At 36.4% G+C, this 135,838-nt stretch overlaps 3 protein-coding genes across 12 annotated transcripts in view; 1 reads left to right on the top strand and 2 right to left on the bottom strand.

The window, feature by feature from the left end:
- Window positions 1-23,758: 23,758 nt before the first annotated feature.
- On the bottom strand, window positions 23,759-26,276 carry LOC18441514 (protein PSK SIMULATOR 1). Its single transcript, XM_006851751.4, has one exon. It carries the CDS (start codon window positions 25,621-25,623, stop codon window positions 24,211-24,213), a length of 1,413 nt encoding a protein of 470 aa, XP_006851813.1. The 5' UTR covers window positions 25,624-26,276; the 3' UTR covers window positions 23,759-24,210.
- An 18,175-nt stretch (window positions 26,277-44,451) lies between these two features.
- On the bottom strand, window positions 44,452-112,617 carry CPSF160 (cleavage and polyadenylation specificity factor 160). 10 transcript variants are annotated; one of them, XR_016040384.1, is made up of 28 exons: window positions 111,754-112,527; window positions 107,141-107,287; window positions 106,496-106,649; window positions 89,045-89,180; window positions 88,668-88,813; window positions 86,672-86,767; window positions 86,468-86,520; window positions 86,085-86,216; window positions 85,895-85,946; window positions 85,593-85,715; window positions 84,121-84,249; window positions 83,002-83,133; window positions 81,754-81,831; window positions 81,409-81,549; window positions 80,320-80,414; window positions 77,293-77,489; window positions 57,964-58,155; window positions 57,371-57,832; window positions 55,422-55,502; window positions 55,280-55,345; window positions 55,065-55,142; window positions 54,407-54,745; window positions 53,269-53,499; window positions 52,950-53,081; window positions 52,530-52,703; window positions 51,578-51,763; window positions 45,723-46,105; window positions 44,452-45,110 (listed from the first exon to the last, which is right to left on the bottom strand). XR_016040384.1 is itself a non-coding variant. In XM_020671837.2 (26 exons), exons 1-26 carry the CDS (start codon window positions 112,092-112,094, stop codon window positions 44,996-44,998), a joined length of 4,383 nt encoding a protein of 1,460 aa, XP_020527496.1. In that variant the 5' UTR covers window positions 112,095-112,617; the 3' UTR covers window positions 44,452-44,995. The 10 variants fall into 10 exon arrangements, 6 of the variants coding, with proteins under 6 accessions (XP_020527496.1, XP_006851814.1, XP_088702351.1 ...); XR_016040383.1 differs by lacking the exon at window positions 54,407-54,745; XR_016040385.1 differs by lacking the exon at window positions 54,407-54,745 and having other exon boundaries at window positions 83,002-83,130.
- A 19,905-nt stretch (window positions 112,618-132,522) lies between these two features.
- The window catches only part of LOC18441516 (LOB domain-containing protein 18), a 4,348-nt gene continuing 1,032 nt past the window's right edge, over window positions 132,523-135,838 (top strand). The window contains exon 1 of the mRNA XM_006851753.3: window positions 132,523-134,764. Within this exon, the coding sequence (XP_006851815.1) occupies window positions 134,462-134,764 (303 nt within the window). The 5' untranslated portion in view covers window positions 132,523-134,461. The remainder of the gene's footprint in view (window positions 134,765-135,838) is intronic.

Below are 135,838 nucleotides of genomic sequence, written 5' to 3'. Positions count from 1 at the left end.
GTGTGAGGGGAGAGAGATGACTGTGCCTTATACATACTGTGTATTTGGGAGGAGGGGGTGTGAGGGGAGAGAGATGGGAAATATGTGCCTTATACTTACATTGTATTTGGGACGAGGGGGTGTGAAGGGAGAGAGATGGGAAACATGTGAGGAGGGGGTGTGAGGGGAGAGAGATGGGAAATATGTGCCTTATACTTACATTGTATTTGGGAGGAGGGGGTGTGAAGGGAGAGAGATGGGAAACATGTGCCTTATACTTAATGTGTATTTAAAACATGGAGAGCCACTAAATACCTCTTTCCCTTCTTGGGTTTATCTAAACATCTCTCGTTCCCTTCTTGCACTATTTATACTTACCGTGTATTTGGGAGGAGAGAGTGTGAGGTGAGAGAGATGGGAAACATGAAGAGAGAGTGGGAGGAGAGAGATTAAAGGTTAGATATATGAAAGACAAAGAGATAAGGAGTATGGGGAGAGAGGAAGAGAGAGAAGTTTAGGAGGATGATTTTTAGAAAATGCATGACTGTTTTAGATTTGTTTGGCCTAATAAAACACGTTTAAAGTAGTTAAGGGGGTTAGAAGAAATAAAATATATAATTTTTATACTCCAAGATATCTTTTAAAACCTTGAATTTATTGTGAAATGAAATCTAAAAATAAAATGTATCGAGATATTTTCCCTATAGTTTTTCTATTTTTTTCACCCAACCATCTTCCAACAAGAAACGCATGAAAGCTAACAAAAAAAGCGACATACGGAAAAAATGATGATGAAGAACTCATTTAGAGGCAAGTATTATACATAAATTGAGAAATGATGATGAAGAACTCATTTAGAGGCAAGTATTATACATAAATTGAGAAATGATGATAAAGAGCTCATTTAGAGGTAAGTACCATATAGAAACCCATTATAGTTCGTCATTCATGGTGAGTTTTATTTATGGAACTTCAGGTTTTGGAGCGAGAAGTTATAGGTTTACGAACCCTTTTATGTTTGATAATGAGAAGTGCAATAGTAAGAAAACTTGATCTAGAATTTATAATTTCCAAAGAATATGATACCACTAGTCCCATGCTCCCTATGGAAGACTGAAGTTTGGAAATGGTTGATGGACTGTGACATTATTTTAAATTTGTTTTGTATAAATTTTTTTTTTTTTTTTTTCTTTTCTAAAACTCATATCTGAACAAATTTTGAAGGTTTGTGCATTTCATTAGGGCACGACTTTAAAAATATAGAAGATGATTTGGAAGAATTAAAATAACCAAAATTCCCTTGGAATTCTAGTGATATTTTTGGTCAATTTGCTCTTTTAAAAATATTTATTTTATATTTTGGGCACCCAAGTATTAACTAAGTATCGTCATAAAAATAAAAATAAAAATTTAAAAAAGAGAGAGGAAAATAAATCTCAAATCCCAAGACGTGCTACCAAGTGCTCTGTTCAAAGTCACATAGTTGATATTGATATTCACGTGAACTACAATGTGGACTATTTGGTCATTTAAAAAATATTGGTAATATAATCATCCAAATTTATTTTATTTTATTTTATTTGGTCATTTAAAAAATATTGGTAATATAATCATCCAAATTTATTTTATTTTATTTTATTTTTATTTTTTTTCCAAGAGATCAAAATTGAGGCCTGAGTGCACCTCATTTGAGCATATTTGTAAAAGAAATAAATAGAGAATAATCCAAACAAGTTAAAATGACAAAAAATACCTCTAAAAGTTTTAGGGTATGGCCATCTTATATTAGAAAATATTTTATACTTTTTTCATGTGCAGTAGAAGGTTAAATGAATAGAAAAAACAAAAATAAAGATAATAAAACATGATCTCAACTAAATATGCTGTAGTAACCTGTAACCATGCTTTCTTTTTTATGTGATCTAGACCATATATTCATTAGACATGACGTCGATCACCTACGATTTTAAAATCTCCACCGTAGAACGAATGTACCCTCTCGTGATTAGTTGAAATTGGCTAATTTTTAGATCTCCGACTCTCTAGGTTCAATCAAACACAAGGTTTCTAAACTTCCTGGAATTCCCGACAATCTGTCAAATATTTTCAGATATCAAAATATCAAGCTTCCAAAAGTTCATAACTTCCACTTCGAAGAACTTCTAATTTCGAGTTTGTGGGTGGTGGATGACTATGGATGTGATGAGGTTTAGTAAAGCAGCAGTTTTATGAAATTGGCATGGCCATCACAAATAACCTCACTAGAAACCAGACTGGTGTTGCAAAATCTTGTGAGAAATACATTTTTGCATGTGGAACTTAAAAATTTTTGTGATGGCTTTCAACTACATTTATGTTTCTCATTTTATGAATCTTTGTTTGGAAAACACTTTTGGCATAAAAAATCTCTATGATGTTTCTAAAATCAATTCCCAACACCAATTATGAAATTTGAAGATAAAAAAATGGTATAGATCTTGTGGATCGAGATGATTGATTTGAAAGTTTTTCAACACCAAAACTGCAATTTTTGGGTGAGCCTTGAGGTAAGGGACTACTTATTTTAATTGGACAGTAGCCCAACCAAAACATTTTCCTTTTTTAATATCTCACATGTTGAGATCATAAGTTCACCAAAACGCTAAATTCAAAGTACAACATTGTAAAGTAGCAACTTTTGAAAATGCATTTGCTATTACATATATGTTAGAATAAGTTGGGTGATATATTCTTGCCTAGTGCCATTCGAGGAAGGCAGGGTGGTCTTCTCGATGTTCTTTGCCCTTTCTTTTTTTTATTTATTTTTGGTTATGTCTGGATGAATAAATTTATGAACATTTGTTTCATGTGGGCTGGACTGTATTTCTACAATATGTGGTCCAGAGGTATGAAGCATCCATCTCAAAGATGGATTGAGATCGGTGGTCCATCAGAAAACAAATGTTACTAATAGTCCAAATGTGTTTTTAGTATAAATATTATTTCTAGTTTTCAACTTTTTTTATTTTTCATATTCATGATTTCCATGTTAAAGGTTATATATATTTAAAAATTTAAGATCAAATTATATTTAAAAAATATATTTATTACCAAACCTGCATTTCTACCATATGCGGGCTGGCCGCGTGCTAACCGCGTGTTAAATTCAATTCTTGGAAGTGTTGCGTGAACGAGAGGGGGTTGACATGGTCCTTTAAGAAAATGCAAGGGTGACGAGAACTAGAGATCGTGGCACCATAGAATTTTTTTATCGAGTTCATATCCTATGCTCCTACAGGAGTATACTGTGCATTACCTCCACGGTCAAAACAGCTAGCTGAATTATTTTTTTAATCTAAAATTTGGGAACTATGTAGAAATAACCGGATGATTATTTTTAATAAAAAGTTTGATTTTTGACTTTTGTGACACTTAGATCTAGCTCTTAAAAACTTCGGTGGTCTCTATTCAATCTTGAATTATTATTTTTAGTATATAGAGATTTTATTATCAAATAGTTTTTATCTAGATTATTTTTTAGTTTTGGAGATTATATCCTCAATCCTTAACATGGATTTTTCCTGAGGGAATAAATAGATAATATACTCCCACGGGGGTAGGAATTTTTTTTTTTTGGCTTTTTTAAGTTTTTCCCTTTGGATAATTTTACTAAGAGGGGAAATAACTTTATAGGACTCTCCCCACCAATTTGTAAGACCTCAAACTGTCACCATTAAATTTGACACAGATATATGGAAAAGTCAAGTCCCACACCTATATGATAACTTTTCTATAAATCCGTATTAACTTTAATGATGATATTTTAGGTCTTACACATGGGTGAGAGGGGGTCCTATAGGATCATTACTCTTTAAAGATAAAGGAAAATATAGAATAAGTACATGGTGGTCACAATTAATTTTGACCATTGGATATGAAATTAGATAGTTGTATTTATTCCATTGACCAAGCTCAAACTTCAAAATAAAATTTTTCAAACTTTGTGATACACACACGCTACTAAATTTTAGGGTTGTAAGTAATTGTGACCACCTTTCAAACAAGTCAACTCCCAGTAAAATATTTTCTAAAAATATTTTTAATTACAAAACATTTCATGCCTTATTACCGGCGAACTTTTTTTTCATCAAATGAATAGAAAAAATGCTTATTTCCTTTGGGCTCGTCTAAGTCACTCGGACCATGCAGGGCGCTTAGTGCATACGACTATTCCTTAAAAATTGCTTATTTCCTTTGGGCTCGTCTAAGTCACTCGGACCATACAGGGTGCTTAGTGCATTCGACTATTCCTAAAACTTAGACGAGTGTAGGTTGAGTCCCACAAAATCTCTACTTTTACATTGAGATCCAGCACTCGGTCGTAAAAGTCTCAATAGCTTTACATTTGTATTTATATTGAATTTCGATGGTTGTTTTTTGGGTAATCCTCGACCAACGGAATTTAGAGGTAAGTTGCACACAGTGTTGCTAGGGCTAAGAATCTTCTAGAATAGTTCCATGATCATTGCATAAGAGACTCTTTTAATGCAATTAAGTAGTGTAAGTTGGAGTAGTGGAGGTTGAGCATGCAATTGTGAGAGATGCTTGATATCTACGGGCCGGGGTGCGGCGGGGGGGGGGGGGGGGGGGGGGGGTGATATTTCTTTTGAACATGGGTTTTCTTTTGAAACAAATATATATACAAGTGAATTGGGATGAGGTTATGATATTTTATCACCATCATCAGAGCCTTTATTAACTGCAGGTTCGATATTTGTGTTTTCAAAATAATGATATGCCATTTGCAGGATAACTACTTTTATGTACTCTTGTTTATGAATAAATTTTACTTTAAAAGGGAGAGAGAGAGAGATTCTCCATCATTTAAACATTGCTAATGAGCATGGTTTTAAATTGCTTTCCAAGTCGACAATAAGTTTTAGGGAAAGGTTTCTATGCTTTCCCTATAGTATAGAAGTTTTATCATCTCTTTACCATCCATCCGTCTAATTTTGATCAAGAGAACCACTCATCGTTTGATCTTATATCCGACATCTCAAAGTATTTTATTTTTAGTTTTTTTTATACAAATTGTATGAATATGAAATTTGGTATGTGCCATCTTCTCATTGGGGCACACCTATAAAAATATTTAAAATAATTTTTTGAAAAAATATATTGATCAAAATAACCTTTGAAACTTTCGAGGGTATTTTGGCTATTTTATTTTAATGAAAATAATTTTTTTATATTTTTTGCTAGTGCGAGTTTAATAGAGGAATGGACGTCCAAAATTTGGTGTCAAAATAGTTTATAGAAAAAAAATTAAAAATAAAATAGTCTAAAGACGTCAATTTGTGATTGAAGCAATTTTAACCTTCCATTCATAATGGACAGTTGGATAAAGGGAAAAATAAAACTTAGAGACACATATAAAGCTTGCCCTAAGTTTTAACCCTAACAACCATAATTAGTGAAGTGGTTGTAGTATATTATCAGCCACTAATACTTTATCATATTCCTCATTTAACTCTCAGTTAAGGTTGATGTCATTAGATAGAGTCGCAAGGTGCGAAAGGCCTTTCATGTAACTTACCAATCTTAACCGTCCATTCGAATGGATGTTTCAATCAAACAATTGCAAGTGTGGGCCTCCATTGTAGTTATGTGCTGGCCCCACATTGCTTGATGACCTAATGGGCGGTCGAGATGCGCCAAGAGCACGGGATGCCCCAAATTCCCAGATGTAACGCATGAAGCTCATAATTGTTTAGTATGTATGTACTTTCACTCGATATCCCATTTGTTCATACTTCCACAAGCAAAGGTGTTGCATGGTAAAAGCAATGAAGGGAAATATGTTTTAATTTTTATTTAATTGGAAAGAAAATTTTCAATTTTTATAAATTTAATTGATATTTTTATTTTTTGTATTACCGTGAAACACTTTTACGGTAATTTAACTATCGTAATTCTTATAGTATTTTATATAATACTTAAAATACCGGAACGAGAGGGAATAACACACATTTTGAGAGCATGAATTTAGAGAGAGGGAGAAGAACACAGATGAAGCCATGACTAATTTAGAGAGAGAGGAATGGAGGAGAGAGAGGGGCAAGTGTAGGGGGGGGAAAGGATCAGAGAGATGAAAAGCAACGCTCGTAAATGTTGGAGAGATAGCACAACACTTGGCTCTCTCCAGAAGCTTTTGCTCAGCTGTGTATTTGGATGAAGAGGAGTTTGCTCAAGCTTCAATCAATGCTGATCAAACTCGCACCATCAAGATTTTCGCCTCTCTCTCTCTCTACTCTCCCTAAAAACCACCAATGTGCACTGAATTTCTAATTTTTCAGTTCGTGGGATCTGAATTTCTGAATTTTTACAACTCTTTTTTTATAACTCTCTCTCTCTCTCTCTAAACCAAGGCATTTGTTCAATTCATGGGATCTGAGTTTGAAAAATTTACAATTCTTTCTTTATCTGAATCTCTACCAATGTAGACCAATTCCGATTTTTGTTCAAGGATTATCTGAAATTTACAATCCTTTCTCTTCTGTATTTCACTTTACACCAGCACACAAAACTTCCTATTTTTTCAGCTCATAGAATCCGTGAATTTAGGAGGTTTACAATTTGACTTTGCCGTAATAGAATTGAGCATTCTGCAAACTCTAAATTATTTATTAAATGAAAAAGTTTATATAAGGTTGCAACCTTATATTACACGAGTCAAGTGCGCACCTAAAAAATCTAGTAGAAAAGGGCATTCGGAAGTTGGCAAACCTTCCAATTGATCATCTCAACCTCGAGATGTATGGATATAAAGAAAAAAAAAAAAAAAAAATTCAAATTCTAAAGATATTGTATCTTGTAATAAGTTATCAATTACCCATCTATTTTCAATATTTTCAAGTGTTTATAGATATATTCAATTTGCACTATTTTTTATAATTTTGAACATCATAATTATATGGATTTTCAAGACATCCTAAGGTTTCGAACACTGAAACTACATCTTCTAACAAAATTTAGAAGTGAGCCTTACTTGTATAGTATAAGGTGGTACCTTATACAGACCTCACCCTTGTTCCAAAGACGTACTTTGGAGGATTTTTTCAATCTGAAATTTTGAGAACCACCTAAGAATCACTAGATGATTATTTTCAAAAGAAAAAAAAAATTGAATTTTGTGTTTTCTAACAATTAGATTTTACTATCTAAAAATTGTAGTCTCTATTCAGTTTCGAGACATTATTTTTTTCAAGTGCATAGACGGTGCAATTCAAAATGTTTTTTTTAAATTTTTTTAATTGAGGTCAATTTATGTGTTGAGGTTACATCCCCAAAATTTTGGGTCATAAAATTATTTCCATATAGGGTTTTACCCAAGGGAGTAAATGGATGGGATACTCGAGTATAATACCTTCTAGCTATTTAAAAATAGGGTGTGGTTTCTATAAGGTTGCAACCTTAAACAATCCAATTAAGGCGCAACTCCAAATTTTATCATAATATGAAATTTTGGTAAAAACAATTCTTAGGATTTTTTCAAAATTTAATTTCATATCTAGTTATAAAATTTTAAACTCCAAAAATGGTTAAAATCATGTAAATCTATAAACAAATGAAAATTTTGAAAATAGATGGTCTAGATAATATATTACAAGATGCACTGTTTATGGGGACAAAATCTTTTTTGTTTTTTAATATTCATATATCTCGATGTCGAGATGATCAATTAGAGATTTTTTCAACATTAAAACAACCTTTTCCGATGGATTTTTGAGGTGCATCTGTAATTCTTCATTTTAAAGTTCCAACCTTATATAAATTTTTTCCTTAAAAATATTTTCAAATAAGACGAGACTAAGAGGACTTCCTTTTTCTTTTTTCTTTTTTTTTGGTCCCTACGCCATGACCGTTATTGAGCAGGGGAACATTGTTCAATTGTCCTATTGTATAATCATCCAAAAAAATTATGACAATTACATTAAAGGTTTTTACATGCACCCATCTCTCTTGTTTCATTGTGGCAAAACTCTCTCTCTCTCTATCTCAATTTTACTTCGCTCTTAAGTCTATTCTTCCGATGCACTCCATAGAAGAAGGCGTTCATAATTTACAATTTCAGCCTCGAATAAATTTTGGTGATCATATGAAACAAATTACATATGTAAAATGATAAGTTTAGGAGTCGTTTGGTTCATGAGAAACAACTTACTTGTAATTTACTCTTTTTACCAATACACCACAAATTTACCTAGGAACATTCACATGTATATATTTAAGTCTTATTTTTTAGGCAAATCTGAAATGATCCATGTTTTCTTTCGAACTTTTTCGCACTCCATAGTTCTTGGAGTGCTTTTTTCTCTCTGGTTTGTGGTTCAAAAGTGAATACCTATTTTATTGCCACCAGAATTGTTGTCTTTAAGAGATTTGATAATCATGATCATTGGTTACTATTACAGTGAAGCTTCATCATCATCCAAATTTTATCCTAATTATTTGGAGTTCTGCCATCTTTCTCCAGAGGTTCAAGATTAATGATAAGATACGGCAAAATTTTACTGTGGCGGTCTATCTAACACAACCTACCTCTTTCATCTAGGCTTGGGATCTTGAGATATATTAAGGGAAAGTTTATGGTCCTCACCCTTATTGTAGTGAAACATGCCGTGGTAAAATATAGATAACATACATAATTCTCATATGGTATTAATGGAGCGATAGACAAAAAAAATAAATAAAATCCCACTAGATTTTCACAATCACCTTACAAAAATTATAAGTCAAACTTTGGGAGCCCAATAAAAAGAAAAAAACAAAAACACACAAAAAAAATACAAGCAAATTCAAACAGTCAAATGGCCCTGACTTCTCTAGGTGATCCCTCAACTTGCAACGTTGACTACCCCCATTGTTGTGTTTGTGTTTTCTTTTTTGTTTTTTTGACAATGTTGGAAACTTTTATTAATGAAACAAAACGACAAAGAAAAATACATGGTAATAGACTCAGATACTACCAGCTGAGATAGCTCTTCACCCCTTTTAGCCAATCCGTTAGCCACTTCATTCTCTTAGTTATAATATGGATGCTACCTCCATGACATTCAACCAAATAGATCTCAAATTCTAAGGCACCTTTTGCTCTCGACACTATTTGAAAACATTTAAAGAATCCCCTTCCACAAATAAGTACCTCACAATCAATCTCTACTACACAATTTTAAACCCTTCAACAAAGCCATGAGTTCTGCATGATTAGCAGTCATCTCACCACATAGTCTTGCATAACATAATATCATAGTTGACTATCTCGTTTGCTTTTCGACAATGCAGTCTTTGTAGTTTGGACGTTCAATACCAGTGAGGAATGGGCTCTAGGCTAGGTGGTTAGGGTGGTGGGCTGCTACATCGTTAGATCTTGCATTCCAGTCCTACCATGAATAGATGACCTTTTCCCCACCCAATTGTCCAAAAGGGAAGAAAAGAAAAAAAAAAAAACCGAAAGAAGAGAAAAAATTTGTGCTAACAATCCCTGGAGCCCAAAAATCCCTAGAGCCCAACATGAAATCTGTCAACATGTTGTAACTTAATGCATTATTTGGAGGCATACAAAATTTTCCATTCTACAAATTAAAAAAAATTGCAACATTCTTGCCAGTGGTCCCTAAAGCCCAACATGAAATCTTTAAAAATGTTGTAACCTAAATGCATTATTTGGAGGCATACAAAGTTTTCCATTCTACAAATAAAAAAAATTGCAATCTTCTTTCAAAATTAAGTCCTTGTTTTTACTCCCCTGACATCTCTAGTAGGTACTCTGTCCTTGAATGGCTTTGTGTTGTAATGAGCTTTAATGAGAAATGCCAGGTATTAGAACAACTGAGTTGGCCCTCTGAGCTCACTCTTTAATTACTTATTATTATGAACACTTGTGCATGTACGGGCTACATGAAATAATGGTTTCGCACACACCCTCCTCTCTTCATCCCTTTAAGCCTCAATCCTCTCAAATCGCCATTTTGTTGCTCTTGGATTGTGAAGCTAGATGGAGAATGTGGTAAACAGGCATCAGTAGTATCGAATTTAGTTGACCTTATGCACCAAATTGAATGAAATTTCCACTAGAAGTTCCTTGGCGACACTTCCACTAACCCTCTAAATTTTAGCTTGAAATGAGGTGATTAGGATAGGTTTTGAGTTGGCTGCAGTTAGGGGCGGTAAGGGATCCGAACCCGACCCCGGACCCAAGGGGTAGATCCGATCTGGGTCTGGGCATGGGCCCAAAAATTGGATCTATGTAGGTCGGGTATGGGTCGGGGTCCAATAGTATTTTTCGGGTCCCAATATATGAAATATATTTAAATATAGTTAAATATATAGATATTGTAATTTTGGATCAAGTCCACGTCCCACACTATGTTTACTGGTTAAGGTCCAGATCCGATGAATCTGGGTCCGGTCAGGTCTAGGTCCAGGATGACCTGTTGCCACCCCGAGCTGCAGTTTAGCCCAATGGGGTTATATATAGACTGCAATAGACATGCATGGACCATATGAAATCCAATTTAGCCCCTTATCAGGCACCAAATTGGATAAAATATAAAGCATAGTTTCATTCCGTCTATCTACTGATGGCTTTGTGTCTCAATTTGAGCACTAGAAGGTAGGGTTCTAAGTTGATAACGGTCCTGGACTGCAGGGCCATATGTGGACCTCTGAAGTACGAACACTCTTTGGACTCTAATTGAAGTCTTGACTCCAAAACCCGCCCCCAAAAAAAAAAAAAAAAATTCTTTTCTCCCCACTTAATCCAGATTAAAGATAAATAATATGCATAACCTTGATTAACGCATAAATCTATAAATAAATTAAAAACACATTGTGGATCTCATCAAAACGAATGGTTTTCAAACATGAAAACAAAGCAAAAACAATATTCACATATGTACACGCGCACACACATAGTACCTAATGTTAGTGTATACATATGTATCGTGTATATCAATACGCATCATTAATGGATATGTATGGGTATAGGTGTCTAGTTAGTAATTATCAGTTACGATTGGTATCTATTCAGAACTATTATTGGTATCTATCCAGAACTGTTATTAGCCGTATATTTATACGACGGGTCTTGTATATTCTTAATCTATTCATTGAATACAGAGAAATATCTTCTCTCATATGGTATCAGTTATTTGCGATCTTGTTTGGACCCTTTGTGATTTGTGCTTGTGTTTTCTTTGAAATCTTGTTTGGGCCTTCTCACTTCTCTGATCTGTATTAGGGGTATAAGTATTACTTCCTCTCTCTCTACAAGCTACGTCTCTCTGTTCTATATTTCTGTATGTATATATGGCTGATATACTGTAACTTTTCCCTCTCTATGTCTAGTAATCTCTAACATCTTTGGCTAAGCAGTTATCTCTTTCCGTTTCTCTACAACTCTTCGATCGAACCCTAGGACGCCTCTCTCTCTCTCCACCGTGGCATTCCCTTCGCTTTGATCCCAACCAACATAAATTTTGACAAATTTTAAAGTAAAATAAATTTCAAGCACTTTGGGAAACATACTTCTCCTACCTCCCAAGCATTGTCCTCATCTTCCTATCACCATGCCCTTATTCCCCTCCTCTGCTGAAGTCTAAAATCTACAGTAAATGTTGTTTTTTGGGCTAGCACTTCCAAGAAAAAAGCGAAGGTCTGTAGGGCACACAATCCCCTGTTGGTTCTCTAGATAAATAATTTAGCTTTCTGCTCCTCATGTCATACCTTAAGAATTTCCACTCGTCACGCGGTTCAATCGTCTTTTTTATGATGAGGACCTCCCAATACAACAACCATGGAATTAAGCTATCCCAATATGCTGCCTAAGGAGATCTAAGCTAAGCAGTTTTCCCACTTTTTCTCTTTTTTTCAGAGCCTAGAACCCACAACTCTACTGTACTCACATTGTATTTAGATTGGCAAATGCAATTGTCCTACCTAAAGAGTCCATACTAGAGGGGCCCTACGAAAAAAGAAAAAAGAGAAAAAAAAGGCCATCTCTGCCTCTATGCAAAGACCGTCTATTTTTGCAGCCCCACTTTATCTTCCTCTTACTTTTGGCCTCGTTCTTCGTCTCTATGGGCTTTGCTTCCCCATCTCTTTCTGTTGAAATCTTATTTGGGCTTTGTTTCTCTCTCTGGTTTTCTGGGGTTTCTCTCCCTCTGTATAAATCTCTCTCGTGCTCCATTTATTTTCGATACGCAACCTCTCTCTCTGAATCTGCAGCGCTTCATTCTCTGTTTTGTCTCTCTAACTTGTTACTCTTGGAACCTAAACTATTTTATGTTCGGACTCTGATTCTCTTTCTCTAGTTTTTGCGACATAGATGTTACGATCGTGTGACTAAAAGACTTTGGGTATCCCGACATGTAGTGTTTTCTGAGCACATTTCATTTTTTAAAAATAACACAAATACTCCGTCATCCTCTCTCCTATTTTTTTTTATTCTCTTCTCTGATTATGTTTTTCATTCCTCTGGTCATTCCACCAGTGCTCCTCTTTCTAAAGTCCAGGAAGGAACTTCACCAACTCATGCTGACAGTCTTGATCAGAACCTTGCACCTGCTGATCCTCTGCTGCTCTCGTCTTATAGACGAAGCACCCGGGTTTGTGTTCCACCTCCCCGACTTGCAGACTATGACACTTCTTACCTCAGCACCAAGCATTCATTGCCTATGTTCTTTCTTTTTCTTAACCTCAAACTTACCAAGAAGCTGCAACTCAACCCGAGTGGTAACAAGCAATGACTAATGAGTTAAATACTCTGGAGCATATGCATGTTTGGGACCTTGAAACTCTCCCAAAACGAAAAACTGCTATCGGTTGTTGATGAGTATATAAAATTAAAACTAATGCTAATGGCAGTTTAGAGCAATACAAAGCCCGCTTAGTGAAAAAATGTTACAATCAGGCAGAAACCTTTGCTCGCTCATATGACTACAGTTCGTATACTAATCTCATTAGCCTCTGTTCAGCAATGGTCTCTCTATCAATTAGATGTCAAAAATGTTTTTCTCAATGGTGATCTTGATACGGAAGTATATATGAAGTTACCTCCTGGTATTGTGGATTCTAAACGCCGCTTGTGTAAACTTCGACGGGCCTTATATGGACTCAAACAAGCACCTCGTACTTGGGTTGAGAAGTTTTATAATGAAGTTCTTTCGGTTGGATTTTGACAAAGTCATCATGGCCCAACACTCTTTGTTTCTCAAACTTCTGCGGGACGAGTTCTCTTGTTACTATACGTGGATGATATGATTATCTCTGGTAATGATATGCGCACAATTAATAAAATCAAACAGAAGTTCAATAGCATATTTGAAATAAAAGATTTGGGTTTCTTGCGGTGATTCTTTGGGCTCGAAGTTGTTTATTCTCCTCGTGGCTAGCTGTTGTGACAACTGAAATATGCTTCAGAGATTGTTTCTCAAGCTTGACTCCATAATGATTTAAAGAAAGTTGATACCGTGCTTGAGGTCAATGCCAAATTTCGGGCTACTGATGGGGAAGCTCTTCCTGACCCGACCTTTTATAGGCAACTGGTTGAGAAACTGATATATCTAACAATTTCATGTCCTGATATTGCTTATGCAGTACATGTGGTTAGCCAGTTTTTGAGTGCCCGCGTTTTGTCCATCACGCTATCGTTTTGCGCATCGTTCGTTATATCAGGGATTCTCGTCACCAAGCCTTTATTCTTCTCCTCTTTTATGTCACTTGAGCTCCATGCCTACACAGACTCTGATTTTGCAGGAAATTCGAGTGATCGAAAATCTACCATAGGATTCTGCATTTTTGTCGGTGATTATCTTATCTCTTGGAAAAACAAGAAACATAAATGAATTGTTCAATCAACTATGGAAGTTGAATACCGAGCTACGACACAAACTACCACTGAGATTGTTTGGCTAAGTTGGCTGCTCGAAGACATGGGTGTTACTATCTCAACTCTTACTCCACTTTATTGTGACAACAAGGGTTCTATCTATATCTCTAAAAATCCAGAGTTCCATGAGTGCACGAAACATATTGAAATCGATTGCCACTATGTTCGACAAGAATATCTTGCAGACACAATTTTCTTACCATATGTGCTCACCGCAGCTCAACTCACTGACTTCGTCACTATGTCTCATCCCCCACATCCTTTCTTACAATTTGTTTCCAAACTCTCAATGATTCTTTTCAAATCATCTTGAGTTTGAGGGGGAGTGTTAGTGTATACATATGGATCGTGTATATCAATACACATCATTATGGATACATATAGGTATAGGTGTCTATTTAGTAATTATCAGTAACGGTTGGTATCTATCTAGAACTGTTATTGGCATCTATCCAGAAATGCCATTAGCCGTATATTTATACGAGTCTTGTACACTCTTAATCTATTCATTAAATACAGAGAAATATCTTCTCTCACGCTCAAAATTCACATACGCACACACGCACACACACAATACCCAATAGTGTTGCTAGTTTGCTTGAATGAAGTCTTCGGATTTTGCTACTCCACCGAAGTGAAACAAAGAGATAAAAATGTGGGATGGTGTAGCATCCACATGATTTGGATGCTTGAAAGGACTGTTCAGTGTTTAGAACTTTAGATTGTACCTAGCATCATCCAATTCCAATTGCCACAAAATGTACTAATTTTTATTTAATGATTATATTTTTTCAAATTTCGGTGAGTAGACGTATTTTTATATGACATACAAAATAAATATAATAAAAAAATATTTTGAGCAAAAAAATTAACTAGAATAATGAGGAATACTTTAGGGGTATTATGGGTAATTTTTTATATAAAAAGTGTGTATTGTTTTTACATGTTGTGCCATATAAAAACGCAATTACTCACCAAATTTGAGATGAATATAATTTTTAAGTTAAATACAAAGCAGGAAAGAGCTAGAGACTAAAAAGAAAGTAATTTTCTATATCTTTAGAGGGATAAATAGTGAAAATCATACTCCCTCTAAATGAATAAAATCTTTAGAAAGAGAAAATGATAAATATTCTCTCTCTAAATGAACAAAAGAATAATAGTTACAGTTAAAAATTAAACCATAAAATGTTATTTATATTATTTGTAATAAATTCATAGAACATTGTGCTAAAAGTGAAAATTTGTTTCAAATTTTATATTTTAACATTACATTTATATTATTTGTTTTTATTTTCTTATTATACCCCCCTTAATTGGCTATGAAGCCAATCTATAACATTTGTACCCAGGTCTAGGTAAATGGATAATCCTGACATAAATCCTAGTAGCCTTTTCAGTGCAAAATCCTTGATCGGAAATAAACACAAAGATAAACAATTACTATATTTTATTTTATTTTAAAAAGGTCGAAGGCAAAATGCACAAAATATCACATTAACAAATAATTTAGAAACTAAAATTAAAGAAAAAAATAATTTTCATTTTTGTGGATTCCTACAAGATTTGAAGGCATATGAAGTTTTCATTAGAAAGAGTATAATTTTAACCTAAAAAACAATATAAAAAATATAAATTCTTCATAAGTTGTGGTAAAGTTTTATATTGACTGCCTACCTACCTAATACAATGTAACCCCAGCACAAGACAGGTCCTCGCCCTTTTAGACCAAAACTCTTCAGAACCTAATTGCACAAATACCTAAAAGCCCACCCCAATCAATCACTACTACTACACAAAATTTGTATTTGAAGTACTAGAAAATAAATTCTACTGCTCTATGATCCAGCAAGAAAGAAAAGAGACCTAAAGAAAGAGACATCTTTAAGCCAATCCCACCAACAAAAATTCACAAATATTCTCTAAAAAATAATCCAACTCTCTCTAGAATAAATCCAAACTCAACAACTTCCCACCTCCACAACAAAAAGCCATAAAAAATTACATTAGAAATCCAGCCAAACTACACTTTCCGTTAAAACTCTAGTTAAAACATGAATTAGGACAAAAAAAACTACTAGAAATAATCTCCCCTCAAGAAATCCACCAACATTCCTTTACCAGCTAACAAATTTCATTTTAATTTATTGAAAATTTATGGTGACCTTCTACCTGCTGAATCCTTCGAATACAAGTATGCATAAGCCCAGCATCCTCTTGGCTTGAACCTCGCCCTCATGCACATCAGCCAACCCATCTCTTGGTTGGAGCCTAAGCTTAGTAGATGTAAACCTCATGATTCCTGACATATACAGATTATTGATGCTATCTTCCAAAGTCATGACCCTATTGATAGGGTGGTAATGGAGCTTTGATTAGGGTGTAATCCAGATCAACTTTCTGGATCAACAATTTCTAGCCACTACTTGAGATCTTTGAAACTAGGCTAATTGTTTCCTTAAAGTCTTCCTTATAATTTTGAGAAATCCTTCAGCCGCCAACCGTGCTTTATTAATGCTCAACTTCTCCAGTTGATTTACATTTTTCTTTTCTTTCCTTTTTCTTTTTTTTTTAAGATCATTTTGCAGCTAATTTCCCTTTTGGAAGAGGTACCAAATCCCATGTTTGGTTATTTGAAAATTCATCCATATCCTTTTTTATGGTATGCTTCTAATTTAGATTGCCTGTTGATTTTTCAAAATTCTCAAGAGTATTCTCATATATTAATTGCGTCCTATGTATTAACTGCATCATATATGAATTATGCATATCATACATATAATAATCATCAAAACTTTTAGTTGGATAATTTTATCTTTTGGGATAAAGTAGCAGTTGATCTATTTCTTAGTTAGGGAGGTAAAATAAGTAATATCCTACTCTTTTCATGAGGTGGGAGTAGTAACCTTCAAGGTGCACTCCTCTCCTTCTTCAATCCTTTGTGAGCTTGATACCATTGTGCCAAACTTCAAATTATTGTTGTACAAGAAAAGGGGAGAGTTGCTGTGATGGGAGAGAGTAGACAGAGACTAATTGAGAAATTGAGTTTTGTGTTCTCTTGTTTTTCCGTGTTAACTCTTTCATTATTCTTGCATAGTAAAAATCATTGATCTTCATTAGTTGCATCTTTAATGAACTGCATAAAATTTTTATGTTTTTTTTTTCTTTCTTACCTTGTGCTTTTGCTTGTGGTTGTTGCTTGCCTGTGGTTGTTATTTTCTCCTCGTTATTTTGTCAAAAATCTCCTCGTCTGGTTTTAGAGCTGCCGCAAAAAATAAATGCATCGGTATGCTTTTCTTTTTTATCAATACCAAAGAAAAATGCACTTTATAGCTTTGTCATCAAGTTTATCATGATTACCATAACCACACATTACATAGGCTATAACCCAACAACATAAAGATATATAATATTAGGTTTGTTCTTGTAGATAATCTGATATGATACCTCCATTCCCTCCCTAAAAAGCAAGTGATTAAGCAAGTATATTGTGTTGAATATTATCACAACCCGATATACCTTAGGCAAATTCTTTCCATTCTACATTGCTCAAGCACCGTCCATCATATCCATCAATTCTTCCTCTCATCAATCCTGTTTTTCCGAGGTGTCCCAACACAGTAGGACCCTTGATCCCATTCTTTTTTAAGAATTCATTAAAATCCTCTAACAAGAACTCTCTAGTATTCTTTGCCCTGAATCTCTTGATAATTGTATTGAATACAAGTGCTTTGAACTCTTTCAAGTACTTACATACTTCATATTTGCTTCGGAAAAATAAATCTGAGTATACTGGGAATAATCAACAATGAAGGAGACACGGTATGACATCTGCCTCTGGATTTCACTAGACTAGGACCCTATACATCGCTATAGATGACCCTTGACAAATTTAATTGAAGTGGAAGATAGGACAAATAGATGCTTTGTAACCTTGCACAAACATGTTATACAAATATGATTCTTATCAAATTGAATCATGAACATCCTAATAACTAACCTTTTCTAATTGTATTTGTAGCCTAGGAACTTTGCAATGCCCCATTCTCTTGGGCCAAATATCAGTGGAGGAAATTTTCTTTTTAGAGGAAAAGTCATACTTGTAGCAAATAAAGGATTAATTTTCCTTCCACAGGCAATGATGTTACATTATCTTTGACAGGATCTCAAATTCTCTTTCACCTAAAACAACACAGAAGCTTTGATCTACCAATTGTCCTGCCGACATGAGATTTTCTAGTGTTTTGGAATGTATAGGACACTATAAAGATATTCCATTGGGTGCTTGAAGTGTAATATTTTCTTTACCTTGCACTTGGAGGGTGGCTTTGTCCCCCTGTCATGACTTTTGTTATCTCCAATACAGGTTCTTTAGTGGTGAAGAGATCTTCTCTTGGTATTATATGATTTGGATATACTGAATCTATGAACTATTGGTGTCTGCTTTCATATAAATCATTGATTCAATTTCAAAGTACATCGTTAGTTTTCTCCTCACAATCTTCTATTTCCTCGTTTTATTTTCCATTGATAACATAATTTTCATGGTTTTTTTTACAATCTTTAACTTTCCTACAAGCTTAGCTAGAATCCTTCTTTGATCTACTGATATTTTATGACTTGCCTTACTCATAGGTGTGAGATCGTGGTCACGATTCTTGATTATTATAGGGTTTGTCCAAAATGACGATATCTTCTTCTTCCAGGAGATCTCTCATATGAATTTAGTAAACAAAGTATCATCGCAGTCCTCCACTTTGTCGGATTCATTATTCCACTCCTAAAGCCTTTTTTCAATTAATTGGGGTCGGCTATTCTTAAAAATGTCAATAACCGAAAAAACAAAGAAAAAAAAAAAAGACATACTAAGAAGTAATAACTCACATCGAATAGACAAATTTCCAATTTGAATAGCCTGGCTTTGATACCATATAAATAACTTTTGAAAACTTTGATTGTCAATAGGCCTGATTTTACATATACAAGTATAAGAGAAAAGGAGAAAGAAGCACAGTTTCTGTTCAGTCTACATTACTCTCAGATTCTCTCTCTTTGTGACTCTTTATGAGGCTCTGTAGCATCTTGTGCACCTCTTTTCTCTCTCTTTTTCATCATGCCTTTTTCCATAACATAATGGTCATCTCTGTTACAAAACCATGCCCAACTACCTCTAATAGCAGGCTCAAGCTTTAATGCTTCTTGGGTTTTAAGCTATATATCCTCCATCAAGATCTAACCCACCTATTTGATTATCTAGCCAAAATATTTGAAGGGAGTAGATTGTACATGTGCTCCCTCGGTCCCATTTACTGTCGAACAGTAGACAAGTCCATCCATTCAAAAAACAGAACCGGGGCAGTTGGTTTCCCTTATTGAATTAAATTATAAATTTATAATAATAATGTGCAGGTGTCAGTCCGTACACCTGAAACCAGTCCCTTTTACTAAAAAGAAAGGTTATTAGCGGGTGCAAGAGCCCGTTGACTCACCATGGTCCATCTCTAAGATGGCCATTGTAAAAATGAATTTAGACAGTGTACAAATTTTCCTTAAAAAATCACATTTTAAATATTGAAAATTTTATTTTATTTTCCTATTCATGACCATCTTAACCTAGATTTGAATACCTAAAATTTCGAGTTAAAAATCCATTTTTAAGATTGACTTAAGTGGTGGCCCTTATATATACAATATGAGTCAACTGCCTCATAGAAACCCGATCCTTACTAAAATATTAAAGTGTCTAGATTGGGTTCATGCATCTTCATGAACAAGCTCCTAAATATTGTCTTCCAAATTCATGAATCCTAAAGACAGTAACATCTATTTACCACCGCCTTTCTTAAATCTAATGAGTTTTATTAATGAAATCTTTAACATAGATGCCACGAGCAAATGACAGTTAAAACACAAAGTCAGTTTTGGACGTTGGATTTGATAGCCAACAATTTGTAAATCTACTCCTTTGGTCACAACATTCATAAAGAGATGTGCAAAGTTGATTCTACTCATTGGTCCAAAGTATCTGTATCGATGTATCGATTTATAATAGCCCGTCAATATAGGTATTATCATTTTCATTAGCAGACAAAATAACAATAACAACAACAACAATCACGAGTCATTCGGAAAAATATCCATGGCTAATGAAGCAGAAGCCAAAGCACTCTTGTGAATCCTGCATATATGGTGGGTACCTTTAACCAATCTAACGAGTAGCAAAGGAGATCAAATTTATCCATAGCATCCCACGCCAATTTGTGATGAGATCAAGGACATCATGGCTCAATTGGACATTCAATTTGCTCACACCTATAGATTTAGGACATTTCTAGTAGAAAGGAGGTATCATTTCTGCATTCTTATAGGGTGGCAAAAAGAGGTCGATATGCTGGCTTTGAGTTTCAGTATTTTTTTTTATCCTTTTTTCTTATTTGTGCATTGGGAAAAGGTCCGATACCTATGGTAGAAATAAAATCCAAGATGACATGTTATATATATAGCATTCATTGCCTTAACCCCCTATGCCTTGAGCCCAATGCTGCATTGCAATTAGTTATTTTGCGATAGGGCTAAGAATGGGTCCGATCGAGTCTAGATCCACTGGGATCCAAATTCAGATCCGAAAAATATACATGGGATCTGGATATGGATTTGGACCTGATCGGGTCCAGAATATTTATATCTACTTTCGGATCCAAAAAGTATACATAATACATGGGATCTAGTTCAATTGAATAAAAAAAGTTATTTTATATCTATAATATAATATAAATAACATATAATAAAAATACTATATAACATATATGTATATACATAAAATGATATATAATATTTAAATAAATGGGTCGGATCTAGATCGGATCCACCTGTACCTAGATTAAATTTGAATTACTATTTAGATCCAAATTTTGGATCTGGATCCAACCCTCCAGATCTGGATAGGGTTCGAAATTTGGGTTTTTGATCCAAACCGTATAAATTCTCAGCCTTATTTTTTTACTATAATTAGTTGACGATCTAATGATAATAAGCACGCAAGTTATTTCAACAAAAAAAAAAAAAAAAAAACAAAGAGAGAAAAAAGAAAACTAGTAGTCTATAGGTTTTGATTGTGCATGTATAGCTAGTACTGGCATTTTTTGACAGCATCAAACATGTAAATCAATTTTTCAAGTTCACGTAAAGCATCACGCTGACACTTAAAAGAAAAAAATATTTCCTCAAAGAAAACTCTGGCAAAATTTGAATCGTTCCTCAGGTCAACGTCGTAGACATAATCTATTGGAAGCTATATTGCACTGCCATCTTCAATCAGTTTGAAATCACCTCCCAATCACCCGTGATGCGAATAATGGACGGTTGGGGTGTATCGTTCCTTGCCTTTATAGTCAATTGCGGTCTCCCTCATAAACTCATTATTTACATGGATTTTGGACCTAAATTTTACAAGTTTATAATCTGAACCACCCCAATCATGAATTTGAAAGAAAACGAAAAATGATTTTTGGACTTTAAATGTTGGTTATTTTAAATATTTTTGGGCCATTCTTCGTTGCTCATTTGATTCTTCGTATATCATCAAATTTGCACTATTTTTTGAGCTACAAAATTATGGATCTCAATGAGATGCATCTATTGTGACCGAGGATGTGTTTCAGATGCATCTATTGTGACCGAGGATGTGTTTCAGATCCAAAATGCATCTCTGATATAGATTTTTGGAAGGGGAACACATTTGAATAGGACCTCTTTTAAACTTTTTTTTGGGGACTGTGAATTGAAAATTTAAACTTGTATTTTGAATTTAAAAATAGTGGCACTATCATATTTTACGCGGGAATCCGTCCTTTAATTTAATTTAATTTTATATTATATAGTTGATAAAATGATCTTCTCATCCCTCTCTAATGAATCTCATATTTAAGTCTCATCATGAACTTTTTATTGATAACTCTCATGATGAACTTTTCTTTAGGAAAGAAGAAGAAATTTAAGACGCACTTTAGTTTTTAAAGCGTTCCCACGTGTTTGCAACAAAGATTATGTTATTTTTCTAATGATAAAAGTATCAAAATGGAGGAAGGTATCCAATAAAATGAAACCCAACAAATAAAGATTTGTTATTGGGTAGAATCCAAGATTCAAACAATGCACACAGCCTGGCTTGAAAAGGTTCTTCTAGAATTGAAAACATAGGCATTAATTGAAACATATGCACATGAATTAAAGAAGCATATTTGTTCATGCCATGACCCCACCAGTAGGAATGTTAGCTTCTTGCTTTTGAAATTGAAGAAAGAGTGAAATAATCTAAATTTTTAAAACCCTAAATTTAGGTTGGAAAAGGGAAGGGTGATATAGGTGGTGAAAAACATAGCAAATTTTCAAAGGCTATGGTGGCTACATCTTATATATTTGTTTATTGAAAATTTTGGGCAAAAACATTTTTTTAAACGAGATATAGCGTGTTTTCCGAGCACCTGGTTCACCATCCAAGATCTCTCTCATTTTTTTTTGGGTGGTTTAATGATAGGAATTGAACTTGAGATGTAACATTGCTAATGTCAACTGCAATCCAGCCTAAGCCCAAATTCTTACCAAGATCTCTCTTGGGGATCATTGATCTGTCATCTCAACCACCGTGATCATGATTTTAAAAAGAAAAATGAAAAATTGAGCCTTAAGAATGGTCTATCTTGTATCATTTTTTTTAGTTGTCCATTTTAATACTTCAAATTACCAGATTTACATTATTTTTGGAGTTCCAAGTTCATTTATGTGTGATTCGAGTGAAAAACGAATTTGCTGTGGCTTAAATGTGTTTCGGGTCTTGAGACCTTCGAAACCCAGGGGTTCATGGCAGATTGACCAAAAATAATGTGCTTTTTCAATGGAAGTATTGATGGCAAGGGAAATTACAAGAAGTTTTAATCGAGGATGACTCAAAATTCAGAAAATATAATCTAAGAATATGAAATATGTCCTTTAACCTTGAGAAGAGGAAGGCCAACTCACCCACAAAGTATTCTAAGGATATTAAAAGCGGTTGATTGCAATGAATAAGATGCTTAGGATGAGAATCCTTTGTTGAAATAAATCAAAACAAAATAATTCCACAAGCAAGCGGTTGGTGTCGAAGAGGGCCACCATGCGTTTGTCCAAGAAAAAGTAAACTTTTTCCTTCATCTAAAGTCGACCGTTTCATCTCCCATACTCGATTCAAGTACACGAATGCCTGCCTCATAAAGCCAGTTAATGAGTGCTTCTAAAATCAATCAAGCGATCAATCTCTCTCTCTTTATCTCTAGCTTATGAGAGCTTCTAAAATCTCTCTCTCTCTAGCTAATGAGAGCTTCTAAAATCTCTCTTTCTCTAGCTAATGAGAGCTTCTAAAATCTCTCTCTCTCTCTCTCTCTCTTTGTCTCTCTCTCTCAGAGTAAAGAGAGGTTGCATGAAGAGATCCTTGTCAAAAAAAAAAAAAAAAACTTTGTCAAAAAAAGGTTGCATGAAGAGAAAAAGAGATTGCATGAAAATGGCAGGGAGTGTTGAAATTCCCTTCTCTTTTTTTCAAAGGACTTAGGGCAAGTATTGATAGTAACAACTTTCAATGTTATAGATGATATTTGTCTATGTACTTTGATCACTTTGGCCCCTCTCTCTCTATATATATATATAGAGAGAAAGAGAGATTATAGTTAGTATGTGTAATCCATCTTTTTCTATATGGCTATAATCATGCAATAAAGGATCTTGAGTAAGTCCAGAGAGAGAGAGAGTTTTTCATGATTTCTAAGCATGAGAAGATGTGAAGAAGCATGGTACCTACCAACAACTGAAGAAGAATGCAAAAAACATAGAATGGAATTCTCATCTCCAATGAAAAGGGTTTCTTTAGGTAGGTCTCCCTCTCTTTACATATTTTACAAGCCTGCAACGTAAGGGTTCTCAAAGAAATTAAGACAAACCCTCAGATACACAAATACCAGAGCAAATCCCAACAACAATAAATGGGTACATAGCTCTCCTCCAAAGATTCAGAAAAAAAATAAAAAACAAAGGATCTTGTACTTAACAAAGATCTCTCTCTCCCTTCCCCCACCCCCCCAAAACAAAAGATGAACACAAAATTTCCACATTTCATGCCCATTGTAAAATAAAGAAGCACCCACAAATTGCCTGTAATTCCCATCACATGTGAAAGGTCCCCTTCTCTCTCTCTCTCTCCAATCCAACTTCACTGCCTCTCAGCAAATTGTATCATCAAGCATGAAGAACCACCAAAATCCCTGCATTTCACATCACCCATCAAACTCCCCATCACCCCTCCACTCCACTATAACCACATTGTTTCTCTCTCTCTCAAACCTCCAAATATAATTCAGCCCAACAAGGAGCTCTGTAATGGCTGCCTCCACCTTCTCCTGGTTTGCAAAATAAAGTGTCTGCAACAACAAAACACTAGTTCTTGCCCCCAAATTTTGCTGCTCAAAATTCCTCTCAGATTGCCATCTGATCATATTATGAGCCAAAGGCGAAAGCCACTGAAGAATCCTTTCTAAAGCTTTGCTCCACTCTCCTGCAAGTGAAGGGTCCACTGCAGAGAAACTTAAGCTTTTTGAATATGCTTTAAGCCTTGATTTCAAAGCCATTCTTATAGTATTTGGTAACATACCGTATAGATCGTCTCGACAATCAGGGCCGATCAAATGGGGCGATCTCACTAGCCTTTCTATCACTAAAACCAAGTTTGCATAATGTAAAGCTAGAGCAGAGGCCCCAAGAGTAGAAGAAGGGGGGTTAAGAAGCTTACTATTGGTATAAAAAAACTTGGGTTTGTTCAAGAGCTTCTCTGGTTTGTTGCAGAGCTTCTCGTTTGGGTTTAACGACCCTGATTTCACCATTAAAGGCTTACTATAATTTGGGTTTTCGGAGGAGGGGTAAACAGTTGCAGAGAAGCTACGAGTTAATGGTGAACCGTGCTTCCACTGTGTTTCAATGGAGAAAACCAGTCTGATCCTTGAAAACACAGTAAAGACTGATCTGGCTAAAATGGCGGTCACAAAATCAAAGCTTCGACCCCAAATTGAGCTCTCTTTTAAATATCTTACCTCCTCTCTTTGCCAAACTACCTTTTGGTGAAGATCAATGGCTCTGCAACTCTTTGAATTTGAGTTTGAATTCCTATCACTCTGAATCTTTCTAAGCCCACCTTCAAGGTCGGAAAGAATCTCAATCTCTTTATAAAGCCCTGAAGTTGCAGAAACAAGCTTCTCCATTCTTTTGAGCTTTGATTCCATCTCTCTGAAACTCATGACCCAATTATTGGGATCTGAACCAGTCTTCACAAACTCCATGAAAATGCGATCAAAGCTCCACAAACTCGGGTCTCTGCATCTTTGGCCTAATCGACTAACAGAAGCAGCAATTAGCCTCAAATTCTCTGCAATTTCAGCACAAGCAAGACTGAGAAGAAAGGAATCATCATTAGAAACTATCTTTCTTATTCCTTCTAAAGTTATGGTCTCCGCCTTTAATCGAGAGATTTGATTATCAGAGAGAGAACGCCATAGGTGCATGATCCGAGACATGAGACCTGCAATCTCAAATGCGAGAACTCCAACTTGGGGTGCCTTCTCTTGCCTCCTCCACGAGTTTAAGAGTGTGGATTTTAGAGAGACGCTCGCTTTGATGAGCCACGACTCGAGCGCCATTAGAGTCGCAGGGAGAGCTCCAATGGTTGTTATTGAGGTCCAGTGAATTTGACGATCATGGGTCCTCTTCTATTGGTAATTTCAGCAGAACGTAGAGTGGAAAAAAGCAATGCCAGAGAGACAGGGGAGTCTCATGAGAGAGAGGCGAGAGAAAGAGAGGGAGGGAGATGGGGTGTGTTATGGATTATCTATTTGAGAGAAAGAGAGACAGATCTCACAGAGAGAGAGAAGAATCAAAACTCCCAGTTCTTAATTTGAGTGAGAGAGAGAGAGAGAGAGAGAGAGAGAGCAATAATTGGTGGGGTGGAGTTGCAGGGGATAAGGATATAAAAAAGCAGAGTTGAGCAGATGCGGGTGTCCGTTCATGGGGTGTTAAAAAATAGAGAGAGAGAGAGAGAGAGAGAGAGAGAGAGAGGGGGGAAGGAGGCAGAAATCTCGTTATATGAGGAATGAATAGTTGCAGAGAGAGAGAAAGAGATTGGAGAACAAAGGGGAAGTGTCGTTGTTGTATGAGGAAGAAAGGAATGGAGAATAGTTTGGTAGATAGCGAGATTGAAGGACGTGGTGGGCTTCCTTCATTCTCTTCCATACGCAATTACAAATGATCGAGTTTTGAAAATAGGGCATTTCCTCACTCATTTTTGTACTGTCAATTTTTCAAGATTTTGACGTTTTCATATATCTTCTCCATCTATACTATTTTTTAAGCTTTAAAATTTATAATTAACGATAAAAATATATTTGGAAGCTATCCTAAAGATTTTCAATATTGAAGTTATCTTTTTCGATACTATTTGCAGGTGGGCTTTATTTTGATAGTTCAAAGCCTTGGCTCTATACAAACTGTACTATTTAATTTGTATGCCTCCACAAGAATATATTTGTTTTGAGGTTGTATATTTACTCTTTAATACAAAGTTCACAATTATTTTTAACTATTGGATGTGAAATCTAATAAATTGAAGTTGGTCAAAATACAAAGCTTAAGCCTTATCATATAAAAGTAAAAGTAAGGTGCAACTTAAAATCTACTAGAAAAAAGAAAAGTTGTTATGATATAGAAAACCCTCTAATTGATCAACTCAACCATAAGATGCATGGAAATTACAAAAAAGAATGTTAACTCTTACAAGTAATGCATCTTGTAACATATTATTTAATCTCAATTTTCATGATTTTTAAATGTTCATAGATCTACTCGATCTAATCATTTTTCTATCTTTAAATTTCATAATTGAGAGCAAAATAGATTTTCAGATCTTCAACACTAGAACTGCATCTTTTGGTAGGGTTTAGCTGAGCGCCTTACTTTGATTGATTAAGGTTCACACTTTATATAAAAGGGTCAAAAGATACCATTTATGGTTGCGAGGTTTGCTTTTCCAATTTCATTTTTCATACAATTGAACTTTGGGTGCAGTTTCCATACGGATGCATCTGTAGGTGTACAGGTAAGGTCAACCTTCAAATTTTATCATGGTATATAATTTTGATGTAAAATGTTCTTAGGATTATCTCAAAAGCTATTTTTACATCTAATTATAAAATTTTAAATTTAAAAAATAGTTAAAATCAAGTAGATCTATAAACATATGAAAATCTTGAAAATGGACGGTGTAGATAATATGTTGTAAAATGCACTATTTCTGAGACTTAAAATCTTTTTATTTTTCACAGTCATACATCTCGATGTCGAGATGATCAATCAAAGGGCTTTTCTACATTAAAACTGCCTTTTCCGATGGATTTTTGAAGGGCATCTGTAGTTCTACATTATAAGGTAGCATCTTTATATAAATTTTTTTCTTGAACTTTTTAGTATCCTTAGTCTTTGTTGTGACTATTGTCGGACAGTTGGTAGGAAATCCTGAACAATCAGGGGTATTAATGGCATTGGCTCATTTAAGTAGCTTGAATCAAATCATAAACATACCCTTGTTTTTCAGGGAACTCTACCATGACCGGTCTGAAGCCTATTATGCCGGTCCTAAGCCTATAAAAAGGAGGAGGGTTATGTTAGGTGTGCACGCAATATAAAACTTTTGCCACATCGATTTCATAAATCTTGAAATAATATAGCAGATTCAAGTAACTGATCATAAATGGTTGGGATAAGGCTCAAATAATAATTATGATTCTTCTTTTTTAGGGTATAATGTAACTGTTAAATGATGAAAATAGATATGATTCCATATTACTAACTCTGAACGGAACGTGGGACAAATAGTAGGGTGCACAATTCTGCACAAGCCACCATAATTGCGCACAAAAAACCGGCACGATTTTTGCTCAAATCGCACGCATTGAGTTGAGCGTGAGCGGTGCGCATGTGCACTAAATATCGTACGAAAAGAAATTTGATGGCACTTCATACGCATGTGTTTGGGGGAACGTGGTGGCAAATAGTAGGGTGCACAATTGCGCACAAGCCACCATAATTGTGCGCAAAAAACGACATAGTTTTCATGTGAATCGCACGCGTTGAGTTGAGCGCGCGCATTGCACATGTGTACTAAACTTCGTAAGTATTTTGATAATTTTATAATTCCATTTTTCCAACCTTGAATAACCCAAGGTATTTCTATTATTTAGATCGAGTAATGGCCAAAATGGCACAACTTATTCAAGATTCCCAATAATAAATAGGGCGAAATTCATAATTTTCTTTTTAAAATTTTTTGTGGAGGTACTTTTGTGATAAACATTAAAAGTCAACCCATGTTTATCGATAAGATACTTCGAAAACCTCTTAATGATCTTGCAAGATAATTTAAATACTTTAATGAAATTTTCCCAAAAAGTAAAAAAGTATACACCAGGTATCGTATGAGGTCCAACATGGGTATTCATCATCCATTTGACAAATCAGAGGGTCGAGATCTATTGATCAATTGGACATGGTTGATCTCCGCACAACATCAATTAAGAGTCTAAAACGACGATGAAAGCTACCATACACCATGTAAGAATGGGTTTGAGTGGGAATGTCATTTATTTTTTATACATGGAGGTCAGAATCATTCTTGTCCCTTGAGAGGTGGTTGTAAGAGTCTCATTGAATAGACACAAAGTTCCAGAAAGAAAAAATTCTCTAACTTTGTAAGTCACCCCAAGCCATCCAATTTAATTTTTAATTGTTGGATTTGATACTATCCAAAATCACCCACATAAAGGAAATCTCGTGTGGGCTTGAGATTGATATTGATAAGTTTACTAAAATCTCATGTGGGATTGAGATTGATATTGATAAGTTTACTACAGGAAATATAAATCCAAAAAGATTATGACTCTTGAATGAATTGGTGAGCCTTATTTGGATCACCATATGGGAAATGTGGCTTGGTGACTTCCTCTACATAGAGATTCCCTTAGAGAGAAAAGAGTCATGGAGAGAAACATTGAGAAGCTGGTTTCTTATAGAGAAGCGGTTCTTATGGAGATTTTGAGTAGTTTTCCCTTTTAGCTAAATAGAAATTGAATTTTTCGTTGTTCTCACATCTCTATCTTGTATTATTGGTAATGGTTGTCTGAAGTAACGCGAAAGAAAAACGACATGTGGTGTTGGTCGGGAGAGTGACTTAAAATGGTTTGCTCGATTGGGTTTTGTCGAGGGTTAGAGAGGTAACTCTATGTTCCAAAATTTATAATGTAAATTTAATTGGTATAGTGAATTTTAGTTTTCGGTGCCCATGGATGTAGTCACATATGTGATGAACCACGTAAATTCTGGTGTTCTATTTTATGTTATTTCTTTATGCATTATTTTTTCTTGCTTATTGTTGGTTCTACTTTTCTCGTACTTTATTTGTCAAAAATCAAACCATCGGGTATAGAGCTTCCACGTATAGCACTAATAAGTACGAATAATTGTCATCTCCATGTACAAAAGATAAATGGTCTCTTCGTATACAATCACGCGTATGAATATCCTTTCCCTGCAAAATGTATAATGTGTATCCCCCACGCCATGATTTGGCTTTGTAAATTGAAAATTATTCTATTGGCATGTTTGGATGACAAATGAGTTCTATCTGGAGTAGACTCTCTCAGTTGAAAGTAAAAACAAATGATCTTATTATATATTTTTTAATAAAAAAATCTCTCTCAAAAAGATAGGGGCCCTTTAGGAATCCTTTTGCCGACTCCTTCAATGGTATTTGTTACATTTTGCTTGAAAACGAAGAAAAGAAGGTGGGGAAAGGGCCATTATTCGTCTCGTGCTTCTAAAGTTGCAGTACTCAAAGAGACATAAATAAAGTGAGAGGCAAGAAAAGGTCGAAGCATGCACTGTGATCCTTGTCTCTCTGCGTTGTTGTGTGTTGTCTTAGAGAGAGAGAGAGAGAGATGGAAAAAGCTTGGGAACTTTGTGCAGAGGGGAAGGGAAATCTTCTAAACCTTACCATAACAAAAAGATAACAAAAATCTTCTCGCTCTCTTTCTCATAACAAAAATGTCACAACTACATCTCTCTCACATATGGTAAAAAGGAGGAAGGAAGAGAGCTTTTAGCATAACAAAACGTAAAAATGTCATTTGCATGACCCAACAGCAGAGACGTGTAAACCTTAGCCTAACAAGCATGTCAAAAACTCATTTACACAACCCACCAAGGAGGAGAGACGTGACAAGGGTCCTCTCTCTCTCTCTCTCTCTCTAGGAGAGACGTGCTAAGGGTCCTCTCTCTAGAAACCACGACCCGGGAACCGAACCCGGACATGGTTCCCGGACCCGGACATGGGTGGATCCCGGTGTTTGAGTAATCGGTCCACGGCAGATACCAACAAGGCAAAAAAAAAAAAAAAACCAAAAAATATGTTAAGAGTAAAATTAAACAGAACACATCTAAAAATGCAGTGAACAAATAGATTTAAAAAAATCAATTGGTGATTAGGGTTTTTTTTAGAAATAATCTAAAAAAGATAAAAAAATGTAAGTATTCATGGCCAAAATACTTTTCAAATTTTGCCAAATAATAAAAAAAAACATATAAAAATATATTACAAATATATATTTTTTTATAAAATTTTTAATATTTTTTATGAATTTTTGGCACTTAAAAATTTGACCACAAAAACCGGACTTAACCAAACCCACCCATGGGCCAGTTCCATGTAACCCAGCCGGCTCCAGTTCGACGTTTCTCTCTCTCCTCATTAGTATGCACGTGCATGTAACCCAGCCTTGCCTTTTCGGGTGGCTCACCGACTTCTCTGCATTCTGCGTGCGTGTTTGTCTTTATTTCATTATTCAGAGTGAAAAGGCAAGGCAGGGCTTCAAGTGCCTAAGAAATTTTTGCTCCCTAGTTGGGTTACCCCGGCTCTCTCTCTCTCGCGAGAGATGCTGGGGGCTTCTTTCACCCTATAAGCTTTAGAAAAGAGAGTAAGTGAGTTTTTTTTTTTTTTTGTTTAAAAGCGAGAAATATTATGATGATGCCATAGAGAGAATTTAGTTATTTACATAAAAATAGTATATATAGTAAAAGAAAAAAAAATTCAATTATTCTCAAAATTTTATTTTTGGGTGGTGGTTTACTTGTGAATTAATAAATGTGTAAATGGTGGGTAATTTCGGTCAAGAGAACTGATGTAAAAGGGTTACTTATACTCTATTTTATTGAAAGTTAGGTAATCATGTGTCCTAGAACTTGTGACGTAGCTTTTATAGATTAGTTAATTTCAGTTTGTCATGCCTATGGATATAACATCTTATTTTTTCATTTTTGTGTTCCTTGTAGTCTATTTCTCACACTCGTATTGTAATTTGTACACTTTTTTTTTTGTTTCTATCCGGTCAAGTACGGTACTAGTAGGGTCTCAATACGAGTGTTCCAGTTTCCACCTCTAATGGGGATCTGAACACAATATTCACACTACATGTTGAGGGTGAGTAAGAGGATTTTCAAAGCATTCTTTTAGAAATCGAAATCATGCTCAGACTCGCCAGACATCTGATTCTAGTTCACCGATCTGACTTGGATGAATTCTGTCGGACCAATCCGATTCGGATGAATTCTATCGGACCGGGCTACATCTAACAAGAAATCTAGAAAAAAGCTAGAGAGAGAGAGAGAGAAGATTTTCAAATGTGAAAACTACATTTTTTAGTGGCATCTAGCTTGTTCTTTAGCAGCAATCAAAATAGGCCAAGAGACCAAAAAAAGAAACCATAGAGATATGTTCTATCTTGTTGGGCGGGGCGGGGCGGGGCGGGCGCCATTAGAATTTGAAAGGATGAAAATGAGTGCATCCCCCCTCTCATCTAAAATTCTCCTTAGTGAAGGCCAACGTGTTGATGTTGATTGCTTACAAATGGTCTTCTTTTCACATTATTTTTAGTGGAAACTTAGATCCCCATCCCTTTGTGAACCAAATATTCCCATCCCAAAGTGGGTATCAATGAGATGTTGACTCAATGCCATGTGAAATCCAACCCAACCTTTGACTCAGGTGACTACTACCCATTCTCCTGATTTTGACATAGCATACGTGAAAAGGGTCACATCCTAATCTCTCTCTCTCTCTCTCTCTCTCTCTCTCTCTACAAACACATGAACCTTCCCATGTGCTCACCGCTGTTTTGTAACAAGGTTTAGAAAAAGCTCGATTAATCAGCTCCGCATTGCACAGAAATATCATTATCTTTTAAAAAAATTAAGCATATTTGAAAAGGGGTTGTGTGCGAAGCGACCATTTATCTTTGGAAAAAATTTATATAAGTGCGAAGTTCTAAATAATCAAATCAGGACGCACCTCAAAAATTTCACTAGAAGAGGTTGTTTTGCAATCCAAATATCCTCAAATTGATCATTTCGACCTCAAGATGTGTGGACATAAGAAAAAAAATGGTTTTCAAGTTTTGGAAATCACACATCTTAATAAAAAGGAGTAAATGAATTTCTTATTTTGTTTGAATTTTGTTTCTATTACATCCTGTAATCCATTTTTGGACTGTCAATTTTCAAGTATTTGAAGTTTTCATTGAGCTGCTCGATCTACACAGATTTTGAAGCTTTCAAAATTTATAGTTATAGATGAGAATATTATTAAGGCTATCCCAAAGATTTATAGTATTGAAATTACATTTTTCGAAACTATTTAAAGGTGCGCTTTTACTTTGATTGTTTAGAGCATCGGCCTTATACAAACCGCACCATTTATTTTTGTATATGAAGGTCACAATTATTCACACTCATTAGATGCCAAATTATATGGCTTGAGGTGAGTCACAAAGCCTGAAAATTCTTTTTTGGAACTTTGTGTTCGAAAATTCTTTTTGAAACTTTGTGTTTATTCAATGACACTTGTAACAATCCTAAAATTTCAAAAAAAAAAAAAAAAAAAAAAAAAAAAACAGGGGAGAAAATATGCTTATAAATAGGTGATGTTCTGTTTGAGTATGATGGTCCTTGGGGACCATCACTGTTTTCAAAAACTTTTGCTTTGAATTAACTTTTGCTTTGCCTTTACTTTTTCCTTTGCCCGCTTTTGCCTCCTGCTGCTTGCAGCAGGCAGAGTCCTTTAGCGGACGTGGTTTACGTACGATAAACGTCTGCTTTTAACGCGACACCTAAGGTATGAGGTAGAGCGTAGGAAAATAATATAATAATACGTTATAAGAATTTAAATAGGGGATGTGAGCACTCCCACCCTAAAACAAAACTTTGAGATCTCTCTCTGGTTGAAACACAGCGAACTTCTCTCTCGAACCGAAAATTTTTATCGGAAGCTCCCTCTCAAATAATTGTGGGTAAGTGACATCGTCATCCTGAAAAATAGTCTGTTTTTAATAAATAGTGATATTTCCGTCTAGGATCTTTATTTTATCAGTTTTATGTGTAAGTGACATCGTCTTTCTGAAAAATAGTCTATTTTTAATAAATAGTGATATTTCTGTCTAGGATCTTTATTTTATCAGTTTTATGTGTAAGTGACATCGTCTTTCTGAAAAATAGTCTATTTTTAATAAATAGTGATATTTCCGTCTAGGATCTTTATTTTATCAGTTTTGTGTATAAGTGACCTCATTGTCTCGAAAAATAATCCATTCTTTTTAAAAATGAAATGAAATAATTATTTCTGCTTATTATCATGAATTTTAGGCGCGATAAATTTTATGCGCACGTGACCTCATTATCTTGAAAAATAATCTTTTTAATAAAAATTGTGATATTTTATCTATGTTAGAAATTTTGAATGCTGTAAATTAAAAAAATAAATTTATTATTTTTCTTGTCTATTGTTAGAAATAAATGTGATATTTTTGCTTTTAGTAAAATTGTGATATTTCTTTCTACTGTTTTGAATATTTAGACATTGTAAAATTCCTGTGCAAATGACTGCCTTATTATTTAAAAATTGACATTTTGCAATTGATTATAGTATCGTTGTGAAATGTTTATTTGCAAATTAATATCCCATAAATTGTGATAATTCATTCTTGAATTTTTATAAGAGTTTTTCTATACATATTAAATTGGCAATTATGCTAGAATGCCTTTACAAACTGCTACCTTTCTAAATTTGAGCCCAAAATATTTGATTGGTTATTTTTGAAATGTTATTGAAAGTGACCATTATTAATGGTTTTAGTGAAATTCATATTAGTGATTTCAGTGATATGTTGAGATATTTGCTGCTTTCGAATGTTTAAAGAGATTTAGAAATAATTTAAATATGCAAGTGGACTCATCCGGTTCGCCGGTGAGGTATAAGTGGACCTATCCGGGACGCCGGTAGAGATTAAGTGGACTCATCCGGTACGCCGGTTAGGTATAAGTGGACCTGCAAGGATTAAGTGGACCTATCTGGGACGCCGATAGGGATTAAGTGGACCTATCAGGACGCTGATGGGGTATATAGGTGACCTACTTGGGACGCCAGTAGGGTATTTTGTGAAATCCTTTGAATTATGTACTGCCGTTAAAAGTGTTATAAGCATTTCAATTACTCGGATTATACTTAATTATGCATTTATTGAAAGTAAAACTGTTGATGCATTTCTGTTAATAGATCTCATTTTGGAAAATATTGATATCTTTCAATCATGATTATTTTTAGGATTATGATGATCACTTACTGAGTAGCCAAACTCATCAAACTATAGTAAACATTTTTTTCAGGATAACTGCGGATTCATTTTAAGTGATAGTCAAGATCAACCTTGGAAGATACTGTTGTTGTACTAGCTTTCTTTATTTACTTTGTAAGACCTCGCCACTGTAAATTTGTCCTATCAATAGATGTATATATGTTTTGTCCGTCACATCTCAGGAATAACAGTATTGTAAATTCTTGGGGTGTGACAATTATGGTATCAGAGCAATAAGTTTAAGATTCTTAGAAAATTTAAAAATCTTTTTCAATAATCAAGTACACAAATTTAGAGGACTAAATTTTTTTAAGGGGGGAAGAATGTAACAATCCTAAAATTTCAAAAAAAAAAAAAAAAAAAAAAAAAAAAAAAAAAAAAGAGAAAATATGCTTATAAATAGGTGATGTTCTGTTTGAGTATGATGGTCCTTGGGGACCATCACTGTTTTCAAAAACCTTTGCTTTGAATTAACTTTTGCTTTGCCTTTACTTTTTCCTTTGCCCGCTTTTGCCTCCTGCTGCTTGCAGCAGGCAGCGTCCTTTAGCGGACGTGGTTTACGTACGATAAACGTCTGCTTTTAAGGTATGAGGTAGAGCGTAAGAAAATAATATAATAATACGTTATAAGAATTTAAATAGGGGATGTGAGCACTCCCACCTTAAAACAAAACTTTGAGATCTCTCTCTGGTCGAAACACAGTGAACTTCTCTCTCGAACCGAAAATTTTTATCGGAAGCTCCCTCTCAAATAATTGTGGGTAAGTGACATCGTCTTTCTGAAAAATAGTCTGTTTTTAATAAATAGTGATATTTCCGTCTAGGATCTTTATTTTATCAGTTTTATGTGTAAGTGACATCGTCTTTCTGAAAAATAGTCTATTTTTAATAAATAGTGATATTTCCGTCTAGGATCTTTATTTTATCAGTTTTATGTGTAAGTGACATCGTCTTTCTGAAAAATAGTCTATTTTTAATAAATAGTGATATTTCTGTCTAGGATCTTTATTTTATCAGTTTTGTGTGTAAGTGACCTCATTGTCTCGAAAAATAATCCATTATTTTTAAAAATGAAATGAAATAATTATTTCTGCTTATTATCATGAATTTTAGGCGCGATAAATTTTATGCGCACGTGACCTCATTATCTTGAAAAATAATCTTTTTAATAAAAATTGTGATATTTTATCTATGTTAGAAATTTTGAATGTTGTAAATTAGAAAAATAAATTTATTTATTTTTCTTGTCTATTGTTAGAAATAAATGTGATATTTTTGCTTTTAGTAAAATTTTCATATTTCTTTTTACTGTTTTGAATATTTAGACATTGTAAAATTCCTGTGCAAATGACTGCCTTATTATTTAAAAATTGATATTTTGCAATTGATTATAGTATCGTTCTGAAATGTTTATTTGCAAATTAATATCCCATAAATTGTGATAATTCATTCTTGAATTTTTATAAGAGTTTTTCTATACATATTAAATTGGCAATTATGCTAGAATGCCTTTACAAACTGCTACCTTTCTAAATTTGAGCCCAAAATATTTGATTGGTTATTTTTGAAATGTTATTGAACGTGACCATTATTAATGGTTTTAGTGAAATTCATATTAGTGATTTCAGTGATATGTTGAGATATTTGCTGCTTTCGAATGTTTAAAGAGATTTAGAAATAATTTAAATATGCAAGTGGACTCATCCGGTTCGCCGGTGAGGTATAAGTGGACCTATCCGGGACGCCGGTAGAGATTAAGTGGACCCATCCGGTACGCCGGTGAGGTATAAGTGGACCTGCAAAGATTAAGTGGACCTATCTGGGACGCCGATAGGGATTAAGTGGACCTATCAGGACGCTGATGGGGTATATAGGTGACCTACTTGGGACGCCAGTAGGGTATTTTGTGAAATCCTTTGAATTATGTACTGCCGTTAAAAGTGTTATAAGCATTTCAATTACTCGGATTATACTTAATTATGCATTTATTGAAAGTAAAGCTGTTGATGCATTTCTGTTAATAGATCTCATTTTGGAAAATATTGATATCTTTCAATCATGATTATTTTTAGGATTATGATGATCACTTACTGAGTAGCCAAACTCATCAAACTATAGTAAACATTTTTTTCAGGATAACTGCGGATTCATTTTAAGTGATAGTCAAGATCAACCTTGGAAGATACTGTTGTTGTACTAGCTTTCTTTATTTACTTTGTAAGACCTCGCCACTGTAAATTTGTCCTATCAATAAATGTATATATGTTTTGTCCGTCACATCTCAGGAATAACAGTATTGTAAATTCTTGGGGTGTGACAATTATGGTATCAGAGCAATAAGTTTAAGATTCTTAGAAAATTTAAAAATCTTTTTCAATAATCAAGTACACAAATTTAGAGGACTAAATTTCTTTAAGGGGGGAAGAATGTAACAATCCTAAAATTTCAAAAAAAAAAAAAAAAAAAAAAAAAAAAAAAGAGAGAAAATATGCTTATAAATAGGTGATGTTCTGTTTGAGTATGATGGTCCTTGGGGACCATCACTGTTTTCAAAAACCTTTACTTTGAATTAACTTTTGCTTTGCCTTTACTTTTTCCTTTGCCCGCTTTTGCCTCCTGCTGCTTGCAGCAGGCAGCGTCCTTTAGCGGACGTGGTTTACGTACGATAAACGTCTGCTTTTAACGCGACACCTAAGGTATGAGGTAGAGCGTAAGAAAATAATATAATAATACGTTATAAGAATTTAAATAGGGGATGTGAGCACTCCCACCCTAAAACAAAACTTTGAGATCTCTCTCTGGTCGAAACACAGTGAACTTCTCTCTCGAACCGAAAATTTTTATCGGAAGCTCCCTCTCAAATAATTGTGGGTAAGTGACATCGTCTTCCTGAAAAATAGTCTGTTTTTAATAAATAGTGATATTCCGTCTAGGATCTTTATTTTATCAGTTTTATGTGTAAGTGACATCGTCTTTCTGAAAAATAGTCTATTTTTAATAAATAGTGATATTTCCGTCTAGGATCTTTATTTTATCAGTTTTATGTGTAAGTGACATCGTCTTTCTGAAAAATAGTCTATTTTTAATAAATAGTGATATTTCCGTCTAGGATCTTTATTTTATCAGTTTTGTGTGTAAGTGACCTCATTGTCTCGAAAAATAATCCATTCTTTTTAAAAATGAAATGAAATAATTATTTCTGCTTATTATCATGAATTTTAGGCGCGATAAATTTTATGCGCACGTGACCTCATTATCTTGAAAAATAATCTTTTTAATAAAAATTGTGATATTTTATCTATGTTAGAAATTTTGAATGATGTAAATTAGAAAAATAAATTTATTTATTTTTCTTGTCTATTGTTAGAAATAAATGTGATATTTTTGCTTTTAGTAAAATTGTGATATTTCTTTCTACTGTTTTGAATATTTAGACATTGTAAAATTCCTGTGCAAATGACTGCCTTATTATTTAAAAATTGACATTTTGCAATTGATTATAGTATCGTTGTGAAATGTTTATTTGCAAATTAATATCCCATAAATTGTGATAATTCATTCTTGAATTTTTATAAGAGTTTTTCTATACATATTAAATTGGCAATTATGCTAGAATGCCTTTACAAACTGCTACCTTTCTAAATTTGAGCCCAAAATATTTGATTGGTTATTTTTGAAATGTTATTGAAAGTGACCATTATTAATGGTTTTAGTGAAATTCATATTAGTGATTTCAGTGATATGTTGAGATATTTGCTGCTTTCGAATGTTTAAAGAGATTTAGAAATAATTTAAATATGCAAGTGGACTCATCCGGTTCGCCGGTGAGGTATAAGTGGACCTATCCGGGACGCCGGTAGAGATTAAGTGGACTCATCCGGTACGCCGGTGAGGTATAAGTGGACCTGCAAGGATTAAGTGGACCTATCTGGGACGCCGATAGGGATTAAGTGGACCTATCAGGACGCTGATGGGGTATATAGGTGACCTACTTGGGACGCCAGTAGGGTATTTTGTGAAATCCTTTGAATTATGTACTGCCGTTAAAAGTGTTATAAGCATTTCAATTACTCGGATTATACTTAATTATGCATTTATTGAAAGTAAAACTGTTGATGCATTTCTGTTAATAGATCTCATTTTGGAAAATATTGATATCTTTCAATCATGATTATTTTTAGGATTATGATGATCACTTACTGAGTAGCCAAACTCATCAAACTATAGTAAACATTTTTTTCAGGATAACTGCGGATTCATTTTAAGTGAAAGTCAAGATCAACCTTGGAAGATACTGTTGTTGTACTAGCTTTCTTTATTTACTTTGTAAGACCTCGCCACTGTAAATTTGTCCTATCAATAGATGTATATATGTTTTGTCCGTCACATCTCAGGAATAACAGTATTGTAAATTCTTGGGATGTGACAATTATGGTATCAGAGCAATAAGTTTAAGATTCTTAGAAAATTTAAAAATCTTTTTCAATAATCAAGTACACAAATTTAGAGGACTAAATTTCTTTAAGGGGGGAAGAATGTAACAATCCTAAAATTTCAAAAAAAAAAAAAAAAAAAAAAAAAAAAAAAGAGAGAAAATATGCTTATAAATAGGTGATGTTCTGTTTGAGTATGATGGTCCTTGGGGACCATCACTGTTTTCAAAAACCTTTGCTTTGAATTAACTTTTGCTTTGCCTTTACTTTTTCCTTTGCCCGCTTTTGCCTCCTGCTGCTTGCAGCAGGCAGCGTCCTTTAGCGGACGTGGTTTACGTACGATAAACGTCTGCTTTTAACGCGACACCTAAGGTATGAGGTAGAGCGTAAGAAAATAATATAATAATACGTTATAAGAATTTAAATAGGGGATGTGAGCACTCCCACCCTAAAACAAAACTTTGAGATCTCTCTCTGGTCGAAACACAGTGAACTTCTCTCTCGAACCGAAAATTTTTATCGGAAGCTCCCTCTCAAATAATTGTGGGTAAGTGACATCGTCTTCCTGAAAAATAGTCTGTTTTTAATAAATAGTGATATTTCCGTCTAGGATCTTTATTTTATCAGTTTTATGTGTAAGTGACATCGTCTTTCTGAAAAATAGTCTATTTTTAATAAATAGTGATATTTCCGTCTAGGATCTTTATTTTATCAGTTTTATGTGTAAGTGACATCGTCTTTCTGAAAAATAGTCTATTTTTAATAAATAGTGATATTTCCGTCTAGGATCTTTATTTTATCAGTTTTGTGTGTAAGTGACCTCATTGTCTCGAAAAATAATCCATTCTTTTTAAAAATGAAATGAAATAATTATTTCTGCTTATTATCATGAATTTTAGGCGCGATAAATTTTATGCGCACGTGACCTCATTATCTTGAAAAATAATCTTTTTAATAAAAATTGTGATATTTTATCTATGTTAGAAATTTTGAATGCTGTAAATTAGAAAAATAAATTTATTTATTTTTCTTGTCTATTGTTAGAAATAAATGTTATATTTTTGCTTTTAGTAAAATTGTGATATTTCTTTCTACTGTTTTGAATATTTAGACATTGTAAAATTCCTGTGCAAATGATTGCCTTATTATTTAAAAATTGACATTTTGCAATTGATTATAGTATCGTTGTGAAATGTTTATTTGCAAATTAATATCCCATAAATTGTGATAATTCATTCTTGAATTTTTATAAGAGTTTTTCTATACATATTAAATTGGCAATTATGCTAGAATGCCTTTACAAACTGCTACCTTTCTAAATTTGAGCCCAAAATATTTGATTGGTTATTTTTGAAATGTTATTGAAAGTGACCATTATTAATGGTTTTAGTGAAATTCATATTAGTGATTTCAGTGATATGTTGAGATATTTGCTGCTTTCGAATGTTTAAAGAGATTTAGAAATAATTTAAATATGCAAGTGGACTCATCCGGTTCGCCGGTGAGGTATAAGTGGACCTATCCGGGACGCCGGTAGAGATTAAGTGGACTCATCCGGTACGCCGGTGAGGTATAAGTGGACCTGCAAGGATTAAGTGGACCTATCTGGGACGCCGATAGGGATTAAGTGGACTTATCAGGATGCTGATGGGGTATATAGGTGACCTACTTGGGACGCCAGTAGGGTATTTTGTGAAATCCTTTGAATTATGTACTGCCGTTAAAAGTGTTATAAGCATTTCAATTACTCGGATTATACTTAATTATGCATTTATTGAAAGTAAAACTGTTGATGCATTTCTGTTAATAGATCTCATTTCGGAAAATATTGATATCTTTCAATCATGATTATTTTTAGGATTATGATGATCACTTACTGAGTAGCCAAACTCATCAAACTATAGTAAACATTTTTTTCAGGATAACTGCGGATTCATTTTAAGTGATAGACAAGATCAACCTTGGAAGATACTGTTGTTGTACTAGCTTTCTTTATTTACTTTGTAAGACCTCGCCACTGTAAATTTGTCCTATCAATAGATGTATATATGTTTTGTCCGTCACATCTCAGGAATAACAGTATTGTAAATTCTTGGGGTGTGACAACACTATTACAACTGCCCATTTTGAAATTTAAGGGACAAGATTGATTGTAACCTCTATATACAAAAGATAAATGGTCTCGTTGTAGATAATCCCATTTGAAAAATGCTAGAACAGTGGAATTTATACAGATATAACAACTGTTGTGTTGTGTTTATGGGGGCGGTTTGTATAAGATGTCAACTTTAAACAATCAAAGTAACGCACACCTCTAAATCTCGCTAAAAGATGTAATTCCAGTGTTGAAAACTTTTACAATGGCCTAAAAATCTATTTTCACCATAAGTGGGAAAGTTGAAGTTATAAAAATGGTGATCAAACAGATCTATAAACACTTAAATTGTTTGAAAATAGACGGTTTAGATAATATATGTTGAAGATTGATGTATTGTCTTATGAGGAAATAGATTTGTCAAGGTGGAGCTCTGGATGGTCGTTGAAAGCCCGAACGGCTTGAGGCCCAGAGGAGTGTTTGGTCAAGTAAACTTGGTTGACTCGGCCCTTGCAGTGGTTCGGGGCCCCCGAGGAAAATTTCGGATATCTGTACATGGGGTATTTTGGTAATTTGTGCCATCTATCTGGGACTCGATATATATTATTGCGATGGTTTTTTTATAGGTTTAAGAGGAAAACGTAAACCTTTTTGTAATCCGAGAGAACAGAGAGGCGTGAGGAAGAGAGCTATTGTAACCGTATTCTCCATTGCCAGTAAAGAAGCTCTTATCTCTTATGAACGTAGGCACGTTACCGAACCACGTATATTTTTGCGTTGTGGTTGGTTGTTTCTTTTCTTTATGTTTGTTTCTTTTTTCATGTTTTCATGGATTGCTTTTGTTTCTACAATGTCTTCGAAGATGCACTATTTTTAAGAGTTGAAATCTTTTCTTTTCACAATCCATACATCACAAGATTGAGATGATCAATTGTAGGCCATGTCAACATTGATACATCCTTTTCAGGTGGATTTTTAAGATGCACCTTACTTCTACATCATAAGGTTGACACCTTCTTCTTTTCTTTCTTTTTTTTTTTTTTTTTTTTGTATAAGTTTGACACCTTATGTAAACCTTTTCCATATTTTACTCGTTGGTGTTTACAAAGAGTAAATACTTTTCAATCAATATAGCGGGCTACTCTGTTAATGAAATTGATGTAATGGGGTTGGTTAATATCACCCACATTTAACAAATGCGGAAATAACGATGTATCAGCTGTAATAGTGGCCAATATAGACCTGAAAATTGTGGACATTTGACCATAAGGGACAATGCCTTTGGTGGGGAACCAAATTGTGACTTCCCATCGGTTCAGTTTCAAAAGTGAGAAAAAAGTGGACGTCTCTCTTTCTTTCTAGACGTTATTTTCCTTACAACAGCGCACCCTTTCATACCCGAACCATGGGAGAATGGCAACCTTTTTCTTGAGCAAGGGTTAGCAATAGCCACGTGGCCCAGCTTGGCTCCAAAAAACTAGGGCCTAGGCCATAAAATGTGACCCTAAAGGGCCACCTTAGCACGAAGCCCTGGGCCTTAGCCTGGACCATTATAGGGACATGGCCTAGCTCAATCATTTCATTTCATTTTTTTTTTTTGTCCTTTTTATTTTATCTTCGAGTCTATTAGGCCTTGCATAGACTTGGCTAGGGCTAGGCTTGAGATACGGTCTAGTGCAGGCCCACTCCGTTGCTAGCCCTAACCAAAATAAAAGATAGAGGAATTGTTGGATATGGTGATATCCAAAATCACCCAACATAAAAAAATCTCATATTATGTATGATTGGGATTGATATTTGATAAGTTTCCTAGCCCTATTTGGGTCAACATATGGGAAAGGTGACTTCTTCTAAAGTGAGAGGTTATGTTATCTTCTTAGACGATGGTTTAACCGTGGAATAAAGATGAGAGATCAATAGGTGGTGCTTGTCGGGCGCTGTGGATGAACTGTAGAATAGAGATGAACGATCGGCAAATAGTGGCGGTCAGGAAAGCGAGTCTAAAAAGACTGCGTTTTGTTGAGGGTTAAAGAGGTAATTCCATGTTTCAAAATCTATGATATAACTTTCATTAGTGGATTTGATTTCAATTTACTCAACTGAAATTCATCGAGGGTTAAGAAGGTAATTCTATGTTTCAAAATCTATAATATAACTTCTATTGGTATAAAGGATTCAATTTGCCATGCCGTCCCGTGGATGTAACCCTGTGACCTAAATCTTGTATTCATATAGCGTGTGTTTTATGCATTATTTTTCGTATGATTAGTACTCTCGCCTATTTTGCTTTATTTTTCATATGATTAGCACTCTCGCCTATTTTGTTTATAGTTGAATGGAATCCTGGCATTCACGTTTCCAACTTTTTGGGGGAATTGTTACCGAGGGCTATTGAGGCACTAGTATTGAGCATTTTTGTGAGAACATAGTTGAGTGTCTCGCTCCTCATGTAACCAAAGAACCCTTTCATGACAGCAATTCAAAAATCGGAATCCTTTCCCTTGCCTAGAGAGAGAGAGAGGGATAAAGAGCATCTGAATGGCACCGATCGCAATCACAGTGGGGTTTGTACCACTAAGTTTTAGACTTTTCATTCCCTTCTCCCATGCCAAAGCACTAGTTTCACTTTAACCAGACAATGACCATGGTCATGGTCACTTTGTGCTCCAATCTTAAAAGCCTCCCAAGTCTTTTCATAAGCGTTCAAATGAAAAAGTCATGCGCACTGCAGACGCTGTTCATACATGATGCATTATTCAGAAAGAAAACATTATTCCGAAATAAAACAGTAATGAAGCGACCAAGGGAATCAGTTTTGTGCAACAATGATGAGATAAAATGTTTTGATGAGCATAGCTCTGCCCTTTTACAATTTTAATACCATAGGAAAAAGAGCCCGAGCTTAACTGGTTAAATATTGACGATTTGCAACGCTATGTCTTAAGCTCAACTCGTACCAAGGGTAGAAGCCCTCTCCCCACTGACTCACCCAAAAATACAAAAAAAAAAGACTACAGAACAGGACTTCAGCCCATGCAAATGGACGATTTAGGAGGTTTTCTCTCTCTCTCTCTCTCTCTCTCTCTCTCTCTCTCTCTCTCTCTCTGTTACCCTGCACACAAAATAAACAAAAAACAAAACGAAAAAAAAATATGCAAGTATGAAACCATAGATTAACAAATACATGCAAGAAAAAACCGACAAGCGCAAAAAATGAATGGGAAATAGCACAAACAGTTTATCATAGCACTTTTAAAATGATGTTTGAGCTAATAAATATATCTTTTAAGCCTGGCATTTCAGATGCCATCTCCTGGCAGGTATCCCGATAGTCAAAATTCTGTCCAACTAGTCTCATTTGTTAATCTACACTAGTCTCTTTGTTAAACTACATACAAGGAGGGCACCAAGAGGATCACAACCCTCGGGACAACCACTTACAGTGGTTATACAATAAATTATAGACGTCTCAGAACACTTACCATGCTGAACCCAGACTTCAGATGAAAAGAACCTGTGATATGAGAGAGAGAGAGGAGACAGAAGAGAGAGAGAGGAATGAGGGGGGAAGGGAGGGAGGGACGGACGTGCAATGAGTTGAAAGCAAACCAGCCAAGTCTTCCCATCGAGCTTAGGCTTTAGATGAAAGGAACCACTGACTAGAAAACCCATGTTTCCTTACTGTGTGAGAGAGAGAGAGAGTTGCCTGCTTGCGTTGGTCACCTGTTCTATTTGGGGATACCAGTAAAAACAAATTTTTATAGAAAGCTTGTACCAAGAGTGAGGTCACTCAAATTCGTCACGATCTGGGCACGGGTGGTACCGATTTGATGAGCAATGTCCAGCTGCTCTTCCAAAGGCAACATCTCATAACTGAATAAGCATGAACAAGAGAAAAGCCAAGTTACAAGCCTTGCTCTTAGGAGTTTCCCCTACAAAATTTTAACTTTCCAAGGGGAAATTATGAACACGGAAAATACTACAAAAATGAATATCTGAAAAATGGCAAAAACAAACAGACCATTATTCATTATATTTTTTAAAGACAAGTTCATAAACGTAATTTTATATTTATGGAGACCATTATTCATTATATTTGTTTTAAGACAAGTTCACAAACGTAATTTTATGTTACCATAAATTACTTAAAAAAAATTTAAATCAGCAAATAAAGGTATTGCAATATCTTCACGTTTCTTTCCACTAAGGAGAGCATAATATAATCCAAGGGTATATGATTCTCCATAAGTCCATGGGAGTCATCACAGCCCAATCAAATGGAGAGAGAGGGGAACCCAGCAATTGAGTCCTTGCCTGTCGGAGTAACCCCCCTCCATTCCCATCCATTTTTCTATTGGATGGTAATACCAAAAGACAATGGTTTTTCCAATTCATTGTATATCAGTCTACCCTCCTTTTTTACCAGGAAAACAAACACTTCCCATAATAAAGCTTCACACATTGAATAAAGATGCAATCACTTACTGGCAAAGAAGCTCGCAGTCCACCATATTATCTGGACCTGGTTTATGAGCTTTTCCATTAGATCTGAACTGCCTAAACGCCCGAGGGTTTAGTCCACACGCATGAGGAACACGATCCACTAACTTCCTTTGCAGCATTTGCAGGCGGCGAAATGTGAGCTCTTCAAGGGGTGCAATGCACCCAATGCTCCCATCTAAAGTGCCAAACAAGAGGGCGAATCGATTTGTTTTATCGGTTCCTGAAGATGCACTGGTTCGATCAGAAGTTGGGAGCATTTGCAAGCGCATCAGCCTGGTCACGTGTGAGCCAACATGGAATTCAGCTTTTGGAAGTAGCTTCTGCCCTTTCCAGCTCTCCATCAATTTAGGTGCATAGTAGAAAATCTGCGTAACCCAACAATTTTAACACGTCTGTATATGTATATCTCTGTGCGTATGTAACAAATACTGGCCCAGCCTCCTATTATTATTATTTTTTCTTCTTCAAATTTTCCAGGTGGAGAGATATAGCAGGTGCAGAACTAAATTTTTTCATTTACCTTTGTTTTCTCTTTTCGTTTTTTTATCCACCCAAAACACTAGATATAGCGGTGAGTATGGCTTGGCTTGGCAATGGACCGAACAATGGTGGGCCCAAGCCTGGACCCAAATCAAGGGCCCTAGCCTAGGACAGCCCTGAAACGATGTCTAGGTGGCCCAGCCCAGGCTTATTATTGATGCGGGATGGGACCATTAGTTCCACTCTCTCCAGATTTTTATTTTTATTTTTCACTTTTTACAAAAAACAGAGAACAATGTAAAGAACATATAGGAGGGAATTCGGGCGTGAGAAAGCATGCATATAGACTATCCAATTAAGGCCCAAACAATCAAAGTAAGGCATACTGCCAAAATGTCAGAAGATGCAATTTTGGTGTTGAAAATTTTTAGGATAGCCTGAAAATATATTTTCATCGCTAATTATAAAAGTTTAAAACTCCGAAACTGGTTCAAATAAAACAGATCTATAAACATATGAAAATCTTGCAATGGACGGCCCAGATAAACATGTTGCAAGATGTACTATTTTTGGGGGTTGAAATTAGAGTTCCAAAAAATGTCGGGCCTTAGGCATCCGGGGGGGTCCTACTAGATTCTGGGTGGCCTAGGACCTAGGTTGAAGAAGAGGGGCAGGGGGCAGGGGAATATGAGTATACATCATAAAATATCAAAAAGCCCATAATCCAAAAAGTTCCAAACTATTGTATATTTGTAGTAGATAGACTACTAGCAAAAACAAGAATAAAATATAATACTAACTAGTAAGTTAATAATATAAGCATAATCCATAATCCATACTCCATAGATCATACTCCATGCTTCAATGTTCATACCATTCCACAATCCATGGTTCCATACAATAATACAACCACACATGCATATACATAAGAGTAAATAGTAGAAACTAGAAATAAAAATAAAATAAATAAATAAATAAATAAAATATATATATATATATAGTCTAAAACTCAACACCAAGATTCAAATGTCTTCGGTCATCATAAAAAAAATTGGCTAAGCCTCATCATATGCATCAGATTCTAGGTCATCATCATCAAAGTCATCTCTCTCTTCAACATAATGCTCGCCCTCCTCTGTTTCTTCTGAATCTGCTTCTTCATCATCTTTTTCTATCCCCCTCTTACTCTGTGCATATGAGGCTCTAGGAGTCTTGGCTGCTCTACTTAGTGCCTTTTCACCCTTTTCTTGCTTTTTGCATTTCACTTAACTCAAATATTGCTCAATCTCCTCCCTGGTAGCCTTAAGAACATTTTTACACGGAAAAACATCTTCCTTAATATCGACAAGGTGCTTCTAGAACCAGTAAATACGTCATTACTATCCTTTCCACAATAATTACAACTTGTACAATTTGTGTGATTCAGATTCGGGTAATGACCATATTTCCAACCCGGATCACCACTTCTAGAAGAACCTGAAGAAGATATTTCCATTTAAAAGGCTCATTTTCTTCCTTTTTTGGTTTTATTAAATTCAAATATTGTCTAATCTCATACCTAATAGCTTCAGGAACCTTTTTACAAAAAGCAACATTCTCTTTAATACGAACTAGGTATTTCTTGAATCGGTTAATACCTCCATTGATACCTTCTTCACAAAAATTACACCTTATACAATTTTTATCATTAGGTTTCAGGTTATAATCATATATTTTCAACCCAGATCACCACTTCTAGAAGAACCAGAAATAAACTTATCCAAATAACAAGACTTTTGTTTCTATTTGTGTTTTACCGAACTCATATATTGTTTAATCTCCTCTCTGATATTTTCTATAACATTTTAACACGGGGCAACATTCTCCCTAATACCAGCAAGTGTTTTTTCAACTTGGCTTATACCCCTATTAGTATCTTTTTTTTGGCAATAATTACATCTTATATGATTTTTGTCATTTGGATTTGGGTTATAACCATACATCCAACCCGGATCACCACTTCTAGAAGAACTCGAAGAAGACAAATAACAAATAAAATCTTAAATATGAAGATTTTTAACTAACCTTTTTCCTAGATCTTCAATCTTGAATGTTTGAAATGCTACCCAATCTCAAATACTTTAAAAAAAACCAACCCCTACTAAGCTTAAAAAAGCATCAAAATCAAATCCAAACAAAAAAGGAGATGTTTGGATTAATTTTTCAAAATTCTAAATTACCCGATCAATCTTTTAGAAATATAAAAAAGTGATTGTTTTTTTTGTTCCACTCTAAAGATAAACAAAAGGGTTTAGGTCACACAATAAACTAAACCCCTCCTTTTCCCCTAATTTTGGGTTAAAAAAGACCACATTTTTGCCTCTGAGCGGCCACCCAGGGCTGGCCACTAGGCACCCACCCAGGACACCCGCCTGGGTGATGTGCCCAATCCCCCTGGCCCGCCTACGCGCTCGGTAGGCCACTTATTTATTCACAGATTGATTTTTTTTTTTCTATATCCATACATCTTAATGTTGAGATGATCAATTGGATGGTTTTCCAATGTTAAAACAACTTCTTTTGATGGAGTTTTGAGGTGCACCTTAATTCTACAATTTAAGGTGTCAAATTATATAAATTTTCCCATGCAAGGATCTGTTGGCGTTGATGCTAAGGCTGGGTTGGCTCCCTCCGCCTCCTGGGTATAAAGAGTTGCGGGCGTCGAATCGAATGAACATAATTTTGTCCTCGAATCCAAAGGCCAGTTTCAGAGCTTGAAACCGTCGATCCCAATCTGATCTCATTTGGTGGGACTTTCCACTAACTTCCTCGAGAAAGAAAAGGTGCCACTCCCATCTTGCCGTATGTATATGTATATATGTATTTCTAGACAACACTTACACATACCTAAGAGTAAACTTCTACAATATTTCGCTCATGGCTCATCACCATCCAAAGTCCATTAGACAACCATGACTATCCAATAGTGTTTAAATTCTAACATCGTCCTACAAATTGGATTTATCTGAAATTTGGGTTGTACGTACATCTAACCCATAGCTATTGGGAACTAGAGCAGTAACTGCTCCGAGAACGAGAATGGGATCATCGGATTGACATAATCCAAAAGTTTTGGTACTCCAGGATTGAGATCTGTACAACGTATCTAGCCCAAGTGGGATCCCATATAACAAGGATCTCAGACCCAATGCTCATGGGATTTGGACACCATTTTGCAAGAGCCGCCTTACCCACTTCTCATGGTATCTCAATCCCAAATACCCAATGATCATCACCCAAACAAATTGGGGTCCTCGATCCATAAATAGAGGATAGCAAATCCAATGCTCATGGAAACTAGATCCCATTGCGCAACGGACGAGGTTTCCTCGTCCCATTTTGTTAAATGCTTTAATTATATTAATTCGTGATATGTTTTATACTTTTACTAATTCTAGTCTAATACTCTAATACTCCACAACCTATATATAACAATTGTAAATATTTTAAGACTTTTTGGATCACTACATGATATAGATGGAGGTCCACAAATATAGGGATTGAGATCCCTGAATTGGGGATCTAGATCCAAACATGATAGGGATCAAGATCCACAAATAGAGGGATTGGGCTCCCTCATTAGAGGAATCCAGATCCATACGAATAAGGGATTGAGATTCCTAGAAAAATGATCAAGCTCCCTCAAAAGAGAGAGAGAGGGAGAGAGAGAGATAGAGAGAGCTAATTGTGATTACCAGGGGGAAAGGGGCATGGGATGGAAAATTTTATATGCATTGCTTTTTTTAAAGTTAAAGTGCAATGTCACACAAACACATACATACACACAAATGGAAAACAAGTATTGATGAACACTATCTATATATTTAGAGAAAAAAAAAAAGTTCATGACTAGTGGATTCAGGTTGTAATAGTTAGTGTGCATGCATGCCAACCAATATTGCTCAAATCCCATCTAACGCACTTTTAAAACTTTTATTTAAATTAAAAAAAAAAAAAAATAGCAAGTACTAGCGGGGGGCCTGGATGAGCCACCAGGCCTGGATTTCATAGCTGGGCTCAGCCTGCGAGTTAGCTTTAGTAGCAAGAGCCGGGGTGTTATCGCAGGGGCTGACCAGCCTATTGCCAGCCCTAGGCAAAGCCAAAATCATAGTCTGCTGAAATTTTCTCCCCATGTTTGGGGCAGAATCATCAAACATAGCAGATGGATAACTAAAAGCAGTTGGATAGGTTCACAGGGTTCGAACCCACAGCATCAAACTTGCAAGCATTAAGTGCCTTCCAGCTGAGCTGAGCTATGGACTTGAACCCTACATACCTTATTCTTTTAATCGTTTAAGACTTGAACCATAACTAGTAATCTAGCGAAGTGACCAAAATGATGATGATCGCTACTGTGGTACATAAGCAAACAACAATAGCAGATTTAGGAAAAATACACCTTACACAAGTTATGTATGGAACAACATCCACAGTCGAGCATCCAATGTCCATCTTGGAAATGGAACAATGTAGATGAATTGGGAGCTCTGTCAAATGTCTGATATTTTTGGTCAATGAACCATGGTACAACTCCAATGTTCATTGCAGATGGGTAGTCGATGGCTATGTTACAATGGTAAATCATAAACAGCACGCATATGGTGTACATTCACTAGATCTTTTGTCCATTGCTTAGGTACCTCTAGGTAAGAGTAATTTTGGTCATGGGAACCAGATAAGTATTCATATGCATAGATAGATAGGTACAAACATATACGTGTGCAACTGCAACAAGTGCTACCAACAACTACATAAATCTACTAATCAGGAAAGAAAAAAAAAAAAAAAAGGAATAAAAAAACCTACATAAATGTACACATGAAGACATTAATAACGATAAAATAAGTAACATTCATATATGGAGATGAGCTACATAAATAGCTGACCAAATCCATATTTAGATTTCCATAGAACAGCTGACCATTATTCACTGTATTCGTGATTTCATTGATATTCATAACCATACCAGGGTATCATGGAATCTTTTTGCATATCAAGTAAACATGGGCGAAAACATCGAAACGTCTGAGATACAATTTCTGGTTATTTTTTAATAACTTCCTTGTTAGTTATAGGAAGGAAAATTTGGATCTCGGTACCCCCCAACATCTTTTGACTGAATATTTGTTTTTTCTAAGTGTGATGTTTCTTCATATTTTGAATATTTTTTGCCACCATGACATCCAGTGCAGCTGTCTACTAGTTTCAATACTTTTTAAATTTAATTTAGCCCCAGTTGTATAATAGAAAAGCATCCAAAACAATACAGTTAATTATGTTTTCTAAATCAGAAGATGTTCACTACTGAATAGAGATACCTGAATATTCTTCTGGTCATCTGAAACTACAAGGCTAAGTGTACTTCCATCAATCAGAAACTCAGTGGTGTAGCAATTGAGAGAGCCAAAATCCTTGGCCAGCAAACTCAATTGAGCCCCTTGCTCTTTCCAACTGAGGAAGTATATGCTTTTGTGAATGTCGCCCATTAGAATGAAGTTCTTCACCTGCAATTCAAATATCATGCAGAACTATAGGCTGGTACCTTTCAAGGCTTTCATTCTGAGATAATTATTAAATGCTGTGTATAGGTAATTGACTGTTACAAATTAACACCACATGTCTTCTCTAATGAAAATAAATAAACAGAGGGTTGCAGAGGGGGCAATAATGACTGAAATTAAGGAGGGTAGTTTGTAGCCTCTTGACCTTGACCCCTCGTTTTTAGGGGCTATTTTTGCGCAAATATGTTCATTATGGGAAGAAATGTCAAAAACCACGAAGAAAATGTTGGTGAATAGCAAATATCCGTTTCATTGTAAGGAACAAATACCCTTTCCATGCCCCGTTTGGAAAATCTGCTACTCTACTTTGTGGTGCGTAGGATATGCCACTGTTGGAAGACAATTTCTCTAGAAATTTCTCTAGAAATTGGTTAGCTACAGAAAGCAATCAGGGCATGTTGGAAAACATTAATGGTGAAAATCTTACCAAGGTTCTCCGTGTCAATCTTTCCACAATCAATCATGCAAAAAACACTTCATAACAAACACTTCCTATGAGTTGTGTCCAGAGCAAGACAAAAGAAAAACAAAATGTGGAAAGAGAATAACAGGCAGAAGAAAAGTGCAAAATGTTTTTCATAAGAATCAATATAGAATATAAATTAAATGCCAGAGTTCTGAAGTTTCAACAAAAACATCGTCAAATACCTAATTACCAATCACATATATACAGGAATAAAACTTGGAAGCAATCACATAGGAAACTTACAATATTTAAGCTCACAACATATAGGGGGGCATCAAAAAATGCAACAGCAGTCAATTCGGTACCATTCCATTTGTGCAAGACAATTTTTGGGCCAGAAGCAATCAGCAAATGACCTTGAAGGGGGGCTAAAGCAGAGATAGCTCCCTTCAATTCCTTCGAGTGAACTTCCGTGACCTACAACAATCATTGGCAAGCCATTAGACTATAGATGTTAAAAGCACACGAGGAAAGAAACATAATGCAAATGTAAAGGAAGAAAAGGTTCCTCAGAAAAATCACAACTAAGATGAAACAGAATAATATTGCATCAAGAGTAACCAATTTCGAGGATTATCTGCATAATGCAAATGGAAAGGAAGAAAAGGTTCCAAAGAAAGATCACAACTAAGACGATACAGAATAATATTGCATTAAGAGTACCCAATTTTGAGGATTATCTGCATTTTGTCCAACAGAGTACAGAATTATGCGCCCTCTTGCAGCGACATCCTCTCCTTGCACATAAGCAGTCCCCACGGCCAAAAGTGTATCAGTTTCCTTGGTTAAAGTATTCTGAGGAGCAAAACAATTTGAGAAGACGTATATCAAGTTATCAACATCTGACTTAATCACCGAGCGAGGACACAATCAACTACAGTTAATTAAATTACGAACATAAATATACAAACGGTTACACTATTATCAATAGATTGTACCAACCAGAACCTCAACTAGGAAAAATGAAAAGGAATGCACTCACAGATAATGATACAAGACGTATTGTGATTGCATGTTCAGAACTTTGCATTGGGATAGTGGCCTTTGTTTCCCAGGGACCACCAGCTTTTGCAGGTTCCAGAATGCGCACCTCAAACTCATCTATGAAATAGGACCTATTTAGATCTTCAGGATTTAAGTTATCATGTTCGCTTTGATGGCTGACTTCGTGATCAACAAGAGATGTGAGAACTTGACTCGATGGTTTGGCTACCTGAAACAGAAGTAGAAGATTAATTCAACCACAATACCATAATAAGATATTCATATCAATAGCCAGAGAAATGAAAATTCTGCAACGTCCGAATCAGAATAATCAAGATGATCGAACAAAACTGTCAAATTATTTTGTGGGATATCAATATCACAACAGAGAAGCAACCACGCTATGATAACAAGAATATTTTCATGTTGCAGGTTCAAATGATTTGATATATAATGGTTTCCTTTGCAGGTTAACAAAAGGGAATTATCAAAGACGAGTTTCCAAATCAGGCTAACAGCTTCGAGGAAAGAGATTGTAGTATTGTTTACAAAATTCCCAGAGGCTATATCACATGCTTTTCATCATGAAAAATTACTAAACATATCACAAGATTAAGAAATTTTAACATAAATTGGACAGGTGACATCATTGCAGATTCAAATTAATCAATCATGAATCATTTGCTAAGCCATCCAGCTTTGTACAATGCCTCATATAAGTTGTTGGGGATGCGTAATAGTTTTTATTAGAATACCAGACCCACCACTAATGTCCCAGATTCGGCAAGATTTCCATAAGTATACAAGTACTATGCATCATCATAAACAACCCTCTTATGTTCGACATACAAAATTTGTGATCTACCAGCCAACAGCAAGTCTGTAATGCCTTGATCATTTATTAACACATTATAATTACATTATGCTTTGTAGTTATTAAGTCTCGAACTCTATAATCACATCAATCAAACAGTAGCATGATGGATCTGCCTTTTGCCTAGAGCCCCTGTACGACTACCTTCTGAGGCCAGTTTTTCATTACTACTCAGGTTCCAGATGTGTCATTCACTTCTGAAGTTTTGGGCATACCCTCTGAAATTAGTGTCCTACAAGTCCCAAATATGTTGCAAGCATACCTCTCTCCATGAGAGAGCGTTTTGCGCAACTCCAATTGTTCCCAGTATACTAATCACTTGTGTGGGAGTTTTGAATGCCGACTACAAAGTTCAGTTCAGTAAGGGGGGAGGCGAAGCTTAGCGAGCTTTATAAGGACCATTCTTTATTGCCACCTCACTCTCTTCTTAGCACATCCCACGTCCCCCCTGACAAAACTTGCACCATCCCATTACACCGGACACCTGCTTCTGCCCTCTAGACTCTCTGGCCCAACTCCTATGCGCATTACAATGAGCTTATTCTGATAGCAAGAATAACCCTCATGAAAGGTTACAAACTTCTTTTTCCCAGCATTTGAACTGCAAAGCATATATTCACATGCAAGAATCTGTAATCATAACGATTCTTAGAAAACTATTACCCAGATGAAATGGTGTGAGCCCTATAAGCAAGAGTTACAGTTGGAGTTGGGAAGAGACATGGGAGTGGAGCATGTAGAGAACAGGAATACTTTTAGACTTCAAGGAAAACTGAATATCAATCTTCAGAGTATTGTCTAGGGAACTCTGTCCATGAGAACGGGATCACAAACCCGGAGAAAGAATTTTTCATAGAAACAACCATGAGAACGGGATCACAAACCCGGAGAAAGAATTTTTCATAGAAACAACCACTCACCGGAATGGATAATATTAGTGCATAAAGATTCTTCTCAGCAATGTAAGTAACTTGATGTGGAGTGCCTCTCAAAGGAATCTATCAAAAAAAAAAAAAAAAGTTATAACGAGTCAAATTAGCAAATACAACACCAAACTTTTACCTATAATATATATTGATTAAACAAAGAAGAATCTAAATAGCAACAGTGAAAAAAAGGAACAATCTAAACATACCTTCTGAACTGGCCAATAGTTGTCATAATTCAGCCATGATGGCAGTCGGCAAATTTTGAGAAACCCCTGATCAATTGGAAAAGTATTTCAAGTTCACAGTCTACAGCTATCTATCACTGGGAGAAGGGAAGAAAATAAGTACCTGTGATGTTACATATATACACCCATAGTTGCAATTAACATTGTGAAGAACAGTGAAAGCTACAATGGGCCCATCACAAAGCTACAAATGTCAAAAACCAAAAGAAAAAGTATTCAAGTTAATAAAGAATACAGAATTGAAAATCATACCAATTCTAAAAGCTAGCACAGATCATGAATGGAATCTAAATCAAGGAATGGGCACCCTATTTCTCATACTTAGCATTTCATCAAGTAGATAGGCATAAAACTCATTAGATTGGCTAGATTAATTATAGGTGGTAAGCATAGAGCTTTTTTCACAACAAAGCATGCATCTATTTTCTTGAGAATGCCACTTGATGAGACACATATCCAGGTGACATCACAGATATATTTTGACAGAGACAACAGTAATGATATCCAAATTGTATCAAACCCCACATTTCAAGGCTCGAAAGTGCAAGAAGCACATTGATGTCATGTCATTTTATGAGATAGAAGTCATCATGAAAATTTTACCCATCTCCCTCATATACCCAGTGTGAATTTAAGAAATGACTACAGATCAATTTGTGTCGTGAAAGCCATTTACGTTTTGCCACATTTTACATCATCAATTTGCAAGGGATGTTGTTGTATGCAATTACACAAACATATGCACTTTACATTATTCTTGCAGGGAATGGTACCCAGATTTCTGTTATTGTAAATAGATCAATAAGTAAATACACACATGAAAATACACACAGACACATGTCAATCATTTTTAGTTGGGGAAGTTCAAACAATTCATAAGCCTGAACTTTGGTCATTAAGAACTAAAATAATCTAACCCCCCTGGCCAAGAGTATTTTGCATATATTCTTGACAGCATGTTAAAAATAAAATGAAGAACGATTTTCCCAAATTTCAAGTTTAACAAGTTCCACATGACTTTTGGTCTTTGATGTCTTACAGGCGACTGATGAAAAGCAAAATGGGTCCAACACGAGGCATCACTTTGCATTTTAGAATATTTAATATCTCATTATGCCTCTCACTAACTCAAAGAAAACAGAACAGGGCTTGTCTTTATATTAATTGAGTTCCCCTTTCAAGTAACGCAAGCCCAAGCCAAATGGTTTGATTAATGTTTCAAAAAATCGTCCGCCCGGTGCCTAGGCACCCAAGACCCCATGCATCGCACACCTAGGCATAGGCGGCCCGTTCTAGGCAGATGTACCTAGACGGGTGCCCAGGCGAGTGCCTAGGCATGTGCCAAGGGATGTGGATTTTTTTTTTTTAAAGATACCCAAAATGGCAAAAGGGGTAATTTTGACCCCCAAAAAGGTTTAAATAGGTTATGGGGGTTATTTTCAACCCCCAAAGTTCAAAGAATAATTCCACAAACCGTCTTAGCTATACCTGTTTTTAAGAATCAAAAGTATTTTTTGTGGTTTGAAGAAGCTTCCTAAACTTTTCTACTTATTATAGAATACGCCTATTTCTAAGAATCAAAAGTATTTTTTGTTGTTTGAAGAAGCTTCCTAAACCTTTCTATTTATTATGGAATATGGAGAGTTGGAGACTTTCTAAATTTTGTATGGTTTGAATTTTGAACAAGTTTATTCTCAACATGCGATGTCATATGTTTGTATAAAGCATGTTACAATATTTTCAAATGCAATAAATTACAAAATTGACACAAATATACGTATATATTATATATCCATAAAATTTGTACTAAGGGCACCCGAGGTTTTGGGCACCGGGCCGGCCACCTCAGGCCGCCTAGCATTTTTTGTAACCTTTGGTTTAATAATTCTTCCAACATTTTTGCCACGGTTTCACTTAGTTGAAACCTAATCTTCACATCATTGTGCACAAAAGCATCCCGGAGAAAACAAAGAAAACTAAAATGGTTCTGAATCCATTTCAGTAACATCAACTTTCAACAAGTTGACTTACTCCAACAACATGTTAGCACACCTGATGATGGATTCTTAGCCTTTCTCTGCAGACTATCAACCAAGCTGGTCTTGACCCAGCAATGAATGCACCTTGATGGCCTCCAATGTTCATGAACGTGATGATTTTTCTGTATGAAACAACACCCGGTGATTCCTCCCTCGTTAATGATTGTAAAGAAACACGGATAAATCTCAAATTTCGAAGTCTAGATGTGCTTGTATTGCTGGCTTCGACTACATTTTCAGCTGAATTTGAATCATCCAACTTGGTCATGTTATCTTGACCCTCATACAAGTAAGCATGGTAACAAAGCGTCGATCCATCAGCTAAACCAGCAAAAAGGAATGGGCGGCCATATTGGCCAGACCATCTGTGCATGCATAACTCAACAACTTTCATGTTCTTCACAGCTTCTTTCTCAAGTTGATCACTGTCTTCGGAATACGAACTCTTTGCTTTATGGAGATCTTTAAAAGATTCCTGATGATGAGCATCAAAAAGATGGGTCCTAACAGTCAAAAACCTATCGACAGAGAAGAGGCATTTGAAACTAGGCACATCAAATATCTCAAGCCTCCCACTTTCATAACAAACAAGACAGTAAATATCACCCTGATCATGTTGTGACCCATCACTTCCATCAAGAGCCTCAGCTACACCACTTGAAAGCCAGGCATCTGGACTTGCCTTGCGCAGCCATGGTTCAGGTCCCTTATCATGATAAAAAGTACATGCAGTTATTGGATCAGATAAGTTTTCAAAGACTGCTGGAAGACTTGAAGTGATTGTGCAAGTAGCAGGATCTGCAATACAGATAAAAAGAATTTCAGAAAGAAGATGACAAACAACTTATCTATATATACAGTTAACAGCTTAAATAAAAAAAGACAATATATATATGGGGTGTGGTCTCTATAAGGTTGCCACCTTAAACAATCCAATTAAAGCGCACGTCCAAATTTTATCATGAAATGTAATTTTGGCGTAAAAAATTCTTCGGATTATCTTAAAATCTATTTTCATCTCATCTCTAATTATAAAATTTTAAACTCCAAAAATGGTTAAAATCAAGTAGATCTATAAACATATGAAAATGTTGAAAATGGACAGTCTAGAAAATGGACAGTCTAGACAATGTATTGTAAAATGCACTATTTCTAGGACTTAAAATCTTTTTTTTTTTTTTTTTTCATATTCATACATCTCGATGTCAAGATGATCAATTATTTTCTGATGGATTTTTGAGGTGCATCTTTAATTCTACATTTTAAAGTTGCAACCATATATAAACTTTTTCCACACACACACACACACACACACACATACACACATATATATATATAGATAAGTCAACATGCCAATATGGTACAAGCCACTTTGAAAAGCAGTTGCGCCCTAAATTATACACGTAGGTCTCACATAGAAATTGCAAAAAAGTAATAAAATAAAAATAAAAATAAAATGAACTAGCACAAAATAAGGGGGAATAAACAAGTCCCCTTGAAATGTCGGAAATGCATGTTCATTTGGTGGACAGTGGATCTAAGTCATCAAGAACTTAAAATCCATATCCATGTATATAACCATATTTAGGAATGTATACCATGAGACCATTTACCTTTGGCGCAAAGAGATCAGAATTACTTATAACCATTTGATATGAAATTTGATAGCTCGGGCATGTCACAAAGTTTGAGATAACTTATTTTGAACTTTGAGCTTGGTCAATGGAATAAATATAGCCACCCAATTTCACATCCAATAGTCAACATTAATTGTGACCACCTTGTAGTGTGTGTGTGTGTGTGCGCACTATGCTCTGTGTGTGTGTGTGTGTGTGTGTGTCTGTGAGTATGTTGTGTGGGTATGCATGCGTGTGAATGAAGTCATGAGAAAATACTCTCGTGGCACACCTGCTTAGGCCATATGTCTTTGGAATCCTTAAAACTATTGTTTTCATATAAGTTTGTTTCTCTGAATTTTTTCTCAAATACAATGTGAAACTTGTTAATTGTTTAAGCATTTTAGAAACGCTTTTTCTTCAAGCAAAAATAAAATTTCTACACTATTCCATCTTGTTCATTCTGATATTTAAGGGTCTGCTCTAGTTAATTGGATATTGGTATTTTATCTCATTCATTGATGACTACTCTCATTATACTTGGAATTATCTCATGAAAAGTAGAGATGAAATACTCTTAATAGTTGAAATATTTCATAAAATGATTCAAACCCAGTTGGCGAACCAAACAAAAATTTTCGATTATGATAATGCACGAGAGCATCTAAGTCGTGAATTAAATAATTATCTTCGTGAACATATTCTACATAACTCTGCCTTAGCTGTCCCCAAGCCGATCATGCGGTCCCACGCCCGGGTAAAGGAGGAGGGTTGTGCTGCCAGCGTAAAACTTTACCAAATCTTCTCATGAATCCTTAACCTAAACGCAGAATGGCGGAACAGGATTCATGTAGCTGAAATAGTTGGGATAAGGCTTAGATGATGATGATTTTCGTGAACACATTAAAGAAACATAAGCATCATGTTCTTATACACCACAACAAAATGGCGTGACACAACAAAAAAGTAGATTCTTGTTAGTTGTAAGAGTCATCTTAATAGGAATGGAGATTCCTAGGAAATATTACGACAAAGAAGTTCTCATTGCTGCCCATATAATCAATAGATGCCTACACTTGTTCTCGATGTTGGTCACTGATGTAGGAAATTTGAACGAGAACAGAAAATCAACAATAATTCAGGCCAAAACACACGTAATAGTAGAAGAAACCCGGGGTTTCTTCCTCGAAGAAGTTATTATTGCTGCCCATATGATCAATAGATGCCTACACTTGTTCTCGATGGAGCTCACTGATGTAGGGAATTTGAAGGAGAACAGAACAGCAATTATTCAGGCCAAAACACACGTAACAATAGAAGAAACTTAGGGTTTCTTCCACAAACCCTACATAGGGCTTCAAAATCTTGTTTAAGGAGCTTTTCTTTCTTTTTCTCTAAAACAAACCACGTGAATGAACACTCAAGGGCCCCACACACCTCTTAAATAATATTTATTAATTGTTTAAGGACATTAAATGCTCATTCAAATGAATATAATGACCCAAAATCCCCAACTTAATCACAAAATTCATAATGACAGTTTTATCCTTGATAAAACAAAATATTCCATAAACACTTGAAGTACTTTTCTAAACAACGCCTTAAAATCCTAAAAAAATTGGAACCCTTCAAAAAAATTAAAAACCCTAAAAATAAAACCTGAAATTAAAATTAAAATTTAAATATCTATCCTTTAAAACTAAATAAAAACTAAAATAATTTTGCCTTGCACCAATCTCCCATGGTTGAAGAAAACTCGTCTTAAGTTTTGAAGTAGACAAATTGTGGTTTATGAATTGACCACACCTCTCTTGTGCTACTCTGATTCCAATGCTCTAATTCTCTTGAATACTCCACCACTTCGACATCTTTGAGACCTTCAAAGGCCATGATTTTGATCAGTTCTCCGATTGTCGTCTCTCCAATTTCTTCATGACCAAGATCCTCTTCTGAAACATCTTCATCTTCATCTTGATCCTTATCATAGTTTGGATCTCCTAAGAGATCTTGTTGTTCATTTGCGCATGTGTCAAAGTTTGGTCGCAAAGCCCAATCTACAACCTGCTGATTTTGGATACAACCTGAATTACAATCAAGAATGTCCTCCTTCAAATCGAAAATCTTAGAGTGATGTCCTCTACGTCTAGGTCTTTTATCACTTTCCATTTCACATGACTCTTCACACGAAGTATAGCAATGAAAGGGTTATTTTGAGATCTTCTTGGGTTGAAAGATCACCGTCCTGCCCACGCAAACTGCTGGACTTGTTGTTTAAAATCCCAAATTTCTTCCTGTCCGAGATCATGAATATGGTCTACAAAAGCGCCCCCTTCATTCTCACTGGCATTAGGCTCACCAAAATCACAAACTATAGGCAGAGAATCAACAAAAATCTCGTTGGAATCAGCAAGATCTAGCTGAATTTGGCAAAACTTGCACTGAGATCAGCAAAGTTTTAGCTGAAATCAACAAGCCTTGCCCCAAAGTCAGTAAATCCTAGACTTGATTGTAGTTTATTGACCTTGTTGTTGAAGAAAACCTGAGCTTTGATACCAAATTGATGTAGGGAATTTAAAGGAAAACATAAACCAGCAATAATTCAAGCCAAACACATGCAAGTAGAAGAAACCTAGAGTTCTTCCTCATACTAAACCTAGGGCTTCAATAGCCAAGAGCTTTTTTTTTTCTCTTAAACAAACCACGTGAATCACCACGCAACTGCCCTACGCACCTCTTAAATAATGTTCATTTACTTGTTCAAGGACATTAAATGTACATACAATGAATAAAATGACCAAACTTCCTAACTTAATCAAAAAATTTGTAATGATTGTTTTATCCCTGATAAAACAAAATATTCCATAAACACTACTTTTCTAAATAACTTCTAAAAATATTCAAAACCTAGAACCCCAAGAAAATAAAAACCTAAAAAGTAAATCCTAAAATTAAAACTAAAATATACATCATTTGAAATTAAATAAATTCAAAATAAGAACAATATTGTCTTCGATCACTTACCCTTTCAAATTTCTCCACCATGCACTTCCTACGTTTTTCTCTTCCACCAAAAAGCTTCGATTGTATATGCTCTGTGCATATCCTAGGGCCTGCTAGAAATAAATTAGAAACCCTAATCTCATACATATATGTTCCCAGGATACTTGAACTCTCAAGAATGATACATGTGTTATTGTCCCATGACTGAGAGGAAATATATCTCAGGAGATTTTACCTTCTCTAAGACATTATCCAAACTTGTAAATTCTAGAATGCCTTCCTAGCCTTTCCAGACATTATCTAAAAACAACCACCAAGTTTTACCGAGTCAACCAATTGGAAAGAGAGGGGTTTCTGGCAAAAGATTCCTAGGGCGCCCCACACCCCACAGCAAGTGGGCCTCCCCACATGTGGGCACTTGGTCATTCGACCCCAAGCAGGTCACAAATATTTTTAAATACCCAAAAGAATTTTTTAATCCCCTCTAAGTACTTTTTAAAATGATTCATAAATATCTCATACTGAAAATACAATTATTTTTTATTAAAAAATTATTATGCAAAAATAAAATATGTAATGCACTTTAAAAATTCATTTTTGTGATTAGTAAAGTTTCTAAAACATAAGCAAATATGATTAAAAGATAAAACATAAAGGGAACATACATAGGTCTAGTATGCGGATTAGAAATTCCCCCCGAGGACAAGCCATGTATCACATAGATATATGTATACACTATAGCAATGGTGTAGGAGGTCTCTCTTCAGTAGATGTACATGTCTTATCCTAACGGGTCACTTCCCATAGATGCAACTATCTTATGTACATGTTATTTGATGGTAATAATGAAGATTTCGGCCCTTGCTCTCACAATCCACCAACCACAAACAGGAGACCGGCCACCTCTTACCTAACCATCCTGGGTATCTCTCCGACCTCAGCAATGGTTAACCTTACAAACCCTCCACGGTTGCGCCTTATGCCCAAGGCTAAACGGCTATAGACTTGACTTCAAGGCCTAGACCACACAACCTAGGTGAGTCAAAAGGCACTACAAAGCGTGCCTCATTAGTGCAATACGGACACCAAATAGACACAATATCACGATCGTTATAGTTTTCTACATGTGTTCAAGGCCTATGAAGGTTATGCAAATAAAAATTGGGGCTTTTAATTTTGTGTTTTATATTCTTTTAATTTTAGAACATGTGTTATTTAAGATTATAATTTTCTGAACGGTTATTTTTGTCTTCTTAAGTTGTAGAGTTTTAAAAGGTAGAATAGTAAATTCTTTATGGGAGTTTTTTAAAATAAATTTTCATGAAGATATAGTTTCTATTTTTGTGGGGGGCTGAAGTTGTTATCTCTTAATAGGTTTAAGGATAATGAAAGGAAAAATAAAGAAAGAGATGAGGAAGGGAAGTTAGAGAGAGAATACATCGGAAAAGTAAGTAGAGAGAGAAGGAGAAAATAGTAAGAGAGAGATAAATGTGTTTTTTATTTATTTTATTTTTTATTATTTCAATTGCAGTTAAAGGGAAAATTTCCCTTCATTGTAGAGAGCAGAGAATTGGATGTCAATAAAAAAATTGAATATTGAGAAAAGATCTTTTTGGAGTGGACTCTCATGCAAACCCAAAGAGGGGGTATATTCTCTCATCCTTAATTCTTAATTTTATTTTAATTATTTCTTTCCTCCATTCTCCCTCCATCAATTGCTATTAGAGCAAGTACGATCCAGCTATTGCAATGCCACCGAAAGCAAATCTTGCTATAGAGGATCACTTGGGATAAATTTTAGAAAATTTGACCGAAATTGTGGAGGATGCTCGAACTGAAGTTTGTGAAATGAATCAGTAGTTGCAACGGTTGGAAAATACTATTATTCGAAAAGAGGGTTCTCACAATCATAAAGATCCAACGCCAGATTTTGTCGCAAAGATGAATGGAGGCCCATGACTAACTACGGGGCCGATCCTAAATGTGACGATCACATTGTGATGCAAGAACCACGATCTGAGGAGCATCTACATGATCTTGGTATTCAGCTCCATCTTCTCAAATTTTATGAGGAACTTGGAAAAAAAAAAAATCACAATTGAGCTCAAGATCCCAGTGTTCTACTTAAAGATGAGCAAAATATATATTTATGAAGAAGTTTATTGAAGAAAAAGTGTCGAAGAGAATGGTGGGACTGCATCACCAACTTTTGAGAAGGCCTCTAAAAGATTTGAGTTTTATAAGCTCGACACCAAGCTTCTCCCAACCTGGGGAGAATGATACAAATAAAAATCAAGTTCTTTTAATTTTTATTTTAGAAAGGCTTTATTTGAGATTTTAGTTTTATTTAAGATTATTATTATTTTCTTTAGTTGTAGAGATTTAAAGGATAGAGTAGTAAATTATCCATGGGAGTTCGTTAGGATAGATTTTTAAGAGATATACTATCTATTTTTGGGGAATGAGTTGTTTACGGTGTGGATAGGATTACTTGTTGAGTGACTCTCTTACAGGCCTTGAGAGAGGGTATAATCTCTCACCCTTTATTTTTATTTTTATTTTAATTATTTCTTTCCTCCATTCTCCCTCCATTAGTTGGTATTGGAGCAAGTAAGATCCAGCTATTGCACTGTCATTGAAAGCTAATCCTACTATAGAGGATTTCCTCGAACAAATTTTACAAAATTTGACCAAAGTCGTGGAGGATGTTTGAACTGCAGTTCGTAAATGAATCAGTAGTTGCAACGGTTGGAGAAAACTATTATTCGAAAAGAGGGTGCTCACAAGCATTAGGATCAGACATCATATTTTGTCATAGAGATGAATCGAGGCCAACGACTAACTACGGCTGCTGATCTTGAATGTGACGATCACAGTGTGATGCAAGAACCACGATCTGGGGAGCATCTACATGATCTTGGTATTCAACACAATCGTCCCAAGTTTTATGAGGAAAAAGTATTTTATGAATCAGATTGTTGAAGAAAAAGTGTTAAGGCTCATGGTTGGACTACATCATCAATTATTCGATAATAATTGGCTCTGAAGGATGTAAGCTCGAGGTCGAGCTTCTCCCAACCCCGGAAGAATAATGCAAATAAAAATCGGGATTGTTTAATTGTTTGTTTTATATTTTTTAAAAATTTTAAAAAGGTGTTATTTGAGATTTTAACTTCCTTATTGGATATTTTTGTCATCTTTAGTAGCAAAACTTTAAAGGGTATAATAATAAATCCTTTATGGGAGTTTCTTAAGATAGGTTTTCATGAGGATACAGTTTCTATTGGGTGAAGGTTGAGGTTGTTATCTCTTAATGGGTTGATAAGAAAAACCAAAAAAAGAGATGAGGAAGAGAAGTTAGAGAGAAAAGAAATAGTAAAAGTAGGTAGAGAGATAAGGAGAAAATCTTAGGAGAGAGATACATGCGTTTTCTATTTATTTTATTTTTTATTATTTCAATTGTATTTAAAGGGAAATGTCCCTTCTTTGTAGAGAGAAGAGAATTGAATGTGAGTATAGAATTTGGATCTTGTGAAAAGATCTCTATGGGGTAGACTCCCTTGCAAACCCAAAGAGAGGGTACATCCTCCCCCTTTATTCTTATTTTTATTTTACTTATTTCTTCCCTCCTTTCTTCCTCCATCAGAAGGCCACATACCCCAATAGTGAACAGCGGTGTGGCGAAGGATAGGGCTAAGAAGAGGGGGTAACTATTGGTGTAGTTAAAACAACGTTTGAAAATTCGGCCGCCCGACCGCCTAGGTGAAAAAATTCTAAAAATGCCTAGGCGCAATCTGGGCGGGGTTATTATGCGCCATGTCTCTGGGCGCCGCCTAGGCACTATTGTCTGGGCACCTGCCTAGGTGCTGCCCTGTGGCAACTTGCGGGCGGGTGGGTGAAAAAAATCGATGAGAGTAAAAAATGTAATTTTTCCCCTTAAATAAAGGGGGGGACGGGTTATAGGGGGTATTCTAAACCCCCAATTGAAACTCCGTGGCCTATAGGGAGAGAAAAACCCCCCAAAAACCACTTTTTGTGATTTATCGAAAGATCGATAAATTTTTTATTTTTTTGATTTCTTCCCAAAACGAAGGCTATAGTTCGTGGGTAGATTTGGGGCTTCTAGTAGTTGATTTTGAAAACTTTTGGCAACCCAATAGATGAGGTTTGCACCGACATCGATTTGATTTTGATATTTTTAAAGTAGTATCACTCTTTTGTGATTTATTGAAAGATCAATAATTTTTTTATTTTTTCGATTTCTTCTCAAAATGACTTGATGTATTTGTTTTTTTATTTTGCCTTGTTGACTTCGCGTGTGACTGTAGCGTTGATTCGTTTCTAGTATGGACTTCTAGTTTCCTACAATGACATTTGGGATTTCAAGCATTTTAATGTCTTACAAGTTACAATCTCTTTGAGACTTGTATGATTGTCTCATCCACAAATATGTTATATGATTGTACTCATTATAGTATTGTATTGTTGTACTATTATCTTTTCGTCTATTTCATGATCACGAGGAGTTTGGGGCTCCAAAATTGCCCTAAAATCTCCCAAAGGCTTTAAACCATGCCCTAAGAACTCCCCTACTTTTTATGTTCGGGGTGGGGAGGTTTGGATTTTGGTGAGAGCACCCTGTCTCAGAGCGCCCGCCAAGGCAGCCAGGCACCCAAACCGCCTAGGCACCCGAATCCATCGTTTTGAACAATGAGCTAAAAGAACCGCTTTTAGCATTTCTTAGATTTGTTTTTTTATGGTTGAATGGGCTTTAGAAGTCATATATTAGTTTTATATTTAGATTTTTGCGCACGGTTTATTCATGTTCATTTTGGACTTAATTATTTCGCAAGTTTAGGTTACGATGGATTAGAGGGAATAGAAGTAATAGGGAGCTAGGATTTTCTAAAGATATTTGGGGTTTGATAAGTTGGTTTGTATAGCAATTTCAAGGGGGGGAAAGGGGGGACACTTACTTTCAAATATATATTTTGTATTTGGAGCTATTGGTGCCCTTGTTTAATGGTTGGTTCCATCTCTAGCCACTGCAAAAATTTGTGTAAGCCTGATTTCTTCCATGCCATAATATTTATTCTTCCAATACTTAAATATCAAGGACTATGCGCAGTTTTACCCTAGTTACTCCAATATTTCCCTTGTGTTGTGTGTTAACATTTTGCCAAGCCTTGTGTCAACAAGTGTAGACACGGAACTAACACTTTGACCCAGCGTTCTAAAAAACGTCGAGTCGAACCGGACTCGCCCGGTTCGACTCGAAAATAGTAAAAAAGGAACCGGATCGCCCTTAAATCGGAAATCGTCCGGTTCTAGAGAGAACCGGACGATTCTGTACAGTGAATCGCCGATTCACTGTACGGAATCGGCGAGTCCGAACAGTGAATCGGCGATTCCGTACGGATTTTTTTTTTTTTTTTCTTTTTTTTTTTGGTAATCCATGATCGAATTTTTTGGTTTTTTGTAACCCATAATAGAATTTTTTGTAATCCATGATCGAAATGTTTGTTTTCTTTTCTTGTAATCCATGATCGAATTTTTTGTTTTTTTTTTTTTTTTTGTAACCCATGATAGAATTTTTTGTAATCCATGATCGAATGTTTTGTAATATATGATCGAAATGTTTGTTTTTTTTTTGTAATCCATGATCGAAATGTTTGTTTGTTTTTTTTTAATCCATGATTGAATTTTTTGTTTTTTGCTTTTTTTGTAACCCATGATAGAGTTTTTTGTAATCCATGATTGAATTTTTTGTAATCCATGATCGAACTATTTTTTTCTTTTTTTGTAATCCACGATTGAATTTTTTGTTTTTTTTGTTTGTTTTTTTTTGTAATCCATGATCAAATTTTATGTAATCCATGATCGAATTTTATGTAATCCATGATCGAATTTTATGTAATCCATGATTGAATTTTTTGAAAATTTGTGATTTTTTTTGTTTAATCCATGATCGAATTTTTTTTTGTAATCCATGATAGAATTTTTTGAAAATTTGTGATTTTTTTTTTAATCCATGATCGATTTTTTTGAAAATTTGTTTTTTTTTTTTTTAATCCATATTATTCAAAGAGAAAACGAGAGAGATGATGATTCTGAGGTCACCCTATCCCAGCCATATTATTCACATATCGAGTCCCAACAGCAACAGTGTAGGGATGAGCACGAAATACTGTAAATTAAATGCTGAATGGCGGTTCATGCAGGGAAAGAACATATCAATATTCGCATATTCATTCAAAAACATGAAAATTCTTAATGGAGTACCCTCATTTTTTATTGAATTCCTAAAAACCAATATTTATAATGAATTTTAATAATTTTTTCGGATTTTTTTGAAGCTTTATTCTGACCGATTCACCCGATTCCGATCCGGATCGCCGATTCGCCGATCCGGATCGCCGATTCGCCGATCCGGATCGGTTTTTGAAAAGCCCGATCCGGGTCACCGATCCGGTTTTTAAACCATTGCTAGTTTGACCATATATGTCAAGTGATTTTTGTGTTTGTTAGTACATATCAATGTGTTCTTTTTTTTAATTTTTTTAACATTTTGCCAAGCCTTGTGTCAACAAGTGTAGAAACGGAACTAACACTTTGACCATATATGTCAAGTGATTTTTGTGTTTGTTAGTACATATCAATGTGTTCTTTTTTTTAATTTTTTTATTTCTTTTTTGCGTACTGAAAGTAGCACGTGTCTCCTAGGAGACACATATCAAGATGTTATATAGATGTATCTAGCATATTTGTACAATAAAAGACAAACACTCCATCAGGTAGAGTGGACATATGTTCTTACTCTTCTGAGTTCAAGCGCCATAGTGAACAATGCTTTCAATGTGGCTCAATTTTTTAATATGCTTAGTAGGAAGTTCAGGCTACGTGGCTTGATTTTTTTACTATGAAATTTTGCTCAAGTATTTTGATACTTTTTATTAGAAATTCAGGATATATGGCATAAATTTTTATTTTTTTTTGAGAAAAGTTCAATTTTGTTTTGCTATAAAGGGTTGGAGTACAATTTTGGGTTAATCCGAGAGTATCCACTAGACGGGTGTCTCGCTAAAAAATAGGTCAACCGACCTTGTACAAAAATGGGCTTATAGATCTGCTCGATTACAATAGATTTACAATGAGGTTACAAAAAATGGGCTTATGGATTTGCCCGTTTACAAAGAGAAGTTCTACTACGTGTACCCTCTATGGTCCAGACCAAAAAAGGAGATGGACCGGGTTTGGTCTTCTACTTGGGCCCTAGCCCCATCCTTTGCCAGGAGGTCAGCGAACTCGTTTGACGTCCTCGAGGTATGCTTCCAAAAGACGACCATATCCCTGCAAATGAAAGCAATCTCATCAAAGATCGAAGCGAGGTACCATGGAGGTGTGGATCTCCCGATTGCCCATGAAATAATATCACGTGCATCTCCCTCCACTAACAGATTATGGCCCCAAGACTGATTGAAGCTTTTAAGGCCCAACAGCAAGGCCAAAGCTTTGGCATACTGAGAATCTTCAAGGCCTAGGTGCTCTAAGTATATAAACAGGATTTTGCGATGATGGTCTCTGAAGACACCGCTAGCACCTGCAGGGCCGGGGTTCCCTAGAGAGCAACCATCGAAATTGAGGTTAATGGTTCCTTTTTGATGTGGTTGCCAATTGCATGTTCTTTGCGCCTTCTGTGGTTGGTGGTATAGGATGTTTTCCCATTGGCTTAGGAAAGTGTTCACATAAATACCCGAAAAGATCCTTTGGTTGGATGCCCAGAAAGTACCTAAGGACGTAACCTTGTGAAAAAGTAATCAGCCTTGAGTATAATCCCCTTGGAATATCCTAGCGTTACTTTCTATCCAGATCACCCAAACAGTGGCTGTCACAGCAGCCTTCCATAAGGTTCGTCCAGCCTTCGACCAATGTGAAGAATGGTTCGAAGATATTAGCTCCTTCACCGTCGGAGGCATAACCCATTGGAAACCGAACAGTTGCAATATTTGGCCCCAAAGATCATGGGCTCGGTTACAATGAATGAAGAGGTGAGGATTTCATTCTTCCTCGCACGAACACATAGCACATCTGTTCGGGATCAGAATCCCTTTCTTTTGAAGCTAGTCAACTGTAAGTACCCTTTGAGAACCCGCTATCAAGTTAAAAGTCTGCACTTTGGGGTGATAGTGGACCAGACCTTGGATAATACCGATGAAGGATTAAGAGGGAAGGTGTGGGGTTGGGTAAGTCTTTTGTAAAAGGAAGCCACCGAGAAAATTCCAGAGGGAGAAAGAGACCATACCAACGAGTCCCTCCCTTGTGGTGAGATGAAAGAACGATGCAAAACTGCCAAAGAGAGAGAAAGTCGTTGCCTTCCTCGTTAGAGAGGTTTCTTTTGAACGAAGGGTTCCACACTCTTCGGCCTCCCGCCAGCACCATTTCCTCAACGATGGTAGAATCTTTGTTAGAGCCAATGGAGTAAAGGGATGGAAAGAGGTCCCTTAGTGGAGTGTGTCCGAGCCAAAGATCTGACCAGAAGCGCACTCTTGTTCCTTCTCTTGGATAATACCTGATGAACTTTTTGAAAAGTGAGAGGGAAGAGGTGAAAGACTTCCACGCTTCTGAAACCTTGTTCATAGGTCTCCTCTTGGCACCCAAGTTCCTTCAGAAATCTTGTATTTACAACGTAAGATCTGAGCCCAGAGGGAATCAGTCTAAGTTGCCAGACGCCACCACCATTTTCCAAACAAGGCCAAGTTATGTTTTCTTAGGATCCTGATCCCTAGACCTCTTGGTGTTTGGGTAAGCATACCTTATCCCAAGAGATTAAATGGTATTTTGTTCTCTCAGCCTGTCCTGACTAAAGAAAATTCCTCATTAGTTGTTCTAACCGGTTTGCCACTAAGATTGGCATTTGGAAGAGGGACATGAGGTATACCATGGCATTGGCAAGGGTTGCTTTGATCAAAGTGGTTCGGCCAGCCTGAGAAACATATATCTCTTTCCATCGAGCCATACGCCTATCAATCTTATCTATCACATGTGACCAATGTCTCTTTTTAGGTTTTCCCAATCCTAGAGGAAGACCAAGGTAGGTTATGGGAAGATCCTCAACTTTGCATTCCCAATTTGGTATAAGCTCTCTAATTTCAGTGTTGGCGAGTGCTACCCCCATCATTTTTTATTTTTCCATGTTGACCTTGAAACCTGTAGCCACTTGGAAACATTTGAGATAAAGCCTAAAATTATAAGTTTCATATGAAGAAGCGTCTAAGAATACCAATATGTCATCTACGTATTGCAGATGAGACATTGTAGGGCCTCGGTAAGAGGTATTGAAGCCCGTGAGGAGACCTGCCTAATACAGATGGGAGATAGATCGGTTGAAGACTTCTGCTGTAATAGTGTAGCCCCCTCGAGGAAGGGAAGAAACCTTTTAGGGTTCCATTAACGAGGATCGAGAAGTGAGGATGAGAATAGAAACCTCTCATCCATTTTCTCCAGTGGTCTCGGAACCCCATTCTTGCCATAGACTAATCTAGTATGGACCAATCAACATGGTCATACACTTTCTCCCAGTCTATCTTAAAGATAAGACCAAGTTTTTTGGACAAATGCCTAGAGTGAATACGCTCGTGTGCTACTAAAGCTCCATCTGGGATTTGTCTATCTTTGATGAAGGCAGCTGTGACAGTGAGATGCTAGAGGGAAGGACTTGTTGTAGTCTTGAAGCCAGTACCTTAGCCAGAATTTTGTAGGAGGAGTTGAGCAAACTGATTAGGCGAAAGTCCTTAAGCTCCTCAGCCCCTTCAACCTTGGGGACTAAGGCAATAAATGTAGCGTTGATGGCTTTGTGGAGAATTTCCAAATGGAAAAATTCCTCGAAGAAGCTCATGAAGTCTGGGTGAAAGGTTTCGCAAAAGATTTTAAAGGGTGTTATGGGGAACCCATTCAGACCGAGGGCTTTATCTTTGGCTAAGTCATCTAAAGCTTTCAGAATTTCCTCTTCCCAAAAAGGTCGCTCAAGCCAAAGAGCCCGGTCTTCCGTAAGAGTTAGAAAATCAAGATCAGTCATTTTAGGTCTAGGACTCAAAGGGGCAGTGTAAAGGGTCTGCAATAGTTTAAAATAGCTGATTCGATTTCCCCAGGCTGTACCAGATAACAATTATTTGACTTGATAGTCGAAATAGTATTGTCACTTCTGCAACAATTAGCTATCCGGCGCAAGAAGCATGTGTTTGGTCCCCTGCTTTTAGCCAATTTACTCCAGATCTTTGGACCCAGTACAATTCTTCTTTTTTAAGGGTGGAGAAGTATTCTAGCTTAGTTTGGGTTCTCAAATTCGATTCGAAGTCTGTCAGAGGTCTGCACTCCTCAATACAGTCAAGGTCTTGGATGGAGCTAAGTAGAGAGGATTTGATATGTGAGTAATTCCCAGGGATGGACTTATTGCAGGTCTTTAGGGAGGCTTTGAGAAGTTGAATTTTGGTTTGGAGCCTATAACCTGCTCTTCTCGAAACCTGACCAGAGAAAGAGTTCCACTAGATGGGAATCAGAGTGGAAAGAGACTTTTCTTCAAGCCAGGCCAATTCAAATTTGAAGGGTTTCGATCCTCTTATGATTGCTTGGGTGTTTAGAAGGATAGGGCAACGATCAGAGGTGGGTTTAGGCAGTGCCATGGCGTGAGAACCCAAAAGAGTTCCTCCCAGTTCAAAGATAGGAGGAACCTATCAAAGTTTAGAGAGATAAGGTTGGGGGGAGTGATTGGACCAAGTAAAGCGGTTTCCTTGGAGCAGGATGTCTAGGAGTTCATTTCAAAAAATGAAGTTCGAGAAGTCCGTCATTCCCTGGGAGATGGTAGAATTGGAAGTTTCTCTCATGAGACCATCTCGTGATGTTGAAATCTCCACCCAAACACCATACAGGGTGGAGTAGGACAGCCACATAGTCCAATTTTGTCCAGAGACATGGTCGGAGAGAAGCTGAGCAGTTGTCATAAATGGTCGAGAATTTCTATAAGAAGCTGTCAAAAGTACGTGAAAGAAGAACGGTAATGGAGAACTCCCCTATATGGGAGAAAAGGAGGAGGTGATCTAAGGTTCCAGATCACCCATATACCCCCTTAAGCCTCATCCACAGGTTGAGCGACCCACTGGCAAGGCCTTTTACCCCAGACCTGACAAATAAGATGAAGAGTGGGCTCGGGTAGTTTAGTTTCCAGGCAAGAATAGCAGAAGTGTGTTTTGAGGTCAAGTCCTTGATTGCCTCCCTTTTGGATGAGTGTCCCAAACCTCTTATGTTCCAAGTACGGATCTTCGTGGTTTGGGGGTGGGAGTTGAGGAAGAGGCTAATCTCGTAGACCTCCTCAAGGAGGGAGCGGAGGTAGGGGATGGGAAACCTTGTAAAGGACAACCTTCGTAGGAGATAGAGAACAGATTGAGTAGCTCCCTTTGTCCTTTAAAACTCACCTTCAGTGGGCTCTAAGCGTCTGCAAGAAGGAAACGGTGTGCCAATCCTTCAGGGCCTTCATGCTGGAACCCCATAATCCGATATATAACCTTTATTCTCTCCAAATCTCTGTCGTTCCCATCCCCGTCAACCCCCTCAGCGTTGTCACTCGCGAAGGAAGAGAGATGGGCGTGCTAGGTCCCTCGGGCGACTCCATGTCCAGCTCGAAAGGAGGGAGGGGAAGATGGTTGGTAGGGTAAAGGTCAAGAGGTAAGGTAGGGAGAGGTTCAAAGATAGTGGGTAATGAGGAGGTAGAGGGAGGGTCAAGAGAAGAAGAGGGGGGGTGGGGGGGGGGGGGGGGCAGAGGGAGGGAAGGGAGTAAATGAATGGAGGGAAGGAAGGCAGGACGTGATAATTTGGAGAGGCTCAACTAGATATTAATATTGTTAATATGAAATTCAACTCTATTTTTAAGTAGAAGTTCAAGCTTTATGGCTGAACATTTAATAATAAAGACTTGCTAGCCCCGAGTTTGGAACCCATGACCTTTTCAAGGTGGCTAGTAAGGTCTAACACCTCATCAGCAGCGTTTATGTATACCTGATATGAAAATAATTATTATTAGTGTAAAGTATTATTTGATATAAAAAAAATGTAAAACAATAATCCTAAGAGTTTCAATCTCCAATCCCTTTCATAAGGGGGCAATCTATAATCTATTTTACTATTGCAAAAACAGTAATTGGCTGTAGAAAAGTATATAAGCTTATTTATATAATCAATTCATCGTCATCAGAGCCTTATTCCAACTATTTGGGGTCGACTACACGAATCTGGTTTCGTCATTCCACTCTATCAAGGGCCATACCCTCAATCAAACCATGAGTCACCAAATCCCGTCTTACTACTTCCATCTACGTCCCTTTAGGCCTTCCATTTTCCCTTTTAGAGCCGTCTACTTAAACCAAATCACCCCTCTTAACTAGTGTTGTTCTAAGTCGATGTTGCAAATGGGCAAACCACCTAAGTCTACATTTCCTCATCTTATCACCTATTGAAGCTAACCCTTAAGTTCCCTCGGGAAGTATTCATTTCAAATTCTATCATTTCTTCTCTTGCCACTCATCCATCTCAACATCCTCATCTCAACTACACTTATTCTATGAATATGTTGTTTCTTAACCGCCCAGCATTTTGTCTAATAAAGCATGGTCTTACAGCCGTCGTATATAACTTCTCCTTCAGATTCGTTGGTATGCAACGATCACATAAGACTCCAAAGCATTTCTCCACTTCATCCACCTAGCTCTGATTCTATGTGCAGCATCTTCTTTAATCTCTCCATTCTCATGGATTATCGACCCAAGATATTGAAAATTATCTCTTTTAAGTACTTTTTTGTCATCAATCTTAACTAATTTCTCGTTTCTATCCTATTATTACTAAACGTACAGAGCATATCTTCTGTCTTAGTCTAGCTAATTTAAAAACACTTATATTCTAAAGCATCCCTCCAAAGTTGTAGCTCTGCATTGATGTTGACTCTAGTCACATCAATTAAGGCTATGTCATCCGAAAACAACATACACCACAGTACTTCATCCTGTAAATGCCTAGTTAACTCATCGATAACCAAAACAAAGAGATATGGGTTCAATGCTAACCCCTGATATAGGCCTACTGTTACTGAAAACTCATTTGTCTCTCCAATAGTTGTTCGTACACAAGTAATCCCTGGTACATATCTTCACCATGTCAATATATCCTCTAAAGATACTTTTCTTTTCCAACACCTACCAAAATAACTCTTTAAGTACCCTATCATATGCTTTCTCTAAATCAATAAAAACCATGTGAAGGCCTTTTCTCGTCTCCCTAAACTTCTCAATTAATTGCTTAAGCAGGAAAATAGCCTCAATGATTGACGACCCAGACATAAAACAAGACTAATTGTTTGATATACATGTTTTATGTCGCAGTCGTTGCTCAATCACTCTTTCCAATAGCTTCATAATGTACACCTCAATGTGTCTCCTTTTTCTTGTAATTAGATACCACAGTATTTTTTCTCTATTCGTCTGGCATTTGTTTTGTTTTCTAAATATTGTTGAACGGCTTGGTCAAACACAATATGTCAATCTCTTCCATACACTTCCAAACCTTTATTGGTATACCATCTGGCCCTAAAGCCTTTCCTACGTTCACCTTTCTCAAAGCTTATATCATTTCAGATAACCTAATGGTCCTAATCCAATGAATATCGATGACCTCTAACCTCATTTATGTCAAAGAGTCCTAATACCGTGCTCCTAGAGTGATCTTCATTTAATAATTTTTGAAAATAAACTCTCCACCTTTCATTGACCTCGTCATCTTTCACTAAGACCCTTTAATCCTCACTCTTAATGCAATTAACATGATCTGGATACATATAGTTACTCTCTTTTTTGACAGTTTGAAGACATCTTTTTCACCTTCTCTCGTCCCCAATTTATTGTATGGACTATCATATGCTTTAAGCTTAACCTAACTATTTTCTTTTATAACCTATTTTTGGTTATCGCACATTTTGTATAAACGTGCCATGTTGCATTGGCTTTTTTAGACAAAGCACTAGACACTCCTTGTACATGATAGACACAGGACCCATATTGTGCCTATTTAACAACACTTGTGTCAATTGAGATCAGAGTGGGGCTTACTAGAGCATTCTGATTTGTGGTTCGCAAAAGTTGTCGCGGACAATCTCTTGCAGATGAAGATGGTTTTGACCAATCCTGACAAAGGGACCAACCATCACCAAGTTGCACACAGAGTAGATTGACTAATGCATGATGATTAGTTAATACAACAAGGTGGAAGGATATTCCCCAGCTGTGGGTGACTTCGGAACTCTAATTTTGTAATCTCTTACAATGTTAATACAAGTTAACCTTTCCTCAAAAAAAACAAGGTGGAAGGATATGGGGGATCAGATATGAAGAAAACCAAGTTGATTTTAATATGAGAAAATCTAGCATCAATCTACCTCATCAACAAGGGGCTCAAACACTACTTGGTTTCCATTGTTATTATGGAGAATCTTTATTTTCATCATCCTTTTCAAAAACTGGCAGTCATAAATCAGGAATCACCACCAATATATGATGTATACCAAGACGATGATTTTGATTTCACCAAAAAGCTTAGTGTAGTTGAATTTTGAAAATGAATTTATAATGGTAAATTTGTAGAGAATACGAAGATGGTTAACTTAGATTTGTTCATATCAATTAATCCATCTGAATATATAAATCCATTACTTGAGGCACTTTCACTACCATTTAGCAAGCAAGGCGAAAAAAGAAAAAGCAGGAAGGAAACAATAATAACAAGATGCAACCCATCCAACTTCAAAACTCAAGGACGAGTTTCCTCCAAGATTGATGCAATCACACTAGGGGCAAATTAGCATTTCCTCTTTGGCGCCTACTTTATGTGTTGAGGTTTTCGTTAGGGTGATTTATGGATATCTGGAAGTCACGTACTTGATTCAAATTCCTATTATCCTGTGTTTATTTTGGGTTATCATGAGTCGTGATTATTTAGAAAACTTAAGACAACAAGTGGTGGTGATTAGAAGTAACAAGGGCATAGAATTTTTGTAGATATTTTTACGGTTTTAAGGATGGTTTTAGGAATGGTTTTTCAGAGAGAAATTGGGGATTTTTCCTTTGGAATATAATTTTGTATTTGGAAGCTTCCAGTGATATTGTTCGATGGTGGACTTCCTTCCCAAGCAATTTTGCGCAGATTTTATGTTTGTTGGTTTGATTTTTGCATTCTTAGATATTCTTTTCAATAATCAAATATCAAGGCCAGCATGACATACCTCCAGTAAGTAGCTGGATACTACCATCTACCATCCTTAATAGCACATACGGATCTGCTATGGACGCTGATGATACAGTTGACGCCTCGGAGTTTGAAGTTGAGTCAGTACTAGAATGACCAAAGGGAAGATCTTGTGTCATATAAGCACCATCAAGAATACGAGCACCTCGCACATAGATTTGGACAACACGCCGCCTAGAAAAACAACAGAGTCAAAATAAAACTCATCATGGCATGAAATAACGGTACTCTTAAATTCCACCCACTTCTGTACTAGTAGAAAACATTAAGCTTCCAATGTTTTGTGATCACCCCCAATTGTTATTTCCTTAGGGGTTTGTAACAGACAGCTGGCTCTAAGTAAAAACATGCAAATTAAACAAATTACAGATATCAGCATTCTATTATATTATAAAACTAGGGGACGACAAAGCCAACTTGAAGCACAAAATGCTTAGAAACCATGGAAACGAAGGTTTATTCAACTTAAAAACCAGAAAAGAAAAAAGACAGAATTGGGTAAAACAGGATTCTCCGAAAAGATGTAATACAATTCATCAAGAAGGGCCAAAATGTTGATAATGCATTTCATTATAACAATCCCTTCCTGTTCTTCAGCCTCATAGATCACAGTGAACTCATATGTTGGAATTCGATGATCACTGTCTCATCAATAGATTAGATAAACAAATAGAGGAATATGAGAGAGGAACAAAGCTGTTACAATAAATAAACTATACATTCCACACTAGAACGCTAATCAGCATTCCTTACACACAATAACCAGAGCAAAATTCACACAGCTGCATTGTTTCTTCCCCCTGGGTAATTTTGAATTTGCATTCCAAAATAGAACAGAGCAGACCACAATATAGTTACTAATTCTAAATTTGGATACACGTACATTTGGAAGTAAGATAATGGCTAATGAGAAAAAAAAGACTAGGTGCCAATATAGAAATAACTAGGCGATTTCACCCTAGTTAGAAGGGCAGAGTCCAGCATGGAAGGTGTCCAATAATATAAGTAATTCCATTGCCAACAATTTCAAAGTAAACCTTTGTTAAGGTATTATAAGCACGGATTCAATCCAAAAAGACAAACAGCTTCAAGGCATTGAACTAAGCCTTACTTCCAGTGTTTCAAAAGCGCTAGGCAGCACCTATGCGGGTTCCCAAAACCTTGGTGGCATAGTTGAAAGAAAAAAGATAGAATTTTTTAGAATTTTGATATTCTATAATCTATCCATAATCCATATTTAATATTTAATGAGGAATTGAGGAGAAGTCGAGAAGAGAATTTTGATAATCCATAAGACCATAATCCATATTTTTATACCATGTTAAAACAATAAACCATACAAGCATTACACTGATAGTCTGATACACACAAAAGTTAGATAGTAGAAACTAGAAGGTAGAAACAAAAAATAAGAAAAAGAAAATATATAGTCTAGGACACAATAGTTAACACTCAACAGTCAACACCAAGAGTTAAGCACTCAAGCGTCTTCAACTCTTCATTCTTCAATCATCATCGTCATCTTCATAAGGAATAATGCAAGCCTCATCTCCCTCCATCATCATCAAAGTCATCTCCGTCCTCAACGTAATGCTTGTCCTCCTCTATTTCTTCTGAATCTGCCCCTTCCTCCTCCTCTTCTTCTACATCTATTTTCGGTTCTTTTAAATTCAGAAATTGTCTAATCTCATCCTAAATAGCTTCAAGAACCTTTTTACAAGAAGCAACATTTCTTTTAATATCGGCAAGATGTTTCTCGAATCGGTTAATACCCCCACTAGTATCGTTTTCACAAAAATCACACCTTATACAATTTTTATAGTTTGGTTTCGGGTTATGACCAAACTTCCAACCCAGATCACTTCTAGTAGAACCAGAAATAGATCTATTCAAATGACAAGGATTTTGTTCTTGTTTTTGTTTTACAGAACTCATATATTGCTTAATCTCCTCACGTATAGCTTCAGAAACATTTTTAAAAGGGGCAACATCCCCCTTAATAACGACAAGATGTTTCTTAAACCGGTTTATGCCCCTTTTGTGTCTTTTTCACAATAATTGCATCTAATGCAATTTTTTTCATTTTGATTCAGGTTATATCCATATTTCCAACCCGGATCTCCACTTCGACTAGATCCTGAAGAAGACATCTCAAAATAAAACATGAAATCTAGAAAATAAAGTTTTGCACTTACTTTAATTGCTCGAATTCCAAACTTCCACCTTTGCGATGTTTTCTGGTGCTAAAATATTCAAAAACACCCTCTAATAGGATTAAACAAACTCCAACACTAAATCTAATCAACCTGGGTGATGTTATTCCGTAACTTTGAGAAATACTTCGATCCCATGAAAATCACAAAAACTAGTTTTTTTAGGTTTTTTTCTCTCAAAAATGGATTCTTGTGGGTTTAGGTTTGAAAGCTTTCATTTTTCAAACAAACTCAATAGAATATAAAAAAAAGTCATTTCCGCCCCTGGGCGGAGCGCAAACCCTGAGCAGCCGCTTAGAGCTGAGCCCTGAGCGCCCACTTAGGCGAGTGTCGTACCGCCTAGGTGGCCGCCTAGGCACCACTGCCTAATTTTGGCGCCTAGGCCTAGACGATGCACCCAAGCCTTCTGGACTACCTTGGCGCTAGGCGATCCGTGTTTTGAAACAATGCTTACTTCCTGACCATTTAAACAAAAAGTTTTAAGTGTCATTATGCAAATGATAATAAGGATTCAATCTGAAAAGGCAAATAGCTTCAACGCATTGGACTAAGACTTACTTCCTAACCATTGACCAAAAGTTTTAAGTGTTATTATGCAAATGATAATACACAGTATGCATCATGAAAACAAAAACGAAACCAACTTGAAATTGCAATTAACCCCATATGAGATCAAACGTATTCATATCAAAGAATCAACAATGTATCCCAATAAAAATGAAATTGAACATGATATCTAATAAAACACTAGGAGACAACACTTTTTAATGAACAGTAGAGAATCATTTCACCTGCCAAACAGATTGCCAGCGACAATGGTGCTCCCCTGGACATAGTAATCAACACTTTCTGTGACTTCTCCTAAAAGATCAGCTGTTTCAAGGACCTATACATTTGTCATACCACCGAAGAGAAGATGTAAGCTAATCAAACCAATGCAGTACTTCTGCAACAATTTCGTATGAGAGACAGAATAACAATACGGTCAGATCAAAATCAATTAGCTGACACTGTTTCAATTTGGTTGATCAACATAATTAGAATTTATAAACATTGTATCTTTAGACCAAGGTTTGAAAAAACGGATCGATGACCCGGATTGTCCATCCAAAAACCACGTCGGATCGACCGATCAGCGATCAGGATTGGAGAATCGGCAAGAGCTTGCCTCAAATGTTTTTTAAAAATAACTAAAAATCATTATAAATAATGTTATTTGGGTTTTTAAAAAAAATAGGGGCAATAAATTATGGATTTTTATTATCTTGCAAAATTAAGTGAATAGTGAGATACCGTTTCGTGCTTGAATGCCTGTCGATCACATTTTGGTTGTGTTTCTGCCCATTATTTCATGGGGTTTTTCTCTCTCTCTCTAAAGATGAAGAGGGAGGAAATGTTGGTTGTATTTCATTATTTCATGTTATGTTTTGGAACAAAGTTTCTTTTTTTAAATAAACAACCTCAATCTCAATTTATTAAATTATTTCCAAAGTCTCAGCACATGCTTACAATTACAAAAAAAAACATATCCAAATAGCAACAAAACCTTTCCACTTTTAACCTTAACACCATAGAAAGAAAGTACTGCCCTATCGACATTGTTGTTGTCGGCAAGGGCAAGGCAAAAGACAAGGAAGCACGCCATTACCAGGCATTTCAACCACTAGGAGGTAAATGGAAGGGGAAGTCATCACCAGTCAAGAATCAACAGAGAAAAGAAGCATCCCTTGCTGCTATCGACATGTAATGAACCTCAGAGAAATCGTGGAATTTTCAGTTCATTTTTTATAGGTTATAAAGGAATGTATAAATAGGATGCAGCAAAGTACATATTCCCCATAAAATCTAGTATAACAAAACACAAGTTACTGGAGGCATACCATTGTTCGAGACTCCAGGCTGATGATCAAATACGCATGAAACTCATCACCTTCTGCCGCAACTTTAGAAGAATCGGTTGAATGGCTGCGTGGATTTTTGTGGTAGACGGTCCAAATTCCTTTGACTCCAGTAAGCTCAACCTGCACAAAATTTCTTAAAGTTAAACATAAAAAAAACAAACAACTGGATAAATAAACTTTCTAGAGCTTTTCAATATAATATCACAAACTAGGTAACAAAAATATAATCAAATCACGTAGGACATAAACAAGTACAGCTCAACTGATCAACCTAAATATCGGCTCCTATCTTAGCACCACTAAGGTGCATAAAGGCAAACAGACCTCAGTAACCAATTCAGGACGGATAGATTGTTGAAGTAGACAAAGAGCGCCATTCTTTCCATGACCAGAACAGCTCACCTGAAAACAAACAATAGGGTAAAATTGTTCCCTCCAGTTACTCAGTTTGTCACGACTTATGATGAATGGATGCATGAAAAAGCACCAGTACAAGATATGCAACACAACCCTTTCAATAGGAGAAGCATCCAAATAATTCTCAAGGGCGCCTGGTGCCAAAGCGGCGCCTAGTACCTCAGGCACTCAAAGGTGTGAGATATATACACATTTTTGCATATATCTGCTGTCCATATGCACATATATGCCTATATACATGTTAAATATGTACATTTATGCATTTATATGTATTCTAAGATATACAAATATATGCGCATGAATGTTGAAGCACGTTCAAATCACTGAAAATTTTGCTTCTTTGAATAACTCAAATAGTGAGGGAAAAAAATACACAAGTACACAGTGTATTAGTGACTTGGTGTCCATCCAATATACAAATACATAGTACATTAGTGATTTAGTGTTCATACACCATAAACTCTATAGTCCATACTTCGTACATTCATACACATCACCGATGAGATTAAAGACCAATACAAAATGATGTTGTACAAAATATGCTATACAAATTAAAAGAAAAAGATGTTTAATTATTCAATTTTTTGATGATTTATCGTCAATATTTCAGTTGCCTAACAAGCTTAGAATCACCCAAAAGTCTTCCAAGAACCTCATTTGGACACTAAAATTAATTGCAATAAGATATATGGTAAGATTTTGGATGATCCTACGTACTTCTCAAAACTTTCGTGTTCCAAAAAAATCACAAAATCCATCAATTTTGGGTGTTTCTTGGGCATAAGAAGATCTCTTTTTGCCTTGGGGGGTCAGAATACCACCCACTTTTCATGGGTCAAAATGACCAAAATGGTCCTCTCCATTTTTATGTATGATCCTAGGCACCTGCCCAGGACTGGACACTGGGAGCCTGCCTGGGCAGGAGCCCAAGAACTTCGCCCTAGGAAGGCCCGCCCAAGCCTAGGCAAGGCGGCCTATGGCCCCTGGGCACCCAGGCAGCCACCTAGGTGCTGGACGGGCTGTTTTTGAAACAATAAAAATAAATAAACTGAATTCAGCATAATAACAAAAACTTATGAACCTCAATATTTGATGCAAATATCATTTATTATCAAAAGGAGAGCAATATACAGCAGAGAGGATTGCATAACCAACCAATTCATAGTTACTTTGCTTGGCAACTCCTGAAGCATTTGGATCAGCATTGATCCTCAGGCCATAAGAGAAGTCTTTCAATGGACCAACATTTAATAAAGAATCTCTCACTGCAAATGAAAAGGATTTCTGCTGCACATAAACCAAATACAATTGAGAAAAATCACAAAAGAAAAAACCTGGAGAAAACACGACACCATCACGAACCAAATGATGCAAAGGCGATCAATGTTGATATTTCATGCAAAAGCCTAAAACACTGCATCTAATCACCATCAAGATACTCATCAGATTCATAAAATTCCCAATAGTGAATTATTAACTCAAAATCCTAGCAACCTCGAGTTTATTGGTCAAAAACAGAGGATACCTAGAATTCTTTTTTTTTTTTTTTTGAAATACCTAGATTTAAGGATGTCCAAAACCAGCAACTTTTGTCATAAATCATGACCATTTCCTGATTAGCTAGAGACAAGATAAATATGGAGATAAATGCATGAAGGGCAATTGTCTTGCATATTTAAATGAAAGACACTACATTATGACATAGCTGACCGCAAATAATTGGGATAAGGCTTGGGCGATGATGATGACATTACACTATTGACATTTTGTACTAGAAGATCACAATTGTATAAGATATTATGATTAAAAACACATCAATTATTTTGTTACATACAGTATAAATAAAGTTTCTCACTCTATGAAAACCAAACTGTCAGATGAAGATCACCAAATCAAATGAACAGTGAACAAAATTGACAATATGTGGATATTGGTATGAAAATCCACAACGATAACCGCTCAATCATAACAGTAAAGAGATAAATAAAATTTTCCCCATGAGAATCCATTAAACTGAAGAACGCAGAGAGTTCACTGAATCTACAGAGCTCATTCAATCTTGAAACAAACATCAGGATTTATTTCAATAATCAAAACAACATAAAATTTAAAAATCTGCACTATCAAATATTCATAGATTTTGCTGCATGATAATACTACTGTTCCTCAATGCCAGAAGCACCACCACTCTCATTGCAAATTGAAATGGGGCTCCAAAAATATAAACTACTAAATGCAAGACAAAATAAATCCAAAATAAGAAGCATACCAGACCTGCGCAGGATCTAAGTTATTTGGAGCCGAAACGTACAGAGAAAGCTCCTCATTTACATCTTGTGAAACATCAGATGATGCCCTACGTAACCTCTTCGCCGCAGGAGCATCCCCCTCAATTTCTACACCCTATCATGAAAAAAGAAGTTGAAGAAAAGAGGCATCCAAAACTAAGACATTTTCCTATGCAAAACAAAATCAACAAAAAGAAAAAAAAGAACTTGGTGAACACAGTTGCACAGATGCACCAGGCGGCTAGACTTCTAAGAAAAACATAGAAGCGACAAAGATCAAGTTTGCGACAAGGTGCATTCATATTCAGCCAATATGGCAAAGGATTATGCTGACAGTGACATATGTTACACAAACTTTCTTGAGGCAGCTATAATGATCATCTCCAAAGCCTAACATCACAATCCCAGCTTTAGCAAGCATCTTAATACCAAAATTCATATCTCAACTGAAAGAATAAACCAATTCTCCAGAATGCATTCCCATAAATGTCTTACCAAACAACAATATTAAATTTTAGATTATAGATATGGTCGAATTGTGAACCTGAGGAAATTTCAGACCATATTTGTGAAACTAGCTTCTGAAAACTACCCAAACTTTTTCGTGAATACCCATGTTTGCCGAAGTAGTTACCATTTCATTCGCTTTGTATTACATGAACCACATTTATTGTGTTAAATTTTTAAGCACAGATAGAAAATCATCACAAATTTCAATTAACCTAGGACTAGGTGAATATCACCTTCTAAATCTATCTAAAGATGTTCATGGGGGAAACCATGAACCTCCACCTGTACAACCTTTTAAGAAGGACCAGAGCGTCTACCCAGACGTTGAGTCAATTGTACATAGATGGACTAAAAAAGCAATCGACCACAAAACTTGCTTCTTACGAAATGCTTCCACACCATTACATCCAAGTTGCCTGTTGAGCATCCATCACATTTAACTTCCTCTACTCTTGAATGTTAGGATTATCAATCCTCGATAGTCTCTACACACTCTGAACTTGTGATCACATCCATTCATTCATCCCTATAACATATCTAATGTTTAAACACCCTGTCATGATTCTGGTAAGTGGTAACTGCACTGATGATTAATCATCTAACAATATCCATTAACCACTCATTCATTGCATTGCAAATTCGGGAAAATGTGGCGAATGTGTTCTAAGTTCTTCGCAAATCTATGAAGGAGGTGACAGAAAAAAATAAAAGGAAAATAATCAAAATGAGTGACAGCTCTCATAACATTTCACATCACAGGTTGATGTTACTGCTGAGAATGTAAAATAATAGATGAAGAAATGACAGAAATAAACTCATTCCCACAAAGAGAAATACTTGCAACCATTTTTGTAGACAGTAAATTTTGAACCTCCTCCCAGGAGTGGGCATAATAAGCAATATTATGAATGACAGCAGAAAAAGAAGCAATTTAATTTAAGTGCAGACCTCATCTTTTCCCTGTCTCGAAGTCAGAATTGATTGTGAAGCCCCAGAATTAAATTGAACTAGAAGGCTGTCTCCCAAACGGCTTCCAAGGAAGAAGAAGTGATTACTGATTGTTGTGATACCCTTTTCACATAAAAAGAAGGAAAGAATGCCAAAATTGTGGTCAACTGGATATTCTCAAAGGGCATATGTATAAGAAGTCACAGGGGGGGGGGGGGGGGGGGAAGTCAAATTCTGTTGAATCTAACTTATCAGCAAAACACAATTAAAAAAAGGTTTAGCATAAAGGAAGCTCAACACACCGATGTCAAGACTGAAGCTCTGGACTTGGAAAGTTCAAGTCGTTGCACAGTTCTGCAGGGGGGAAAAATATATATAGATCTCATAACACATGGATCCAAGCCCAATGGCAATATCAAGACATAAAAGCTGGACATCATGGATAATAATAAGAAAATAGGACATTTACAATGTGTATAATCCGGTTCTTACCTCCCATCATAAACCAAAGTGAGCAAGAGCAGTTCTCCAGTTTTTATTGAAAACAGGGCAACGTCATTTGACAGCCACGTTGCATGAGCTGCATCAAGCTCCACATTAACATTTGATCGTGGCATCTCTTGGCTGAAATGAACAAGACAAACTGAACCAGAATATTACAAAATAAACAAAGTCACATTAACAATAATTGGCATAAAATTAGCTTCGGATATCCATAGAAGAAGCACGGCATATCAAACAATATACTAAATTAAAAAATTATACAAACCATACCAAAGATGAATATAATAAGATAAAGGAAGTCTAACAAAATCTATCAGAACTTCCAAACCCAGAAGGGAATAAACATGTAAATTGATGGATCAGGAGAAGACCTGTTCTCCCCAGCAACCGCGAAATCGTTCAAAGCAAGAGCACATGACATTGACTGCCAAAGTAGGAACCCATCACAGAGGGATTAGACAAGAGAAATCGGAAAAGTTTGCAGCTTCAGATTCTTGGTATTAAAAAAAGATTAAAAAAAATGCTAACATTATAGGCCAGCAGAAAGGCACAAAATTTTTGACAAAGTAGTTTACCTGACTATGATAATGAATAGAATTGGCACATATCACAAGCACACCGCCAATTGGAGAAGGCACACTAAGGAGCTTATAAGCATCATGAGGAAGATTCTGATTGGAAAGTAAAAAAAAAAAACCATAAAAAATGATGAATTCTGTGATAATCACAAACATAGGCACAATTTGAGAACCTGAACGTACGAGTGATGAAACTAATACGGTTTATCCAAAGACTACTCCATAGATTCACAATGTGAAAGCAAAAGACATCCAACAAGAAGAACAAAAAAGGTACTTGGTCCCAATACGCCAGCTAAGAAATGCCAAGAGACGTGTTCGTAATTGTTTGCAGATCATTGTTATTCTTTCAAACCAATGCATTTTCTTACTGTTTTCCTTACCCATCCACATCTTAGTAATTGTACATATGCCTAATGGTAAAGTTGTCCAATTTTTTCACATTTATGTTTCTCTATTTAAGGTACAGAACCCCGAAGCATCACATAATTTTTACCAACCTTGCTTCTTCAATATTCACTCTCTCTCTCTTCTTCTCTCACTCTCTCTCTCTTCTTCTCCACTATTTGATGCTTTATTGCAGGAACTTGCATGGCTTCAAGCCAGATAGAGTTATCCCCGTGTTAGCACATCCTCATCAGTCTCTGAACAAAATTCTTGCTAAATAGGTGCTGCACATTTCTCAATACTAGGACCAGATTTTTATTTTCCCGATAAGAAATCATTTTAAATATTTTGTTTCTATAAAGGGTGCAGTTTGTATAGAGCCAAGGCTCTAAACAATCAAAGTAAAGTGCACCATCAAATAGTGTCGAGAAATGTGATTTCAATAGTGGAAATCTTTGTAATAGCTTTCAAATATATTTTCATTTTTAATTATAAAATTTAAAGCTTCAAAAATAGTGTAGATCGAGTTGATCTATGAAAACTTAAAAATCTTGAAAATTGACAGTCCAAAAATGCATTACAAGTTGCACTATTTCCAAAACTTGAAATCCATTTTTTCTCATGTCCACGCAACTTGATATCGAGATGATCAATTGAGGATATTTGGGCATCAAAACAACCTCGTCTAGTGAAATTTTTGAGGTGGCTTCTAATTTGATTGTTTAGAGCCTCGGCTCTATATAACTTTTTCCTTCTCCAGATAAGGAATCATTTTAGGTCCAACTTCCAACTTCAGTAAGAAGGTCACTTGGGTTAAGGACGATTACAGTTTCTTCCAAATTTTTACTAGTATTCTAGAATATAGAATTTTATTGGTTTGGCTGGTTCGTATGACAAGTTAAGGTTTTCTAATCCCTACACTTATTTAATGCTTAATGCATAGAAGTTGATTTATCATGTGGGAGAGATTCAGCACACATCATTTTTTTCAACCCTGTTTCTCCATGCAAAGAACTAGAACATGTGATATGTAATTGTAGGTAGACCAGTGGAACATGCAAGTATTTCTGAATGCTGCCACGAACTCCATGATTGGTTTATTTGCTGCTGATACCAAGACAGAGAATTATTGCAAGGAGATTGTTTCTTCTACCACTCCAACTCCTTGCCATTCCTTTCTCTAAATAGTATTGAATAGTCCAACAATATTGGCATCCTTTGACTTTTTAAAAACTAAAGATGATAATAAGTACCTGTGAAAATTCTCCTAGACAATGGGTAGCTCCGAGATACTAGAGCTGCTGATCAGAACTTATGAAAATATTCACCAACAAAGGTAATGATAAATTTATTATCTGCAGTTTTCTTTTTAAATTTTTAACCAGTGTTTTCTTTACCCCTTAGAGTAGTATGGTAAGTATTACTGCCAGTTTCACTAACTTAGTTGTTTCTATTCTTGGTGCGTTCCTCGTGCCACCATTTGAACTTTATTCAGTTAGACATGCACCCATGCCTACGTACAAAAAGCAAACTAGCAGTATAAATATTCACAAGGTTGACGTCATTCATCCCAAAATATTGAAGAGATTGGAAGCAAAGGGCTTACACTGGCAGACCATATGAGCGGGTGCTGTTTTAAGGTTGTACTGATACTAAATGCCGAAATCATGCATGTGTGATGCTTCCATGAGAGACGCCCAGCCCAAGTCAGCTCCTTTTCATGAAGAATTACCATAACAGGCTCAATATAGCCTGCAATGTACAAAACCAGGACAATCGCAGCAAGTAAAAACTCCAGGTAAAAAAAAATGAAGCAACATTGCGACGTGTGCACTACTCCAAAATGATAAGTATGAACTCCTACCTTGTTACATATGCCAAGAATGCAACCAACTTTATCCATTAAAAGATAACTTTATGCACACTGCAATCTTTCAACCGATAGAATACAAATGAACACTTGAAATGTTCTAAAGATCTTACCATGAACAAATACAAAATCTTTTACATGTTTCATGTCAAGCTCACGAAGGCTAATCACATAGGAAGATTCAATCCGTATAGAGACAGTTCCGGTGGGGCCATTAGCATCATCATCTCCAACAAAACCATAGCCCGCCTAGCATGTAATAACAACAAAAAAACTTGTGAGCAAACCAAAACATATTGCAAACATCTTACCACTGAAACAATTCATACACCATGATATAGCAACGATCTCCAATAACAAAAGTTAATGAATGCTTTCAATTACCATTTAACTGGATTCACATATTTAACCAGATTGGGAATGATTTCTCACCTAACTCACAGTATATGGTTTTAGCCATTACTACGACATAAGAAGAGTTCAACAAAGTTGGGGAGTCATAGGACAGCCTATGGGCACTCCATGAGATCAAAATGTCACATGTTTAAACCTTACTAGAAGAGAGGAAAGACCTTTTACCAACACAATACATAAGTCCTGATAACTCAATAACCACTATGACAGTGTAAATGGGCAGTTGTGTTTCCCTAGTGAAGCAATCAGGAAGACCTACCGTGACCAGAATTTATCATTTTTTCACAGGTATAGAATAGGAAACTTGATTTCAAGGCCAAAATTCCTTAGCAAGTCCATCTCAAGCCATTGTTTGATGGTGTTGGGCGTGTGTCCCTACATGCTTGGAGACCATCCTCTTTCAGATTCCAGTTAATGCACAGGAGTATTTAGTGATCAGAAAGAGGGAGAAGCGTAACGGTGGTTTAACTTATTGATTCAAGCAGTTGAAGGGAATTAAACTTTGTAAGAGCCAAGTGTTTAGCCAAACTGAGTCAAGAAAATCCAAGATACCGCTAGATAGAGAAAAAGGATAAAGTAAGAGATGATCAGCTTCAATAATATAAGAACATGGGCTTCCCCCAAAACAAATACAAGAACACGGACAATAAAAAGATTAATAACTTATCCAATTATGAGCACATATTCTTGTGTGTGTATATAAGTTTAAAGGGGAGTTGGGTGAGCATGGGGGCGACACGTCTAGTCGGCCGGCCCCGCATCGTCGTCCCCCGCTTCGCGTGTGCATGCACACGTGTGTGACCCCAGTGTCGTGCATTGTGTGGGTGGATAAGGCGTGCACTGCAGTGTGATGGCAAACCCACAAATTAAAGTTATGAGGTAAGAATTACCTTGAAAAGGTTGAGTTCGGGACGCATCCAAGCGATGGCGCTCTTAGATCCCGGCTTAGAGTCAACATAGAAAGCCTTCCTACATCCATCGGCTACCAGGGAATGGGATGTATAAGTCACGGAGATTCTCCCAAGGGGAGCTCGACCTCGCCTTTGTGACCCGTGAGCTTGGGATGTGGCTTGATTCCACTCACTCACTCCTCTCACTATGCTAGAGTCTTCGAGTCGCGTGCTAGTGATTGCCTATGGTCTTATATGCTCATTGCGGTTTTGGTTCGTAAAAGACCTAGGCGTAGGCTAGGTAGGCTTGGCTGGCTCATGTTGGGTTTGGTTCAGTTCGAGGTTGGCTTGGGTTGACTACAGTAGGTACTATTGGATTCAAGTTAGGTCGAGTTTAGGAAGGTCGAGTGGGTTGAAGGTTCAAGCGGTTTGGGAAGGAGCGTGTGAGTTAAGGGGGTAGGGCGTGTGAACTAGAGAAGGGTCAGTTAGGTTAAGAGGATGGGGCGAATAAGAAATGGAAGAAGGCCAACCGGAATCCGATAGAATTCCAACAGCACCTCCCCTAGGGGGGTATAAACAACAAGAAAAGGTGCTCGACGATTAGCCGAAGCACCCCGGAGGAGTCCAAGGTGGGGTCCACCGGGTTTAAGCCCGTCTAGGCACCGCCAAGGAAGAGCCTCTTTAAGAGGGTTAACCTAGACTAAGTGGGTTAGGTTAGGTTGTGGTGTATAATAGGGTGTAAGGTATGGAGTAGGGTAGAGCATAGGATGTGGAGTATGATAGGTGTGGACTAGGGAGTATAGTAGAGTATGAGGTAGGGAGTATACTAAAATATGGGAGTATGAAGTATGATGGAGTATGAGGTAGGGTGTAGGATGGGATATAGGGTATGGAGTAGAAGACATGTGGATTGGGTGGTTAAGTTATGGGAGTATGGTTAGGTTAGGCTTAGGAAACCCTTGGTTAAGTGTAGAGACTTAACCAAGGTGGGCTAGGGTTAGGTTAAACTAACAAGGGGAGGTTAACCTAGGGTTACGTTTAGGGTAAGGGGCAAGATCTCTTTTGCACAAAAGTTTTCTCTCTCCTTTCTCAAGGGGATAGAATTTCATTAACCACAAAGCAAAAAGAGTCCTCCTTAGTTACATAAGTAATGGGGTTTACATAGAGCTCCCCCTTTGAACAAGAGTGGATGCTCAAAACCCTAGAGAATTGAGTAAAAAGAAATATATAAAAAATACAACTAAAATTCATGTAAATGGAAGATTGATCAAAAATGACATGCATAATGTCCAAAATTGACAATTAGGTTCCTCAAAATGGGCCTATTCCCATCCACATAGTATAGGGCCCTGGCTTTGGCATATCTGGGGCCAAAATGGGCGATCTATCACTGGAAAAATGTAGATTGTCTTGCCACGAACGTTTCGGTATATGATTTGCAAAGAACCATGAGGATTTGATGTAGTTCTTGATGGCTTTAAGTTTTATGGTTTGCATGCAAGCGTTCCTTGATGTTCTTCGATCAATTGCTCCAAAAATGCCAAGTTTGTTGTGGATCTTTTGGTGGTAAATTGAAGGCTCACCAAGAATCATGCGAAAAGACCTCCGATGACCGAGTTATGATTTCGGTAAGTCAATGAAAACCAATAATTCTGCTACATCTAAAGTTGTGCCACTTTTGAGCCTCGGATGGCCACCGATCCAAACTCCAATTGTGATTTTTCTTATGTCAAATTGAAAATAATCGAGTCACAATCAAAATGCACCAAATTTGAGCTCGAATGGATCGCTGAATGTCGAGTTATGATCAAAAGAGTGCAAAGACGTCACGCAAACTGATTTTTACGTGAACTTCAAAACTTGCGGACTTATCTCTAAGATTTATTTCAATCCGGCCGACGATCATGTGCGACATATCCAAATTTCAGTTCAATCCGACTTGCGGTCGTGAAATCCTGGATAGTATAAAAACAACCCACTTTTAGAAAGTAGGGCCCAAAAAGGCCCATTTGGTGTGAAATTCGAGAGTTAGGGGTTTTTCGGCCTTTTGAATTCATTCGTGGCGATCGGGAAGCCATCTGAGGTCAAATTCTAGGAGTTTTACTGAACTGTTCATCCGTGCACCTATGGAGTACAGTACTCCTTTACCTCACTTTTCTCATTTTGTGTTGTTGCCATGCTCAATTGGGCTGAAATTTGGGGGATATGTTTGGGGTACTAGGCCCACTTTTGTGCTCTTTCTGAGGCGAGATGATGTCATACAAGGGCTCTTCAAATCATGGGCTTTATCACGCACGTGCTTCCATGGTTTTTCGAGCATACTGAGTGGCCAGGAGTCATGGTTGCCGTCTCTATTATTCGCACAAGTGTCGAGTGCGTTAAAATGCATACAAACAGTGTCCTCCACCATGTGTTGCTCCCAAGTCAATGGCCCTTATCCTAAACTCTCTCTCTCTCTCTCTCTCTCTCTCTCTCATCCTCTACCATGTGTTGCTCCCAGGTCATTGGCCTTTGTCCTAAATTCTCTCTTGCATAGTCTCTCTCTAAACCTGAATTCTCTCTCTTGCATGATCATATCCCCCTGTCCTTACCTAATTCTCTCCCACTCTCTCATGCACTCATCTCTCCACCCCAATTAATTCTCTCTCCCTTTACCGTGATTGGTTATATCTTTCTCTTAAAAGACTTATGAACCACTTCTATATTTAGCAGCTTGAACCCTTAAGGCTGGTTCTCAAAGTGAATTATCATCTCTTCTTGTTTTGAAAAAGTTTATTTTATGTATATATTGATAATAGAGGATTTACATTAGTTTCATACCTATCTAACCCAAGGGTTGGGTAGTATGTTGTTTTGTACAAAAATGTGGTGCCCAAAATAACAAAAAAGAAAAGCCTCTCATGCAGGAGAGGGATCAATCACAAAATTGACTCTAGCAACCCCATCCTCAATTAGACTCTCTTCAAGCATGTCTAAAAAAACTCCAGGGAGATGAAAATGTATGCTCTTTAGGTGAACATTTGCTCTAAGTTCAAAGGAAACGCCCATAGTTTAGAAATTAGTTAATCACATTCTTCGAGTCTCCTTCAATGATAAGCAAGAATCCCCATCTATTGAACAGTGTAAGTCCATAAATGAGAGTTTTTTCCTAGCTACTATGAAGGAGGCGACTCTCCTATCGGCCCCATGTAGATTAGCAGTGAAGTGATGAGTGATATCTGAATATGCACCCTATGCCCGCTGGTCCTAGTTGCAAAGGAAGAAGTCATCAAAATTCAGTTTAATGGTTCCAATTTCTGAAGGTAAGCACTGTTGGGGAGAAAAGGGCAACGTAGAAATAAGATGCATATGGTCTGCATGTTATTTGCGCATCACACAATAGTTTGCTGGGGAAATGCCTCTAAGCTGGACGTTGTAGACTGTGAGCACTTTTTATTAATGACTACCCAGGTAAAGACATGAATCTTCAGGGGTACCACAATTGAGCACATATTACTGGGTAGTGGTTGTGGTTGTTGCTTGACTGCAACTAACTTTAAAAAGATGTTACTGAGGATGTGCTGGATGAAACACCATATATTTTCCCAACCTTGTTGGGGTTTGAAAAGGACATTTAGAAGCGAGAGGAGTGCTACTAACTCGTATATCTCTACTTAGGTTAGAATCCTAAATCTCGTGGACCACACCATTGCCCACCAATGATTTCATAAGATTTGTGAGTTGTGATCCACTAACAATGTAATGTGGCTTGGTACGAGAGTGTTCAGAGAGCAATCACCCAGCCATCAATTCTTCCACATTCTAACAATTTAACCACAAACCTGAATCGACTAACAAAGCTTAGATAGGTTGATGTGATGCCTTTCCATACCCCTGACCCCCGCGTCATTGGCGACCCCTTGGCAGCCAGCCCAAATTGTCGTGTCCCATAAGACAAACCTTCAGCCTTCATCGTTGGCGTCCTTACACACAAAAGAAACTCCCCTTGCAATGTCAAAAAGGGAGCGCCTCAGCATTCCTTATCATGGCCCCTATCAATGAGCACAGGAAATTTGGATCATTGTTGAACCAGGAAAATTTGCTTTAGGATCAACTCAGGGTCCATGGTTTTCACAAGTATTTGCCGTAACCCTGTAGGCAACTTGCCTACCAATTTATAATTAACTGTGATGTAGTCGCCACAAATATTGCCTATTTCTTTGAATCCACTTCTATGTTGTAGCCATGACAGGGAATGCCATATCCCGCAAAACTTCAAAGCCCACAAATACAGTTGCCATTGATTCAAGTGCAAGGTAGCTCCGATGGATGGGGCTAGTGGAGTTCAGACCGTGAGTTGCATCTTCTCTAGAGGGGTAGGAAAGGAGAAGGCTTCCATAATGAGCGACCTGGGTGCAAAGACTGGGTTGGGACTAGATTTTCTTACCCTCTTCATTTATTGCTTTTAAAGATAATCTTTGTGACTGAAAGACACCCACAAGTTCACTGCAGCAGGCCAACAGCTATTCTTCCTTACGTCTAACACTCCCAATCCTCCTCCTCCGCCCCCCCCCCCCCCCCCCCCCGGCAGGGGCCCTTTTGAGGTAAGGCAGCAGAGATCTACTAGAGTTTGGGGATGGGGTATCGGAGTATCTATAGTGGAGGTCCATTCTCTAAGTGTGTTGAAAAGTGGTTCATGCTCAAGAAAGACAATGATGTTGATAGAGATTAAACTACAAAAAAAGTTGTAATATAGGCCAAGGAGGGGCTTATCCTGCGAGATTGTTAAGGTTGGTGGCAAGATTCAAAAATTCGGCTGCCCAGTGTGTTAGTTTTAGTCACGGTAGATAACCAGACAGTTTGTGGATACCCTGGCAAATGGTCTAAAAACTGACTGTCATTCGATGGGTTCACTCACAATCAATTGCCAGACTTACAGTCGATGGCTTGACTTAAGTCGATGGCCTGACATACAGTCGATGGCCTGATTCACTATCTCAACTCCCAGGAAAATTTTGGCAGCACCCCCCCTTATCCGAAATCTGTGACGAAAGAATAATACCAGAAAACTCCTAGTACCAGTCAAACTCCAATAGGAAATGGAGCAAGTTTTGGAGGTTATATCTAGGAACAAAACAGTCCTAGTACCAGTCAGACTCCCGTAGGAATCGGATGACTATGTATATATCTAGAATCTGGAAGCAAGAGAGGAGCTCGTTTCTTCGAAGTGTTTAATGCCACCGACTCGGTTAGGAAACCGATATGCAAACGGTACCCGGTGAGAACATTCCCAGGATATAGCCAAATCAGAAAGAAATTCCTAAATCTTTGAATTGCACGTTCAAAGATTCGCTCAAAACCACAGTAAAATCATACTGATATGTTTTTCTCTGTTACCAAAATAATTCGACAGACTATTTCAAATTATTCCCAAATAACTTCTCTGAATTAACAAGAAGATACTCCTTAAGCATTCAATAAGTTGTAACAATCTCTACAATAGGTAAACAGACATCATGGAACATGGCATACCCATCATAAGTCACTGTGAAAATGCACTTAGAGAGAGAGTGAGTAAGTAGTACGATTTTTTTTATTTTCACACACCAACTAACCAACTTAATCTCTGTCTATAATGAAAACGAATATATAAGGAAGGAGAGATTGATAGGTCATGAAAACAAAGGACCACATCATTACCAAAACATGATCTCATGTGATAACACATCATGAGCATGTGGCAAATATAAAGAGTACTAAAAGGAGAGAGAGATGAGAAGGTGCCACATGTCGCCCAAAACTTAAGGAAATCAAGGAGACTCCAGGAGTTAACTGACTAAAGAGGTAAAAGAGAAAGAAAAGAAAGTGTGGTCCCTATAACCACCCAAAGTAAAGAAGTCAAGCATAAAAGAAGAAGTAGAAAAGCCGTGTTTGTTTTGAAACAAAACAAAATAGTTTTAACAATCCCCCACCTATTCCAAAGCACAAGGACTGCCAAAGAACTTATCAGGAAAGAGAATGCATAAGGGAAGGTGTCTAGGATACTTGAACCTTCGCATAGTGTTATACAAAACGCTTATCAGGACAGTGAGTGAACGAACGTTGAACTATATCCATAAAAGATAAGCCTTCCACATACCACACATTTCCTTTCAAAGACTGATTTTCTAAAAGGCTTGCTCTTTAAAGACCCTATGCTTATCCTATTTTCAAGAATGCTCTAAGAAATGCCCAATTTCCATAGGAAGCGGCCTCCACCTCCACACTCATATAGGTGAGTCCATGAAAGATGTCCAGCAATGCGACACCCCAGCTAAGGCCTTACATCATCTAGGTAAATGGAATCATTAAGAGCAAGCTCAACCTCTTTTTCATTACAGTAAATACACCACACAGCCAAGGATAGGGCAAAAATCTTACAAATTTCCATAATATAAAATTTTGTGTAAACTTACTTCAGACATCACAAGAGTGACTTGTTTGTCGCTTTGAACCTTAGACTTGGGATCTCTATCCTTAGGTAGGGTTCCCATCACTCTGTGGCATAATACAACTAGGTTTCAATCCCATCCGTCTAGTTGTCAGACTTGGTCCCTTGTAAGGCATTTAGTTAATGGATCCGCCAAGTTCTGGTTAGAGTGAACATGGAGTACTGAAATAACTCCATTTTCCAACAAAAGTCTCAATTGTGCCTCAAACGAATAAATCTAGATTTTTCAATATAAATTTTACTTTTCGCTCGGTATACTGCAGCTTCACAATCACACCATATTGAGACTGCAGGCATGGACCCAGAGACAAGTGCTATGTCTACCAACAAGTTCATTTGCCACTTTTTTACTAGTGACTTCCAAGTTTGCTTCTTGGAACCCCAAGCAATAGCACCTCCACCAAAGGTGAAGATCCATCCGCTAGTAGACATGGATTCATCAGAATCCTTAATCCAGTTTGCATCGATGTATCGTTCCAATACAGCGGGTTCACCCACATAATGTAGGCTGTCAACGGTTCCTTTGAGATGCCGCAGGACCCTATTGACTGCATTCCAATGCTCTTGACCTAAGTTACTGGTGTATCCAATCAGCTTACCCACAGTAAAGGCGATATTTGATCTACCGCATGACATTGTATATATTATACATCCAATGACTCTTGCATAGTCCAATTGGGAAACAGGACCTTCACAGTTCTTTCTGAGTTTAAGTGAGCATCATAAGGGGACAAAACTGGCTTAGAATCGAAGTGACCAAATCTTTTGAGTACTATAGTGGCTTTGGGTTAAAACATACCCAGCCGAATTCCTCACTATTTTAATTCCAAGTATCACATCAGCTTGCCCCATGTACTTCATATTAAGTTCAAAAGACAATAAGTTCTGTGTCCTTTATGCATGCAGTATCGCTGCCTAATATGAGCACATCATCTACATACAGGCAAATAATAACAACTGCACTATCACAAACTATGACGCGCACACACGTATCAACATCAGTGATTTGAAATCCGTATGATAAAACAATTCAATAAATTTTTCATGCCATTGTTTGGGTACTTTCTTCAAAGCATATAGGGATTTCACAAGTTTACAAACTTTGTGCTCGTCCCTGAAGGACAAATCCCTCAACTTGCTCAAGATAAATTTCTTCATCTAGTTCACAATGGATAAAAGTTATTTTGACATCCATCCGATGAATAGCCAAGGAAAAGAAAACTCGAATCATAGCCATTCGTGCGACTAGAGCATGAGTGTCAAAGAAATCAACACCATCCATTTATTTAAATCATTTTGCAACCAGTCTAGCTTTATATTTTTCAATACTACCATCCACCGTAATTTTCTTTTTGAAAATCCACTTACATCCTAAGGGCTTAGAACCAGGAGGTAAATCCACCAATATCCAAGTATCATTCTTCAAGATAGATTTCATCTCATCGTTAACTGCCTCCTTCCAAAAGGAAGCGTCACGTGAGGACATGGCATCCTGGAAATTTTTAGGATCTTCTTACAAAAGATACCTTTGAAAATCAGGACCTAAATCTATTGGTTTCCTGATTCTCTTACTTCTCATGGGATCTAAATCCTCAGTGTTCTCATGCTCACCAATTTTACGTTTATTGCATTGTTCTTCATATTCATTATCTTGCTCACCAATAAAAGTGTTCAAAAAATTCTGCATCCCTGAACTCTATAATTACATTAGATTCCAGGTCAAGAAATCTATATGCTTTACTATAATTAGCATAGCCTACAAAAACACACTTAACAGATCTAGGTCCAATTTTGCGCCTCTTAAGGTCGGGTAGCCTTACCAAAGCTGCACAACCCCAAACCTTGAGGAATCCTAAAAGAGGTTTCCTTCCTTTGCAAAGTTCATATGGTGTAGCATAAGATTTTGAATATAGATCTGATTTAAAATAAAACAAGTAGACATTAAAACCTCTCCCCAAAGATTTACACGGAGGCTAGAACTGATGAGCATGCATTCACCATATCCATAAGAGTGTGATTTTTCCTTTCAGCTAAATCATTCTATTGTGGTGTGTATGGGGGCAGTAACCTGGTGAATTATTCCATTTTCTTCACAATAATTAGTCAAGTCAGCAGAACAATATTCACCACCTGTCACTTCTAAAAACCTTAATTCTTAAATTCAATTGGTTTTCAACTTCTGTTTTTGTAGACCTTGAATTTCTCGAATACTTCATCTTTGTTTCTAATCAAATAAACATAGGCGTATCTTCAGAAATCATCTATGAAAGTGACAAAGTATTTCTTCTTACCACAAGTCTGTACGCCTCTCAAATCACAGACACCACTATGTATCAATTCCAGTAACTTGGAACTTCTTTCTGCTTTAGGAAAGGGTTTCTTGACATCTTTGACCGCGCACATACATCACAGAGTATTTTCTAAATTCGCACACTTAGGAATTAGGTCTAAAGTACTCATTTTTCTTAATGCATGATAATTAACATGACCTAATCTATCATGCCATAAAGAAAAGGAGTCAAGCATATACACAGAAGAAAATGTAAATGTTTCATTTAGAATACTGAGCTTGAAAATGCCCTCAGCAGGGTAACCCTTCCCATAAAGACAACATTCTTCGACAAGATAAACTTGTCGGACTCAACAACAACTTTGAAACCCCTCTTGTCAAAAGGTATGCTGACACCAAATTTCTCCGAACTTCAGGGGGATGATATACATCCAGAAGGGTGACAACTTTACCGAACGTGAATTTTACTTCAACCATCCCTTTACCAAGTACTTTAGAGGAGCTAAAATTTCCCATAGACAGGACAATAACCTCCACCACCATTTCATAGGTCCTAAACATGTTTTTATTGTTACAAACATGTCTAGTGGCACCAGAGTCGACCCACCAGTTTGTAGTGTCCCCAACAGAATTAACTTCAAAGATCATAGTGACAAATTTTTCTTCGGCCGCATTAGCACGAACCTGTTGTCTCATTCTAATTCTACAGAATTTCTTCATATGGCCGACTTTGCCGAAAAATGGCACACCATGGGTTTCTTACCCTTGGTCTGAGTTGTCTTTGTATTTAAACTTCGGATGCTTTTCTTCTTTCTTATCTTCAATTTTCATTCCTTTTTCAGTTCTTGACTTCTTCTTTCTCGAACCTTCAACTACATGGGCTCCGACAACCATCTGAGACCTATTTTTTTTCTTATCTTGAAGTCTAGTCTCCTCTTCGATCCTCCGATGGGCCATCAACTGTTCAAGGCTAAAGTCTTCATACTTGTGCATCAGTGTGTACCTGTAATCTTTCCAGGAAAGCGGCAATTTATCGATTATTGCCCCAACATGGAATAACTCAGTAAATTTAATACCATTAGATGCAAGTTCATTGGATATGATTTGAAAATCATGAATATGAGCCAGTACCGATTTTTCTTCTGTAATTTTAAAATTTAAGTATCAATTAATGAGATACTTCTTTCTACCAGAAACTTCGTCTTTATATTTGGCTTCTAGAGCCACCCAGAATTCTTCTGCAGTTGACATTATTGAGTAAAGATCAAACAAAGGATCACCAAGTGCATTCAGGATATGCCTTTTACATATGTAATCATTTTCATCCCATGCTTCATTTTCTTCAGCAATCCGATCTGAAGTAGTCTAATCAACGGTATTCTCCCGGGAGTAGTTGGCGCAACGGGACGTGGTTTCCTTATTACATGCTCTATTTTTAAGGTCCTCAGAAGAAATAGGACCTTAGACTGCCATCTTCCGAAATTAACTTCTTCAAAGCGATCTAACCTTACTAAATCCTAGGTCATTGCTTTTAGCGAGCTTCCAACGGCCATCTTATAAAATTTAAACACTTCAAAATTGTTAGTTTCAGTCACGGTAGATAACCAGACAATTTGTGGATACCCTAACAAACGGTCTAAAAACTGATTGTCATTTGATGGGCTGACTTACAATCTATTGCCCGACTTACAATCCATGGCCTAACTTACAGGCAATCATGGCCTGACTTACAATCGATGGCGTAACTTACAATCGATGGCGTAATGTCACACCCCAAGAATTTACAATACTGTTATTCTTGAGATGTGACAGACAAAACATATATACATCTATTGATAGGACGAATTTACAGTGGCGAGGTCTTACAAAGTAAATAAAGAAAGCTAGCACAACAACAGTATCTTCCAAGGTTGATCTTGACTAGCACTCAAAATGAATCCACAGTTATCCTAAAAAATGTTTACCATAGTTTGATGAGTTTGACTACTTAGTAAGTGATCATCATAATCCTAAAAATAATCATGATTGAAAGATATCAATATTTTCCAAAATGAGATCTATTAACAGAAATGTATCAACAGTTTCACTTTCAATAAATGCATAATTAAGTATAATCCGAGTAATTGAAATGCTTATAACACTTTTAACGGCAGTACATAATTGAAAGGATTTCACAAAATACCCTACTGGCGTCGCAAGTAGGTCACCTATATACCCCATCAGCGTCCTGATGGGTCCACTTAATCCCTATCGGCGTCCCAGATAGGTCCACTTAATCCCTGCAGGTCCACTTATACCTCGCCGGCGTACCGGATGAGTCCACTTAATCCTTACCGGCGTCCCAGATAGGTCCACTTATACCTCACCGGCGAACCAGATGAGTCCACTTGCATACTTAAATTATTTCTAAATCTCTTTAAACATTCGAAAGCAGCAATATCATGTACTCAACATATCACTAAAATCATTAATATGAATTTCACTTAAACCATTAATAACAATCACTCTATATAACATTTCAAAAATAACCAATCAAATATTTTAGGCTCAAATTTAGAAAGGTAGCAGTTTGTAAAGGCATTCTAGCATAATTGCCAATTTAATATGTATAGAAAAACTCTTATAAAAATTCAAGAATACGGAATTATCACAATTTATGGGATATCAATCCACAAATAAACATTTCACAACAATACTATAATCAATTGCAAAAATGTCAATTTTTTTAAATAATAAGGCAGTCATTTGCACATGAATTTTACAATGTCTAAATATTCAAAACAATAGAAAGAAATATCATAATTTTACTAAAAGCAAAAATATCACATTTATTTCTAATAATAAACAAGAAAAATAAATAAATTTATTTTTCTAATTTACAGCATTCAAAATTTCTAACATCGATAAAATATCACAATTTTTATCGAAAAGATTATTTTTCAAGATAGAGGTCACGTGCGCATAAAATTTATCGCGCCTAAAATTCATGATAATAAGCAGAAATAATTATTTCATTTTATTTTTAAAAAGAATGAATTATTTTTCGAGACAATGAGGTCACTTACACATAAAACTGATAAAATAAAGATCCTAGACGAAAATATCACTATTTATTAGAAATAGACTATTTTTCAGGAAGACGATGTCACTTACCCACAAATATTTGAGAGGGGACTTCGATAAAATTCGGCTAGAGAGAGAGATCTCAAAATTTTTTAGGGTAGGAGTGCTCACCTCCCCTATTTAAATTCTTAGAACGTATTATTATAATATTTTATTACGCTCTACCTCATACCTGAGGTGTCGCGTTAAGCGTCTGCTTTTAACATACGAAAACCACGTCCGCTAAAGGACGTGGCCAGCTGCAAGCAGCAGGAGGCAAAAGAAAAAGTAAAGGCAAAGGCAAAGGCAAAAACTTTTGAAAATAGTGATGGTCCCCAAGGACCATCATACTCAAACAGACCATCACCTATTTAAAAGCATCTTTTCTCCTTTTTTTTTTTTTTTTGAAATTTTAGGATTGTTACACGTAACTTACAGTCGATGTCCTGATTCACTATCTCAATTCCACCCCTTATCAGCACCACCCCTTATCCAAGATCTGTGACAAAAAAATAATATCATAAAACTCCTAGTACCAGTCGAACTCCTGTAGGAATCGAAGCAGGTTACAGAGGTTATATCGAATGACTGTATATCTGGAATATGGAGGCACGTGAGGAGCTCGCTTTCTTCGAAGTATTCAATGCCACCAAGTCGATTAGAAAACCGATATGCAAACGGTACCCGGCGAGAACACTCCCAGGACATAATCAGGTCAGGAAGAAATTCCTGAATCTTTGAATTGCACGTTCAAAGATTCACTCAAAAACAGTAAAATCATATTTATATGTTCTTTATTATTACCAAAATAATTCAATAAACTATTTCAAATTATGCCCAAATAACTTCCCTAAATTAACAGGAAGATATTCCCTTAAGCATTCAATAAGTTGTAACAATCTCTACGATAGGTCAACAGACATCATGAAACATGGCATACCCATGAAACATGGCATACCCATCATAGGTCATTGTGAAAATGCATTTAGAGAGAGAGAGAGTGAGTGAGTAGTACAATTTTTCTTATTTTCACACACCAACCAACCAACTTAATCTTTGTCTAGAGTGAAAACGAATATATAAGGGAGGAGAGGATGATAGGTCATGAAAACAAAGGACCACATCATTACCAAAACATGATCTCATGTGATGTCAACACACCATGACCATGTGGCAAATATAAAAAGTATTAGAAGAGAGAGATGAGAAGGCACCACATGTCGCCCAAAACTTAAGGAAATCAAGGAGACTCCAAGAGTTAATCGACTAAAGAGGTAAAACGAATGAAAGTGTGGTCCCTAGTACCACCCAAAGTAAAGAAGTCAGGCATAAAAGAAGCAGTAGAAAAGCCGTGTTTGTTTTGAAACAAAACAAAATAGTTTTAACACGGTGCCCCCCCAAAGGGCTATGTGTACAAAAACATTTGCTGAAATTCGTATTAATATTTGATAAATACTAATGTTCTTTTGCATACACCAATGTTGCTACACAAAATTTGGAGAAATTTTTGTTTTTGAAGTTATACAAAATTTGGAGAATTCATTTTAAATATCAATCATTTAACTTTACCCTTTCTATTTCATCGTATTTGTTTCTTCAGTTTATTTATATATGGGTGAGGTTTGTATAAGGTGTCAGCCTTATACTATTGAAGTAAGGCGCACCTCAAAACCATGAGGAAAGATGCAGTTCCGGTACCAGAAAGCCTTGTGATTGCATTGAAAATCAATTGCCACCCCCAATTGTGAAATTTAAAGTTCCAAAAATAATGACAATCAAGCAGATAGATAACCACTTGAAAATCTTTAAAATGGATGGTCTAGATAATGTGTCAGAAGATGAACTATTTTTAGAACTTGAAATCCCCTTTTCATAACCATGAATTTTGAGGTCGAGATGATCTATTTGAGTGTTTTCTATTGTCAAAAAAAACTTTTCCAATACATTTTTAGGTGCACCTTACTTCTATAGTACTAGGTCAACAGCTCATATATATATATATACAATCATCTTCATGAAAGCCTCTTTTTCCCAACTATTTGGGGTCAGCTACACGAAACATGATCCGTCATTCTACTCTATCAAGGGCCATACCCTCAGTGAGCCATATATATATATATAAATATATATATATATATATAACATGTGTACTTTTTTAAATGCGCTAACCTCACTATGATGAACAGTTCCCAAAAAACAAATTTTAAAAATACACCATAAAAATTTGATTTTTTTAACCAAATGAATTGTCGTCCATTTGATGGGATGATTGAATCTAGGCCTTTTACAAATTCAGCTTTTGCCCAAACTTTATAGCTGACCTCATAAACATTAGATGAATAATTTTAAAAAGCAAAAAATTGATTTTTAGTTGTTAAAGCCCTAGATCTCTATATCCATCAAATGGACGGTCTGGTTTCATTGTTGGAGAGTGACTCATACTGACCTTTCCAAGGGTGCAAATTCAATTTTTTTTCTTTTTGGATTTGATTGTGGGGATGAAGAAAGTGAGAGTGCAAAACTTGGGATCAAAAAAATAACCACGAACATAGTTTTTTAGAAGAGCGGTTTAATTATATTACAATGTAACAATGACAATTATTTGACTCTAATTTTTTAACATACACTCAATTCACTATGATGAACATTTCTAAAAAAACAAAATTTAAAAAAAACACCATAAAAATTGCTTATTTTAACCAAATGAATATAGGCCGTCCATTTGATGGTATATTGGATCTAGGCCTTAGAGGGTTTCATTGTCTGCCAAACTTTTATAAATGACCTCATAGACATTATATGAACATTTTTTTTTTAGGAAAGTTGACTATTTAGATGAACAATTTTAAAAAGCAAAAAGTTGATTTTTAGTTGTTAAAGGCCTAGACCTCTATATCCACCAAATGGATAGCCTGGATTCATAGTTGGAGAGTGACTTATATTGACCTTTCCTTGAGTGCAAATTCATTTTTTTTCTTTTTGGCTTTGATTGTTGGGATGAAGAAAGCAAGATTGCAAAACTTGAGATCAGATAAATTCCACGAACATAGTTTCCTAGAAGAGCAGTTTATATTACAATGTAGCAGTGACATGAAATCTCTCCTATATATCATCATCATCATCGTTAGAGCTTTTCCCCAACTATTTGGGATCCTCCTGTATATCTAAATCTATACATAAATATAAATCAATATATATATATATATATATAGGAATGGATATCTTAGTATAAATCTTTACCTAATTTGGGTTTATTATTTTTGGTATTTTTGAATTTTCTTGCATGAGACAATTTCTTCTTAATTTTCAGTTCCCTTATATAGTTTTTCATTTGTAGGGATTAGAGTTAGTAAAATTCAAAATTGATGTCATGGGAAGGAACCACAGAATTTTTAGATGAAAGAGACCTTCGGTTGGGGCATTGGCCGACAAAGTCAAGAACTTAATGGCTTTTTGGGCCATGAACCCTAGTTTGTTCCAAGGCATCCCTTTCTCTGATTTTTATAGGAATTGGCACATCTTAATCCTTGGGGCAAAGCCAACAATCTCAAGATCCGCTCAGTGGAGGTCACACGATTTAGGCTACATCAAACCCAATTTTGATGGATGCTCTCTTGGGAACCCCGGTCCCTACAAAGTACGCAGCTTTCGTTCATCCAATGGACAGACATTGCAAGCTTTTTCCTGCCACATTGGCCATGCAAACTCAACTCTAGCCGAGGCCAGGGCCCTGTTAGAAGGTTTCCACATTTCTCACACCACCTGGGGTCACAACCTGGAGGTGGAAGGGGACTCTAAGAATGTCATTGCCTTGGCATCAGGTCTCCCCCCTTGCCCACGGTGTCTAGATGATATCTTTGATGAGATATCCCATTTGTCACAAAGCATCTCAATCTCTTGGCACCATGTTTTTCGAGAGGCCAACTCCAAGGCTGACCATCTTGCTAGAGAGGGAGCTTACTCTAATTCCTCGAGGGGGCTGTAGATCTTAGTAGATCCCCTTCTTTTCTCCTTGGATTTATTATTTTGCTTTTGTATCATTTTTTAACCCTTTGGAGATGTATAGGTGCCCTCTAAGAGGGTCCCATTTTGAGTACATTTTATTACCCAGTGATACAATTCTAGTCACCTTTCCTCAAAAAAAATTGATGCCATGGGTATAAATTTCAGGCCTTAATTTTGCTTTCTTTATTTGCTATTTTCAATTTTCTATTATATATTATTTTCTTCCCTTTTTGAAATCTCTCCTCCTTTATATTTATTTTATTCTGAATTTTCATGTCCCCCTTTTCCTTGCCCGTGCTAGTTCAAGAATAGTAGACTACCAGTTTAGACAGTCACTGAAAATAAGTGGTGACAAGCCAAAGAGGAACTACTAGCAAAAGGAAACAAAAAGCACCTTAGAAGCTTTGAGTATTAGCATTTGGCTGTCACAAATAAGAACGCCACCACACCTGCCTTGTGGGTCAACATACACCAAGGGACCTCTTGCAAAGTTCTCCCGCCCTCTTTTCAGATACTGCCATTCAGGACCCTCAAAACAGTGCATGGAACTGCAGAAAAGGACAATCAACACAGCACGGAGATTAAGAGCAAACTGTAAATATTAAATAAGTGCGTGAAAAAAATTCTTCTCTGTGATCACGAAAGATTGCGTCCTATATAAGTAGAAGCCATCAAAAAGGCCAAGATACACTTTGAGTCAGTTACTAAATGATTTTTTGTCTATTATAGCTAGAAAGTAATATTAAAATGACAAAAATGCATGTAGGGGTAATACAAGTTCAGATGAAAATTAGGTGCATATTTATTACCCTTTTAACATAAACTGATACCTATGATTAAGAATGGGGAGTTCATCCACTGAAAACCAATGTTTCCAAGTGAAGTCCTTTGTGGATTAAAAAATGAATCAGGATTTTGAGCATAGTTATCCTTGTTCATTGAAGAGAAAGGGAAAAAACAAAAAAAGAGAGAATATCAAAATAGCTAGAACGACTAAAAGTTCTATAACATACAGTCATACACTGATACCCCTGAATACCTTGTACGAAGCCCATGGAGTGAATCATCATACTCTAAAACAGAAATTTTTGCTTCTTTAAAGGTAAGAATTATGGAATCCCTTTTTCTACGACCATCATCACTGCCAGCAGATAGAATTGCCATTGTCTCCACATTACCATGCAATCTGAAAAATTGTCATGTGAGTCCCAATGACAAATGGATCTGATAAAGAGAAGGGAACATCTAATCATGGTAATTAAATGAGTAAGGAAGAATAGACATGCTCCTCTCTCGATAATTAAGCTCAGACATGATAATCAATCATGAAAGAACACAATGCAGATAGGTTCATATAATTGAAATATTTGACATTGCTATTCTAGAAATATTTTCTCGACTATGCTTTAACAAGTTTTATTTTTTGTGGCATGGAAACCCCAGTCATATCACTAGCCTATAGTCCATAACTCAAGTGCTCATAACTTCTTATTTCTGAGAACGTTAACATTTGTATTAAGAATGACGTGAGTATACAAAAAATGGGCTTCCCGTAAGCTGGGAGCTATGTGCACCAAAAAATGGCTATGGACAAACTAGAATCTTAGTAAAAAAAGCACCAAAGTGTGTGGGAATAGAACAGGAGAACTGGTAGCGCAACAAAGGGGGAAGGGGAAGCTAGAGCCCCTAAAGTGATAATGTACTGAGTCTACAAAAAAATTACTCAGTCGCTAGAGTTAGTTGCACCAGCTTTGGCAAGAGTGTCAGCATCTGAGTTGCTTCGCACTATGGCTCGAAGTGACATTCAAGCCCTTGAATAAGTGAGAAATTTCGTCGAAGACATGTGCCAGGGAGCAAGGGAACGTTGCAAAACCAGAGGCCCAGGAGATTATGTTGCTGGAATATCCTTCGATGATCAAAGTTGGGCTCCAAGAATGGTCAAAGTGTTTGAGGCCTTCGAGGAGTGCAAGGGCTCAGATTTTGAGAGTTTGAGTGGCCGATATGCTTCAGACAAGGAGGCCAGAACAGTGCCTTCATGGTCCCTAAAGAGACCACCGATGCCAACAGGTCCAGGGTTGCCTAGGGAGCAACCATCGAAGTTGAGTTTGACGAGGCCTGGTTCAGGTGGTTTCGACAGAGAGGCATGTGAAATACAAGGATGAATGAGGTTTAGCAATGCCAGCCAATCCAAGTGGAAGGCCAATGGAGGGAATCCTTTGAATCTCTAGTGATTTGACGTCCAAAAGATAACCGTAGTCTTGATCTTTTCAAATAAGGCTGCCGGAGAAGAACTTTCTTCTCGAAAGATCCTGTTGTTTCTCTCTGTTCAGACAGTCCAAAGGAGGGCCGCCATGGAGGCCTTCCACAGAATGGTGCCTGATTTGACCCAAGGTTAGGAATGGAGAAAGGAAAAGAGAAGGGGAAGGGTGAGAGGAGTCACCCATGGCCAGTGGAAAAGTTGGAGAACAGCTCCCTAAAGGTGAAGAGCAACGGGGCAATGAATGAATAAGCGTGCATTGGATTCTCTGATGCCATCACATAACACAACGGTTGGGGATAGGTAGGCCTCTTATTTGGAGCTGGTCTACTTTGAGAGCTTTCTCTGAGAAAGCTATCCAGTTAAAAACTTTGATCTTGGGGGGAGCAAAAGAGGACCGCGCCTTAGCCACAATAGGAGCTGGAGCAGGGGGGAAGGTGGGGGCTTGAAGGAGCTCACAGTAAAACGAGGAGACCAAGAAGGTCCTTGAAGGTGTCGGACACCATATAATACTGTCTTTGCCTTGAGTAGGGAGAAAGGTTGTTTGAAGAAGGGAAGAGAGGTCGAGGAATTCCTAGAACTCCGAGTCTGAGGGTGGTCTCCAAAAGAAGGGGCTCCAAACTCTGGCTGATCCTTGGTTAGGGAAGAGATCAGCTACCGTGGCTTGACAGTTAAGGGCTAAGAGGAAAAGGGAAGGGAAACAGTCATTGAGAGGGGTGTCCCGTCCAGAGGTCATACCAAAACCTAACTTGACTACCTTCCCAAGGATGGAACAAGTATTATCTTTGAAGAGATTAAAATACTAAGAAGGGATCTCTAAACTCCTAAGGATCTGTTGTGAACCCGACAGTTAGGCAACGAGGAGGAGTGTGGCGTATGACCTGTTGCCACAGACAGTTATCTTAGAAAGCTTGGCACCACCACCATTTCCCCAAAAGGGCCGTGTTATTTTTCCTGAGACTACGGACCCTGAGACCACCTTGTCCCAGGAAATCAAGTGGAATTTGTGCTTCCCATCCTTTCCTACCCACAAGAAGTTCCCCATAAGTTGCTCAAGACCGGAGTTGACCATCGTTGGCATTTGGAAGAGCGACATTTGGTAGATGGGGACATTGGAAAGGGAGGCCTTAATCGGAGTCATTCTTTCTGCTGAAGAGAGGAAGCAACACTTCCATGCTGCAAATGTACGATAAAACTTATCGATAATGTGTGCCCACAAACTTTGTTTAGGCTTTACTATACATAGGGGTAGACTGAGATTAGTTGAAGAAAGGCTTTCAGATTGGCATTCCCATTTCTCGGCCAGTTCCTGGGTATCTTGGGGATCAAGGGCCACCCTAATCATCTTGGACTTACCCATATTTACTTTAAAGCATGTAGCCCATTCAAAACACTTGAGAAAAAGAAGAAGGAAGTCAACCTCCTGGTGAGAGACATTGCAGAAGGCAAGGGCGTCGTCTGCGTAATGCAAGTGGGTTATGATTCGACCTTGGGGTCCACTGTTGAAACCATGCAGCAAAGCCTGATTGGAATAAGCAGTTTATGGAGCGACTAAAGACTTCAACCACTATTGCAAAAAGGAAAGGGGAGAGGGGTTCGTCTTGTCTAAGGCCCCTTGAAGAAGGGAAGTAGCCTTTGGCGGACCCGTTGATAAGGACCAAGAAGTGGGAGTTGGATATGCATCCTTGAATCCACTTCCTCCACCAATGTCCAAAACCTGTACAGGCAAAAGTTTCATCAAGAAGGCCCCAATCGACGTGGTCCTAGGACTTCTCCCAATAGAGCTTGATGACCAGTCCAGTGGTTTTAGAGAGATGCCTCATGTGAAGACATCCGTAGGCGATTAAGGCACTATCTAAGATTTGGCAGTCCTTTACAAAGGCACCTTGTTGGGGAGAGATCATGGAACCTAGAACTTCTCTTAGTCGAGAAGCAAGAACCTTGAATAGGATCTTGTAGGAACTATTAATAAGACTGATGGGGTGGAAAATCCTTGCACTCTTCGTCCCTTCAACTTTCGGGACCAGGGCAATAAACGTGCCATTGAGGGCTTTGTGGACGATGTTCCTTTCAAAGAATTCCTTAAAGAAGGCTAGGATGTCATTGCGAAGGAAGCTCCAACAGGAGTTAAAGATGGCGATGGGGAAACCGTCAGAGCCAGGAGCTCAGTCTTCACCTAAGTCATGGATGCTTTGAGAATCTCTCCTTTGGAGAAGGGATGCTCCAACCAGGATACCTTCTCCAAGAGCTCATAATATTGCAAAGAAAATATTTTGTGTGTTAATCATGATATTTTTTGAGTTTGCCATTTATATCTACAACATACTACATTATTTGCATTAGAACAACTATTGTTCAATTTTTTTTTTAAGCCATAAAAAATAAATCAACTAATGTTCAATGTTTTTATTTTATTTTTAACTATCGAACAATTTCACCAAAAAAAAAATGTAAATAAACAATCGTAATGCCCAGTTTCTTGACTAATGATCCAAATGAATTATCAATATCAATTTGCCAATTTACCTGCCTACTTTTTGTCCCTATTCGAGGCATTAAATGGGTATAAACCAACATAGATGTGAATGAAATTTATAATTACCCAGTGGTCCAAAAAACGCCAGGCGGGCCCTAGGCGGCCGGGGTTCTAAGCCGCCCAGCACATAGGCGGGCAACTAGGTGGTCACCCGAGTTGCCTAGGTTCAAAAAGGGGCAAATGGTGTCCAATAACCCGATTTCAGGGTACAGATTTTGTATAAAAAAATGCATATTCGATCCAAACAAAAAAACACCTAAAATACCCAATCCGATGGGTATTTTTTCAACTGGTGGGCGTAGTCCCTTGGGCGCTCACCTAGGTGGGTACCAGGCGGCCACATAGGGGCCCCAGGCAGGCACCCAAGCACAGCCAGCCTAGTTGGTCCACCCAGGCCACCCAATCCCGCCTGGGCGGACCGCTTTTTTAATCAATATAATTACCTTCAAATCCATATATGAATATAATAACTGATTAAGCTAAGAGTCCAGAATATGAATCAAATCATAGGATGAAAGGGTCTAATTTGTGTGGAATAACTTTAGCCTCATCAAAGTAACAAAAATAGCCTTATAATCCACACCATAATCTTCTCTCAAATTCAAAACCCTGAACAAGCATTCACATATTCTTTAAGTTACTACCATACACAGCAAAAAGACAAAGTTGCAATTACAAATTCCTCTTAATCGCAGGAAAATTTTATAATCTCCGAGAAAAATAAAACCACAAAAGGCATTACACGTTACAACCAAATCGTCCTTCCCATTTAAAACTCCCCAAAAAATTCACAAAAAATTAAGAATAAATGGATGAGAATTCCGTAGTCAAACCATAGAAATGGAAATTGTGAGTGAACCTGTAATGGCAAACAAGTTCCAGCCAGGCACCAGAGACTCCAGCCACTACACCTCCACCCTTAGACCCAGACGAAGCACCAGAATGCCTTGATGCCTTAGAATCCTCCTCCTGGACCCTAATTACATATACCTCAAGCACATTGGCAGCAGAGATCACGAGGTTGGGGATTGGCCCAATTCTAGCTTTAACAGGAGGCTGGTCCCATTCCGAATCAGGATCATCATTCTGAATTGCAGGCACACTCGCTGCAAAATCTGAGAAAGAATGTGTTATATAGCCAGATGCACAGTTCTCCACAGCAGTGGCCCAGTGCATAAGCTTAAAGGCCGAGAAGCTCATATTTACAATGCTCTGGTTGGACAGAAGAAGAAAAAGAGAAACTAAGGAGAATGGATATCTGAAAACCCTAGGAGAACAACAACTCACTGAAACCTGCAGAAAAGACCAGGGGAATGAGAATGGCTTAAACCTCGAGAAAAACCCTAGAATGAGAGAGATGAATGAGAGCGTGATGAAACGCTAGTAGAAAGAAAACACGGGAAATCCTAACCTAAGAGATTTCAACCCTAAGTTGACATTCAAGGAAAAAAAGGAGATTGAAACCCTAAGTTGCAGAAGGGAGGAGGTAATGGAGTTTGCTTAAACCCTCAGGCCAGGCGGGAGAAAGAAAAGCCAATCGACTGTACACTATGATCCTTATGTGAGGAAAATATTGTGATCATGAGTTTATCACCATCCATTTAATGGCTTGGAAGGTGATAAAGTGACATTTGTTTTTCTGCTTTGGATTATCAACATGTTTTATGCTACCGCACTTCTACTAACACCGTTCAATCACTTAACTTACATAAGGCGGTTACACTCCATTATCACCGTTCAATCCCATATATATGATGATTGTCTCCATGGTTATGATTTTCTCAATTCATGTGGGTCATAGCATGTGGGTGATTGAAGGGCAACTTCACTTACAGTAGTAAGGCAACTACACTTTCCACATTTATTTTAGTTCGATAGTGCATATTTGGCACAATTTTATGATACATTAAAGTAAAATCCATAGTATCTAACTAAAATGTACGATTTAAATTTTTTAATAATATAACTTCCCTTGCTTAAAAATGAGATGAAAGTATGAAATTGACTAGTATTTAGAGGCATAATATATTTTGTGGTCCATACCAATAAACCTATTCTGATGACACTCATGATCATAGATTTTCATTAAGCATTGTTTCTAGTGTACTTTTAGACAGTGAAAACCCTTTTGCCAGCCTCGTTTGGGAGGCCCTACTGAAAATGTCCTAGAGTTTCGTCGGAATGGCCACCATGAATGCTAATTTTGTGAGGGAACTCTAAAATCAACCGATTCCCCATTTTTTTTATTTTTCTCCTATACCTTGCCGGGTAGAGTTGGGTCAAGACCTATACTCGATCTAACATAGTGAGTCAGGTCCATGTCCAATGACCTATATGCGACAAGTGTCTTAGTTAGGTCTTGCCTCAGCTAGGATCTAGTCGAGTCAGGTCAAGAACCGACCAACCCACTACACCCTAGGAGCATATGTTGAGTAGGATACAGTTTCCTTTTCAAGAACCCAATAATGTACCCTTGCACTTAGGGAAAAAAAAATTATTTGATATGAAATGTTGTGAAACCACTTTGATTCGCCAGATCAACCATTTTTTTTGCAAGGAAAAAAGAGAGAATTCAGGTTCTTATGATCTGGCTCCCAATGAGGTTTGTGTGCACTTTTGGGGTGAGAATTTTTTGGGCTCCTTTAGTTTGTGAATTTAAATCTTTTTTTTTATTTTTGTTTTTGAGGTTGTTCATTGAGATGAATGAAGAGATTTACAAGATACGGGGTCCAAGGATGTTAGTTTTGAATCAGCGAAAAAGGGGCAGTAATATAGTAAGTTGACAAACGCATTTGGAAAATTTTGAAGAACTCGAGACATTTTTGTTTGCAGGCACGAACCATCATTCCATGACAATATTAGCTCTTTACTAATGAAAATTAGTATGAACCTAAGTTCTACAATCAAATTTATTCTCGAGATACATGGAACAAAAAGTTGCATACCTATACTATTTGTATAAATGCACAAGTACAATATGATCTAGAGCACTAGAGTGACCTTCTTGAAAAGAAAAATATAGCATAATGAATTCAGCTAGCTAGAAACTGTGTCAACAAAATTGGTTCGGAGAGTGAGAGAGTGTGTGCCATTTTGCAGCAGATAGTTGATCACCCCTTAGTCATTGTAGCTGAAGGATGAGATGTAACTAGGGCTGCCAATGGTCTGGGCTGGGCAGCAAAAGCTGGTCACTCTAGGGCCTAATTCGGCCCGACCACAGGCCTGGTTTTCCAACTCTAACTTTTGGGCCGGGACAAATAGTTTCGGGCTCCTCCGGACCCGGGGCACCCATCCCTTGTTGTAACTCTTTGTTTCTCAACTTGCCCGTTATATAATTGTCCATCAGTTCTACATTTTCATGTACTAGATACCCTTGAATCCTAACGAAAATGTTGCAGGTGTCTTGACTAGCCTCATCATCGTTGTGAGTGGCTCTGACCAACAATTTCACTATGCTCAGTGCTCACATCAATGCAATCCTTGGCTAACAACATTACCCAACTCGGTTAACGACTTGGGATTTGGTCAGAGACTTTGAACGTAGCAAAAAAAAGCGAGCTCTGAGTGAAGGTTTTCTCTACGCCGATGCGAGTGTGCATAGTATAAAGTACGTCTTAAACACCTTTATACACATATGTCCACATCATATGCTTCACGTACCATATCTTCCCTTGGTTCGTATAACACAATAGAATAAGGTATTCTTATATTTAAGCTTAACTCGCGCTTTTAATTTTGTAATACGAGACAAAAAACCCATTATTTCTTTTTATGTAATAATATATAGTTTCACTTTCTAATGATTATGATTTGAAAATATATTATTTTATAATAACTCTGGATATTTTTGATACAAAAATATAACAAATAAATCTGGCCAATGAGTCTTTTTTGGGTGTGGTTTGTATAAAGTTGAAACCCTAAACAATAAAAATAAGGCGCACCTGTCAAATAGCAACAAAATATTGTTTTAGCACTAGAATTCTTTGCGATGACCTGAAAATTAACTTTTATATCCATTTATAGAATTTAAAATATTCAAAATAGCGTAGATCAATCGGATATATAAACACTTTAAAATCTTAAAAATTGATGGTCCAAAAATACATTACATGATGCATTATTTCTAATATTTGAAATCCATTTTTTTTCTAATATTCACACATCTTGAGCTCCAGATGATTAATTTAAAGATGTTTTGGCATGGAAACAACCTCTTCTAGTAAATTTTTTAGATGCGCCTCAATTTGGTTGTTTAGGGCGTCACCCTTACATAAACTTTTTTCCTGTTTTTTTGCCTTAAAAAACAAGTGTACATACTATATTTTGTTCATAATAATATTTTTTCCTTCTCAAACATTTTTCTTTTTTCAATGTGCATTATTGGATCTGCCGTCCATTAGCCGCCCTCTTGTCATTCTAGGAACTCTAATCTAGAGATGTGAGGCTCGAGAGCCCATGTAATCACTCCAGTACATGACCTAGAGGTTATCATACTTGCTATTTTATTCAAGGAAAATGTCCTGGGTGTGGCCGCACCAAAACTATGGAGGCTCACGTCATTCACCTATGGCATGGCATCCACCAGGTGAGGATACAAAGAACCTAAATCCATATAGTACCCTTTAAGAATGATATCTCGAAAAAAGAATTTGAAGCTCTAAAAATGATCCATCTTCACAGTCATCCAGAGCTTTTATTTTAATATGTGGCATATCAAACAAGATGATTGTGTATAAATGCTTCGATCAAAGCTTTTAGAGTTTCAATCACGCATTACGAGTTGCAGGGCCCAATAGCCCCAACGAAGCGCATAATGTGTTCGAAGTTTTGGATTTTCTTCCAAGACTTCATAATTTTGGTGGGATTTGATTGTTTTAGGATGCAAATGGACTTTGGTATGGTGGTTTGCAAATTTTTTCTTCGTAAAATATGTTTTGTGGAATATTTGGTGAATATTTAATGGTTGGATTATGGTTCGTGTATGGACTATGGTTCATTGTGTCCTATAGTGTATTGGGATAATGAGCTCCAAGGTTTTAGAATTAAAAAATTAAATAAAATTTTAAGGGGTTATCTACAAGAAGAAATCCTATGGTAAGTGGGTTCATATTAGATAAAGAATATAGAAGTCCAATAAAATTGCGATTCTTGATTATATTGATTAGGTTTGGATATGTATGTCATATCTATGTGATCCCTACCTAGCATGAGCTTCACAGCATTGTATATGGAATGGGAGAGAAAGAACTTGAGTGCCCTATTTTGTGTCACCAAATGGGAAAGGTAGCTTCCTCTAGATAGATGGACATAGGTCTACTGCATTGAAAGAGCGAGAAGTTGGTTTCTTGAAGAGAAACAATTCACATGGAGATTTTGGCTGGTATCCCTTTTTAATAAGAAAAGTCTTGGTTGCTCTCAAGATTTTCTTCATGAATAATAGTTTAACAATGAAATAAGGATGGAAGGTTAGTGGGTGGTGTCTAAAAATCTACAATAAATCTGTTTTGTATAGTGGATTTTCAGTTTGTCATGCATGTGGGTGTACCCCTTTTAGCGTAAATCACATAAATCTTTGTGTAATTGTGGGGTGTGTATGTGTTTTTATGCATTATTTTTTGTATTGTGGTTTGTACTCTCTCTGATTTTATTTGTAGTTGTTAATACATGATCCCCACGGGATCTGACTTTTGGTATTCCTATTTCCACATATAATACCTTTATTAAATCCCAACAAAAACTTATTGTAGAAATGATTTATTTGAACCAATAAATTATCCACCAATTATGTCATGCCTAAGTCTTTCTCCTAATTGAAAAGAGATTGTATACTATGAGACTACTTACATTTGGTGTAAGGAGGTCATAATTATTCTAGCCACTAGGTGCAAAATTTGACATCTTTGGTTATTTCATAAAGTTTGGAAATTTTTCCTTTGGACTTTAATCCCTGTTAATCACATAATCTCACTTGCATGATTCCAAAACCAACATCCATTGGTTATCCCAACATTCCAGTACCAAATCTAAATGGTCTTATTATACATTTTTCCAATTGCAAAACCATCGCTCCATCATCTAACTTAGGTATAATGATGAAGCAAACCAAGGTTCAACAAAGGAAAAAAAACAAAAAACCCTTTTTCTTTCTATAAAAAATTGGATGTTATATATATATCTCATGTTCATTGTTTATTGACTATACTAATAAGTAAAAATAGCACCGACACTATAAAGTCTGGGAAAAATATACAAAGAGACCATTTGCTTTTGATGCAAGGAGGTCACAATCACTTTTATTCGTCGGATTTCAAATCAGATGGCTATAAGTATATCATTGAATAAGTTTAACATTAAAAACAAAAAATTCGAACTTTGTGATATAATTCAAGTTGTCCAATTTGAAAACAGATGGCTTGAGGTATTTGTGACCTCCTTGTAACAAAGTTAAAACAGTCTATCCCTAAAGTCCGTTACATCCCATATTATTGCTTGTTAAACCGAAACATTTAAGAAAATATTGGGTCTTCACAAGCGTCATGGTGCCCATTAATGCTTGATCGATGAGATCGTTATCTGCTGCTTGGAATGTCATATTGGCTACGTTTGTTTGAACTCTTAACGCAACTATGGACATTCGAAACAAATGAATTAATGTGTTTGTAAGTTGGAAACAAAGGAATTAGGGTTCGTTTCAATCTTAGGGTAAATAAAACGTTGTTTTGGATCATAACATGGTTATGCAAACTCTGGTTATTGAGAAATGACGGTTTGGATAGCTTATAGATAATACCCAGATTATGCAAAATTCCTCGTTTAGGTCATCTATTTGAGTAACATGGGTTTACACTATTTGGGACATATTTGGTAAATATGAAACGTTTTCATGCAAAATATTTTCATCTGAATATTACATTACACATATTTGGTATGCAAAAATACATAAAAAGGATTGGAAAAATATCTCGATACCCCATATTTTTAGGTTTTCATCTCACAATAGACCCAAGGTTTTTAAATATATATTGAGGCATAAAAATTGTAGATTTTATTTCTTCTAACCCTCTGAACTACTTTAAACTTGTTTTTTTAGGACAAACAAATCTAAAAAGACTTGTCTTTTATAAAAGTCATCCATCCAAAGTTATCTTTCTTTCTCTCTCCCCGTACCCCTTCTCTCTATATTCGTCTTCTCCATCTCTAACCCCTCGCCCTCTCTCTCCTCCCGCTCTCTATTCATGTTTCACATCTCTCTCCCCTCACTCACTCTCCTCCCAAATACATGTAAGTATATGGAGAGAAAATAGGTGTTTGGATAACACATAAAGAGATAGAGGTGTTTGGTAGTGAAAGGCTATCGGGAGGAGAGAGAGAGGCGTTTAGTGGTGAGAGGTTACCAGGAGATATGTTTATGTGGTCTTTAAAAGCCTTATGAGAGTTTGTATGAGTATTTTATATGGTGAAACATAAACTCAGTGGGAGTGTGGTCATTTTGTGAACCATACTAGGCAAATGTTATTTGCTAATAGCCGGACTAAGCTCGACGAGCTAAGCCCGTTGAGGTTTGGAAAAACTCAAGATACTTGGGAATAAGGATTTACTGAGAAGGGTTTAGTAAGTTGTCCCTTAATGAGGTTGGAGTATACACAGAAGATAACCAAGGGACTGTGATGAATATCCTTTAGAGACAAGGCTAAAACCTCATCGTTATATCATCACACGACATGTACATAGATAATCATTTTGAGATTCACCAATGAGAGTGATGCGTGTACATGTATGAGATTACCCCTATACACTATAGAGTCATGGTTGCATCATGGTCTGGAAGACTATGACTTTTTTGTCTATAGGGGAGAGCTTGAAATCTATATGCTGGGATTGTGTCATCTACTCTATTGGTTGACTTTGGTGGTCAAATCATGAGCCCCTGCAATAATAGATTGTGGGTCATGGGAACTGCTGGGTCAGTTTGAAAAAGCTCGACCGATCGTGATTCGTAGTTGAAGGTGAAGTGCTCCCATGTATTGATAATTTCCTATATCTAATGGATCTGATTTCCATCAATTAATTCATTTTAATTAATTTTATGTTATGTGATCTTTAGAATGTTTATTTGAATTTTTGTAAATCTTATGATATTTTTATTTTTGTCATTTGGACTTATAAATGAAGAGAAATTATTTTTTCAATGTTTTAAATAAAATATATGATTAAAAAATCCTAAATATGGAATAAAATATTTTCTAAAAATATATGGGACCTCCATAAAATATGGCGGCCCAAAATTTAAATACATGTGAATCAGGTGGGACCCGCAAGTGGCCACCAAAAGGGTGGCACGCCCTACCCATTCACGTATTCTTATTGGGAATAATTTTTATCCCTTGTTGGCTTATCTTTTGGGTATAGTCATGATAAAGTTGAATATTTGAGATATTTATTAAATATTTTTTAATCAAGATTAGTTGATCCAATAATTAAGGGTTAGATATATTAAAATATAAGCTTTATTTATTTAATGGCAATCTTAATTTAATAATTAATAATTTGATATATTAAAGTATAAGCTTTCTTTATTTAATGGGAATAGATTTGAAAAATGGAGGATAAGCTCTAGCTCATCTTTTTTAATCTTGATGGTAAATCAAATATATGGATGACTCAAATCTCACCCAACAAGTCTCCTTAGATCGACTGTTGAGATTTGACCCTACAAATTGAAAAAAAATCTATGGCATAGAAAATCTATAAAATGATGTCTTCACATGAAATATGTATTCTCTTATCTCTCTTTAACAATTCTCTCCTTGCACCCAAAATTAGCTCTCTTCCAAAGAGGAGGCACGCCCAAATTTTATTTTTCTCTCTCCAAGTTGCACCATATTTTGGACACACCACCTCTATTTTCTGTGGGGGGTGGAACTCTTTGCTGGTGGAACTCTTTGCTAGTAGATCTCACCATATCTCTTCATATTCATCTTTCATCTCTCTAAAATCAAGCAAAGAGGCTTGATCAAAATTAAGTCATTGAGTGAATTTTTGCTATAATAGGGAAATCAACATACCGATCATAGATCTTGAGCACCATCGGAAGGAGGAGACTCGGGATGGAGTGTACTAAACCCAATTGAGGTAATCTCCGACAATTTTACATTTTTAAATATTTACTTCTCTTCCTATAAAATAACAAAGTATAGTTTTGTTTCTTTAATAAATAATTGTATTTGAAGATATAGCAATTGAGAACCGATATTATTTTTATTTTATTTATTTCAAGAGTGATTTGATTATAATTGGACATTGTCCGTGATCTTACCAGTTTAGGGGTAAATGTTTTTTAAAATATATATATACATTGTGCTTTATCATAAAGTCATTTCAGGAGAGAGATGTGTTTGGATAAACACCGGAAGAGAGAGATATGTTTGTTGATAAACACGGGAGCAGAGAGATACTTCGTGGTGAAAGGTTACCATAAGGAGAGAGAGATAATGTATAACGTGTAGTAAGAGAGAACAAGAGAAAAGTTTGGGGTATATAAATGATAGGGTTTAGAAAGAGTATGTCTTTCTTACATTTGTTTAGGTTAAAAATAGGTTTAAAGTGGCAAGGGGGTTAGAAGAAATTTTTTGAAACATTGGGTTTACTAGTAAATAAAATCTAAAAATAAGGGATATGAAGATATTTTTCCAAAAGAATTTCCTATTATAAAAATTTTTACTAAAATTTTAGAGAGATAAACTATATCAAATTTTAGATAGAGAAACTACCTAAATTTTTTTAAAGAGAGACATTATCTCAACATTTTTAGAGAAAAAATTATCTTAAACTTTAAATTTGATATAGTCTCTAAATATTTTGAGATAGTTTATCCCTCTAAAAATTTGAAATTTCAGATAGTTGAAAATTTATCTTTCTAAAAATTTCGAGATAATTTATAGGAAAAATTACAAATAAACCCGAAGACCACACTTTCTATGCAACTTATCCCCAACCTAACTTTTTATCTCACTGGTTTTTTCCAAAACAAACTTTCTATGTAAACCTTAGGGAAAAAGTTCATTTTTTTAGACAGAAATACCCTTCTCATAAAAAAAAATCATTTTGGCCAGATTTAACTTTGACTTTTGGACCCCAGTAGCACATAGTCGGAGCGCACCATCATATTGCCGAAGCTCATAAGTGTCGGACCGCCCTAAGACAACTACCGGACCAAAATTTCGTACTGTCGGACCGCCCTTTACATAGTGTCGTAACGTGGAATCCAGTAACATCTATTGCTAGACTGGTCTTTGCAACTTTCAGACCGCACTTTACACAATGCCAAAGCCCATTTTTTGATGGGATAGAGGAGAGAGAGGCGTGGTAAGGTAAAAGTAAGGGAGGGTAAAAAATTAGGTTGGAGCTAAGTGTCATAGAAAGTGTAGTCTCTAGGTTTTTTGTAATTTTCCCTAATTTCTATCTCAAATTTTTTTCAGGTAGTTTCTCTTTTTAAAATTTGATATAGTTTCTCTTACTAAACTTTAAAATGCTTTCCCTCTCTAAAACTTAAAATTTAAGAATTTTTCTCTAAAAATTTTGAGATAGTTTCCCTCTAAATTTTTTAAAGTAATTTCTCTCTCTAAAACTTGATATAGTTTCACTCTCTAAAGTTTTAATATACTTTATCTCTAAAACTTGAAATTTGATATAATTTATCTCTCTAAACTTTTTGGGATAGTTCTCTCTCTAAAAAGTCTCAGGTTGTTTTTCTCTTTATCTAAACCTTAAGGGAAAAAGTTCATTTTTTTAGAAGGAAATACCCTTCTCATACAAAAAAATCATTTTGGCCAGATTTAACGTTGACTTTTAGACCCTAGTAGCACATTGTCGGAGCGCACCATCACATTGCCGAAGCTCATAAGTGCCGGACCGCCCTAAGACAACTACCGGACCAAAACTGAGTATTGTCGGACCGCCCTTTACATAGTATCGGAACGTGGAATCCAGTAACATCTATTGCCAGACTGCTCTTTATAACTGTCGAACCGCACTTTACGCAATGCCAAAGCCCATTTTTTGGTGGGATAGAGGAGAGAGAGGCGTGGTAAAGTAAAAGTAAGGGAGGGTAAAAAATTAGGTTGGAGCTAAGTGTCAGAGAAAGTGTAGTCTTGAGGTTTTTTGTAATTTTCCCTAATTTCTATCTCAAATTTTTTTCAGGTAGTTTCTCTTTTTAAAATGTGATATAGTTTCTCTTACTAAACTTTAAAATACTTTCCCTCTCTAAAACTTAAAATTTAAGAATTTTTCTTTAAAAATTATGAGATAGTTTCCCTCTAAATTTTTTAAAGTAATTTCTCTCTCTAAAACTTGATATAGTTTCACTCTCTAAATTTTTAATATACTTTATCTCTAAAACTTAAAATTTGATATAATTTATCTCTCTAAATTTTTTGGGATAGTTCTCTCTCTAAAAAGTCTCAAGTTGTTTTTCTCTCTAAAACTTAAAATTTGATATAATTTATCTCTCTAAAAGTTTTAATATAGTTTCTCCCTAAAAACAAATTAGGTGATTTCTCTCTCTAAAATTTGATATAGTTTCTATCTCTAAATTTTTGAGATACTCTCTCTCTCTCTCTCTCTCTCTCTCTCTCTTTCTCTCTCTCTCTTTCTAAAGCTTACAGTTTGAGATAAATTTATTGTAAAATTTTTGAGATATTTTATCTCTCTAAAATTAGGTATTTTTTTCTCTAAAATTTTAAGATATTTTCTCTCCTTAGAACTTGAAATTTAAGATAGTTTGTGTCTCTAAAAGTATTGAGATAGTTTCACTCCCTAAAATATTTTATATAGTCTCTCTCTAAAGTTTGATATAGTTTGTCTCTAAAATTTTAAGATACTTTCTCTTTTTAAAACTTAAAATTTTGAGATAGTTTATCTCACTAAAATTTTTGAGATATTTCTCTCTCTAATTTTTTTTAAGAAGTTTCTTTCTCGAAAATTTGATATAGTTTAACTGTCTAAAATTTTACAATACTTTTACTTAAAATTTTGAAATTTGAGACAGTTTCTCTCTCTAAAACTTGAAATTTGAGTTATTTTCTCTCTCTATTTTTTTTATGTAATTTCTCTATCTAAAATATGATATAGTTTCTCTTTCTAAAATATGATATAGTTTCTCTCTCTAAAATTTAAGATCTGTTTTCTCTCTAAAACTTGAAATTTAAAATAGTTTCTCTCTAAAATTTTAATATTTGTTTTCTCTCTAAAACTTGAAATTTAAGATAGCTTCTCTTTAAAATTTAACATAGTCTCTCTCTCTAAAACTTGAAATTTAAGATAGCTTCTCTTTAAAATTTAACATAGTCTCTCTCTCTAAAATTTGATATAGCTTCATTCTCTTAAATTTTGAGATATTTCTCCCTCTAAAATTTTGAGATAATTTTTTTCTCTAAAAATTTTCAAATAATTTCTTTCTCTAGAATTTGATTAATTGCTCTCTTAAGTTTTAAGATACTTTCTCTCTCTAAAAATTCAAATTTGATATGGTTCTGCTTTCTAAAATTCTTGAGATAGTTTATCTCTAAAAAATTCAGGTAGTTTCTCTATCTAGAATTTGATATATTTTGTCTCTCTAAAATTTTAAAATACTTATGCATCTAAAATTTATAATTTGACATAATTTTTCTCTCTAAAATTTATGTGAAAGGTTCTCTCTCTAAATTTTTAAGTAATTTCTCTCTCTAAAATGTGATATGATTTTTTTCTCTAAACTTTTAATGCACTTTCTCTATCTAAAACTGGACATTGGATATATTTTTTCTCTCGAAAACTTGAAATTTGATATAGTTTATCTCTAAAAAATTTGATATAGTTTATCTGTTTAATGATATAATTCTCTTTTAAAATTTTTAAGATACTTTCTCTATCTAAACCTTAAAATTTGAGGTGGTTTCTCTCCCTAATTTGTGTGGATGTTTAGGCATAATTAATTGTATTTAATAGAGTGAGCAGCTCTGGTATGTGAAAATAGTATAATCATGTGCTGTATTCCTTCTTTTATGCTTATACAAAACAATGTTTTGGATAACTCAATTTTTTTCTTGGTTTTGTACACCCATGTTTTGGCCCTCTTTTTTGGTTACATAAAACATAATTATGTATCCAAAAAGTTGCCAAACATATTTTTGTATGGGATAACATGGTTATATAAAACCATGTTTTGTCGACCCTAGGATCCAAACGACCCTTTAATGTGTTTGTGAGTTGGGAAATGTTTATATGTACGAACGATACTGAAGGAGTAAGATGCATCTAAAAAATCCAATAAAAAAAAGGTTGTTCCGATATAAAAAACCCTATAATTGATCATTTCGACATCGAGATGTATGGATGTGAAGGAAAAAATAGATTTAAGTCATAAAAATAGTGCATCTTGTAACATATTGTTTAGACTATCTATTTTCGAGATTTTTCAATACTTATAGATCTGCATGATATGCATATTTTTTGGAGTTTCGAATTTCGTAATTAGAGGTAAATATATATTTTTTAGCCATCATAAGAGTTTTTGGCACCAGAATGACCTTTTTAGGTGAATTTTTTATGCGCATTTTACTTCTGTTTTTTAATAGCTCATTGGAGATAGGGTTCCCTACTAAAACTCAATACATCATGTTGTGACGAACCACCCTGACCAACTAGGCTTGAGCCCATTCCTATATGCAGTACAAGGGTGACCGTACTCATTATAATTTATTTTGAATGCGCATTGACAGTGTACTGAGCCAAAGAAGTTATGGCTATTGACATTCGGTTCATCGAAAATCTCTCTAGAAAGCAATTTATGCCAACCAAACCAATTTCTTACATTTGGTTTGTGGGAAATCTCCCTCCCAGAAATCTCAACAAGGGCACGTCATTAAACAAAAAACGAAAAATTGTTTCTATTTACCACCAAGCTATTTTTTATTAACAAAATGACACTGAGCTCGTATTAAGAAGTGTTTTCCTCGACTTGCTGCATCAAAAACTAAATCGCACGAGGTAGAGGTATAAAGTCGATATCTCTAAAATTTCCTTCCTAATAAAGATTTCCAGTGAACCAAACAACCCCAAAATAATCAATCCACTTTAGCCTTAAGACCATGAAAATGGACACTCAAGAAAAGTGCACGAAATTCAATTTGAGCCAGCGTTTTAAAAAACGTCGAGTCGAACCGGACTCGTCCGGTTCGACTCGGAATTCGCGAAAAGGGACCGAATCGGTTGAAAAATCGGAAATAGTCCGGTTCTAGAGAGAACCGGACGATTCCGCACAGTGACTCGCTGATTCACTGTACGAAATTGGCGAGTCCGGACAGTGAATCGGTGAGTCCGTACGGTTTTTTTTTTTTTTTTTTTTGTTGTAATCCATGATAGATTTTTTTGTAATATTTGATCGATTTTTTTGCAATCCATGATCGAATTGTTTTTGTTTTTTTGTAATCCATGATCGAATTTTTTGGTTTTTTGTAACCCATAATAGAATTTTTTGTAATCCATGATCGAAATGTTTGTTTTCTTTTCTTGTAATCCATGATCGCTTATTTTGTTTTTTTTTTTTTTTTTGTAACCCATGATAGAATTTTTTGTAATCCATGATCGAATGTTTTGTAATACATGATCGAAATGTTTGTTTTTTTTTTGTAATCCATGATCGAAATGTTTTTTTTTTTTTCGTAATCCATGATTGAATTTTTTGTTTTTTGCTTTTTTTGTAACCCATGATAGAGTTTTTTGTAATCCATGATTGAATTTTTTGTAATCCATGATCGAACTGTTTTTTTCTTTTTTTGTAATCCACGATTGAATTTTTTGTTTTTTTTGTAATCCATGATCGAATTTTATATAATCCATGATCGAATTTTATGTAATCCATGATCGAATTTTATGTAATCCATGATTGAATTTTATGTAATCCATGATTGAATTTTTTGAAAATTTGTGATTTTTTTTTTTTAATCCATGATCGAATTTTTTTTTGTAATCCATGATAGAATTTTTTGAAAATTTGTGATTTTTTTTTTAATCCATGATCGATTTTTTTAAAAATTTGTTATTTTTTTTTTTTAATCCATATTATTCAAAGAGAAAATGTGAGAGATGATGATTCTGAGGCCACCCTATCCCAGCCATATTATTCACATATCGAGTCCCAACAGCAACAGTGTAGGGATGACTACGAAATACTGTAAATTAAATGCTGAATGGCGGTTCATGCAGGGAAAGAACATATCAATATTCGCATATTCATTCAAAAACATGAAAATTCTTAATGGAGTACCCTCATTTTTTATTGAATTCCTGAAAAAAAATATTTATAATGAATTTTAATAATTTTTTCGAATTTTTTTTAAGCTTTATTGTGACCGATTCACCCGATTCCCGATCCGAATCGTCGATTCGCCGATCCAGATCGATTTTTTGGAAGCCCGATCCGGATCACCGATCCGTTTTTTAAACCATTGATTTGAGCATATTGAGGCCTTTCAATACCTATATCAAGATATAAGGTACTATATTCCAATAGTTGTACGATGGTATGAACGAGATGGGTTGATAGTACTTGTAGGACTTGTACTGTATACGCTAGTTTGCCTTTTTGTTTGTTGGAGTAAAGACCATGGCTCTTCATCTAAAACCAATGTTTTTGACTGACCAACGAGTTGTTGATATATACGGGAATCGGTGGGACCGAACCGGTTATTCAGATCCCTTTAAAAACCAAGGGTTAAAAATTATTTGGGACTTGTTCGAGTCAATTCAGCTTTGTACCGACACGTCCGAAGCAAACCTTAGGACTTGCCTTGAATCTCATGCGTCTATAAAAAATGAGCCCTCCTGTTGTAAAAAATAATGAGAGCAACTGAACCTGCCCAAATCGGACCGGGTGACTTGGGCTAGGGATCCTGGCTAGTCTAAGTTTCTAAACACAAAACAAACACAAGAAAAGACAAGGAAGAAAAAATGAATAAATACATGGGAAGACCAAAAACTCCTTAAATTTTAGTCAATTCATACAATGAAATAATTTTGTAAGCACTCACATGAAACCATACTTAAATAAGTGACCAATAGCCCTTCTTTATGGAGACAATCGACATATGGGGGTTCCCATCTTCTAGTCCTTGGATAACAAGCAACTGAAATTTTTGTGGTCCAAAATCCAAAATTTGCAAAACTTTCTTCAAATAAGCAATTCTTTACCCATGGTATTGAGAAAATACACACCCATTGCACGATTCACAACACCCCCCTTCTTTCCATGCGACATCTAACTCATACTCTGCGTGTGTTTCATCAAAGTCTTGTTCCCTCAAAAGATGACCAAAAGGAATACGTGACGAAGGCCTTGCACATATACAATATAGGGGCAAAGAGCCTACTTTTACCTTTCATAACATATCCAAAAATTTTATGATCCTGCGTAGGCATATCTCTTAGTTCACTCTTGTGGTCTTACCCAATTGGGCTGGCCCTATAAAACTAAGGCATGGGCCACTAAATATTGCCTGAAGGTCGGGCTAGGGCCAGCCTGGTTTGGCCCGAGAACCAAATAGTATTCGGGTCCAGGTTTTGGACCTAGACCCGACCTTTCGGGTCCAAAATTTGAACCCATATCTGGACTAGAGGTCGGGTACCCATTGGGTCCCGGGTCTGGTCGAGTCTACAACCACCCTATTACTATGAGCTTCTTCTTTTTTTTGCCCCTTTTTTTTACCATTGTAATTCGCATACCCATATTATTGACAACATTTAACATTTACATTATTGCGCAACATTATGAATATGCACATATACCTATACTCATTATTGATTTACATCATAACTGGAAATTCTAAAAAAAACAAATGTATCGGCAACATTTATGAATACCCACATATAATACCTATATTATTCGGGTCGATTGGCTAGACCCGGACCTGGACTTTTGGGTCCAAAATTTGGACCTATACGTGGACTCAAGGTCAGGTCTACCCGTCGAGTCTCAAATCTGATCGGATCCATTGCCACCCATACAATCCTTTCTGGCCCTTTATATTTTTGTTTTGGTTTTTTATTTATATGCCAACTCTCAGGGGTACATGGCTAGATTGGGCAGACCTAGCCCCAGCCAGGCCCATTGCAAGCCCTAACTTTCATAAAATTCAATATCAAATATGAGTGTTTAGAGATTTTAAATTTATTTTCGGGAGAACAGTGGTATGGCGTTTCTGAAATCCTGATACAATTTTTTTTTGGAAAGTCCTCCCTAAAGTTGTTCCTTTGCCCGAGGGACGAAGCGTACAGTATGGTCCTCAGCGCAGTTTTCTTATATTGGAAGCAATCTCGCATAGGTTTTCGGTCCATACTGTATTCGACAAAAATCCCTAGCCTGACACTATGGGCAAAATGGGGGCAGTTTGGGCATTCTATATATTGCATGCTAAACATAGGGATTCGATTTAGATCTCTAATTAGTCAAAGGGACGTACACCATTATCGATAATAAGATGTTATTTATAAGATAAGAATGGAGTTGAAGGTGACTTTAAGCTAGGTGGTCTTTCTTGAAGAGACCATGGGATCTTTGGTCCAAAATCTTTCTTTTTGACCACATCAAACATCCGGCTTTTTCTTAACCCTAGTCAATATTAATTATTGGGTGCGTTTTCGTAGGGCCGCAGCTTTAGATATTTGGCAAATCCCCACCTCTAAGAACTATAGAAGAGTCTATTTCCCTCCTTAGCAAGGTTTAAACAATATATTAGAGACTCAAATCACCAATTCGAAAAATTGGTCTAGATCGACGATTCGGCAGAGTAAATTTACCAATTAAAAATAAAAAATAAAATATAAGGTGGAACGTGGTTGGTGGGTACCGTGATAGACGCCGTTGGCTATGTTTGAGAATCAGTCGGTTCCCAATTATCCTAATATGTGGTGGGAACCAAACTAGTTCCACCAACGCTCGGTCCAAATTGAGTGATTCTAATCCCTATGGACATTTTTTAAAATCCTATTTCTGAGCAAGGAATTTGATGTAAACTTGTGAACACTTGAAATGGATAAATCTATAATGTGTTGCATTTATTAGATTTATGATTGTTGAGGTCCATATCAAATACAAAAACTGATGTTTACATAGAGCTAGGAGGTTCAGCATCATAAAGTCGTGGCCCTACCAAATACTTCCCCTTATTAATGACTTTGTTTATTCACTATAAGGAAAATGGTTTGAAAAGGCTGCATCACTACCAAAATAAATAAAGCCTCATCTCATAACTCATCGAAAATTACAATTCAAGCATTGGAAAACCTTTACATCTATCATCTCAACTTAATCGTTATGGTTGTCAAAACAAATAAAAGTTAAAACTCTAAAAATAATGTCTATTATAACAAATTGTCTACATCGTCTATTTTGCTCCAAAAATAAATGTTCAAAGATCTGCAAGATAACTACATTTTTTTAGTTTCAAATTTCATTGTCGGTGTTGGAAATTGATTTTAGAGCCATCGTGAAAATTTATATTGCCGAAAGTGCTTTCGAGACAAAGATTTGAGGTGAGCTTCATTTTGTTTTCACAAAACCTATGCCTTGTAGAAACCTCATCCAAGTTTAAAATCTTTACTCTAATTTAGTCTTATTGCTTATCATTAATGGTTTTTTATATATTTGTGTAACTTCGAATTGATAAAATATTTTGAGGCTTCTTAGCCTGCACCACCCAAGCAGGCCTTTTTCCCAACCTTCACAAACACGACGCAATAAAAAAACAATATTTCAATATTTTTAATCTCATTAAATAATAAGCCCGTGCTGCTGATTCTCATGCATTGACTGCACGAGTGGGACACACGTGACCTGCTATAGCCGGTCGTTCTGCAACGTAAGACGAATTGCATCTAAATACAAAAACGAATTTGGGCCGTAGGATTACCGAGATAGATCACAGCTGGCTATATGAAAATATAACGGTGTGGGGGCAATAAAACGGTGCTACAAAGAATAACGGGTGTTTCATTAAAAAATGGTATGCACAGAGTGGGCTAACGGCCCTCTTTCCCGGTTCGAATTTTTCAACAATTGCTATGGCCATAACTCTCATAGTACTGAAAAGAATGGACATTCAGAAATGGATATTCTTAGTATAGTAATATATTCTTTAAAAGGATATGGATTCTATGCGCGATCCCGCGGAAAAGTTATGGGCCAAAGGGTGCAGATTGAACTATCGGATGGCTAGGAGTCAATGATAATGGTTGACATGTTTTGTCATTATTTGTGTAGCTATAGTTTGTTATTTTTTAGAATGCCCAAAAAAATTTTAAGCTTATTGGATTTATTAAAAGAAAAAAATACTCAAAATAAAAGCACTATTCGGCCATTATGGTGATCCATATCTACTAGATTTAGTTCGGGTCATCTAAGCCTATTCTCGGGCCAACACACAATCTTGTGTTTCTTGTGTTAAATATTTCTTATGATTGTTATTACTCCAGTATTTTGTACATTTCTACTTCCCCATCTTTACTCTATTGAATCACATTTCATGGTTATGTATTAAAAAAAATTATATAAGGTTCCAACCTTATAATACAGAAGTAAGGTTCAAAAGTTCTCTAGAAGAGAGTTTTACGATGCTAAAATACTATTAAATTTGATCATCTTGGGCTCAAGATGTATGAATACGATAAAAATTAATAATTTTAATACTATAAATATATATTTTAATAAATCATTTTCACTGTCTATTTTCAAGTGTTTATAAATATGCTTGGTCTGTACTTTTATTCATTTTTTAAATCTTATAACTTGATATCAAAATATATATGTTTAAGCTATCCTAAGGTTTTCGACACTAAAACCGCATTGTTTTTCTTTACTTGAAACTCAGGACACCAGGTAATTTTATATGGCACCAAATCGTATGAAGAGAGCTCCGGTATGAATTCTACATAACAGCCAATCCAGTTACAGGGAACGCAGCAGTTCACGTTATGTACGTTAAATGAATTTTTCTGAACCTTGTCGTCGGTGAAACGTTAACGCGGTGCCCATCGTACGGTTGCCAGAGTGCCACGTGGTGGTCTAGGGGGTAGAGGGGGCCCTGTGGTTGCCTCACTTAACACATACACCAGACAGGAGCCGGGCGGCGCGGCTCCGCGCCGTTTCCGATACATCGGCTCAGTTTAAAAGTGAGGAGAGAGAGAAAAGCATAGCAAATGTTTCCCTTTTTTTAATTTATTTCTTTATTTTTTCCCTGTAGCGTAAAAATAGAAATAAAAAATTAATAAAATCGTGATACTTAAATAGTGAAAAGGAACAGTGGCTTCTCCCTCTCTCTCACGTTACGGCCCTTTTCAAATCAGCGGCGCGCGGGGCCCGCTCGGCTTGCGTCATCGCGGCGCGTCCGTTACTTCGTGCAGTGGGCCTGCCACGTGGGAAATTTCTACTGGCTACAATGGACACGAATCGGAATTTAGTGGGTCTTGTGAGGTTGGCCCCTCTAAATTTTTTCACTATCACCATTTTCTCCATATTTACAATTTCTAGCTGTCCAACAAAAAGTTTAGAGCGGCCTTTCAAAACTTGGATCCAAACCGGTTAAGAGGTTTTGCTTATATATTGGTGTTAGGTCAGCGATTTGAATTGAGTCTGGATTGGTGTGAATTAAATAAAAATAAAAATAAAAATAAAAAATTATAAAGTAGGATTGGTATAGACCTAAAAAAATAGTAGATAAGTTTTTTTTTTAAAATATACTTAAGATGGTTTTAGAAAAGTTTATTTAGAACCCATAACATCTTAGAACTGATTTGGTGCTAACATATTCTTATTTGCTAAGTTTTAAAATACTGATCCAAAGATTTTTAACTATTGTAATTTTACTAGATAAGAAAAAGCTAGAGAAAAATATTTGCTTTGAGATGTGAATATGTTTTGAGAATAAGGTCTATTTTGCTATTATTTTCATTCAATGTCAATTCCATTGGAGATGAAGCCTAAATTATGTCCAAGGTATTTAAGAAAAAAAAGAAATATATCAAGTAACAATGAAAGTTGACCCATTTAGCATTCTACCCAGTCTACAACTATTCCAAGTCAAATTAAATTAAAAGATATAAGGTGTTAAATTGTTCATCTACCATGGGTAATTTGATAAATTTCTCTTTAAAAAATTGCCAGAGTGACTCAGACTTAAACTAATTTACATGGCTGTCAAATCTAGATCAATAAACCTCACAAAATTGTCTTGAACACCCCATTTTTTAAAAAATTTGGATCTTGTTATTTGGAATTTCCTACCGTTCACTGGAGTTAAGACCCACCTAAGCTGGATCGGGGATATCAAACTCCTACTGATTATGACTATTCAAACACTGGTTTTGATAATGTACCTAATAATAAATCTTTGAATAATAATACAAATGAAGGCGTACGATGTACACTTTAATGTGCATGGATAAAGTTTTCTCCACCGAATAATCTCGCTTATAGATGGTGGAGATGAACTGCTCGGTTGCTTGAGAGGGGTTCATTGTAGAGGAAGGGATACTTTAGGCGCACAAAAATATAATTATCTTTTATTATGGTGTTAAGGAGTATATATTAGTAATTGTATATGATAAGACAATTCACGTTTAATACAAGGGGGCCATGATTAGCTTTAACCATCAAAGGTGAAATCTGTATGCCATACAATTGAAAAAATTATATTTTTGACTTTATCCCGAATCAAAGACACATCCCTACAAGCTTAATTTTACATCCTACGATCTTTCTCATACCAAAAATAAATAGTGATGGTGTATACGTTTCCTATTAATTAGAAAGAAAAGGGCTCCAAAAGACATGTCATGTGATCTTTTGGTTGCAGCCAAGGTTTTAAAAGTCCGCAAAATAGACTGAAACCGGTTTGTTCGGATCGAGAATTGTCTAAATCAGTCTAGTTCTACTTAAATATCGGGAGTCAGCCAGTTCTGCCATAACACATTTGATTCCACTTTATTTTTTAACATTTTTTATGTTTTTTGTTCTCAGATCACTTGGTCAAATTGCCCCATTTTTTGATGGGCCGATCCGGGTCACCGAACCTTTCGAAACCCTGGTTCCTGCGTTTTTGAGAAGTGTGATATCACATCGTAATCAAGATTCCTAGACGTTTTGTTAATACAAATGGTTGACTCAAGGTCAGGCAAAATGGTGGCGCAAGTTACTTTAAATATTTTGAGGATATATGCCAAAATATTGCGCCGAAATTTCGTTATTTCAGCGGAAATTCGTTGAGAAGAGATTAATTACGGTAATTACCACTTTACAGTAAAACAATAGAATCAAAATAGTGAACTCAGTGAAATTTGGCCTAAATCCTCCCTATATTTGGATAATGGAACCCTCGTGTAAGTTGCCCAAGATCAATTTCAATCAACCTCGCCGAAATTTAAAGAGCGAAATTTCGACCGAAATATTTGAATAACTCGATTGGATGTGGGGCCACCCATGAAGATACACGCTCGTGTGTAAGGGCAAGCGTTTGGAGAGGAAGTAGTGGGAGAGGACCACGCGTGAAGGTGCCGCACGTGTGGAGAGGCGGCGGTTGGGATTGGTACCTGGTTAGAGAGAGAGTCTAATTTCTATAGAGAAAGAGAGAGGGGGGGGGGGGGGTTAACTTGTTAGAGAGAGAGAGAGGGGGTTAACTTGTTAGAGAGAGAGAGAGAGGGAGGGAGGGGGTCACATGTTTTGCTTCACGCAAGCTGCTGCGAGGGGTGGTGGTTTGGCGTGGCTTTAAAGATCTCGAAAAGTAGGGCAACCAAAAAAATAAAAGGCCCACACGACCCACACCAGTCTTTTCTCTCTCTAAAACATCTTCACAGAGACGAGAGAGAGAGAGAGAAAGGAGGAGGTTTACATCACCACCCCCGCCGTTTTTAGAGAGAGAAACGGCGGTTTACATCACCACCCCCGCCATTTCTCGAGGTGGGAGAGAGATTTACCATACAACGTCCCCTGCCTCCTACAGAGACGGAAAGAGTGATAAAACACGCCCCCTGCAGTTTAGAGTGAGAGAGAGAGTTTAGAGAGAGAGAGCTTTACGACACGGCTTCGCCGTTTCAATGGGTGGACGTTTGTGGCAGGGGTGAAAAAAAGCTGCAGGGTGAGAGACGACTCAGGAGCAACGAACCCCATGAGAGAAAACATGGCACAATTCCAATCCGCCATGGGCAACAGAAACGCCCAAAACCCAAACCCCATCTCTCCAAACGCCACAACTTTCTCTCTCTAAATTTGAGTCACCAAAAACCACACACCCCAAATCCCATCCTGTAAAAACCAGCAGTCTATCTCTGCAAGCTTCAACTTCAAAAGAGCCGAAAAACCCAAAACGCATCTCTCTAAACACCATTAACACACGGCCCACTAATCCCATGAGAGAGAAAGGACCATAATTCAAGCAAACGCACAAAACCCATTACTTTCTCTCTCCAGACCTCAACTACCAGAAACCCAAGCACCCCAAACTAAACACCACCGATTTCTCTTTCTAGAACCCCTGAAAATGAGCAGCGGAGGGGGAGGAGGAGGAGGAGGGGGCAACGGGCCGTGCGGCGCTTGCAAGTTTTTGAGGCGGAAGTGCGTGAGCGGGTGCGTATTTGCGCCTTACTTTGACTCAGAGCAAGGAGCCGCGCACTTTGCAGCGGTGCACAAAGTGTTTGGTGCCAGCAACGTGTCGAAGCTTTTGCTCCACATCCCTGCGCACAAGCGCCTCGACGCGGTCGTCACCGTGTGCTACGAGGCTCAGGCCAGGCTCAGGGATCCCGTCTATGGTTGCGTCGCCCATATCTTTGCCCTTCAACAACAGGTGTTCTCTCTGTTCCCCTCTCTCTGTCTTACGGTGATCATCAGTCGTTTTCTCTCTCTTACAGTGATCATGGGTGGTTTTCTCTCTCTTCCTCTCTCTCTTCCGGTGATTATTGGAGACTCTGCTTTTATTGACTCTCTCTCGGTTACTGTATCTCTCACCTTCCATAATAGCGACTGGTGATTCTCCATATCTCGTGCAATTCTCTCTCTCCCCCTCTCTCTCTCCTGTTCATTAGTTGACTCTATCTCCAAGCATCCACCATAGCCAGTGTTAGTTCTTATTATCTCAAGCAATTCTCTCTCTCTATTTCTCTTTTTCTCTCTATCTCTCACGCTCTCTCTCTCTTCCTCTTCTTATTACTACTATCTTAAGCAATTCTCTCTCTCTTCCTCTCCTTATTACAACTATGTTAAGCAACTCTCTCTCTCTCTGCCCTTGTTATCTCAAGCAATTCTCTCTCTCTTCCTCTTATTATTATTATTATCTCAGGCATTTCTTAGTCTCTTCTTGTGACTCCAGCAACTCTCTCTTTCTTCTTGTTATCTCAAGCATCTCTTTCTCTTCCTGTTAAGCACTGTGTCTCTTCTTGTTATCACAAGCAATTCTTTCTCTCTTCCAGTTATATTTTGATCTCAAGCATTTCTTACTCTTCTTTCTCAAGTCACGATAGCAACAGTCTTCACAAGAGCAACAGGCGGTCTATTTGTCTCTCTAGAGTATAGACGGTACTGTTGGGGCTTCTTATCTTATGTAATGTTTTCCGAGTCATTTCATTGATATTGAGTTGTTCCTATCAATCATCGTGAATAATTACCACTACTGTTGTTGACCTCCAAAGCTTCCTTTCCGTGATTGTCTACTCCACCCTTTTTTATATTCTCTTCTTCATTAATTACCATCAACTTTTTCACCCTCTCTCATCCACTATCACTCACTTCTCTCTCTAGAAAGCACTTTCTCTCTCTAGAAACCAACAACTATTGTAGTAGAGTCGATGCGTCCTCCCTTTTCTTCTTTCACAGATGGTTCTTTACTTTTTTTTCTTCACTGATTCAGTAGCGTTATGGTCGT

This window comes from Amborella trichopoda, chromosome 9, assembly GCF_054954075.1.
Source record: "Amborella trichopoda isolate Santa Cruz 75 chromosome 9, AtrichopodaSantaCruz75HAP2 v2.0, whole genome shotgun sequence".
In the NCBI taxonomy this organism is placed as follows: domain Eukaryota; kingdom Viridiplantae; phylum Streptophyta; class Magnoliopsida; order Amborellales; family Amborellaceae; genus Amborella; species Amborella trichopoda.
The sequence above is the reverse complement of the archived record's forward strand: the minus strand, read 5'-3'. Positions and strand labels throughout refer to the sequence as shown.

Bases quoted from the DNA above. Each gene is read 5' to 3' on its own strand.
- CPSF160 (XM_020671837.2), bottom strand. From the start codon at position 112,094: ATGAGCTTCTCGGCCTTTAAGCTTATGCACTGGGCCACTGCTGTGGAG. The intron at 106,650-107,140 runs GTATTCAGGGGT...CCTTTTCTGCAG, and splicing joins CTCCATGGGCTTCGTACAAG to TTCCATGCACTGTTTTGAGG. The intron at 81,832-83,001 runs GTTGGTTATGCA...GTTTGTTTTCAG, and splicing joins AGCAAAGTAACTATGAATTG to GTGAGCTGTTCTGGTCATGG.
- LOC18441514 (XM_006851751.4), bottom strand. From the start codon at position 25,623: ATGGCGCTCGAGTCGTGGCTCATCAAAGCGAGCGTCTCTCTAAAATCC.